Source organism: Alexandromys fortis, unplaced genomic scaffold (genome assembly GCF_014885135.2).
Source record: "Alexandromys fortis isolate MF-2015 unplaced genomic scaffold, M_Fortis_MF-2015_v1.1 scaffold_306, whole genome shotgun sequence".
NCBI lineage: Eukaryota > Metazoa > Chordata > Mammalia > Rodentia > Cricetidae > Alexandromys > Alexandromys fortis.
Genome location: NW_026068196.1, coordinates 919,377 through 1,045,621, shown reverse-complemented (window position 1 = coordinate 1,045,621; position 126,245 = coordinate 919,377). Strand labels below are relative to the sequence as shown.

The window sequence follows — 126,245 nt, the reverse complement described above, 5'->3', positions numbered from 1 at the left end:
GAGAGAGAGAGAGAGAGAGAGAGAGAGAGAGAGAGAGAGAGAGAGAGGAAGTTAAGTCACTCGGTTTGGCGGTCCTTCCCACAAGAACCATAGACCAGCCAAACCTCCAGTACCAAAACAAGAAACCTTATTTCGTATGATTGACCAGGGTAGTCAAAGTTTTTCCAAAATTAATAGAGATTATCCATGTATGCCTTGGTGGTCTGTCAAGAGCTGATGGTGGGCCCTTATCACTGAAGACACCAATACTTAGGCAGGAGACGAATAAGCAGCACTGGTGGGCATAGAGAATAAATAGGGGAATGAGGAAAAAGAGAAGAAGTGAACAAGAGAGAAAGAGAGGGACATGCCTGGGACCAGAAGCCAGGAAGCAAAGGAGAAGCAGTGAAAGTAAGATAGACAGAGGGGAAGAAAGGAAAAAGCATCGAGCCAAAACACAGATGAAGAGAAACAGGTTACATTAGAAGATCTCGTGAGAGATGAGCCTAAGTTAAGGCTCAGTTACAACCAATCAGAAGTCATTTTGCTAGACCAGTATTCGTTTCCTGCTATATTCTAAATCTTACCCTCATCTTGTTTATGTTTTTTGTTGCCGTGAAAACACCATGAGCAGGGCAACGTAGAGAAGAGAAAGTCTAGTAGGGTCTGGCTTACTTCCAGAATAGGAAATGTTCAAGGCCAGACCCACTCCTCACCTACTTGCATTAGTCATCTACTTCTACTGCTTCCATCTGATTGGTCACACTCCTGAACTGACCTAGTAGGACAGAGCCCAGCTGTTCTCAACCGCACAGACTGGGAAAAGGTCAGCAACAGACAGACATCCAATTTGGGCTTTAATGTTTTAAAACTAGATTTCATTCCCCAAAGAGTTTTTCAGAGTGGGAATTAGGGAAACCCCGGGAGGGGTGAAGGGATCAGAGGCGGCTGTGATTATTCCTCCAGCTCAGATGCTGCAAGGGGTTAATTTGTCAACTCCTAAACTGTTTCTGGCCAGAGTAAATCTTCTCACTGGAAACTGAGGAACCCTGCAGAGAGCCTGCAATCAGCAGGAGTGTGCTGCATTCTAATAACCTGAAGAATAAAAATTCATCTCTAAATGTGATGTTCCTGAAGGAAAATAAAGTGGCAGAGAACACCCTGTCCTTCACAATTGACCTCCCACTTCTAGGTTTGGGGATACCATGGAAATATTTGTGGGGAGACATAACCTAGGGAATGAGATACTTAGACTACACTAGAGATCCCCAGAAGACTAATAACCAAGCATATTGTTGCCTGGACAATTCCTAGTGATCAACTAACTCGATACTCTGAACTTTCTTTCCCTGGCTGTGGTTGGGAGCCTTGCCAAATGAACAAAAACATTTTTAAATGTATCTAAATGTATACATTGACTTGGTTTGATGTGTCCTGTCTGCAACCCTTACTGACTGCCCAACCTTAAAATTTACTTCTGGATGTTCTGGTTATTGTGTCTGATATAATAAGGATTAAAATAGTATAATAATAACAATAATAATATCTTTAAATAATACTTTAAATTCTTATCTTAGGACTTACAGATTGTCCATGAGATATGGGTTAAAATCTATATAATTTATAACAAAATTTGACTTTCAGCAAATGAATAAAAACTTATACTAAAATTTCCATACATGGGTATATATATATACATATATACATATATATGGTTCAACTCCCATTTAAAATGCATATACTCTTGTATGACTTAAATTTAACTATATAAGAACTTGATTTAATTACACATATATGTGCTTATAATTAAGATGCAAATACTATTTTTATGATTACATGCTATATAACACTTCTTAGTCTTAATGAGCTCTCTCTACATTGCACCTCTGTACATCGTATTTCCTTCTAGACTAAGGAAGCAGCAAGTTTCAAGTGTTTTAAGTTGATATGAACTTTTATATGATGATAAAAATTTAAGATCATAAAGATCTATTCAGAGTAACAAAAACTAATTTAGAGATTTACACATAAAAACTTATGTCTTTGCCAATTATCTAACACCAAGACTTCAGAAACTTTAACAAAATGACAACATCTGTTTGATAAGTAGGTATTTGATAAACAAGATATATATTCTGTGATAAAATACCTGCCCCTCAGAGAGCTCTCTTTTTTAGGACTGGAGATTTAGGCAGGGGACCCATGGCAATGTCGGCCTCTGTGTTCCTCAGTCCTTGCTCTTTGTCCACACCCCACCTCACAAACCGCTTTTCTCCTGTTCCCTTTTGGCCCTGGGGTCTTTCCCTCATCACTTTTTCTTCCTTCTCATGAGACAGTCTTAGTTTGGCACAAACCTGTTCTGCTATTACCAATAGAATGGCTATCTTAGTTTCTTTATTGAAATCATCATCTACTATTAAAGGGTTGTATTTTGATACTAAAAGAGCTTCAATTAAAATCATTATTTTAAGACTAAATCCGGCAGGAATGTAATATAAAGTCCTAGTTATGAAAGCTAGTAACACATTGTAGACTGTGAATAAATACAAGTTAAGAGTCATCTTATGAATTACCAAGCTCTTTGGTTATAGTCATGCTAAGCACTGATGTGGTTATTGCGGGGAGAAGCCCTACCTAGTGCTCTGTGTGCTTAGGGCAGATAACTGGTAGCTAGGGCTGTCTGCTGAGATCTCCCTAATGGACAGACTGTCCTCACATGCTCAGATATGCAGAAAATAGCAGCTAAATGTTTTATGTCTTTGTGTAATAGAGAGGCAAGGCAGTTCCGGACATCTCCCCGATTTCCTGCAAAGAAGACTGATGGAAGCAGAAGAATCTCTACCCAAAACTGGCCTCAAGATTGGCAGAACTAGCCACTGAGCAAACCTGCCTTTCACCTCAAGTTGCAAAGACCCTCTTTAGATGCTGGATAAAACAGGACACTGGGGAATTTAATACCTAGAGTTGCCTAAGTCCTCATGCCAGGGAAACTTGAGGGATCTTCAGGGAACTTGCAAGCTGACCTCTGCCAGCTGGAAGACAGATGTTGCCCTACGACCTGCCCTTAACGACCAAGGAGGACCTTGGGGTAGCTGTCTAAACAGTCAGCAAGTATTTCTCTGTCAATTTTTAATCAACAATTCAGGTCAAGTTTACTCCCTTCAGAACTCTGACACAGTTTGACAACGAATACCATTGCCAACTGAAAAGCAGCAACCAGGGCTTCAGCCACCTTCCCAGTTCTCTATAAAATTCAAGTCACAGACCTCACTCTCTTAGACCCAGTACTATGTCCAGACACAGTTCACCTCGTTACCAGACTCAAAATAAATAAATAAATGCACTCACAGTACACAGACAAACATGTAGGCGTAGGCATAGTACCCATACACATAAAATAAGTATCTTTTTAATTAAAGTAAATGATGTAAAGATTTAAGGCTGAAATGGTGTGTCATAGAACCATAAGATAGTTTACAGTGATTGTTGGGAATAGGGGAGCTTAACAGAGAGAGTGGGTGAACTGAATGCGGACAAGGCATTCTAGCCACTTGAGAGTGTTTCCTAACCCCACTCCATCCCAATGCCCACTACTGAAACAGCTGCTCACTTAGAGCACAGTGAAGACAGGAAAGACAGGGAAAACAGAAAGCGGGGTAACAAAAGGCCTGGAACAACTCTGGCTGATGCCAGCTAAGGACAAGCCACTTGCAGGCACTGTCCTGGGTAATGGGTGTTCCTTAGACAGGAAGGGAGAGCACATCTTCATGCTAGAAAGTCCAAGTAGCACTTTGAATGGCAACAATTTATTTTAACCTAAAGGCCAAAAACACCTGATGTCTATAGGAACTTGGTTAAGTCACAGGTAAGCTGGCAACTTTGCATTTTCATTGCCACTTAGGGAAAGGTTCAATATGTCTGAAGGGCTAACATTGTCCACAGCCCCCGGAGTCTACTAGTGCAACGCCATCCTGAGGACATTTGTCCNGAGAGACATTCCACGGCCCATATGTGGAGACCAGAGGTCACCTTGTAGGAGTCAGTTTTTTTCCTTCTTCCCCCTGGGTCCCAGGGATTGAAGCATGGCGGTATTGTCTTTACCCTCTGAACCATCTTGCCAGCCCCAGGAGACAACTAAACCCAAAATGTGGAAGCAGTTGGTAAACTGGTTCTCACCAAACATGGGATCTAGATCAGGGGCCTTCCTTGTGTGACAAAAAGTATATTTAAATTGTTTCCTTATGGGCTAGAGGAATGGCTCAGAGGTTGGGAGTGCGGGCTGCTCTTCTAGAGGACCCAGGTCTGCTTCTCAGCACACACACACACGGCAGCACTTAACTGTCTATAATTCCAGCTGCAGCAGATTTGCCATCCTTTTCTGGCCTCCAGCCAGGCATACAGGGCCACCTCTGTGCTAGGTAAATGGTCTGCCATTAATTTATAGCTGAGTTCTCCATGACCATCTCCACATAAGTCTGGCCTGAAGGTCGCTCAGTCCGGGTCAGCTGTCACCAGAATAGCTGGCATGACAGCCCTGTAACACCACACACAGTTTAGGAGAGATTGTTTCTATCTTGCTAGAACTTCAGTGGTCCTCTGCCCTCTGAATGCTGCCATGAAAGAAATGAGCCAACACACCACACAATTATCTTAAGTTTTATTTATTTATTATGATTATTACTTTATATGAAGGTGTGAGATGAGCTTATACCATGACACATTAAGACTTGAATTTATTTTGTGAATTGGCATCTTCTTTACTGTGCTCTGCCTTCAGGGATGTGAATGATCTACTTATTCTCATTTTCAAAAATGACTTGAAAAAACATCTGCCCTAGTGATGGAGGAAGGACATTGGTTAATTATAATAAAGAAACTGCCTTGGCCCATTTTATTGGTTAGAACATAGGTGGGTGGAGTAAACAGAAGAGAATGTTGGGAGAAAGAAGCTGAGTCAGAGAGTCGCTATGGTTCTCCCAGTCCAGACAGATGCAGGTTACGATCCTCCCTGGTATGCCACCTCGTGGGCTAAACAGAATATTAGAAATGGGTTAGAACAATATGTAAGAGCTAGCCAATAAGAGGCTACAGATAACGGGCCAGGCAGTGTTTAAAAAAATACAGTTTCCGTGTAATTATTTTGGGGCATAAGCCTGCCATATGGGAGCCAGGGCTGCCTGAATGCAGCCCTGCCGCTCCTTCAACACCCTAGCTTGGTGCCTAGGACTTGTCAATCTAGCACTTGTTTGAAAGACTAGGCAGGAAGATTGTGAGGCTACCCAGGGCTATTCAGACAGGCAGGCTGAAGAAAGAGAGACTACAGACCATGGAAAGAGATGGGTGGCTCCTTCCTGGTTCATGGTGATGGGAAAGAGTTTTTATGTTTGCGTTTGACACATGATTGGCTGAGGATTCTCTGTGCCTTTTGCTTCTTACTAAGGTACAAGCCTATTTCTCCTGAACTGTCTGACGGATGAGGATGCATCTCAGAGGAGAGCAATTCTGTCTTCCTTCTCCTCTGACCAGGACTCAGTGTCTGTGCTCTTATTGTAGTGTGTAGATTGACAGACGTACTTGTGGTTACGTCCTCTCTGATCCTCGCCTCCATGGTGCATGGCCAAGGAAAAGGGAATCTTTGCGTTAGACAAAAGAAATAATGAATCAAAAGAGGTCTAGATATCATTTTGAAGCACCATGAAGTCTCATGACTTCATTTTACTTCCAACTGTATTTCTTTATAGCAACCAAAATGCACTGTGCCTTCAATAGTAGGGCCTTACCATCTAGTTGTGGTAACCAAGAACAATGTCACATGTGTGTGTGTGTCTGTCTGTCTGTCTGTCTTTAGGTCCTCCCTGACTGTAGCCTGAAATGTTTTGTTCAATGACCCAGCCCTTAGAACTCCTTGAACTGTACTGTTGACCTCATTTGCCCTTTGTGACTTATGACCAACAATTAGATAAGTGTATAGATAAATGAGCGGTGTGATATGTTCACAGCTCAGGCTTTAACAGAAGTAAACAATAGGGACATGATGGCACATAACTATCATCCCAGAATCATAGGATATATGAGACCCCGTGTGATGACTATTCTTGATTGTAAACTTGACTACATCTGTAATTAATTAAAAACCCAAGCAGCTGGGTACACAGCTGCATTTTTAAATTAAATTATTTGAAGTGGGAACACACTTTGAGGGGCTTTGAGACAATGAAGGGGTAGCTACTTTCTGACCAGTTAAAATTCCTGGTGCTAGTGTTTGAGGATTGGAGCTGGGTCAACAATAATCACTTTTTGAGTGATACTCCACTGAGAAGCTCAGAATTTAATTGGAGTGGGACTGAAGTCTAAAATCCTTAGAGTTCACTCCTCCTTGCAATGGAAACTCTTCACTCAAGCAATAGTAAGGGAACTCAAAGCCTGGGCATTTCCACAGTGTACCCATGGTTGAATCACTGTTACCCAAGCATAGATTATAGCAAGAAGGGAACCCCGTTTTCCACCACACACACATGCAGGACTAAGATACACTGTATCAGATCACCAGGGAGGGAGGCAAGCTAAATCACAGTCCTAAAAAGGTATCTCCCAGTGGGAGTCTGGAGTGAGCCGCATGTTCTTGTCTATAACCACTAAACATGGTTCCCACTTTCCTGATCTAGGAAGGAGAAGAAAGTAGTTTTGGTTCAACAGACACACACACACACACACACACACACACACACACACACACACACGGGAAAAGGAACATTTCCAGAAAAGTACATGATTTTGAATTATTTTACTTTTTACTACTTAACTAAAGAGCAGGCCAACAGAGCCCCTCAATGTCCTGCCAGATGTGGAGTCCCAGTGCTGTGATTTTTTTAAAAAAATAAATATGAGATTTACTGTTTTGCGTTTTCTGTGATGTTAGGTGTTGAACCCAGAGTCTTGTGTGCACATTTTATCATTGATCTGTATATTGTCAGCCTGAAGGTGCATTTTTGTGGTTCTAGATCAAACCAAGGATCTCCTACATATATAGACACAGGCTCTGTCACTGAGATCCACCCAAGAATGCTTCATTGGGATAATCTACTGCTTTCAGAATCCAGGTACGCTTTTAATTTGTGTCTTATAGGATAATACACCTGAATTGTAGATGTTACTCTGTGGTACAACATTTGCCTATCAAGTCCAAATCACTGGATTTGACTACTAGCACCACAAAACAACCTAACAACGTAGTATTTACAGGAAAGGATTTAGCTGAGCAGGACGGCAGTACAGATCAAGACAGATAGCCCTATGGACACAGATCATGAACTTCCATCTGTAGCTAGCAAGGAAAGTAACTAAATATTAACTATACTGGACTTAAAATGACCTTAGTTGCATTAAGGGGTACAAACAAGCAGTAGGAACACCAGAGATGTAACTCCAGGATGAGTTCTCAAGCACAGAAACGATTTGTATAATCAAGGCAGGGACATGACCACTATAGGAGGAGTAAGGGATTAAGAGGGCATCAGTGAGAGCTGGTATTGGTCTTTAGAGATTCTGTGTTAAGACAGGCTGTCTTAGTCTCTTTTCTGTCACTGGGATAAAATATTCCAACAACATCAACTTAAAGAGAGAGTTCACAGTTCCATATTATAGTCCATGATAGCCTGGAAATCATATGGTAGAATCTTGAGGAAGTTGGCCCTATCACATCTATATAAGAAAGTGGGGAAAATGAAAAAATGGGTACATGCTAGTGCCTAGCCCCATCTCTACAAGTCTATAGTCCAGAATTCCCAAGCACAGGGATTGGTGTAACCCATAGTGGGCAGGTCTTCCAATATCAATTGATGTAGCTAAGACAGTCTCTCAAGTCATCCCCAGTCCTCTCTCCCCCAGTGATTCTAGATTGTATCAAGCTGACATTAAGACTATCAATAAGGATCTTGTGTAGACAATGCTGAGGATAACCTTGAACTTCCTACTTCTACCTCCCAAATGCTGATATTAAGGACATGTACTACCATACCAGGTTTCATGCTAAGCAGTCTTAAATACCTCATGAAGATCACAGGGAGACCAACAGTGAGAGTGTACAAGCACTACCAGTATTTGGACCAATTATAAAGTGTAATGGGGGAAATAATGGGAAAAAACAGTTATACAGAAGTTTTTTTTTTTTTTTTTTTTTTTTTTTTTTTTTTTTTTGAGACAAGATTTGTCTGTAGCTTTGGTGCCTGTCCTGGAACTAGCTCTTGTAGACCGTGTTGGCCTTGAACTCACAGAGATCCACCTGCCTCTGCCTCCCAAGTGCTGGGATTAAAGGTGTGTGCCAAAGATTTTTTATCATGAATTTGAAGTCACATTCTTCTTAAATACCAGTTATTAAGCAACAGATAAGTCTGGTATCAGGGAACTCTTGATGTGGGAAGGTCATTTGTCAATCTGTTGTTTCATTGGTTAATCAATAAAGAAAACTGATTGCCCTGATAGGTCAGAAAATTAGGTAGGTGGAGTAGACAGAACAGAATTCTGGGAACAAGGGAAGTGAGCTAGACGCCATGCTGCTTCTCTCCAGGGCAGATGCAATGAAGCTCCCACCCAAGATGGACGTAGGCTAGAATCTTCCTAGTAAGTCACCACCTCGTGGTGCTACACAAATTACTATATGGGTTAAACGAATATGTAAGAGTTAGCCAAGAAGAGGCTAGAACTAACGGGCCAGGCAGCGTTTAAAAGAATACTATTTGTGTGTTGTTATTTTGGGTGTACAGCTAGCTGTGCAGGGAGCCAGGCAGGATAAAAAGCAGGCCTGCCTGCAGCTCCATCTACAAACTCTTAAAAGTTCCCCTCTCTTTTTATTGTCTTTCCTTCCTTCCTCCCTCCCTCCCTCCCTTCCTTTCTTTTTGAAACACTGTTTCTCTATGGAACTCAGGCTCTTCTGGAACTCATTCTGTAGATCAGGCTAGCCTCAAACTGAGACATCTCTCTGCCTCCCAAGGGCTGGGATTAATGGTGTGCACCACTACCACTTGGTAATGGCTAGGTTATTGAATACTGGCCAGGTCCATACCCAGGATTCCCAGAGTATGGCCCCCTTCTATCTTAAAGTACAAAACCCCACAAAAAAATTTTAAGAATTTGATTTGTGTACCATATTACTGGTCTCAACTGTTCCAATGGCTTTGCCAATTGTGTTAACTCCAGAACACCTGTGATATCTGCACATAATAACCACAGCTTTCATAAACTACTTTTACTTCTAGAGAAAGAATCAATTTCCTGGGTTTGGCACTGGTTTTCTGTTGTCTCCTATGCTATCTGGAAATATATATTATATCCTTTCCCTTGGGAGTTGTCACATACTCTCACAGATTGGAAATACAGGAATTCAAAATTAAGTTTTCACTGTGCCATGCATTCTGTAAGACAGGATACAAACTTGTCTTTCTGTGGAAGCTGCAGGTGCAATGGGCTTTGTCATCCCCATTGCTCTCCTATTGCATGGTGTTTTCCTCTCTGTATATGGATTCTGTTTACAAGGGATGATTAGTCATCCTATATGTTATCTCTAGCCATCAAATAAGGTCATGTTCTCTTAGTCAGAGACAATGACTTGAACATGCACCTTGAGATATAATTTAACCTATAACAATATTGTTATAGTAATACTCTTTTCCTATTGTTGTGATATGATACTCTGACAAAACCAACTTAATGAAGAAGGGGTTTGTTTAGTTCATGGTTCAAGAAACAGTCCATCATGATGAAGCTCAACACATCTTGTCACACTGCATCCACACCAGAAATCAGAGTAATGATGGATTCATGCTCAACTTCTTTTCTTATACAGTTCAGGATTCCCTATCCTTGGTATAGTTCTGATCAATTTTAGGTTTGGTCTCACCATCACGAATGATGTTCTAGACAGTGAGCTATGTTTTGTCATATCTATTGATCTACTTTATATATACTGAAGATTTTGCTTAAGGATACATACATAGAAAAGCATGTACCCTATCACTGAGGGAGGTCCTCATAACTCTTGTCACACTTGATGTATATGTATTATCTGTACAATAATGTGAGTTCCCTCGAGGCATATATGGGATAGTATATATAATGTCCGTTGTTGAGTGGCATGCTTGACTCTGTCTACCGGGATTCTACTGTCAACTACCAGCCTCCAGGATGACCAGACATAGCCTAGTATGTGTGTAATAAGAGCATCATTCATGGTTTTTAATTAGCACACTTTTCTGTAATTTAAACTGTGACTCATAATCCCCAATTAACAAGTCTATTTGAAGACCAACATCAAGTTCTGTGAAGTGATACTTTCTACCACAGCTTTCTGGGACATCTTTCAAAATATGCTTTAACTATTTATGCACTAAGTCAATTTTTTTTCCAAGCAAAGTGTTAAATGTTTGTAATCCAAACACATATGAGGTTAGGCAGGAGGATAAGGACTTTCAGATTATCCAGGGTTATAGTAGGAGTTTGAAGACAGCCTTGTGTTGTCGGAGACCACTTGTTCATTCCCGACTCCCCATACCAGCCTTGGCTATATACAAACCCTGAGCTAAAATATGAAACAAAACAAAACATACAAATAAAAAACTTGGTTAGAGGAAATGATTCTTTAAGTAAAGTGCTTGCCATGAGGACCTGAATTTGAATTCCAGAACCTATGTAAAGGTTGATTCAGTAGCCCACATCCATAATCTCAATACTCCCATGGTGAGATTGGAGGTGGAGACAGGAGGGTCTCCAGAAGCTTGCAGGCCAGCTAGTCTGCACATCCCATATCAAAGTGGAAGGCAAAGTCTAACATCCAAGGTTGTCCTCTGACTTCCAGACATATGCTGTGGCACATACACGTCCACATTCACACACAAGAAATACACACACTGCACACACACACACACACACACACACACACACACAGATAAACAAATTAAAAATAAAAACTAAGATTTATTTTACTGAATGTGACCAAGGAAAAAATTATCAATTGACTGCAATTAGTTTGAGCATATTTGACAATGCAGGGTACTTGCATGAATTTGAAAGAATGGGTAATAGATGACACTCTGGCAGTGGGCCACACGCCAGCCTTGTTCAACCCTTGCCATTCAGATGGACCTTGCACACTGCCTGTAGATATGTGACTTTGTGGAACTTCACAACCATGATGTATGGAGGCTTCTAGCATGAGCCACTGATGCAGAGGTGAGTGAGGTACAGCAACACAGTCCCTATGTTCATCCTGTCTTCATGGTATTCTGATGCTAGCTGAACTTCAAATCCCACTAGAATGTTTCTGAGAATACTTTCAGGTGGTTCTAAACTGGTGTGTTTCCCATTTCCTATAAGGAGAGGGTCCAATATAATTTGAATGGGCATTTTTATAAAAAATATTTTTATTATAAGCCAGGCATGGTGAGACACACCTTTAATCCCAACACTTGGGAGGCAGAGGCAGGTGAATCTCCATGAGTTTGAAGCCAGCCTGGTTTACATAGAGACCTAGTTTTTAAAAAGGACATGGTGCATTACTCTGTTGTCCAGGCTAGCCTTGTCTCAGTACAAGTGAAATGTAAGCATCAACACTCAGAGAAGCTGATATTAAAAGTGCTCCTTCAAACATCTCTGGATTATTTACACTTACAGGACTCCTTATTTGCCAGGGCTCTGTAAGCTTCCCTAGATTAGTACATTTTCTTCACCTGTGTTGAGATTTCTGGCAGACACTGAGATCTGACTTGTAAAAAATTTCTCATGTTTGAATCATTTAAATTCATTAAATTCATCATCCCAGCTATAAGTTTTCAGACAGTGAGATTTTTTTATGATGGTAAGCTTTTCTGCATTGTTTACATTGATGGGATTTATGCTTGAATGTCATCTCTTTTTTGTGTTAGAGCTTTACTACAACCTTATATTCATACGCACAGGGTTTCTCACTTATCTGAATTCACTGACTTATAGTGAGGTGTAACTTATGCACAGCACCCCTACCATTCCCTATGGCTTCTCACCTGTATGCACTCTCTGACAGAGAGTGAGGCATAACTACTGTATAATCCCTTCTCATACTTTTACATTTATTGGGTCTATTACTGGCATGGGTTTTCCGATGTTGGCTAAGGTGTAATAGCAACACATTTTCCTACATGCATGGTGCTTCCCACCTATGTAAGTCCTCTCTTAATTCTGACTACTTTAAGAAAGTTCTTCATAATTTGCATCCCTCTATTTCTCACCTACATTGGGTTTCTCAGCTCTGTGTGTCTTCTGATGGCGTGTGAGGTATGACTTACGTGAGAAGGTTTTCCCACATTTCTTACATCCAAATGGCTTCTCAGGTTTATGAATGACCTGATGTCGAGTAAGATAGGCTTTAAGATAGAACGTTTTCCTGCATTCTTTACACTCATAGGGTTTCTCACCGGTATGAGTTGTCTCGTGTTGCATCACTTGTGACTTACGAGAAAAGGTTTTCCCACATTCTTTACACTCGTAGGGCCTCTCACCTGTGTGGGTTTTCTGATGTTGAGTGAGGTGTGACTTACGGGCAAAAGCATTCCCACAGTCTTTACATTTGTGTGGCTTCTCGCCTGTATGGATTTTCTGATGTTGAGTGAGGTGTGAGTTACGGAAGAAAGCTTTCTGGCATTCTTTACACTCATAAGGCTTCTCCCCTGTATGAGTTCTCTGATGTTGAGTGAGTTGAGCCTTCAGGTAGAAAGCTTTCTTACATTCTTTACATTCGTAGGGTTTTTCAGGTGCATGGATTCCCTGATGCCGGATAAGGTGTGACTTGTGGCAGAAAGCTTTCCTGCATTCTTTACATTCATGGGGCTTCTCTCCTGTATGAGTTCTCTGATGGCGAGTAAGTTGAGACTTATGGGAGAAAGTTTTCATACAGTCGTTGCATCCGTAAGGTTTCTTAAGAGTGGGAGTGTGGTGTTGAGTGAGGCTTGAAATATAGAAGTAAATTTTCATTAATTCCTTGCATTCATTTTGCTGTACATCTGTATGAGCTCCCTGATACTGAGACAGCAGAGAATTGGGGTAGAAGGCCTGACTGCATTCTCTGCACTCACAGGATTTATCATCTGTATAAAGTCTCTGATGTTGGGTGAGGGCTGACTTATCACAGATCGTTTTCCTATATTCTTCACACTCACAGGGTTCCTCACAAGTGTGTGATCTCTGATGGTTGATGTGATGTGACTCATGGTAAAAGGTTTTCTCAGACACTTTACCTTCATAAATTTGTTTCTCTATGTGTGTTTTCTGATCAACTGTTTGTAGTTCAGTATCCAGACAGGAGAATTTGGTGTTATCCTTGTGTCCCTGGGGCTCTTTCTCTGCATATGCTTCCTGATATTTCTTAAGGTCTGATTCGTTAAGCATGGGTTTCTCATAATCGCATTTATAACCTTTCTCTTCCATGTGCATGTTGTCATGGTTACTGAGTTCAGTCTCACTTGGGTGTATTTTATGATCTGTATTCCATCCCAAAGCTTTCTTTCTTAACTGAGTCATAAATTGGGCAGGGTGTGCTACCTCATCCAAGGATTTCTCACAGTCACCGAACGTCCTACAGGTGGCCTGAACATCAAACTTCTTAGGTGTTAATATTGTTTTTGTGTGGAAGGTGTCATCTGGCCCAAAATACTGAAAATGACACTCTGAACACTTCTCCTTGCTGTGGTGAACGGAATGGTCAGGATACGCGAGAACGTCCCATGTTCCTTTCAAGTCATGAGTTCCTTCTGTTCCCTGCCTCTTATCAGGCTCACTAGGCAAAGGCACATCTTGCCATGGATTAACAAGTTCCTGATGGAACATTCTATAATAGACTTCATTTTTCATGTTCACATTTGAAATGCAGTTTGAGTCCGCATTGAATATTTTTTCTACTTCAACCATATCTTCATTTGGTGTATTTCTCTTGGTGATTTCAAGTTGACCCAAGTACTTCTCTTGATCTTGCTGTCTTGTTTCAGTCAGGGCACTCCATTTATGGACATCTAAAAATGATAATAAAGTGATCATTTAATAAGTGATACATACTCTTAAGAACAATATTAAAAAGTTGCATTTGACATTCACAGCTATTTACATAAATTTGACTACTGATCTGAGAAATTACATAATGTCACGTTTACTAAAATTGTATCTGGGGATACATAAACTTTTTAATATATCTTGATTATGGTAGTAATGGTTATGTGACTGTATTCTAAACTAGAAGAGTGAAATTTGCCATATGTTAAAACAAAAAACTGAGAGTTAAACTTCACACTTTCATACCCCATAGGTCAGTAGGCGCCTCTGAAATCTTGCTTCTTTGTTTCTCCAGGTAGGCTTTGTCTTTTCACCCCATAGGAAACCTGTGATAAGATCTCACTTCTTGTGCTGCCAGGCAACTGACTTTATGTCTTGTTCTTTTAGATCCCACTCCCCTTTGATGGCTTCTATACTAACCTTCCTCTCTGAGATACTGCACCCCAAGCCCTCAGTAGGCCCTCTATTTCTACAAGATTCCAGGCTCCTCTAAGAGCTCATTTCTTATTGTTACTAGGTAGAACCATTCTTCTCACCCCATAGGCCTTCTGACTCTATAACTGGCTTTCCTAGGATCTAGTACCCCCCAATCCACCAGCTGATAAGAGTTTAGCATTTAGGTATGGAGAGATGCCAGAAGGCTGTGGTAGAGAGGACCAGAAAGAGGTATGCTGATCACCGGATGACGGTTAGCATAGATAGAAGACTCTTAGAAGACTACTAAGAACAGACCCTGCAGCCCTCAATACTAAGCCACAGGGCAAATAAGGTCCTAACCCTCTTACAAATTAGTCCTCTCTTGAACAGTTCACATACCTCCAACTGAAAAATAAAGGGATTTGAGCATAAAAAAGACTCAACAAATGCATTCTTTCAGATGCAAGTCCCTGCACAGAAATGAACATAACTTGAAAATCATGACAAATTGCACTCTCCCAATTACTAACCCCATAGTCACCACCCAGTGGAATGACCTGGAAAAATTCCAAGACAATAATTCAAAGGAATGATAGTAACTATGTTCAAACAACTCAAAGAGGTATGAGTATATTGCAAGAAAATAAAAGTAGAGCTGAATGAAATAAGGAAGTCAATCTAAGACATGAAAATAGAATTCAACAGAGAGACAGAATTTCTGAGGAAAATCCAAACTTCATCAAATGCTAGAAATTAAAAAAAAAACTCACTAAGTAAAATAAAAAATGTTGGTGGAAAGCCTCATCAATAGAATGGACCATGTGGAAAACAGTTTGAGGGAAAGGAATTGGATTACCCAATAAAAAAATCAATGATAATTTTTTTTAAAAATGAGCAGAACATGGGAGTGCTTTGCAACACAACAATGCCTAACTTCTGAATTATTGGGCATAAGAAAGAATATCACACCAAAAGTATAAATATAAAATCATAAAAGAAATGTCCCCAAAGCAAGAAAAAGATACACCTCTCCAGGTACAGGACACCTACAGAACAGCAAGTAAACAGGGACAGAAAAGAAACTCTCCACAACATACCATAGTTAAAACACTAAAAACAGAGTAAACGGCTTCCTGCTACAGCTATACAGTGCCAGAATGTGCTATTCTGCTTGGGGAGGAAAGGCATCAGAGGTTTTGCTCATTGCCACACCCTGCATGTTACAATACTGACCTGACTGGGGAGATGTGCCCCAGGTACAGCACCGGCAGTGATAGGAAAGGGCATTGCCAACACCTTTTTCGCCTGTATATGAGACTTACATTACAGAAGTATTTTATGCCTGGTACAATAAACCTGGTCAAAAGCCCATAAATGTTAGTATGTCTTTTTTTTTTTAAGACCAAAACAGTAGTGAAAGTCCAATCAAGAAAAGTTTGGAATCAGACGGATTCCCTGCTGCGTTCTCCAAAACCTTTAAAGACAAGCTGACAACGCTGTCCTCACGCTGTTCCAAGAAGGAGAGGAACACCACACCCAACTAGAGACACTGACACTGTCCTGATACCCAAATCTGGGAAGGATGCAAGAAAATCATAGGGCAGTTCTCCTGATGATCGCAGATGCAAACATGCACTGTAAGATTCTTGCAAATCCAATTCAAGAGCACATTAGGGGGATCACACACAAACTGAACAGCACCACCCAAACAAACTGGATACAGACATGATAAATAAGGACAATTGCCAGCCCTGCCAGTGCCTGTGGTAGCGACAGGCAATAAACAGTGGTAAATAGACTGTGAGGTTAAAAACAGAAGTCAAACAATTAATAAAAAAATGAGCTAAAGGAAGGAGGGAAAGAAAGAAATAAAAGAGAGAACTGGGGTTAAATTAAAGACAGAAAAAGGCCAGGCATGGTGGTGCACACCTTTAATACCAGCACCCAGGAGGCAGAGGCATCTTTGTGAGTTCAAGGCCAGCCTGATCTATATAGCGAGTCCAGGAAAGCCACAGGTACATAAGAGAGAGATCCTGTCTTAAAAATAAAATAAAATGTTGTCCTCCCATCACCCAAAAAAGTGTATGGAAGAAGAGATCATGTAAGACAAAAGAATTTCATACAAAGTAATAAAAAACACATAAAAGGAGAGACAGGTACAAGGAGTAGTAAAAATGAAATAAAACTTAAAAATGAAACTGAACAGTAAAACTCAACAAAAAGAAAACAAGTCAGAGAAGGAACTAGTGAACATTTCCTTTTTTCTTTTTTTTTGTTTTGTTTTTAAAAACAAGGTTTTTCTGTATAGCTTTGGTGCCTGTCCTGAAACTAGCTCTTATAGGTCAGGCTGGCCTTGAACTCACAGAGATCCACCTGCCTTTGTCTCCTGAGTGCTGGAATTAAAGGTGTGCACCACCACCACCACCACCACCACCGCCCGGCTTGGTGAAGTATTTAATCTGTTCTAACACTGCTTCTCGCAGCAATGGTGGAGACTGAGGTTGTGCCTAGAGTCTTTATCACACTCTCAGTTGGTAGTAGGTGCTGGCAGAGGGCTGGGCCCATCAAGGTTATATCAAGACAGGGTGGCATTTCATTTAAAAATTTCATTTCCTGCTTGCAGAAAAGCCTCAACCAACTTGGGTGTGTGCCAAGCAAGATCCTGCTTGCTCCAGAGACTAGTTTGTGCATGGAGGGAAGATGATGCCTACTTGAGTCTGATTTGACGTTTTAGACTGTGCAAGCAGGCCGCTGACAATGCTTAGTCTTGCTGCTATTCTCTGCAGAAACCCAGAAGGGAACGGAGCTCTGTCTTAGGGTTTCTATAGCTGCAATGAAACACCATGACCAAAAAGCCAGTTAGAGAAGAAAGGGTTTATTTGGCTGAAATTTCCACAGCATTGTTCATCACTGAAGGAAGAACTCAAGCAGGGCAGGATCCTGGAGGCAGGAGCTGATTTAGAGGCTATGGAAAGGGGCTGCTTACTAGTTTGCTCCTCATAGCTTGCTCAGCCTGCCTGCCTTCTTTCAAAACCCAGGACCAACAGCCCAGGGATGCCACTACCCACAGTGCTTTGGGCCTCCCTCACTGACCTCTAATTGAGAAAATGCCTTACAGATGGATCTCATAGAGGCCTTTCCTCAACTGAGGCTCCTTCTTCTCTGATGACTCTAGCACGTGACAAGTTGACATAAAACCAGCCAGTACAGGCTCATACCTCACCATAGAGGGCCAGACCAGCAGACACCCTCTACCCTTGCTTTTACTCTGGTTTATGCTTCGCAGTGATTCTGCACCTAACCCTGCTCATCAACACAAAAGTGGTCATTTCCTGCATAGAAACTTGGCAAGTGTGCCCAGCGCTTCCTTTATTTTATAATCATTTCCAACTTTCAGGCCCCAAGAACAGCAGCTTTTTATGGCACCCCCAGGAATGCACAGAAATGCAAAGACTTCTGCATAATAATCTGCAGTGCGGAAAGTTAGACAAAACCACTGCAAGCACTGGATGGGATGTTTACAGAACTCCAGAGTGGAGGAATGTGGGTCTGCTGGATTTGGGGCTCCTTGCGCTCCCCAGGCTGGGTGTGGCTTTTGGTTCCCCTCTCTCTGAAGAGATGAGGTTGGACTTCAGTGGCTCCTATTCTCTGCATTGCCTTTCTGTTTCCTGTCTTTCAGCTATGCTCACAATATCTTCTTAATCACATGGTTCACACTCTGTCCTCAGAATATGTTCTCTCCTTTGTTACATGCTGGTCTTCCTATTACTAAGTCAGCAAAACCTAACTGCCACTTTACTCCTGAGCCTCTGATTAGTTCTTGTTTTCTTAAAATTTCCACTGGCAACTACAACAGTAACTGCAACATTAAATCTTCCTGTAGGCCACTGTTTTTTACATTTGTATATCTACACAAACTAAGATGGCTGGTTTTGGTTGCTGTGATAAAACATGATGAACAAAAGCAACTTGGGGAGGAAAGGGTTTATTTGTTTTAAACATCTTGCTCATATTCCACCACTGAAGGAAGTCAGGGCAGGAAATCAAGGCAGGGACCGGGAGGCAGGAAGTGAAGCAGAGACCACGGAGGAACACTGATTACTGGTTTGCTCCCCATGGCTTGCTCAACCTGCTTTATCATAGCACCCAGGACCAGCTGCACAGGAGTGGCACCCACACAGTAGGTGGAGCTCTCCTTACATCAATCAAATCATTCAAGAAAATGACCCACAGGCTTGCCTACCGGCCAAACTGATGGAAGCATTTTCTCATTTGAAGTTCTCTCTTCTCAGATGACCCAGGCCTATGTTGATGACAAAAACACTAACCAGCCCAGTCACGATCCAGTGTTTAGTTTGTAAGTAAGTAATTCACTGGAGATTAGTTCACTTGATGCCTTTCCTAAAAGAGAAGCTCATGCTTTTTCCTCTTCTTTTTTTAAAAAAATCTTTTTGTGACTCTTTATCTTTGTTTTACTTTTCCTTCTCACGATAAGTTGCTATCCAAATAATTACAAAGACAACAATCCTTAAGCTAATCAAAGAGCAAGAACTGAAATAAAAACCAACATGTCAACAAATGTCTAGTAGAAACTAGTCTCTGGAAAGGAGGAAAGGATAAGTGAGGGGTGGAGGAAGGGCTAGAGCTCAGTTGCTAGAGTGTTTTCCTAGAATGCATAAAGCTCTGAGTTTGATCTTTGGCACTGCAGAAAAAATAAACAAACACAAAAAGTATTTAACCAAAAAAATTGTGTGAGAAATCTCACACAGCAGTAGTGAGTTTGAGCAGATACAAGGATACTTCGACAACAACCAAACCAAACTCAATCAATACAGGGAAATGGTTTAACATGTAGTCCCTGATTTGGAAATTATATAAAATAAGTGTCTGATTCAAGAGCCCACTCCGCTTTGGTCTGGCTTTGATAAAAGCTGATGAAACATCTCAATATGACCAACTTGCTGACTCTTGTGCCCCAGCATCGACTCACCTGGTAGGCACTGCTCTCCGACTTTGGCACCACTCCACGGCACCAATCCTCGTTCCAACCTGGAGATCAACTCGGGTTTGGCTAAACAGTGCCCTGTAAATGAGAAATAATAAAAGCTTAACACCAAGTCAGGTTTATGAACAAAAGACAACAATCTCATTTGAGGATTTTTGCCAAAACGATTGGAACTTGTGTTAGAGTGGGTTTGCACTGCAGTCTTCACTCACTGGAATATCACCTTATGGGGAATTACATTGTATGATACATAACCCAACATAATGATGTAGGAAAACTTGGAAGAAACAGAAAGTGAAGAAAACAACAACCAGACACTGGAATGGAATACCTGTTTTAGGGTTTCTATTCCAGCAATGAAACATCATGACCAATAAGCAAGTTGGGGAGGAAAGGGCTTATTTGGCTCACACTTCAGCGTTGCTGTTCATCACTGAAGGAAGTCAGGACAGGAACTCAAACAGGACAGGAACCTGGCAGCAGGAACTGATGCAGAGGCCATGGAGGAGAGTTGCTTACTGGCTTGCTTTCCATGGCTGGTTCAGACTTCCTTATAGAACCCAGGACCAGAAGCTCAGAAATGGCACCACCCACCACGGGCTAGGCCCTCCCCCACTGATCACTAAATCAGAAAATGCCTTACAGGTGGATATCAAGGAGGCATTTTCTCAGCTGAGGCTCCTTCCTCTGATGACTTTAGGTTGTGTCAAGTTGACATACAAAACCACCTGGTACAATGACTCATGATCTTTAAGAGAAATGGAAAAAGTAGAGATTGATCACAAAAAAGAACCAGCCAAAAGTTTTGGAAGTAAAGGCCTCAATTCATGAAATCATAAAAGCTGATAGGTGAAATCACAGAGCTCATTAGTTAGGAGAACAAATTTCAGGGAACTTAGGAATAACCCAGGCAGGCTTACTAAACTGAAAGAAATATATATAAAAAAAACAGCAAAGTTGTTGATGGACATGCAGTACTCTGGAGAAAGCAAGCATTTCATCACTGTGTTCCAAAAAAAAAAAAAAAAAAAGGAGGGGGGACATCAACACACAGATTGAATTTAAGGATTTAATGTCGAGAGGATGTTTATGTTCAGATATAGGAGGATGCTAAAGAACCCCTACCAGAATGGACTAATAATAATTTTGAGTCATATTAGAGTCAAACTGACAAAACTCCATGACAAAGAAAATTCTAAAATATACTTGAGAAAAGCCTGTAGTTACTTTTAAAACAAAAGCCATTAGAGGAATATGTCAGTTTGAATGAGAATCGCCCCATAGGCTCACATATTTGAATACTTGGTTCCCAGTTGGTGGAACTGTTTGGGAGGGATTAGGAGGTGTGGCCATGTTAGAGGAGGTGTGTCACTAGGGGTGGACTTTGAGGTTTCTAAAGCCCACACAAGTCTCAGTCTCTCTTTTTCTTTCTTTCTTTTTTTTTTCAACTTGTGGCTGAGAAGCAATGTCTCAGCCACTGCTCTATCAAACCTGCCTATGTGCTGCTATGCTCCCTGCCTTTATGGTCACAGACTCACCCCTGGAAACTATAAATAAGCAAATTATAGATTTGGTTTATAAGTTGCCTTGACCATAAAGATTCCTCCCAGCAACAGAAAAGTAATGAAGACAAGTCTCGACCACTGTAGCTGTAACCTTACAGATCTGCACTACAGTGATTTCAAAAGTTGGTGTGGACACAGCAAACAAACTACAGACCAAAAGACCTAAGTTCTTGGCAAGACAGCAAATCAAGTGGAATGGAATATAAAAAATACTAAACAATGATTCTATTTTTAAATTTATCTTATTTTATGAATGTTTTGCCTGCATGTATGTCTGTGTATTGTGTGCATATCTTGTACCCTTGGACTTCAGAAGAGGATACTGGACCCCTTGGAACTAAAGGCATGGATGGTTGTGAGCCACTATGTATGTACTGGAAATTGAACCTAGGTCCTCTGCAAGAGCAACAAGTGCTTTTTAACCATTTAGCCATTTTTCCAACCCCTAAATTGTGATTCTCTGTAACTTGTTCCAGGGACACAACTTTCATGTTATGGAAAGTCACAAATGTAAACCACCCTACCAACAGAATGAAGAATATAAAGTCACATGAATACCATCATCCCTGCATAAAAAAGATGTAAAAAAATTCAACCTACTATCTTCATGAAACTCAATAATTAGAGTCAAATAGAGGCAGAAGATTGATACCTCTATACGATAGGGTTTATATAGAACAGACCCACAGTCTACAGGTTAATGAATGAAAAAAACAGAAATTATTTCCTCTAAGCTCTCAAACAAGACAAGGTTGTACTCTTTTAACCTTTTTCAATGTAAGTAAAGCAATTATAGGCATAACAGGAGAGTAAGGGAAAGAAATAAAAGGAGTTAAAACAAAGGACAATGTCAAAAATGTCCTTTTTGTAGGCTAAATGATTTTTATATAGAAGACAAATAAGCAAACAAACATAAGTAAAAATAACAACTGCTGGAATTGTTGAATCATTTCCCTTCGGGAACAAAACACTAAGTAAAAACACCTAAATCTGAAATTGCATGCTTATTGGTAAAGGAATTTCTGAGAAATAAATTAGAATGCAATTCAATTCATAATAGCTATAAAAATATTTTTAGTGTTTATTGTTTTTTATGTCTGTGTATGCTGTGTGTATGGGAGATGGTGTAGGCCAGAGGAAGGAGTTGGATGCCTGCTCTCATGGGGAGTTACAGGCAGTTGTGAACCACCTGATGTGGGTGCTGAGAATTGACCTTGGAAGAACAATAGGTGCTCTTAACCACAGAGTCATATCTCCATCCATTATAAATTATTTTTAAAAATTAAAATAATTTTATAATTTATTAACCAGGATACACATTGAAATGCCAAAATAGAGAAAATGTTTAAGAAGACACACACACACACATGAAAGATATATCATAGTCATGGTTTAAAAGAAATTTGGTAACATTTCCAACTAACCAGGGTGATTTACAGATTTAATGAAGTTTCCTTTTCATTACCAATTATATTCTCCACAAAACTAGAAAACACTGTCTTAAACGTAAGATCTAAAACTGTGAAAGTAACTTTAAGTAAAAAGAATAAACCTAGAGTCATTATACTGCATGTCTTCAAAATAAACTTCAAAGACACAATACTACAGACAGTATCAACTCAGCATAAAGAGAGACACACACCAGTGCAAAGCAGAGAACCTAGATATAGCTCTGGATACATGCAGTGTTATACTTTGGATCTAAAACATACGTCAAAGATCATGGGCCGTCATGAGTAGCCTATAGTGCTGTTGGGACATGAAACCCAATAGAAGGAAATGTGGGCACAAGGATGAATCTGAAAGTGATATCAGGACAGCAGTTTCTCCTCCCTTCGCTTCCTGGCTGCAATGAGGTGAGCAGCTTTGTTCTAAAGCATGTGCTCTGCCATGATGTCACCGCAGGATAAAAGTGACATGGCCAAATAATCACTGACTGAAATATCTGAAACATGTAAGCCAAAAGAATTCTGTTTCTTTCAAGATGCTCATGTCAAGCATTTTTGTTTTCTGGATGACAAATTTAATATGTTCAGCCAACTGATTTTCAAAACAGCTTTCATGTCCTTCCACTCAGGAATACTCATCAATAAGTCACACTGAGAAAAGGCATTCCATTCCCCTATCTCACCACATATATAGAAATCAACTGAAAACGATCAAAGAAGGGAATGTAAGGCCTGAAGCTATGAACTCATGCTATCCATGTGAAACTCTCAGTACAATAGTGTGGGCAAAATGTCCTTTTTGACATAATGCCAAAAAAGCTGATACAAGCAAAAATCATTAGTTATTTAAAACAGAATAATATAATAAAATACATAATATAATAATAATATAAAGACAATATGATATAAAAATTCATTTTTTTAAAAAAGGCAAGCTACCAAAGTCAAGTCAACATACAGAATAAGAAAGTACTGCTTGTACTGGCTTTTTGGGAATCTATTCTCTTTGGATGGATACCTTGCTCAGCCTAGATATAGTAGGGAGGGCCTTGGACCTTCCCCAGTGCAATGTGCCTTACCCTCTCTGAGGAGTGGATGGGAAGTGGGGGGTGTAAATGGAGGGAATGGGAGGAGAGGGAGTGGGAACTTGGGTTGGTATTTAAAATGAAAAGAGATAGTTTGTTTTCTTTTTAAAAAAAATTAAAAGACTCACACAGAAAAGAAAATATAGGCCAACAACCTATCAACACACTAACTTTTAGAATATATGAGTACTTCAGATGCCTACAGGACAACGATGTGAACCGATGCTTCTCTATCAGGACACACAAACAGCCTGAGGAATGTTCAACACCATCGGAGAATGCCTAGGACAACCACAAGGGTATCTGCACACTAAAGCTAGAATGCTATCTAAGGAAAAGAATCACAAGTGGTGGCAGGTCCCACAGACTGATGATGGGCAGATAAATTGGTACAGTCACCATAAAACCAGTACAAAGGTCCTCAGAGTTTAGAACCAGACTGCTACATGGACTGTTTGCACAGATGTCCAATGGATATGTTACTGAAGTACTAAAAACATGCATTTTGTTATTGATTTCATATTTTACTTTTTTTTTTTTTTTTTGGTTTTTCGAGACAGGGTTTCTCTGTGGTTTTGGAGCCTGTCCCGGAACTAGCACTTGTAGACCAGGCTGGTCTCAAACTCACAGAGATCCGCCTGCCTCTGCCTCCCAAGTGCTGGGATTAAAGGCGTGCGCCACCACCGCCCGGCTCATATTTTACTTTTTAAAAATGATTTATTTTTATTTTAAAAATTGTATGGGGCTGGAGAGATGGCTCAGTGGTTAAGAGCATTGCCTGCTCTTCCAAAGGTCCTGAGTTCAATTCCCAGCAACCACATGGTGGCTCACAGCCATCTAAAAATGAGATCTGGTTCCCTCTTCTGGCCTGCAGACATACACACAGAATATTGTATATATAATAAATAAATAAAATATAAAAAAAATTGTATGGACTTGTGTGTGTCTGTGTGAGGATGTGTACATGTGAGTATAAGTACCTACGGAGGACAGAAAGGGGTGTTGGATTCTCCAAAGTTGGAGCTACAGCTGGATGTGAGCCAACAGATGTACATGCTGGGAACCAAACTCAGGTCCTCTGCAAGAACAGCAAGTGCTCTTAACCACTGATCCATTTCTCTGACCGGTTTTTCATTCTTAAATAGTCTTATGTAGCCTAATTTGGCCTTGAACACACTATATAGATAAAAATAATTTTGAACTTCTGATCCTTCTGCTTCCACCTCCCAAGTGCTAGGCTTACAGGAGTGTAATGAATGGTGGGTCACACCTGGTTTAAAACCTTTGGTCTTGGGCTCACTACAGTGCTGTCCACAAAGAAAAAAAATGTGTGATCAATGTAGGTGTCCATCAACAGAGAAAGACTAAAAACTAGTATATATAAAAATGGAACATTTTTTATCAAAATAAATGAAAATTCTGTCCTAGTGACAAGGCAGGGAGGGTGTTCCAGCTTCAGTAGAGCTAGTTCCTCTGTGATGATGAGTCACCACTATCTTGAAGTAGAGCAACTGCAGCCTACAGGAGACACTGGCACAGTCAAGACAACAGAATTGAGTACAGCAAACATCTAGGTCTACGACAGAGGTTCTCAATCTGTGCTTGTGACTTTGTGGGTCAAAGACCCTTTCATAGAGGTTGCCTCAGACCCTCCTGCATAGCAGATATTTACATTATGATTCATAACAGTAGGAAAATTACAATTATGAAGTAGAAATAAAAATAATTTTGTGGTTGGGGGTCAACACAATGTGAGGAACTGTATTGTATTAAAGAGTCACAGCGTTAGAAAGGTTGAGAACCACTGGTCTATAATAGTAATGGGAAATTAACATTCCCTCTTAAGATGGTCATTTATACCTCATGTGAAATTCCAGTAATGGCTCCCTCCTGCCTAATTGCGCATGCTCTTAATAAGCTAGCTTTGGAGCTCCAGCAAAGGAGAATTGATAGACACTTCTGTCAGCTCCTTATTATTTAGGGTGGGCAGAGTTCCTTCTTTGTCTCTCCAGAAAAGGCACAATACATAAGTGAAATATATTGGGTAAAAAAAAAAAGACAAAACTAAAAACTAAGAAAGAAATAAGGAAAGAAACAAAAACCATTGCTGCAAGTTCTTGTAGTTGAACACTTAAGTTGAACTCAAAGAAGTAATGAGTGGTTATAGCATATGGGAAAGGTGTAGGGGAGGGGGGTGGTTAGTGCATCCCGGGGTGCAGTGAAATGGAGGAATAATTTTTAATGGCTGTATAGTCCAAGTACTACATGTAAGTTGAAAATGTATAATATCCATTAGTATGAACAGATATTACCAAACTTGTCAACAGAATCAGACTCACCCAGCCACACCAGGCTCTTGTAGTTCTCCAGCATCACATCCCTGTAGAGGGTCCTCTGAGCAGCATCCAGCTCCTGCCACTCCTGCCAGGTGAAGTCCACAGCCACGTCCTCAAATGACACCAATGGCTGCAATGACACACTTCTCGTCAACCCAAGTCTTTAGCCTTGAGAACACAAAATCAGAGTTCATGCATGTATTTGTATCTCTCTCTATGTCTCTCTTATACACATACACACACACACACACACACACCGCATACTATTGTCTTGCTAGTCTTTCATAGACGGTACAGCTTGATTTATATTGTTTTATGTGACAAAGAAAATAGAAGACAAATACTCTATCTCTGGTTAATTCATGGATTAAAAAAATTTCAGAGTTTCCTAGGAATCACAATACAAACAAAATCCATAGATGAATACATATGGATGAGAAGTTTTTGTTACCTTTTTAATAGAATTAAAATAATGGAGGTGCTGGAGGGATGGCACGGCTGTTGAGAGCACTGGGTGGTCTGCCAGAGGACCCAGGTTCAATTCATAGCATCTGCATGGCAGCTCATAACCATCAATAATTCCAGTTCTGGGGGACCTGACACCCTCTTCAGACTTCTGTGGGCACCAGGCATGCACATGGGGCACATAAATACATGTAGGTAAAACACTCATTTTTTTATGTCTGAAATCTGAGTTAGAGGCTAGCCTGGTCTACAGAGCAAGGACAGTTCTAGGTCAGCCAGCACTACACAGAGAAACCCTATCTCAAATTCCCCTCCAAAATCAAGCAAGAAAAGATTGGGTTGTAGGCAGGCTTACAAGACATTTTCTTAATCAGCAATTGATGGGGGAGACCCAGTCCATTGTGGGTAGGTGGTGCCATCCCTGGGCTGGTGTTTCTGGGTCTGAAAGAAAGCAGGCTGAGCAAGCCATGAGGAGAAAGCCAGTAAGTGGATTCCTTCATGGCCTCTGCATCAGCTCCTGCCTTGAAATTCCAGTCCTGCTGGAGCTCTTGTTCTGACTTCCCTCAATGACGGACTATGATGTGGAGGTTTAAGCCAAATAAACCCTTTCTTCCCCAAATTCCTTTGGTCATGGTGTTTTGTCGCAGCAATAGAAACCCTAAGGCACTCACATGAATAAAATAAAGACTTTTTAAAAAAAGAGTAACAGGGTTGGGGAGATGGAACAGTGGGCAAAAAACATCTTCTACGCAACTGTGCAGACTTGAGCTTGGCTCACTAGAGCCGACATAAAAAGCTGGGCATACTGTGTGTACTTGCAGGGAAGAGGACAACCAGATGCAAATGTCGTTCTCTCCTTCCACTATATGGCACTCAGGTTTCAGGCTTGATGACCTTTCACACACTGAGCCATCTGCCCGGCTCCAAATTTTGTAATCTGTAAAATTGTGAAGCTTGGTATATTTTTGAAATATGTTCATGTTCTTTATGATGAAATAGCACAATAAACACCATCTAGCATTGGAAAAAAAAAGATCATAAACTAGAAAAAAAATCCCTTGGGCATGGCTGTATATCTGCAGTCCCAGCACTGGGGGAGGGGAGCTGGTAGAGACTGGTGGATCCTGAGAGCTCAATCCTAAGTGAAATAGTGGGCTTTTAGTTGAGTGAGCATGGTCTCTGAGGAAAACAAAAAGGAGAATGGTAGAGAAAGACACCTAATGTCTATCTCTGGCTTCCACATGTGTATGCATGCTTGAACATTTAGGTACATGTTCCACACACACCCCACATATCTCTCTCTCTATCTCTCTCTCTCTCTCTCTCTCTCTCTCTCTCTCTCTCTCTCTCTCTCTGTGTGTGTGTGTGTGTGTGTGTGTGTGTGAGAGAGAGAGAGAGAGAGAGAGAGAAACAGTCTATATAAATGTAAAATTTAACTTAATACAAATTAAATTAAACCTGAAAAGGAACAACCCAGTGAAAAAGCAGACACTGGGACTGTGGCATAGAACTATGGTACAGTGTGTGCCCAGCAGGTATAATGCCATGCATCTTTACTCCATTCATGAACAATCTGAATGAACAGTTCCATATGTTTCAAGCCTCTCTCCATGGCAAAAATGAGTTGACAGACTTCTGTCTACTAAGAATACTAAGAATCCGTGAAAACACTCCCCCTCAAATGGGTAGGGAAGGCAGAGGCATACCTGGGCATGAATTCTGCCTTGGCCGACATACCATGTCACTGAGAAATTATCCTAAAATATAACTCCAGTGGAAGATTTGGAAAATGCATATGGCACCTCATCTCTGCAGTCTTCTATGGGTGGATCCTAAGTCATCTCACACTGGGAAGGCACAGATCTAGGCAAGCACGAGTCTACTTAGATCATGGGATGAACTCATGGGTTTGCATGGGCTTATAAGTACTCCCCTTGGCTCCAGCTCCTGGGATCAGGGCAGAGGAGGCCCGGTTTATCCCTGGAAGGGATGTATCAGCACAGCCTGTTAATTGCTGAGCTGACAGCTAAGCTTTTGTATGGCCTGCCACAGAGAGTTAATCCAGCAAAGGTCAGTAGACACCCGGAAGCTTGCCTGGAAACTCTGCTAACACAAAGGCAAAGAATGTCATCTGACAGCATCTGAGGGCCAAGGCAGAGAGTTCTCTACTTTTGAGGACCTGCATACGGAGTGTTTCTATCGTGTATTTTAAAGTATCTGTTCATATAGAAAAAGATACATAAAACTGTTACTACACAGGGATGTGGAGCTTGGGGTAGACTAAATATTTGTTCACAGGACTTGGTCCTGCACATATCACTCTAAAATAAACTTTCTCATCTTCCCCTTGAGGTTAAGAGCATCTTTGCGTCAGTGGTCTTGACACCTAAAAAATGAAACCCACGGATAATCCATTTTCACCAGGGAAATCACACAGATTTCTGTCCAAGGGCTGTTCCAACTCTGAAACCACAGGCTGCTTACTCTACTCACCTATGAAATCTAACTAAATGGGTATCAGTTGACACCAAAATAAATTTCATACATTAGGAAGATAAAGCTAAAAGTGTGACCCGGGCATCTCACAGGGCCCCTTGCAAGCCTATATTTGGGGCTGTACTAGCGAAAGCTTTATCTACCCGGGAAAAGGCATTTGGTAGCTTTACTCTCATACTCACCACCAAAGTCAACTTTGCCTTGCAAATTAGAAAACATCCTCGGTGATGTAGGAAGAAAGATTTTGCTCAGCTTCACTTTCTGGTTACAGTCCATCATGGCAGGGACACCATGGCCACAGGAGCTTAAAGAAGCTGGTCACATCACATGCACAGCAATGAATTAATGCACATTGCTCAGCTTCCTTTTCCCATTGTACACAGTCCAGGGTCCCTAGTCTAAGGAATGGTCCAGCCCACAATTAAGATGTGCTTTTCTGAATCAATTAAGGCAATCAAGATAATCTGTCACAAGCATGGCCAGAGGTTTGTCTTCCCCTGTAATTTTAGATTCTGACAAGTTGGCAATACTAATCATCACAGCTTGTAAGACACTGTATAGGGTACTATTACCCTCCCAACCCAAAAAGATTCCCTAGGGGCAGTAGCCCTCCAAAACTGAAAATCAGACCACTTAACTGCTGAAAAATGAGAGGTTATAGTCTCTTCCTTGGAGAAAATTTTATGCTAATTGGACTAGTTAGTTAGTATAAAACGCTGCACAAAATTAGGCAAACAGGGCCTCTGGCCCTGGGTACTGAATCATGGGTGCCTGGTCTAGAGGTTGCCCTTACCTGTCTTGGTTGGTTCCCTTAGCAGAGACCTTGCTGATGCTGCTTCTGGCCCTGCTGTTTGGATGTTATCTATTAAACCTTTAAACAAAATTGGCTTCACTAAAATATATTAAACTCTAACCTTCAGCTTAAGTCTTAACACTAATCCTGAAACAAGACTCAGAAGTGTTGCTATCTCACCTGGGGCCACTGCTTTTTGATGTCCAATACGTAAGGACTGCTGCCCTAGCCAGATGGAGGTCACCAAAGATGAGTGTTCTTGCTCTCCAGCTTCCCATAAAGATTTGGGGGTGACATCTTTCAGGAAGAAGTGAGGCAGTGAGATAGGGACAGGTACACAAGACTGTGAGCCATAAAAAGTTAACTGTAGACCTAAGCAACCAAGAAAGGCCGTTGTGTGGACTGCCCCATTTAAAGAATGTACAAATTCCCTCTAGCTAAAACAAAATCAGTCACCTGTGATAGCAAAAGAGTCAATTCCTTCCACAACTCACTTCTATGCTTTTATTTTTCTAATAACAACAAATCAACTGTTTTAGATACAAATAGCCTGGATATCAAATCACTAGACACCCAAGAGCACCTCCCTCTAGCAGCAGGTGCTGCCCATAACTGGAGAGGATGGAGGACCCAGAGCCCAAACACAGGACTTGGGCCTATATAGTGTGGAGTAGAGGATGGTGAGCCCTGGATGCCACTACCAGTTCTATTGCCCTTTACAACCCTCCTCCCCCACCTCTCCTAGCACAGGACACCAGCCACACACTCACCATCCCAAGAATTCAGGGCATCTCTTGTATTTCCCTACCTATTTGCCACAGGAATGACAGTGTTTGGAACAGAACTTTGCAGGCCTTCTGTACGGAGATGGGATATGGTGAAAGATCAAACAGAAGCCCCAGCAAGACTGACTATCAAACCTCACTCTCTTTCTCTCTCAGTGACTGATCCGATAGTTATCACCCAGCGGGTCCTCATGCCCCACTCTCTTAGACCCTGAATGACAGAGGATGACACCAACCCGTGAGTGAATGAAACTAGACTGTAAGTTCTTATCTGCAGATAAAGCAGAGCTTTCTGTGGGAGAATCTAGCCCACCATTAGATATTTGCATTTAACTTTGCACATCAGGTCATATCAGCTCAAGAATTATGTATGTATAATATATGATGCATATAAAATAAAATTTAAGGCTGATATGTAATTTTATTCATTTATGAATTTTTTTAAAAGGATGTTTGCCCCTAGCACTTAAGAGATAGAGAAAGGTGGATCTCTGAGTTGAGGCCCACCTGGTCTGCATAGCAATGTTTCAGGACTACACAGTGAGGCCCTGTCTCAAAACAACAGAAACATTCAAAAAAAATGAATTTATATTATGTGCATTGGTGCATGTTTATATTTCTGTGTGCCGCTGCATACCTGTTGCCCACAGAGGCCAGAAGATGGTATTAGAACCTGTTGCTGGAGTTACAGATGGTCATAGGCCACAATGTGGGTGCTGGGAACTAAACCCAGATCCTCTTCAAAATCAGCAAGTGCTCTTAAACTCCAAGCTATTTCTCCAAACCACTTCATGAAGAAGTTTTAAAGGCAGGCTGTTGGAGCAATGGTCCATTGGACCATTGGAGCCATGTGAAGGGAATTCTGAATGCTTGTGAGAACACTGCAAGAAAACGGAACAAGACTCTTGTGACTTAAGTTTCTTCAAATCATAGGATTGTTCTGGGACTGTGTTTCTGTGTCCCCATGGGTAGAGCAGATAGGAGAGGGTTTGCTTCAGAGTACCCATTGCTGCTTGCTGTTGTTAATCAGAATGTTTATGGCCTGAACTCATGTGATCTGTACTCAGATGACCTCTCCTAACTCTCAAAGTATGAACTGATGTTCTAAATAAAGTCAGCTATTGCATAGGACTTCCGTCTGCCTCATTCATCAGCTCCATTCTCGCAGGTCCCACCACCTCTGGAGTGATGACAGTGGGCCATGGAGGTGGCTCAGTGAAGAAAGGCACCTGCCATCAGGCCTCACTACTGTAGTTCAACCCCAGATGATAAAGGTGAGAATCGACTCGAGAGATATCTGACTTCCACATGTGTACTGTTTGGGTGTTTGTGGGTGCTTGCTTGTGCACGTCCACTGTGGTTGAACAAGAACGGCCCTGATAGACTAATATTTGAATTCTTCATCATCAGGGAGTGGCACTACTTGAGAAGGATTAAGTATACCTGTGCCCTTGTTGGGGTTGGTGTGCCCTGTGGTGTCACTGGGTGTGGGCACTGAGATCAGTGGCTCACTTTTCCTGCTGCCTGTGAGTATGGTCCCACAGCTATTCTCCAGCGTCATGTATGCCTGCATGCTACCATGCTTCCTAACATGGTGATAATGGACTAAACCTCTGAAACTGTAAGCAAGCTCCAATTAAATGCTTTGTTTTATGAGTTGCTTTGGTCATAGTGTCTCTTCACAGAAATAAACAGTGACTAAGACAATCACAAAGTAAATAAATAAATAATCAAAATTACCTTTTTATTTATTTTTGTTTTTTTTTTCAAGACAGGGTTTTTGTGTGTGTGTGTGTGTGTGTGTGTGTGTGTGTGTGTGTGTGTGTAGCCTTGGCTCTCCTAGAACTCACTCTGTAGACCAGGCTGGCCTCAAACTCACAAATATCCACCTGCCTCTGCCTCCCAAGTGCTGGGATTAAGGTGTGTGCCACCACCACCTGGCTAACATTACTTTAATTAAAATGTTGATGTATATTTATTGTGCATGTTGATAGGTTTCACAAAGACATTTTAATGTAAGCATATAGTGTAATTTAATTATATGCATACTTCCATCCCATTTCTCCCTCCTCCACTATTCTGTTGTTTATATAGTCTTGCTGCTACTTTATATATATACATATATATGTATATATATATAATTTCAAACATATACATGTAATTTAGGATCTATAGTGAGAGAAGGTAGTGTTTGTCTGAGTCTAACTTATTATACGCTGATGACATGCAGTTACACCCATTTCTCTGAAAAAAAAAAAAAGACAACTTTGTTCTTTGTATTTGAATTCCTTTTCATCCAGTCACCTGTTTGAGATCTAGGCTAATTCTGTAAGTTGTCCAGTTTGAATAACACTGCCATAAACAGGCACATAAGTATCTTTGGACATATATGCAGTGGTGGTATAGCTGGGTCACAGGACTACTTGAAGAACTTTGAAGAGTCTTCATACTGATTTCTATGGCTGGCCTAATTCGTATTCCTGTAAGTAGTGTATAAGATCCCCAGCATTTACCTGTTTTCTTAACTGTACTCTAACTGGGGTGAGACGGAATCTCACAGCACTTCCCCAATGGCCTAAGGATCTCCAATATTCTTTATATATTTACTGATCATGTGTAGTTCTTCTTTTGAGGACTGTCTGGGTTGTGTGTGTGTTTATATATGTGTATATGTGTGTGTTTAAGACAGGGTCTCTCTACATAACTCTGGCTGTTCTGGAACTGTGTAGGCCAGGCTGGTCTCAAACTCACACAGCTTTTATTTCTGCCTCCCAGGTTCTTGGATTAAAGACCTGTGCCACTGAGAATTATCTATTTCATTTGCCCATTTATTAAGTGTTTAGTACTTGTGTATCTGGATGTTCTTTTTGTTGTAGTTGCTGTTTTTCTGAGTCTCGTGTAGACATGTTGACTTTGTACTTACCATGTAGCAGAGGAGGGGAGGACTTTGAACTCTGTGTGTGTGTGTGCGTGTGTGTGTGTGTGTGTGTGAGTGTTGGGCAGGGATGCACATATGTGCCATGGTCCATGTGTGAAGATCAAAGAACAACTTTGTGGAGTTGATTCTTTCTTCACCTTCATGTGGATATGGGGGTTAAACTCAGGTCATCTGTCTTCTGGGCAAGTGCCTTTACCTGCTGGGTCATCTCACTGATTCTGTGTTCTTTATATGTTCTAGACATCAATCCCATCAGATATATAGCTAAAACGGTTTATTTCATTTGTAGGCTGTATCTTACTTCCACTACTGTTTTTTCTTTTGTTGTATAGTTTTTAATCTCATTCAATCCTTTTGCCAGTTCCTAAATTCTTAATTTTTCGAACAACCAGAGTCATTTTCAGAATGCCTGTGCCTATATCTTCAAGTGTTTTCTCATTTCAAGTCTTATATTAAGGTATTTGATTCATTCTTAATGACAGGGGACAGGGTGACATTATAGACCTAGTTTCATTCTCCTATATACATGTGGGTAGTTTTCTTTGCACAATCTGTTAAAAAATATAAAATATGAACAATATATGTAAATGTTATATAATATATTATATATACATATATACACATATACACTCTTTATCAAAGATTAGGTGCCTTTAGCCATGTGGGTTTATTCTGGGTCTTCTACTCTGTTCCACTGATCTACATGTCTGTTTAAGTTAGCACCTCCTGGACATTTTTCACATCTCTCTCTGTTCCACTTGTCAACCTTTCTCTCTATATATCTGGATAACAGCAGTGAGCCGTAACCCTGGCACAGCCTGAATATTATACCGTGTTAACACTTAACTCACAAAACAAATTAATCCACTATTTAAAAATTTTAAATTCCATTTATTTATGCAGCTCTATGCAAGGAGAAAGGGTGCAAATGTACCATGTACACATGTGGATATAAGAAGACAAGTGGTGGGAGTTGGTCCCTTTTTCCACCGTATGGGTCCGAGAGATCAAATTCAGGTCATCGGACTTTGCAATAAGCATCTTTACCTGCGGAGCCATCTTACTAGCCTGACCTATTACTTTGAATCGAGATTCATGCAAGTTCTCATCACATGGACAGAATAAAGTTAGATCCTTAGTGAGAATGAAACATGAAAGACCTCCAGCCCAGTTCCTGACAGAACCCTTGTTCCCCCCTGAAACCTCATTAACCAGGTCTCCGAAGTCCACATTTCTCCCGGCACCCAAATGCTTCCCTAAGCTCTGCTTATGGGATTCCAGGACTTTCCTAGTCTGTAAGCCTTCTTCAGCATCTCTATCACAACCAGTTCAGCGGATGTAATAACCACATACTTTTACTCATTTCTGGAAACAGTGGCCCCACTCATGTTACCTATTTTCCGTATCGGTTACTTTTTTTCATTACTATGATACTATGATCTGGCAAATCAGCTTAAGGAAGCTTATTTTGCCTCGCATTTGACTGTACAGAGCATATTGCAGAGAAAGCACGGTAGTATGAGTATGAGGCAGCTGGTTATATCATAGCCACAGTCAGGAAGCCCAGCAAAATGGATGCTGGTGTGTTCACTTTCCCCTTATGTATTCAGTGTGGGTTCCCAGCCTCTAAACTAATGCCACTCACCTTTAGGGTGGATCTTCTAGCTCAGTTAAACCTCGCTCTTAAAGACTCTCATGGACATACTCAGAAGTTTGTCTTCTACATCCCACCATTAGCAAGCAAGATTAACCATTATAATCACAAACAGATCTGTTATAGTGTGACAGAATCTATAGTTGGAAATATATTTTTTTAGCTAGAATTTAACTAATGTGGACAAGGTTGTGACATTTGTTTTGCATAATCTATTCCTCAGGACTCCATGTTAAAATTCTCCACTAGTCTAGTTTGCATGAGATACAAACCGAAAGAAGAAAGGTGTTAGGTTTTCAGCTATTGAGTATAGACTGGTGGATGCAATAAGGGTTACAATGACATGCTTGGAACATATTTTTATGATATTTTACCCTGCCAATGGAGAGTATTGTCATGCGTTAATAGCATTTTAGTCAATAACAACCCACATGGTATTATGGTAGCTCTTGTAAGATAATGTTAACACAAAAAGCCATGACAATTACACAGTAGTAGCAAGTGTGGAGTTCTCTGCATATGCTTGAATTCTCATGCTCAGAGGGAGCTGTGGGAAGACACCGGGACCAACTTTGGTGTAAGTGTCAGGTTCTGTTTACATGGAAATGTGGCTCACAGGAGTCTACAAAAGGAAGGTGAATCTCTTGTAGACTGACTTTCTTCCCTGCATTCTACAGGAATGGGAAAAATTGAGCTGTCCAATCAGGTACTACGCTGAAAGAAAAGGGCGGAGGTAAAAGAGGCTACTGGGTTAAATAAAGTACATGAATATGTGTGGGCGGTGTGATAGTGTGTGATAGACATATGCTATGGGCCTTACAGTGGCTGTGCAATATCAACCATCTCACTGTAGCCCGTATGACAGTCATAGCGAGGACACCAGGACAACTGAAAGCAGAGCATGGTGAATTGGGGCCAGGAAGTCCAGAAGTGTAGATGGACAAGCTATTGGAATTTGCATAACTAGCACTTACCACCCTGGGCCTCCACTTGTCTAGAGCCCAATTTCCCAGCTGTCCACTGTGTGGTGTGGATCTGGGACCTAGGCTCTTGTCTGAATGATGTCTCGGAGCCTGGGGCCCTCTTCAGACCTGTCAATGTCCACATGCCCACAACTTCCCAAACTCTGGACTCCAAACAAAGGGAGCAGGGACAATCAGACATTTTGTGGGCTTGGTGCACAGGAGTGTCCACAATACAGTTCTCACCTCACAGTGAATAAAATGCACTTTATTCCAAGTCAAATATTAGTGGCTGTGGCCTACCAACATGGTTTTAGGTGGAAGTGGTTATATGAACCTTTATAGTCACAAGACAATGTCATGAATCAAGGCATTACTAAATGTAGTGGTGTAGCTATCAGGTAAGTGCTGTATTAGTTACTTTTCTGCTGCTGTGATAAAATACCATGACCAAAAACAACTTAAGGAACAGTTTATTTTGGCTTATGGTTCAAGAAGAGTAAGAGTCCATCAAGGTAGGGAAGGCATGGCAGGGTGGCAGGAGCAGGAAACTGGCTGATCACATTTTCATCCATGTACAGGAAGCAGAGAGGGAGGATAGGAAGTGGGGCGAGGCTGTAAGTCCTCAAAGCCTGCCCAGTGGTGTACTTCCTCTAGCAAGGCTGTACCTCCTAGAGGTTCTATAACATCACCAAACAGCACCACTAGCTGTGGGCCAAGTGTTCAAATACACGAGCCTGTGGGGAGAATTCCTCATGTAAATCGACACAATGGGTTGAGGCAAAGTAGGCAAACTTCTAGCATAGGTTGAAGATGCTATCTGTAGTTAGCTTTGGGGTGGCATGATTCAGTGTTCTGTTAAATTAATACATACCAGGGGGCTGGAGAGATGGCTCAGTGGTTAAGAGCATTGCCTGCTCTTCCAAAGGTCCTGAGTTCAATTCCCAGCAACCACATGGTGGCTCACAACCATCTGTAATGAGATCTGGTGCCCTCTCCTGGCCTGCAGGCATACAGACAGAACATTGTATACATAATAAATAAATAAATATTTTAAAAAAAATTAATACATACCAAATATTTTACCTGTTATAAATGATATCAGTATTTTATACAGGAGGTAGTAATTACATGTCCCTTGTGATACATCACTGCTAGATAATTTTGATATTTGTTACTTTTTTGTTCAAGTAATGTAATATGTTTATTACATAAAATATGATGGGGAAATATAAAGGAGGGATTGTATAAGGATACTATAAAACACAATGAGACCATGGGTATGTTAATTCTGCTGATTGTGGTACTGATGAATGAATGTTTTGTTTGTCAGCAAACAAAAATATATGCAAATCATGTCAATTATAAGCCAATGAACTTGGAAAAGATGTATCAAATCCTGGTGTTAAAAATGAAGCATATAGTATTGATTACATAAAGACAATATTAGGTAAAACAATAAAGAGACTAAGAATTCATTACCTACTCTCTGATCTCAATAATTAAGAAAATAAATTTTTTTTTCAAAAGAAGGACTGACAAGATAGCTTGCTTACTTATTTTGTGTGTACGAGTCTCTCCTGTTATGTGGGTCTTGGAGATCGAACTGAGGTCATCAGCCTTGGCGATCTCCAGACCCACATAACAGGAGAGACCCGACTCCTGAACACTGTCCTCTGGTCTCCATACAGTCTCTCCTCAGTCTCACGCACGCACTCGTACACACAAAATAAGTAAGCAAATGCAATTTTCAAAAAAGTTTGGGGGAGGATATAAAAATCCAAAATAAAGGAAATAATGAAGAGGTATTGAAAACGAACATATCACAGAGAATATCAGCAATTCCAGGCAACTTCAATAAGGAAAAATAGCATGTTAATTTGTATTATATATTTAAACTCATACCTCACATCATAGTGTGAGACATCCTATGAAATGTTTTCTCAGGGATTCTGACATTCTGCAAACATTACCAAGTAAACTTATACAAACCTCAGTTACATGTTATAGCCACTCTCAGATATGAATCTACCGAAAGCATAACATCTTGATGTGTCACATGTCTGTGTATTATGAAGTTGGCAATAGATGAATAAACAGAATAAATAGAACTGTGGATATGAAGGCAGAGCCCTTTTAGATTCCCCTGCACCCCAGGGAAACAATCTCTTCCCAATGGAAACTACGGAAAGAGTGGAGTAGCAGGATGGCTACAGATGTTTGCAAACCCTTGCCTCATACCCTGTAGGAAGTCATTCATAAATCATAAATCTAAAATCACACTAAGACATCCAAAAGGTGTTATGGGCGGTGGAGTGGGAACACAAAAGTGCTGTGGGAAATCTCTTCAAATATACACAAAGCTATATTTTAAAAACTTGTAATTTAAACTACACCAAAATAATTGTATTCATCAAATAAAACAAAGAGTAAAGAATGAAGTGGCCCAGCGGGAGAAACCAACTGTCTCACATACATCTGATAACTTTAAATAAGGAAGGAAAATAGCCAAGGGATTTGAAAAATCGGTTTTATATAGTAAGTATGTACATGTTCAATAACCATAAAAATTCAGAACACATTTAGAAATGAGAAAAAATATAAAATGAAATTGCAAGACAGACGAACAGTATTGATGAACACATGGAACAACTGAACACAAGCTCAAGATGAAGTGTAAGTTGTTATTTCTTTGGAGAAAATGGCTATGAAAGAGGCCAAATATTATCTGTCACAGGTATAAATTTATGTCATGATAACACAGAAGACACAGAAATAATAACATAAGAAGCTGAAATCCTGGGAACGGAGACAAGAGGAGATACATGACAAATGATTATGTGGCCGAGGTGACAATCCCCCTCAAGGTCTTTTCTGAGTAGCTAACGTTAGCAGTGAAGCACGGGCTAAGTATTGCATAGATATCATATGCCTGTGATATTTCACCTGGACATAAAATTTGCAAAGGAAATAGGTAGAACTTACTAGAAAATAAAAATTCAGAGAGGCACATAGAAGTGACCAAGTTACATACATACCATTTATGTTGAAAAAATTGTAAGCATAACCTTTTCCTCCTAAGTTAGTTAATATTATCCCATCAATTTCAACATGCTTAATTTTTAATAGAAGGAAAAGAACCACAAAACCCTGGAATTTTTCTTGAAGGTTTAATATATGCATGCATAAATAGATAATATATTTATATACATGTGTGTATCCATCGTATGTATAATATTAACCTAGAAGTAAGAGCAATAATATGCTATTATTATACGGTACTAACATATGGTATGTAACTCTCATACTATAATAACAAGCTCCAAGGAATCCCAATATAAGTAAGATCCATTGATAGATTTATATGGATGTGAGGTGTGTATTAAGAACAACAGAAACACATGTATCAACCCAACCATATTTAAAAAAAAAAACCACTATTAGTAGAGAAAATATAACCAAAGACTGAAAGCTCTGCCATCCAGAATGGGTGTGCAGCCCTTTGCAGCCCTTCCTAAGTTGCCCACTCTCACCCCAGCTCGTCCTGTCTACAAGGTCCACCCATCAAGTGTCTTGGTCTCAATGTATCCCACTTCAAGGAAGTAATCCTAAGCCTGAGAACTCTAGAAGCAGAGGAGGCTGGGCCTGTGCAAATGGCAACGAATCACAGTCAAAATGAACTTTTTAAGGTGGACGCACAGGCACTTCATTGGACCTCAATTCCCACCATTAATGAAGAGTTAAAAGCCACAAGCCACTGCTACCCCAGCAGTGGTTTGAACACTCTTCCGGTGGTGACTTGAACCCCACCGGGGAGTGGTTACTGCACACAGCGGACCTCCAGTAGCTTCAGTACAGAATAAGGCCATGCCGGACAACAGTGTTTGAAAAGACCTGGGTAGGGCAAATGAGGAGTCCTGGCACAATGCTAACGAGAATATAAATTATGCAAAACAGTTTGTGTTCCATTTCAAAAATCTAAGCGGAACTACCATATAACCCAAACATTATGATATTGATTATGTATTCAAATAGCAATCAGTTTGCCCGAGAAATGGCATCATTCCTGTGTGTGCTGCTCACGGACCCGACACGGAAACAACTGGAGCTCCTTTTAGATGACAGTATACCGGGACCTTCCTTCCAGTAGCAGGACATCCAGGTGCTTCCCCGAGGGATGCACCCCCATACCTCAGAAAGCCTCCTAGAGGAGGAGAGGACCCAGTAGCCTCGAATAAGAGCAGTAAGATTGGCTATCATTACATGACGCTAACATGCAGTTTATACCTCGAATACTGTGATAACTGCCCAAGGGGCTCAACGCTGTATTTATATTATCCACCGATGGCTGTATTATTAGGAGCAACAGAAAGACATATTGATATAACCATATGAAAAAAATGCATTACTAATTAATCGAAAACACATATACACAACCAACAGCAAATAAAGCAGTGGACCTCTTGGCAGACTGATGGGACCTTGGTACTTCCTGTGCCCTCCCTGAAGCTCACCCCACATTTCAGGTCTACTCAGTGTTACTTAATCCAAGAGACCAAAGACTGGAGACTAGGCAATTACAAGAACTCGGTGTCAGGCAGTTCTGAAACCTACCAGCTGGAAAAGACACGAGGGCGGGATGAGGACTCTCACAGTTCCCAATGAGAGGGAACACAAAGACATCTCATAAGCTGTCCTGTTCTGGGGGCGGGGAGGACAAAAGGAACAAGAACTCAAGTGATTCTTCTCCTGAAATTTCATAGGCAAACATCCTTGGGACTAGAGAGACAGCTCAGCAGTTAAGAGCAGTTGCTGTTCTTCCAGAGGACCTGGAACTTGGTTCCCAGCATCCATATTAGGTAGCTCACAACCTGTGGCAACTCTAGTTCAGGGGATCATACCCCCTCTCTGGCACTACTCTCACTGGTATACATGCATACATACACTCAGGCACAAATACACACACACACACACACACACACATACCCACGCACACACGCACGCACACATGCGCTTAAACTTTGTTAAAATCCATTTCTCTGGTACCTGGAAGAAAACAAAACATTTTTTTTAACGAAATATTGTGTTTGAGATATACCATGAGGAGCAGTTGGGAGGCATTCGGTGCAGCCTTTCTGGGGAGCACCTGTGGGAAGCCAGGGGCGCGCACAAATGGTGGAAGGGGAAGTTACAGTATTTGGGAGTGTGGGCGGGGATGTGGAATTTGAAGAACCAGGTAACCAGACTTCAGAGGAGCTGGCCTAGGTTCTGGATGTGGATCCTGCTTCCCATACATCTGTAAAGTCCAGGGACTAGGTGGAACATGGAGTGGACGAAGGGGCTGGGGATCTAGGGAACATACATAGCTCCTTTCGTGAATGAACGTCACATTGAGAGACTCTTCCCTGATGAGCCACCAAGTCCTCGCCACACGTGCAAACGGGCAGCCAGCGCAGAGCTGCCCTCGCTGAGAGGGCTCCAGAGCCGGCCGCAGTCGCCACAGCGGGAGGGACAGCCCCACAGCCCAGGGGACCCTGCACGGCCGCCCGCTCCGCCTGGCCGCGGACCCCGCTCTGCTGCAGCGCTTTCCGCTCGCGCACCGCCACCTCCGGGCGCCACACGCACACTCACCTTGTCCGCTTCTCGTTGCCTCTGGCGCCCTCCTACCATTGCCCTGCACCCACGGCGTCACCGCGCCACCAGAGCTGCGCAGGAGCTTCCCGGGCAGCAGACACACAGCCAAAGATGGAGGGTCCCAGACAAAGGCCTGGCAACAGGCAGAGCCCGCCCCCGTCCATCGTCTGTGTGTCTGATTGGACATGCCTCAGCCCAGGGCTTTCGATTGGGAAGGGCTTCGCGTCCTGCCCACTGAGTGACAGTAGTTGTCGCCAACGCACGGTTAAAGGAGTCTAGGATGACAGGTTCTCAGGTGCAGCTGCTGGAGACTCTGGCTCCTGTCAGGTAAATACATGTATGTGTTTATTAGTCACAAACGGGTAGAAGATATCAATTTTCAAAATTCCAAATTTTCTGAACTCTATTATCATTAACTTGGCCTTCAAAATAGAAAGAGCTATCTAATGCAATTTTTTTTGTATTCAGACTAAAAATTGGAAAGAAACAAGCGAAGTCAATTTTGGTGGCACATGCCTGTATGTACTTTTAGAACTTGCATCTCAAATCCAGTTTGGCTACAATGAGTTTTATGCCATCCTGGAATGCATATGTAGACCCTGTCTCAATGCAAAGAACTACAACCCATGAAATGGATGGTAATGGCCCAATGCACTTAAACACATCTTTATAATCTTATCAGTGTAAAATTGGCGACTTTTATGTCTTGTTGGGACAAAACCTTCCAAAGTCAGCAAATGTTTTAAGGTTGTAGCTCGTCTCAGTTTAGAACAGCCACAACGTCCTTTTGAGAGCTGCGACTCTCCTGATCTCAGGAAGAAGAAGGGACTGTCATACCAAAGGGGAGGGAACAGGAGTCCCTATTGGTATTTCTCCTGAAGCCCAGAGAGGAGAGCCCCAGCAGCCTGAAAGAGAGCAGAGAACTTCAATCAGAACTGCCCAAAAGCAAACCACAGCTTCCCAACAGCTGTTGAAGACAGGCCTATTCTTCCAGAGATTGGACAGAGGCAGGCAGGGACTGTAGGTCGCGAGAGGAGAAAATGTTATGTCTTTATATCTAGCTACAGCCTTGGTCTGTAGAGTTTAACAAAAGATAACCTTCCAATTTTGCTATTTGTTCTAATGATCAAGCTGTGGGTGTTGCTTCCTTCTGTGATGTGGGATATTGCATGATTTCTGGAACAGTATATTTCTATACATGTCTGTGAATGCCACAACATCTAACGAAAGAAAAGGGAAATCGGTGTTTACATGAAACCTATTGTTAGCCAGGTAACTTGTAAGCAATATGTCATTCAGCCCTGGCAACCTGCTTTTCTCTATAGTCCAGAGCATGGTCTGTGGTAGCCATACTTCTGGTTGTGAGTAGGTGTGCTCATTGAGTGTACGAGAAGCAGAAAAAATAATAAAAGATAAATTGCACGGAGCTGATCAAGGGAAGCAGCAGATAGATAGCAAAACATCATGAAAGCAGGAGTTTATAATATCCAGCAGGGACAACTGAAGGCCCAGCCTGAGTAAGAAGGCAAACAGGCTGGAGAAATGGCTTAGGAGCCCTTGGTGTGCCATCCCGAGGACCACAGTTCCAATCCAGCACCCACACAGGTGGCTCAAGAACACCTGTAACTTCAATCCTAAGGGGTCCTACGCCCTCTTCTAGCCTCCAGGGCGCCTGTATGTATATGTATGCATACACTCACACAGACACATAAATGTATACACATTAAATAAATAAACACAGGGAGGAGGAGGGAGCCCCAGAGTAACAACACTAAATATTGTGTTTACAAACAGGCAGCAGCAATTGGTGAGGGGAACTGAGGCAGTCCTCTGGGGTTCCTGATCTAGATCTTTGTCTCCTCAAATGAGCCCCAGCCTCTCTTTCCTACTGTATTTTTACAACCGTGGAATGAAACATAGTGAAACTTGTTGGAAGTGGTTTGGCTTTTAGCCATTCTGAATGATGCACTATGTTTGATAATCTAGCATGCTTGCTCTCCTTGTTACAGAGCCCGGGAGCCAGCCTGACTCAGGACAAGGAGCTTTGGAGGAGACAAGGGAGGACCTCCTCACCCCTCAAACCTGCTTTCAATACGCTGAAGGTGGCACGTGATAATTTGCTGATGTCTGTTGAAATAGGAGCGGCAGGGCTGCGTCCCCGGCCGCCCACATGGCTAGCTTATGCCCGAAATAATTACACGGAAACTGTAGTCTATTAAACATTGCCTGGCCCGGCTAGTTCCAGCTTCTTATTGGCTAGCTCTTACATATTGTTCCAACCCATTTCTAATATTCTGTGTAGCCCACGAGCTGGCTTACCAGGGAGGATCTTAACCTGCGTCTGTCTGGAGCGGGGGAATCATGGCGACTCTTTCACTAAGCTTCTTTCTCCCAGAATTCTCTTCTGTCTACTCCGCCTACCTAATTTTCTGTCCTATGAGGGCCGAGGCAGTTTCTTTATTATAATTAACCAATGTCCTTCCTCCATCAGATGTCATTTATGTTACCTTCCTACCTGTCTATTAAGGTCGTGGCTGATTTTATGAGTAAGGCTGGATGCAAGCCCCTTCCAAAGTCTCCAGTGCAAATTGGGGCTGGGTAGTAACCTAAGCAAAAACCCTCTGGGCTCTGTCTGCTATATGTAGTTATCCACCGCCAGATGAGGTGGCTCCGCTGCAGGAGATGAGCTGGTTGCTAACAGGGACACTGCTTGATTTTCCTCCAAACAACATTTCATTTTCTAGCTGACTGCTGGGTACTTGTTCCCATGGAGATGGCAGGATTCTGGAAGTAAAAGGAAAATTACTCCTTAAAACCTTTTCTGCCTGTATCAGGAGCATCGGCTAAAGCACATTGCTGACAGGTCAGGTCTGCTAACAACTGGCTCAGTGGGTAATGTGTTTGCCACTTGTGCAGTAACTCTGGCCTTTGGATTCATAGCACGCATGTGAAAAGCCATATGTCATCCCAGCTCTGTGGAGGTGGACAGGAGAATTCCAAGCTCAGTGAGAGACCCTGTTTGACTTGGTCAGTGTTTTGTTGCTGTGAAGAGACACCATGGCTATGGCAACTCATAAAAGGAAGCATTATATTGGGGCTGGTTTACAGTTTCAGAGGGTGAGTCCATTATTAGCGTGGCGGGAAGAGTGGTGGCATGCCGGCAGACACAGTGCTAGAAAGGCAGTTGAGAGTTTTACATCCAATCCACAGTCAGCAGGAAGAGAGAGCCACTAGGCCTCACTTGGGCTTTTGAAACCTCAAATCCCACTTCCAGTGATATACTTCCTCCATCTAGGCCACACTTACTCTGACAAGGCCTTACCTCCTAGTCCCAATCTCTCAAGTAGCACCACTCTAATGGCCAGGCATTCAAATATGTGAACCTTTGGGGGCCATTCCTATTCAAACTACCACAATGCCCAGAAAGAAAAAGGTGGAGAATGATAGAGGAAGACACGTGTAATCAGCCTCTAGCTTTCCCATGTACTCACAGGCAAGAGTACCTACACAATACAAACATATATATATATACAGTATATGTATGTGTATATATAAATATATATTATATCCCTAATAGTCCAAAAGCCCCAACTGTTTAAAAACTGGATTCAGGGGACTCCAAATGCAAACACCTTCACTCGAACATAAGACTCGTGTTTTTGTTTATTTTAGATCTTCGATAGCTTCCTCAGTTGATATTATTCCAAATTCTCATTATGTTTACTTATAAAACATTTGTTTTATTTATTTTAATTAGTCTGTGTCTATGTGAGTATATGCCATCTATGTGTTTGTACTTGCAGAGGTCAGAAGAAGGATATTTTTTGTTTTTTGGGTTTTACTTAAGACTCCTGGATCCCTCTACATAGGTCAGGATGAACTTGAATTCACAGAGATAGGCTTGCTTCTGCCTCCCAAGTGCTGGAATCAAAAGGTGAGCACCACTGGGCCTGTATCAGAAGAAGGCATTAGATCTGCTGCAACTAGAGTTTGGGATGGTTGTGAGCTGTCTGATGTGGGCATGGAACTTAACCCAGGTCTTCTGCAAGAGCAGCAAGTGCTCTTAACTGCTGAGCCGTCTCTCCAGCTCCTGCAGATTTTTTTAAATTGGCACGAAAATGTTTGTTGCTGCTTTATGGCTCTTCAGTCTTAACTTAATTTCAATCCTTTGCTGTATTCAACTGTTCATGTTGTTTCTGATGGAGCTCAGTTTCCCAAGCACCCATTGTACGCACTGATTTGTGTTAATTGGTAAGTGTCGGCTGAGGGCTTTGCTGGGAAAAAACAATCTCACACAACATTGAAACTGCCCAGAGGCAGGCAGAGCTCCCTGATTTTGAGGCCAGCAGGGTCTACATAACTAGTTCCAGCCACAGATACATAGCGAGACCCTGTTGCAAAAAAAAAATAAAAAAAGATACTGAACATTATACTGTGGACATGACAATATGGAAGCACTCATGAACTCACTGAAGCTGGAGAAGCCTGTAAGAGATAAAGCCAGTCAACATTTCAGAATGGGAGCCACCCTCCCCCAACATTAGATGAGGAGCTATTTATAGTTGAGTGCTTCTGGGGAAAGGAGAATCAGTTTTCTTTAAGAATAAGAGTATGGATCCACATCCATGAGAATAGAGGCCACACAATTTGAGCAGGAGAGGGCTAGCTCAAAATTGGAAGGGGTTAAGGGGAGTGGCGTTAAAGGAACATAGGCAGACGGGGAAATAGAAAGCAGCCTCTTTGAGACGGTGGCTTCTTGTTCCTAGAAGACATTATCAGGGGAAATGACATCAAGGTATCTAAAGAGAACCAGTAGGGGGAAGGGGAGGACTCAGGGGCCCCTATGAAATACCAAAGCCAGTGTCCACCGAGCAATGGGAAAACACCCAGGCTTGTGGCTCCCCCCACCCTTAAAGAAAGAGGCAGTTACTTTTACTTTCCTTCCCAGACATTCAATTCTTTGTCTGTTCAAGGAAATGAGCTCAGAAAACCACCCAGAAACCACCTGCCAGCATCCCTGTTAGAGCTGATGATGGATCAAGAAGGGGGAGAGTCCCAAGTGAATATGATGGAAATACATAGTGTATGTAAAAAAAGAAGGGTAACTTCTTAAAGAAGTGTGGGGTGGGGTGGAGGGGTGGGTGTGATGGGGCTAGTGAGCTGGCTTAGTCGGTAAAGGCATAGGCCTCTAGGCCTGACAAGCTGAGTCCAATGCCCAGGACCCACAGAGTAGAAGGAGAGAATCAACTTCCTCAAGTTGTTCTCTGACCTCTATGTATGCACACCAGGGCATGTTGACACCCATAAGCGCATACACATTCACCCCAAAAACTAACCACCAGGTAATCTCTGAGGTAGCCTTGATAGGGTTGCAGTAAAGTAAAAATCTAGCTCATAAGGATTCAAGAAGACAGGACATCTTTACTGTAAACAAAGTTAAGTCTTGCTAGGCAGTCCTTGGTTATGCCAGGGAAAAGCAATGAGGTCTGCCCAAGATCATTTACATTCAACTTTTGAGTATAACGTAGACTCAGTTCTACTTGCCAAAGGTCGTGGAGGCAGGCACAGTGACAATGCGAGTTTTGCTTATGTGTGTGTGAGTGTGTGTGTGTGTGTGTGTGTGTGTGTGTGTGTGTGTGAAATCTGGTTCTGTTAAAGCATCAGCTATAGTTCCATAACTTACCTAACATTACAGACTTTTGAAAACTGGCATCTTATTTCTATTTGTGACTAGTATGTGTGTATACACACACACACACACATATAATTCATAAGCTTATATGATATTAGACATGAGGCTCTGAGGGTAAATCGCAAATGCCCAATTACAGGAATATATTGTGCTTCACAAGAAGCTCTCCCTGCCTTAAAATTGGTTGCAGTCAAGAACCTGTCATCCTGGACTCCTTTAGCCCTGCGTTGGCGCCAACCGCTGTCACTCAGCGGGCAGGACGCGAAGCCCTGTCCAATCGGAAGCCCTGGACTGAGACGTGCCCAATCAGAAACACAGGCAGAGGGCGGGGGCGGGCCTTGACGGTCGCCCGGCCTTTGTCTGGGAGTCGCCATCTTGGGGTGTGTGTCTGCTGCCCGGGAAGCTCCTGCGCAGCTCTGGTGGCGCGGTGACGCCGTGGGTGCAGGGCGATGGTAGGAGGGCGCCCGCGGCCTCGAGAAGCGGACCCGGTGAGTGTGCGTGTGGCGCCCGGAGGTGGCGGTGCGCGAGCGGCGGTGCGGGGTCCGCGGCCAGGCGGAGCGGGTGGCCGTGCAGGGTCCCCTGGGCAGTGTGGCTGTCCCTCCCGCTGTGGCGACTGCTGCAGGCTCACAAGGTGCGCAGCCCTGCGCTGACTGCCTGGCTTCTGCAGGTTGTCTTAGGTTTTGTTCTTCCTATTCTGTGAGGTTTTTCCTGGAGGCGAACTGTCGTCCACCGGATGCTTATCCCCCCCCCCCCCTTCCTGTGACTTCGCCTGTTTCCTCTAATTTTCTGGAAGGTTTGGTCCTTGGAGTCCCAAATCCAGAATCACGAATGCCAGCCCCTCCCCTCCTTGTTCTGTGTGAGCACTTGCCCCGAATTTACCTCTCTTCCTTCTCAAACACCAACTTCCAGTTTCCATTATGTTAACTGTTCCCCATTGTACATTTTAAATATACAATATTGAATGGTTTATCTTTTTTAAAAAAATTCCAGAGGACTAGAGAAAAGTAATCTCTCAAAGACTTTAAAAACTTACCTGTGAATATAACACGAAAAGAGAGAAAAACAAGTCATTTGACTCCTGAACTTTGTGCAGAACGTTACTGAGTTTCACAGGAATGCTTCCTGAATGTTTTAGCATGCGAGTTACATCAACAAAAAGTAACACCTGTTAACGTTTTGCATACCTAAGTATCTGAGAATAGCAATAGAATCGAGCTTTGTTTTAGTGCTGGACATGACCACACGTGGCCTCGTGAGGTCAGTTGTAGTATTTTGAGGTCCTCACCCTTGGGCGAACCCTAAGCACTGCCATGTTTGTTTGAATTTAGTGAGTGTCATAGCTCTAGTTTGTGGATGACACTTTCCCTCATGTAGTGCTCCATCTTCTCGTCATGCTCACTGAAGCTAGGGAAAACTACCTTATGCAGGCTAGGACACATCTGGTGTTGGGTTCAGTCAGGGACAAAGTAATTGCAGAGTTGAGCGAATGGTCCTGATTAGGCAAACCTACGTGAATAGCTAAGACTTAGAAACACAACTTAGCAGTATGTTTCTTTTGTTTATATGTATGTGTGTGTATCTGTGGGAGTGTATGCCGTTAGCATGCAGGTGCCTCAGAGGCCAGAAGCGGCATTGGATATCCTGGAGCTGGGGCTACAGGCTGTGAGCTTTCTGACATTGATGCTGGAAACTGAACTTGGGTCCTCTGGAAGACCAGCAAGTATTCTAAAGTGCTGAGCCGTGTCTCTAGTGCCAAGATTTCTATATTACCTCAAGACCAACTTACAGATTAGTCAACAAAAGATAATGGTTTAAAAAGCAATAGGTTTGGTCCTCCCCCTTGATGTGGGAGTGATTTCTTATTAATAAAGAAACTGCCTAGGCCCCTTGATAGGCCAACCCTTAGGTTGGTGGAGTAAACAGAACAGAATGCTGGGAGAAAGAAGCTTAGTCGAGGAGTCGCCATGATTCTCCCACTCCAGATAGACGCAGGTTAAGATCTTCTCTGGTAAGCCACCTCGTGGGCTACACAGATTATTAGAAATGGGTTAGATTAATTTGTAAGAGCTAGCCAGTAAGAGGCTACAGATAACGGGCCAGGCAGTGTTTAAAAGAATACAGTTTCCGTGTAATTATTTCAGGGCATAAGCCTGCCATGTGGGAGCCAGGGCTGCCGGAACGCAGCCCTGCCGCCCCTTCTACATCCCCTCACATCACTTACTACTGGAAGCATGAAAGAGCATTGACTTCTAGGTGGGCCCATACAGCTATTCCAATGCATTGGCCCATTGCGACATTAATTTTGAGGAAGTCTTCTGGGGGTTAGGAATGGGAGGGGGCTGAGGGTTCTAGGAACTTTCTCAGTGTGCCGTGTGTATTTGCTTCATTGCCATATCCGTTTCAAATGTTTGAACACAGCTTTGCCTAGTGGAAAAATCCAAGACCAAATGCAGGCTATTTAGCTGTGTCTTTCTCGAAATTCCAACAGGAGGAAATGCTTTCTCTAATCATGTCTTCAGGGCACCTTCACAGTAGGGTGTTCCAGGCACAGTGATTTGTTTTTATCTGTACAGGAAATCATAAATTACTTGCGAGTACTACAAGTGGTGGAAGTGATTGGCACACTTGTGTGCTTTAAGCCTGTTTTCAAATTTCTCCTGTGATGAGAAATCAGAAATGTACAGTTGCTCCTTTGTTTCTTGAGTTCTGCTACTAGAATAAGTGTTCATTGTCTAGGACTGAAAAGGACAAGGTCAGTTACGTGAGTCATGTTGTCTGGTGGTGACACATGGCAACGTTTGTAGTCAGACGGAATTGACTCCTGTCCTGGATCACATTGGCTTTTTTTTTTTTTTTTTGAGTATTTTAAGGACTGGAGAGATGGCTCCATTGAAGGGTACACTCACAACCAAAACATACATCTGTTTTTTTTTTTTTTAATTCTTGAAGAGTTTCATACATGTGTACAATGTGTTCTAATCATATTACCCCTACTCCTCTCAGGCACCCCTACTAGGCCCTCCTTCCACTTTCACATTCTCTTTTTTATTGTAACTCAAGAGTCCAGTTAGTTAGGTCAGCTGCTTAGTACTTGTAGGGAGAAGTTCCTTGACATGGAACAGGTGCAGAAACTTCATCTGCTAGGAGCGGGTGAATGATACTGAGTGTCAGAATGTTAGCAAGTCGCTATTCGCCAGATTTATAACCGGGACAGCCCCATTGAAAGGGAGCTCTATTTCCTGCACCTTGGATTCAGGGTTCCCTTTTTGGCACATCGCTTATGAAGCTGTGTTTGTACCTGCACTGCAAAGGCCTTGGAATCCATTCATCCTTTCTTTCAGATCCCTCCTATCTCCCTGAGAGGAAGGCCACAGTAGGGCCCTGGTGGATGAGAATCAAGGAGGAGAATCAAGATGCTCCAAATGACAGTCAGGTCACTCTCTGAAGCTCAGCTGCCTCTTCAACCATCAGGTAGGTGCACTTACCAAAAAGAGCCCACCTGATTTTAGCCTAAATTACCGGCCAGCCCAATCATACTGTATTTAATAACATCTAGTGCAGATAATTATCACCCCTTATGATAGATAGGATTCCAAATTTAATGACACCTTGCTTATATTGGCAAAGCAATAGATGATTTATAGGTACCGATTTCCTCTTACTGAAAGATACTGTTAGGTCACACCGAAATACATGTAGATGTGTAAACACATGATTGGTATTCAACTCACCGTACCTGTTATGCTGGCTTTTTCCACTTATGGGTTGGTGACTCTCCTGTTACTTAGGGACCTAGAGAGGCAGCCCCTCCTGTACAACTGAAGGCATCGGGTTGAGGAATGTCTAGTCAGACAGATGAACAGTAGGGGGCAGGCTTTCCCAGTCTTGTTAGGGCCTTATGCGTCCCTAGGCTCAGTCTCCTCTACTCTGGAGGTCTAGGTGGCTGTGCTGTAGACTCTGTTGCCCTGTGACGTGCTGGTGCGGGGAGTTCCATAGGGAAGACGCTCGATGCCCTGGAAGCCAGAAATGGTGAGTGTGTGGGCCAGCGTCTTGAACCAGGGACTGTAATTGGTGGGAATTGTTGGTGGCTCCCGAGTCATTAGGCTGGGAACCCTATACTGGGTGTCTGAGCCCCAGGTCCCCTCTTTCTGTGGGGTGGGTGATGGGCTGGTACTTGGGACTCAGGTGGCCTGTCTCATTCCTGCAAGTTCAGCTCCTATTGGAGCTCTCTCTGTGCCTTTAGTTCCCTACCAACTGCAGGGCAACAGGCTGGACCATCAGTGGGCACGGGGGTATTGTGTTCTGTTCTCAGATGATTACAAACATTTTAGCTATCACAAATTTGACTTTTAACATAATTGATACAGCTTTAAAAGTTATTTCAGAGTTTCATATACTTTGATCAATCCCCCATTATCCTTTTATCACCATTCCCCTGAATATTTCTTCCCAATAAGCCTTTCTCTTCCTTTTCTGTATTTAAGTTTTTAATAGCCCTCTGCATTTAAGTAGGGTTGCTGGCATGAGTGTAGGTAGGGATTATTGGTTGCAAGGGCAGTTGAATCAGTGGCAACACCACTAAGGAATACTCAGCATTCATTAACTGTCATACTCCCTAAGGAATGATGGGATCTTGTGAGTGCTGTCCCATCCACGGTGGATTGCGATGGACCACCTCTTGTGTAGGTATCCACTGCTAGTCTCTTTTCCCCAAGACTACTTCGCTTTTCCTCTCTGGGTTGCCTGAACTGAGGTCACTGGCCACTTCTTGATGTGGGAATGTCATATATCAATCTGTTGATTTCATTGGTTAAGCAATAAAGAAACTGCTTGCCCTGATAGGTTAAAACATAGGTGGGAGGAGTAAACAGGAGGAAGAGGAAGTGAGGTAAGACTCCTCAGACAGACCCGACAGCTCTGCTCTCTGGAGCAGAGACGCCATGCTCAGCTCTCCCGGGTGGATGCGAGATAGCTCTGCTCTCAGAGACACACGCGATGAAGCTCCAACTCAGGATGGACGTAGGCTAGAATCCTCCCGGTAAGCGCACCTTGGGGTGCTTACCAACAATTATTAGAAATGGGCTAGTCCAGGTGTGAGAGTTAGCCGAGAAGAGGCTAGATATAATGGGCAAGCAGTGTTTAAAAGAATACAATTTGTGTGTTGTTATTTCGGGCATGAGCTAGCAGGCGGCTGGGGTGCTGGGGACGCAGCCCCGCCGCTACTTATTTCAAGAACTTCTACTTCTCACTGCCTTGTCTTTCTCACTGCCTTTCAGCTTCCACTCCCCTCTGTTGTGTTTCTCGGTGTTCTCCCCCTCTGTTCAGAATAAAGTCTGTCTTTTGTTACTCTGGTCATCTCGTTCTTGGAGTCACCTGTAGACAGCTTGTAGTCCTCCATCTGACCCAAAAATCCTGAATTTCAATCCGTTTTATTCTTCTTTCTTACTTGACTTTTTTTTATTATAGGATTTGAAAATTGTGTTAAACTTGGAATTCACAAATGCTAGCTGACTGCTGTGGAAATGAGCTACATTCCTAGCCCACAGAGCTTTTTTTTTTCCCATTTGTTTTCTGCCTGAACTAGAGGAGGCAACTTTTAAACTACTTTCAAGCATAAAGATGAGATGGAAACATGTCTAGATTTAGTCCTGTATGTTCTCAGATGTCTGCTGGTTCCTTGCTCCTTTCTATGCATATCAACTGGCATGTGTGTAATCTCCATTTGTAACTGTGTATTACAGTCTCCAAACGCAATGGCCGGTACCTGAAATATACTATTGTTGTTTATGTTTATTTCCCTGTGGTAAGCAATACTTGTATTACATTAATTGTTATCCTAAATAATAAAAGTAAAATGTAACTTAAGTTACACCACTGGTAGGGGCTAAATGTCATTTTTTATTTAGAGTTTGTTCAGTTTTAGTTAGCATTTAAGACAGTTTACAACAGCGTGCTTACACTGCTTGTTATTTCTGGTGGTGTTTATAATGATGATTAATTTTCCAGGAAGGTTTTTTTTTCTACTCATACTAACCTATCCATCAACAGCATAAAAGTGTTTACTTCTCTGACTTAGAGTAAAGAGGAAAGAGATTTTTTTAATCTCTGTGTGGTACATTCTCAGCCTCACACCAAAGGGAAAATGTGAACTTGTGGGTGACACCTCTGACTTGTGCTTAGAATACTGTGCATCCCTTCCATGTGGCTCCTCTGGCTTCTTCTCAGGAGACTCTACATCACTTGCATTCACAGTGCAGAGGGAGCCCAGACAGCAGAGGGAGGCTCCAAGTTGGCTTACGTGAATGTTGCATTTTTTCAGCATCTCACTTGGATAAAGGCATGGCAGTCAGGGCTATGGATGAAGTCTTGGTCCTTTCCCCAGAACATCTCTATTGAAGCCTGTATCAAATCCACACGCCAACTGTGTCTGCAGATAGGGATACAGGAGGTAATTAGCATTAAATGAGCAAATATGTGTGAGATGCTAACACCACACAGCTGAGCTTCCCTATTCAAAAGAGGAGGAAGGCTGGGTGCTAGCACAGTGTCAGAGCATTTGTCTAAGCACGGTTGATTCCCCGAAGAAATTAAAAGAAGGGAGAATTACTTGCTATTTGCATGGAAAGACATTCTGATGAAGCTGTCACCTGGTTATCAGGAAAGGAGACCTTATCGGGTACAGAACCACCTGCAACCTTTGCTATTAACTGGCACAACTGTGAAAACAGTTATCTTTCACCCATTCTATATAAGTTTTTATTGTAACCCATGGCAACTACTGAAGGGGGGAGAATTAGATTTGGAAGCACAGGAATTTAACTTGTACTACTCTTGCTATTTTTGTGTTGATTTTTAAAGAATTATTATTATTATTATTATTTGGAATATACCTGGTGATCAGAGGACAACTTTTGAGAGTTGGATCTCCATATGGAGCCTAAGGATTGAACCCAGGACATCAGATTTCTTAGTGGGCATCTTCACCATCTTGCCAGTGTATAAATTTTTTAGAACAACATTGAAATCAACTGACCTAAGGAAAATTAATGATATTGTGATAAGACATTATCCAGTTATTGTATTTTTGTGATAAATAATTTTACATCCATGAATGTAGTATTTAGTTTTTTTATAACCTTAATTTGTTTTATTATCTGAGAAGTTGATATACTTTTGTTATTATCTGAACATATTCTTATGTGTGACTAATCTTGCTTGTCAGTTTGACATACCTAGGAAGAGGGAATTTTAATTGAAAAATTGCCTCCATTAAATTGACCTGTGGTCATGTCTGTTGGGAATTTTCTTGGTTGCCGATTGATGTAGGGCTCCTGGCTCACTGTGAGTGGTGCCTTCATGGGCACCCGAGTAAGCTAGAGAGAGAGAGTCAGTAAGCTTCCTCTGTGGTTCCTGCTTGAGCTCTTGGCTTGGCATCCCTTGATGATAGGCTCTATCTAATTTGAAAGATGTCATAAATTCTTTTTCCCACAGCTACTTTTGTTCAGTGTTTCATTGAAGCATAGAAAGCAATTAAAATGGTTTCTTGTGCAGTTTATTTAGGCATTGCTGGATATTGAAACCAGGAAGCTGTGTGCTATGAAAGCCCTCTGCCACTGACCCACGTCCCCAGCCCTTATGTCATTTGTGTAGTGTGTTTATTGAATCTTTCTATTTGGAGTAATGTCGGGGAATTCTCTTGGGATGTAGGTATATGTTGTAAAGATGATGCTCTTTCTTATGTTTTGTTAGATTTTCCAGTGCTCATTATAGAGTGCTGAATACTTTTGTGATTGAGCACAGAAGTTAACCCTCCAGTTGTGTGAATATTTCTTGGGAAGACATCAAATTTCCATTCACCCTTAAAAACACAGTGACAGGTGAAAAAAACTATTCACTCAAGTCCTGGTGAACCAGTGAGCTTAGTTGGAGTTACTTAATAGGCACATGGGTAAATATTAAACAGTTACACAATTGAGGGGAATGTCTTTCTGCTAGATGTCTGTAAATCTTTGAGAATGGTTGGCGCCTTGTGAATGCCTCTCTTTGAAACCATCAATTGCCTATAAATCAGAGGTCAGAGTTAGTGATGTAGATGGTCAGTTGGCTCATGTAATTTACATAATTTACCCCATGCTTTTTTTTTTACACCGTTTGATTTAGGAAATGAGTAAAATAGTCACTTTTATGTGGACCCTCGCAGTTCCTTTTGAATTAGTAAAAAAATACAAGAATGACCATAACTGCAATTATTATTTTTTATAGCAGGTTTAATTTTTAAAAGTTTTATGTATGGTGTATGGACGTTTTGTCTGCATGTCTCTGTGACAGGAGTGTGCTTGTGCCCTTGGACATCTTTTGATCCTCCGAATTGGAACTCTAGATGACTGTGACCAGAATGTTGAAGTAGGAGCGGCAAGGCTGCGTCCCCGGCACCCGGCCGCCCGCATGGCTAGGTTGTTATGCCCCGAAATTATTACACGGAAACTGTATTTTTTTAAAACACTGCCTGGCCCGTTATCTGTAGCCTCTTATTGGCTAGCTCTTACATATTGTTCTAATCCATTTCTAATATTCTGTGTAGCCCACGAACTGGCTTACCAGGGAGGATCTTAACCTGCGTCTGTCTGGAGTGGGAGAATCATGGCGACTCCTTGACTCAGCTTCTTTCTCCCAGCATCCTATTCTGTTTACTCCGCCTACCTAAGGGTTGGCCTATCAAATGGGCCTAGGCAGTTTCTTTATTAATAAGAAATCACTCCCACATCATTTCCCTCTTTTCTGTTTAAACAAAAAAGAAAGGCTTTAACTTTAACATAGCAAAATTACATATAACAAAACAGTTATCAAGCAAGAATTACAGTTACAATATTTAGATCTATTTTATCTTTTATCATAACTAAGGAAAACTATAACTATCTATTCATTCTTCAACTCCATCAAAGACTCCAGAAGGATATAATACTGCCTAAGTAAACAAGAAATAAGAAAACTCTAGAAATGACAGAGACATCTCGCTGCCTGGACAGTCACCCAAAGTTCCTCTGTACCGTTGGGGCATCCATCTTAGGCCTACAGGCACATGGTATCCAGAGACATTTCCATGAAGCAGGAAATTTCAAAGACAGTTCAGTCATTTTCTGCTGTGTCCTGCAGAATGTCTTGCAGACTCTTTCATGAATCAGGAACCCCGGAAGACCATCTCACCTTTAGGCAAGTTCAGCAGTCCTCTCTCTGCGGGTTCTCTGTGTCCAGTTTATGCAACAGTCCAGGCAAGAACAGTTTCTTGCCCAAATGGCTATCAAACTCCATAAGGATCCTCTTCGATGCCCATCTTCCTCTCGAAGTAGCTTGGTGCTGCCAGGAGCAGACGTGTCTCATTGTCATGAAAAACCCTAAGTTATTTTAAATGCCATATTCTGCAGTCTTTGAAAGATATGAAGAATGCCTATCTAATTGAAATATATCTCTATATATCTAGAAAATCTAATTAACATGACTACAAGCTTTACTATCATCAATGATTATCCATTAGCAACCTATATTTCCTAATTATACATTATATTTTAAATGAACTACACAATCACAATACCTTAATCAAGATAAAAAATACATATACATATAACAAAATTGACCTTAAAATCCATACCAATGCAAATTATTCATATCTATATCATATCCCCCTTTAAATGTAAAAGAACGTTTATAAACCACATTTGGGAACATGGGCGTAGTTTTTTCTCTCCAAACTGCTTCCTGCTGAATAGGGGCGTCGTTAATTAGGTCGTTCATGATATAACCTGTGTGCTAGTTTCATCTCAGTTGGCAATTGAGGGTGTTCACAGCAACCTTTCAGGAGGGCGTGGTCTATCATACCAAATCGGAATAGATGCAATCCACAGGGTCACATCCTCTGTGAAAACAAAAGAAGACCCTCTCCAAAGCATCATATCCTTAAGACCCAAATTTTGAAATCGTAATACCCTTATATCCATTCTGGTTTAGCTTGGCAGCCCATGTAACGAAATGTCTCTCTGTACTTAGCTCCTTCACAATCAAAAATTTTAAAGAAAACACAATAATACAAAGAATCCAGACTCTCTGTGAATTTTCCATTTTTACGTGGCTTATTTTTCTTTATTTCTCTTAATCTATAACTGTCTGTACTTCTGTACTCTGTCTCTTTAAAGACTTTACCCTTTTTCTTTTTAAGACATTAACTTTATTTTCTATCTTTTTTCCTCTCTCTCAAGCCTATGTACATTCATCCAACAGTGTGGTCTTTTATGTCTCAATCTGTTTTATTGTGAATCTGTAACATTTTTTTACTATCCAAAAGCATTTCTTAAAATGTTAAACAGTTGCACCATGTACAAGTAATATGGTACTGCCTGTGTCCTGCGCAGTAGAAACCTTAATTGCGCTGTTTTTACAGTAATTACGGTAGTTCCTGCCTGAGACCAGCACAGTTCAGCATGGCAGACCTGAGCTGAGCCATTCTTGCCTCAGAGCCATTTGGTGCCCCTGAGCCACACACAGTTCCAGGTATACAGCAGTCCACATTGCCATCAATCAAGCCGTAAAGCTTTACTCCAAATGCTCCATTCAAAAGCTCTGTCTCCCACAGGAGCCAGACAGAGATCGCAATGGCGGCACAGCCCAGAAAGCTGGCATTTTAAAACAGCCAGTTTTTTCCTACTGCTGAGTCAGGACAATTTCTTTGCGGCATGCAACCCAGAAACAGCAAAAGGCTGTCTTAAATTCTCTCTCTCTCCTTTTTAAGCCCTCTCAGGTTTTACGTGGAGTTCATTAGCACGTTGGGTACCACTCTGTTGAATTAAAAGCGGCAGGGCTGCGTCCCCGGCACCTGGCCGCCCGCATGGCTAGGTTGTTATGTCCCGAAATTATTACACAGAAACTGTATTTTTTAAAACACTGCCTGGCCCGTTATCTGTAGCCTCTTATTGGCTAGCTCTTACATATTGTTCTAACCCATTTCTAATATTCTGTGTAGCCCACGAGTTGGCTTACCAGGGAGGATCTTAACCTGCGTCTGTCTGGCGTGGGAGAATCATGGCGACTCCTCTGACTCAGCTTCTTTCTCCCAGCATCCTATTCTGTTTACTCCGCCTACCTAAGGGTTGGCCTATCAAATGGGCCTAGGCAGTTTCTTTATTAATAAGAAATCACTCCCACACCAGAATGTGGGAATTAAATTTGGGTCCACTGGGAGAACTTAACACTTAATTGCTTAGCCATTTTGCCAGCCTCTGAACAGTTATTTATGTATGCAATGGACTACTAACAAATCCATGAAATTAAACTGCTAAGAATTACTTAAGTGCAAAATCACTGGATAATAAATGATTTGAACATTTACTGGTATTTTCACTTATCACAACATGAGAATACACAGACATGGTATTCTGTGTGGTTCTGTTAGCCTGTCTTGTGTCCTTTGTGCTATCATAACTGGACTTCTGTTGCTTCTTGTTCATGAGAACACATCCATGTAAACATTTAAGAGTTCTGCCGTTTGTAAGTAACAAATGTTTTCTACTTCATCATTCTGTTGTTCATGAACATTAACTTTTTGTGCACATCAACAATGTGTTTGCACTTGTGTCTTTGAACTATATCATCTGCTTTCCTAAGAATTTTATTAATTCTATTCTTCCTACTAAAAACAATATTTCAGCATCCATAAGGGAAACTGGATAATTATATTTTCTTGAATTATATTAAATTCATGTTTAGGTAAGATAATACTTTCTGCCATGATAAAGAATACAAATCAAGTTTTGTGTTATGTTAGACAGATACCCATATAGAAGGATGAGCTCCTAGGCTGAAGAGAAATGTGTCATTACAGGGGTTGGTGTCATTTGAGGATATAGCTGTGGAATTCACCTGGCAGGAATGGCAGGAGCTGAGTGAAGGTCAGAGGACCCTCTACAGGGATGTGATGCTGGAGAACTACAGCAACTTGCTGTTCTTGGGTGAGTAGAGAATGGAATGTAAACTCTTTATCATTGATGTCTCCTGAAATGAAGACATTTTCTTTTTCCTCCCTGCCTGACTTAGTAGTTTAACATTTCCCATTTACAGGGCACTGCAAGACCAAACCTGAGTTGATCTTCAATTTGGAACAAAGACTTGGATCATGGATTATAGGAGAAACCGCAGACCAGAGTATCCCAGGTACATCAGTGCATACTATTTAGAGATTAGGATGATGAGAACTAATCAGATATGGTCACCAAATTTACCCACCCCAGCCCTAAAAATGGCTAATCTTGTATATTAGACTTTTGTCTAATATACTCTCCAAAGAAGACTGTTTTTGTTGTTGTTACTAAACTAAGTTTTTTTAGACTGATTATAAATCCTATGTTGTTTTTAAACTTAGTATAAATCCTATGTGGACCTTGGAGAAAGAACGTTTATAGTGCTAATTTAGGAAAAGTCTAATAAACTAAGTTGTAAGGAAGTAGCTTTGCATTTATTTTTATTTAGGTAATTTAACTGTGAGATGAGTATTTTCCAAGTTTGCTACATAATATATAGGTGACTATCTAACAAAGACTTGATTATAGTCATGAGTATTAATAACAGACTTACAAATTAATGAATGAGTAGTTTAAGGCTACTGTTTAATCAATTATTTGGCAGTTACAGGTGGAATTTGCATGAAGCATTAGAATGTTCCAAAGTAAAGCTGTAGACTAAAAATGCTTTAGGATTCTTTGAATAAAGAGAGATACGGTAAAAGAAGAGAATATTCCAAGTCTCCTGGGCAGCAGCAAAGCAAAAGTGTAATATGTGAGCACACACACACATACACACCACCACACCTGATACCACACCACATTGTACCACAACACACCAAGAGGAGATAGCCTCTCACTGTTTCCCTGTGCAGAGGAAAACCAAAAGCCATAAGCATAAGGGAAGCCTGGAGCGTGTAGTCAGCCTTAGGGACAACTAGACACAGAAGAAACCAATAGTTTTCAGAAAGCTTAAATCCAGTTGAGCATTCCTTATCTTAAAGTAAATTCTTCATAATAGACTAGCAATAAAGAAGAAATCAGTTATAGTGCTATACCTAGACTCCAACTTGAGAGAGGCACTTGAGAGGGCACTCATTCAGCTTTTGAGACTGAGCTATGCTGTAGACATGAAATCAGATAATCACAGATTGTAGAGGGTATAGACATGCTAGCACTATTATTAATTTAGCAGACCAGATGTCCTTTTAAGATAAAGATTTAATGTGTAACTTCCAATAAGAATCCTAAATATAAGTAATTTTAGCTTTAAAGCAGATGACTAGAACGCAATAAAACAAAAACCAAGATCTTGTTTGCTGTCTGCAGCATCTCCTGTCACTGGCAGAAGTGCATATGGATTTAAAATAAGAACAGTTTCTTAAACAGTGTAAAGGGACTCAGCAGTAGCTCTACTCACATGAGTAAGCCAACTTCATGATTAGTTAGCTTAGAAGGCATAAAGAAATTTACCGAATATTTATAAAGAAACCAATCCATTAAAATATAATTATTTCAAATGTTTATGCACTGAATATTGGTGTGCTGAGTTCCATAAGAAATTATTTCTAGACACAAAGGAAGACAGAAGTTCTGGACAGATCAATAGCGAGTGACTTCAATATTCCAGGAGTGGATACTAATTCCACTAATTAATATAACAGATTTGAACTAGACAGCATCCACTTTCATGAGTGAACTAAATACTGGAGTTGAGTGATTAAAATAGTCTACTATCATAAAAAATTGACTCACAGTTAACAGAGTACATCTACAGTATATACTATCCAGTGACTGTGAGATACACATCTGAGCTTTCTCTAAAATAAATCAAATTTGAGGTCGTAAAGCAAGCCCTAATGAACAGATAACATTGGAAATATTTTCTTGTATGTTTTAAAAATCAAAACTACCAATAGTCAGAGAAAAGAAGCGAAACAAATAATGTGGTTGGATGCAGTCTTGGATGATGAGTGGCTAGTAAAAAAGATAAGTGTTAATTTTTAAGTAAATTAAAAAAAAAAGAATGAGGAGTATCTGGAAGGAGGAAGAGAACCTATAGGCCTGGGCAGAGAAAGATAGACATGAATATTATCAGAGTACATTGTGTACATATATAGAAACAAAACAAGGAAACCTCTTTGGGTGTGAATAGTATTCAATTGTATACATACATAGAAGTAACATACTATGCCTTAGTTTGTATAATTAGTGTATGTTAAATTTAGAAGTCACATATGACATTGAGTTAGACAAAGGAAAATGATATCATTTTGGTATACTATATATTTTTCTAGTTTTTTTATTTTGATAAAATGAGTAGGAAGCAAATATATGGCTAAAGCATAATAGGGATTTGGGGGTTGTTTATCTTTGTGGTGGGAAGGAAGATAGTCCAGTTTGTGCATATAAATTCACTTTAATGTCATTTCAGATTTCCAGGAAATGAATGCCGTGGACAAGTTCTGTCCAGAAGCCAAAATAAGGCATGTGTGGCAAGTTGCACTCGACAGTGATACATCAAAGGATTTGACTGGAGTAGGGAAGGTTTTCAATGTGAGTGCAAACCATGTTTCAAATCAGAATAGAAAGAGTGAGAACCCACGAGGAATGAGTCCTGGAAAGTTTATTCTGTGGAAGAATGTTTATCTCCGTAGTGATGCTGATGACCTAGAAGTTGAACCAGATGACCTGAATGGAACTGTAAAATCCATCAAACATCCAGAACATGTCACTCTATACAAGTCTGAAAATTCACAAAGTTATTTTCAAAGTCTTATACCAGGGAAATCCTTCAACACAAAAGCAGTATTACTGACTCATAAATTCAGTGAATATGCAAAGTCTTTAGGTGATACAGCGTTTATTGGCAAAGAGATGGCTCAGATAAGGGGGAAATCTTTTGAATGTAACATATCAGAAATAAAGTATAACAAGTCTGACCTTGATGAAAATGAGCAAAGACACCCTGGAGAGAAACATTACAAATGTAGTGACTTTGAGAACCCTTTCATTACTGAATCATACCTTCCAAAACATAAGGTCCAGCATGCAGGAGAAAAACTCTTTGCCCAGAAGGAATACGAGTTTTCTCAGCAGTCAGAAGTGAATCTCCATCAGAAAATCCACAGAGGGAAAAAGTCCTATGAATGTAAAATATGCGGAAAGTGCTTTCATTGGAAAACTAGCTTCAACAGACATCATAGTACTCACACTGGTGAGAAGCCCTATGAATGCAATGAATGTAGGAAAGCTTTCTGCCAAAAGTCACACCTCACTCAGCATCAGAGAGTTCATACAGGTGAGAGACCATATATATGTCTAGAATGCAGGAAAGCTTTCTATCGTAAGTCAGAGCTCACTGACCATCAGAGAATTCACACAGGTGAGAAGCCGTATGAATGTAAGGAATGTGGGAAAGCTTTTTGCCAAAAGCCCCAACTCACTCTACATCAGAGAATTCACACAGGTGAGAAGCCCTATGAGTGTGCAGAATGTGGAAAAGCCTTCTCCACCAAGTCCTACTTAACTGTACATCAGAGGACTCACACAGGCGAGAAACCGTATGAATGTACAGTGTGCAGGAAGTCGTTTATCTGCAAGTCGAGTTTCAGCCATCATTGGAGAACTCACACTGGTGAGAAACCCTATGAATGCAAGCAGTGTATGAAGACATTCTACCGGAAGTCAGGCTTGACTCGACACCAGAGAACTCACACAGGTGACAAACCCTATGAATGCCAGTTATGTGAGAAAGCTTTTTACTGCACTTCCCACCTCACTGTACATCAGAGGACTCATACAGGTGAGAAACCCTATGAATGCAAGGAATGTAGGAAATCTTTCTATGATAAGTCAAACCTTAGAAGGCATCAGAAGATTCATACCATGGAGAAAGCCTGTGAATGCAAACAATGTAACAAATCTTTGCTGAGTAACACTTTGCAGCATCAGACAATGTACTATGAATATGAAGAATGCAAGAAAGCTTTGCACCATAAAACAAACTTTACTTAAACATCTAACACTTCTTACAGGTAAGGGGACCTGTGAATGTCAAGAACATTGGGAAACATTTACCCACATGACAGATCAGATCTTGCTGTACATAGGAGTACCCACATGAGAGATTAAACCTTATGAATAAACAGTGAAGGAAAAACCTTGATTTATGCTTTTTTTTTAAATCAAACTCACAATTTACTGTGGCAAGTAATTTAGCTGGTACATTAGTGATTACTTTTAACCCAACATAAGATATGTTTATGGTAGGGGGTCATTTGTACTCTGGCAACAGAGGATGACACCATGACTTAAAAGAAAATAAGGCCAAGTTTTCTACTTAAGGTTCTCCTAACATACTATCAGAACTTGATGTGAAACCATTGATGGTGAAGAATTGCCCCCAACTCTGAATAGAATTTGGAACTCATTGCTGGGTGTGTTGGTGCATGCTTATAATCTTAATACTTGGGAGATTGAGGAAGGAGGATCAGGAATTATAGTCTAACCTTTGCTACAGAGCTATTTCAAACCCAGCCTCTGTTACATGAGACCTTAAAAAAACAGCAACCAGATGATTAAAAATATAAGAATTTGAGAATCTAATGGTGTCATAAACCCTGTATGTGACAAAGAACAAGAACACAATTAGGGAAAATGTTGCCATACTTTACTTTCATTTGAATCAAATATGCTATAGGAGTTGTGTAGAAACGTGGAATTTTGTGGAAATTTATGGTAATGGGCATCGCTTCACTCAAAAGTGAGTCCACTTGAATTTAAGCAGTTAGGGCTGTGGATGTAGCTCGGTGGCAGAGTGCTTGACCACTAATAACGTTAGCTGTGTTTCATATAGATTGCTATATCCTTAAATTTTTTATTATATTTACTTGTGTATGCGTTTCATATCACATATGTCAAGGGCGGAGGACAAACTCTCCAAAGTCAGTTTCCTCCTACCTGGTGGGTCCTTAGTATAAAACTCAGGTTGTTAGACTTGGCAGCAAGTGTCTTTATCCTCCCTCTGAGCTATCTCTAGGCCTGTATTTTATACTAATTAAGTTTGATAAAATAAAAGCAGTTCTGGAGGTAGTTCATCCAGTTCAGCAAGGGCATTTGTTTTATCATTTTTTGAAAAATCTCCTTAACTTTTCAATTCAGAGAGAAGGTCTTGCTACAAACACCCTGGTTGATATTAAAGTCCTGCTCTTCCTCTCTTATAAAGTGCTTAGATTACATGTATGTGCTACTCTTTTGCCCAGCATAAAATTTTAAGGTTTAAAAAAATTAAGACTGAAAACTTCTAGAGCTCTTTTGGCTGTTGTCTGTATGTCTAAATGTTCCATCACTGTTACAAAAATTTGAGCAAATGAAAGATTTGATTTCACAGCTCAGTGATAGGATGCCAAATCTGTCAAGATCAAGAAAAATGAGGGTAGTGTGAAGTTCAGAGTTCATAGCAGTAGATACATATACCTTGATCATCACAAACAAGCAGAAGCCAAGAGCTGAAGAAGATAATGAAGGAGTTGAAATGAAACATATCCTCATTTGGATTAAAATCCTACAATGTAAAAAAATTCTGTTCATATAACTTGAGCGTTAATTGGAAATAATATTTAAAAATATTTCAAATCATGTTCAATGTGTGTACAAGCAGGATGGTTATTCCCAGTCAGCATAAATTGACCTCCAACCTGCAGCACTTGTGGTTGACATAAATGAAAATTTATTATTTAATGCTCAAATTTAGTGAACAGGTTTGAACACACCTTAAGTATAAGTATGTTCTATATTATATATATATATATTTTTGTTTTAGAAATCTGAAGGGCATTCAGCCTAAGTACAGAATATTTGTTACTTATGTAACAAATACATTGGGATACTACTTAAGAGGTAGGATGCATGCCTTTTTATGTATGTGATTCTGATTGCAGTTTCAGACTTAAACATATTAAAATGTTGTGGTCATATTAGTTAACTTGGTATTACTGTGGGCAACTAGCTGACAGAACCAATATAAGGGTGTACATATTTTACGTCATAATTTCATATAGTCAATAGTTTCTTGATTCTGACCATGAGTAGATCATGGTTGGCAGAAGCACTTTTATCCTATAGATAGGACACAGCAAAGAAGAGGCTGAGTATCAGGCTTATTCTTTAAAGGTATCTAGAAGCACTTTTATCCTATAGATAGGACACAGCAAAGAAGAGGCTGAGTATCAGGCTTATTCTTTAAAGGTATCTAACAGTGGCATACATTTAAAAAAATCTTCCTGAAGTTTATATCATCTCAAAAGCATTGCCACATCTTAGAACCCGGCATCCAACACAAAAGCCTTTGGGCAACGTTTCAGATTCAAATCAGAATGTACAGTTTTCACATTAAACAGCTACTCCATTTATTTTTTGTTAAACGTATCATGTTCATATAGAGTTGTATGGGTATTTTTATGAAACTATTCAGATTGAAACTGAAGTGCTATCTACTGCCCCGAGAGGGCGATTGCTAATGTATTTATAGTGTTTAACCAACATAGAACCTGTTACTTATTCTGTCAAATTTCAGCTATTCATGTTGAAAAGCAGAAATCTAGTACACAATTGTTTATAGTTGACATCTGAATTAAAGCATTTTTGGCCAATAATTCTTGTTTCATCTTTTATTTTTGAATTTTTAGCTAATAATTGTATCACCCCACTACCCTTTTCCTTCATACCCTCTAATTCTCCCTCCCTCAAATTGATAGTCTTTTTCATTATTACAGTTACATGTATACATACAAATATATAAATACAGCCCAATGAGTTACTTTGTGTGTGTGTGTGTGTGTGTGTGTGTGTGTGTGTGTGTATGCAGTTTAAAGACTGACTACTTTCTAGTGGATTACCAATCTAATTAGTTGGAGTTCATTCCTGAAAGAGGATGATTCAGTCCCTGATCAGTTATGTAAATTTCACTGAAATATTACCAAGAGTAAAGACTACCAACCCAAATTTTTGGTTGAGTTAAGCAAGCTTTATTTTCTGTCAGGGCTATCACCCAAAGCTGGGTTAAGAGAACAGGCCCAAACATAGAAAATTTTTATAGCCCCCAAACTGTAAGGTTAAGAGATTTCCAGGGTATTTTTAGTTAATTAGGAACATGGCAGAACATCTCAAAACTATTTGGTAGAGCATCTTATCAGGGTGAAGGGCAGGGTATAGGGTGTTGAGCATGTCAAATTCCAGAAAAGTGGTCAAAGCACAGTCTAACTTAAGTTTTATGGAAAACAGGAATTAACTTATTTTGACCATTTGATAAGATGGCTTCTAATCTTAACACCGAGTTAGGCTGCTACTTCATTCCCCCATTGTCTTATGTGTCCCTTTCCAGTCCCTGCCAGGGAGCAGTCATTCCTATCTATTGAATATACTGATAGTGCCAACACAGGACAAGGATCTTAGCTTTTTTTTGTCAGGAGTTAGAATTTGTAACACTTTGGAAGACAGAAGGCCCTGACTGTGAGTAGCATTATGAGGAGTATTAGGAGCCTGCAGCAGCTGAAGCAAGAGTAGTCCCGGGGGCCCAAGTGAACAGGGGCTGGTACCCATTATTTCCGTCCTGTTGCTTTAAAATTGTTCTTTGTTCTGTATGGAGCAGGTCGAGTATCCTTTCATATTGGAAAACTGCTTTAGCTAACAAATCTTCCTGTTGATCTTGATCTATTTAGTTTTAACGCCCTTTTATTTTTGACAAGGAGTTTGATATACTAATAGGTATTTATATAGCCCCTCAATAGAAGAATTGATAAAGAAGGTGTGGCACATAAACACTTTAGAGTTTTACTCAGTGGTAAAAAAACAATGACATCTTGAACTTTGCATGCAAATGGATGGAAGTAGAAAACACTTTACTGAGTAAGATAACCCAGACCCAAAAAGATGAACATGGTATGTACTCACTCATTAGTGGATTCTAGCCATAAACAGAGGACAATGAGCCTATAGTTCATGATCCTAGAGAAGCTAAATAAGAAGGTGAATCCACTCCCCTCCCCCCCAAAAAAACATATAGTTATCCTCCTGGATATTGGAAGTAGACAGGATTGCCAGGCAAAAGTTGGGAGCATGGGGGTGGGGTTGGGGTGGGGGGTAAGGGGAGATGAGAAGGGAGAAGGGGAGGATTGGGGAGAGCTTGGGAGAATGGGATGGTTGAGATGGAGGAAGGGTGGATATGTAGCATGGTGTGGGAGAATTTCTGTATTCTGTCAATCATGTTTTAAGTATACACTGATTGGCTAGGCAGGAAAACCAGACAGGAAGTAGAAATGATGTAATGAGGACAGGAGAATTCTGGGAAGGAGGACATTTATTCCTCCCACTCCTACCCAGACCACCGAAGCAGCAGGATGTGATCTGCCCCACTTGAAAAAAGGTACTGAGCCACATGGCTAAAATAGATCAGAAAAATGGGTTAAACAAGATGTGAGAGTTAGCCAGTGAGAGGCTAGAGCTAATGGGCCAATCCGCTTATAATTTATGGAGATCTATGTGTGATTTTCTTTGGGGCTAAACAGCAGTGGGAACTGGGCAGGACAGAAACCCCAACAAGCAGGCCCCCGATCATGTTACAGGAGCAGGGAAGTAGATATCTTAATTAAGGGAGACATTTTAGGGTTGGCAAGAGACTTGACTCAAGAGGGGTTCCCAGGTGTCCAAGGAGATGTCCCTAGCTTGTTCCTTGGGTAGCAGAGGAGAGGGTGCCTGAACTGGCCTTATCCCGTAGCCACACTGATGGATGAAAATAGAGACAGAGACCCACATTGGAGCACTGGACTGATCTCCAAAGGTCCAAATGGATTGGTAGTTTTTAAAGTAATAAAATAATTTTAAAAAAGAAAATAGAAATAGCAAGAGAAGGAAGTATAGAAGAGAAAGAAATCTAGGGAGTAGAGTTTTATGACAAAGTACACAAAAAAATAGTAAAAATACGTAGTTTCAAAGAGGAAGAAAATTGAACACATGTAATATGTCAAAATATAAAATAAAGTGAAAAATACTTAAAATGTATTAATAATACATAAAAAGAGAGAAATTAAACAACTGGAGAAGTTTTGTCAATATCCACTAATACTGGAATCTGCTACAGGGTCTGGGTTTGTTTAGTAATATATATCTTGTCTAATAATGTCCTCTATTCTCACCATACTGTGGGCTAATAATATGCTCTGTACAATATATGGACTGGACTCATCAAGGTATTTTCATGACCAAAAAGGTGACAATCAACAAAAATTCAATAGCTGTTTACATAAAAGGATCTACTGCTGACTTCAATAATATTAAGAGTTTGTGAGTTATGTATCTCAGTGTGCACTAGAGAAACTGCAATCCATTTTTGTACCGATGGAAGGAGGAAATTTACAATAAATCTGGTCTTTGGGGCATGACACTGTGGCAAATTAGCCTCACTGATTTACTGATTTTGCAGATCATAGAGCAGTGAGTACATATGTTTGGGAAGCCTATAACCTCAAAGTTCTTAGCATCATGGTGCAGTAAACCAAGTACACAGAGAAAAATTGTATAAATAAATTGTTGAATCTTGGGTCAGTATACCAATACTATCAAAATACCCACAAGGAATAGGTTTACTTCTCATCACAGAGGGAGAGACATGACAATATGAATCTATCTCTGATGTGGGAGTGAGTGTCATATATCAATCTGTTGATTTCATTGGTTAAGCAATAAAGAAACTGCTTGGCTGGCCCTGATAGGTTAAAACATAGGTGGGAGGAGTAAACAGGAGGAAGAGGAAGTGAGGTAAGACTCCTCAGACAGACGCAAGATAGCTCTGCTCTCAGAGACACACGCGATGAAGTTCCGACTCAGGATGGACGTAGGCTAGAATCTTCCCGGTAAGCGCACCTTGGGGTGCTTACACACATTATTAGAAATGGGCTAGTCCAGGTGCTAGAGTTAGCCAAGAAGAGGCTAGATATAATGGGCAAGCAGTGTTTAAAAGAATACAATTTGTGTGTTGTTATTTCGGGCATGAGCTAGCAGGCGGCTGGGGTGCTGGGGACGCAGCCCCGCTGCTCCTGTTTCAACATATCTCTCTATCTATCTATCTATCTATCTATCTATCTATCTATCTATCTATCTATCTATCTGTCTGTCTGTCTGTCTATCTATCTATCTATCTATCTATCTATCTATCTATCTATCATCTATCTATCTATCTATCTATCTATCTATCTATCTATCTATCTGGGACTCATTTAACTTGATGGTTGAAATCTGTGGCAGAAATCTCAGAAGATACAAATAGGTATTCTAATATAACTGAGGGGATGGATTTGAATGCAAATCCAAAAGTACTAATAAAAAGAAAAAATATCCATAATCGTGGGTCAAAGATGTTGAGGTAAAGTTGCAGGCAACAATGTTCCTGCAATTAGTAAAGAGATGAAAACATTAAACAGAAAAATTATATTGTGTGTAGTGAAAATATTTAGGCTCTCCTTGGTTTAAAATAGCACCCGGAGAAGATGTAAAATGAGAATATGCCATTTTTTAGAAAGCATTTGATGAAAATGCTGATCATCTGGATCTCTGCTATTGAGTGATCAAATGCAGACATATTCCCATGGATTATCCCCCAAAGACTACTATAACATCTTAGGGTACAGTTTCAGATGGTGGCAGGACATGCTAGAATTTTAAAAATGGTTCTGTGTTGCCAATTGTAAAATGAATTGCAAACACAAGGGGACAAGGAAGTCTACATTATGATTTCAGAATTAACTGACTAATGGTCTAAGGAATGCTCAGAATTCTGTAAAGAGGGAGGGCCTGAGAGGATATCACACTTGGGATGCCTTCTGCATGGTGTGTAGCTGAACCAGTACAGAGGTGATGTGTGTTACAGCAAGCAGACCAAATAGCTATCACAGTACAGATCATATTATCTCAATACTACTCTAAGACATTGGGTATTTTTCTGAAATTTGGGATGTTTTTATTCATGGCTGCTGTTTTTTCTCTAATTTATTCTTTGTGATACTCAGACTCTTTCATACAGGGAGCCTGTAGGATTTTGAAAAGTTTGAGATGTCAGAGTGAAAGTAGATCATTATTTACAGACTCTTGAAGGTTCTACCTACCTCAGGCTCTGGCCCTCTCTCTCAGCCTCCTTGTTCTCTACTATCAGAATAGTTGATACACACAAATCACACCACCTTCAGCTCATCTACATCTTACAATGTCTGTGCTTTAATAGTGATGATATCTATTTTTTTATAGAGCTAGATATTTTTCTCCACTCCCCTTCCTTCCTCCCCCCACCCCTTCTACGTCTCCCATGATCCCCACACTCCCAATTTACTCAGGAAATCTTTCCTTTTTATACTTTCCATGTAGATTAGATCCATGTATTCTCACTTAGGATCTTCTTGGTTGTCAAGGTTCTCTGAGGTTGTGAATTGTAGGTTGTTTTTTCTTTATGTCTAAAAGCTACTTATGAGCAAGCACATATTATATTTGTCTTTCTGAGTCTGATTTACCTCACTCAATATGATGTTTTCTAGACCCATCCATTTGCCTGCAAATTTCAAGATGTCACTATATTTTTTTGCTGTGTAGTATTCCATTGTGTAAATGTATCACATTTTTTATCTTGGCCATTATGGCAGGTGTAAGACAGAATCTCAGAGTTGTTTTGATTTGCATTTCTTTGATGGCTAAAGATGTTGAGCATTTCCTTAAGTGTCTTTCAACCCTTTGAAATTTTTCCGTTGAAAGTTCTCTGTTTAGTTCTGTATCCTATTTTTATTGGAAGATTTGTTCTTTTGATTCCAAGTTGCTTGAGTTCTTGTATATTTTGGAGATCAGCTCTGTCTGATGTGGGGATGGTGAAGATCTTTTTCCATTCTATAGGATGCTGTTTTGTCTTGTTGACCATGTCCTTTGCTTCTCAGAAGCTTCTCAGTTTAAGGAGTTCCCATTTATTAATTGTTGCTGTCAAAGTTTCAAAAATACTGTCCATTATCAGAAGTACTTGTGCTTTCCTTCATACCAAAAGTATACATGGAGTGTAAGCATGATGAATCATGGAAACATATCAGAGAATTAAAAATACATGGAAGCATATGAAAACGTGTGATGCTATAAAGACAAATTTATGCAATATTGACGAGCTAAAAAATACATACACATCTCCTTCGGCTTTTCTTTAATATTAACTGAGAGAGTAGTAAATTTTTATGAAAGTCAGCTTTCTAACTTAAACAAATATTAGAAAATGAGAGGATAAAGAATGGTTTCATCAAAAATAAAATCAATAAATATAAATCTTAAATTTGAATATTAGCTCTGACAATGGAATTTATGCTAAACAGGCTTAAAAACATCTATGTTATTTAGAAATCACAGACTTTTCTTCTAGAATGTGCTTTGTTCCTTACATGATGAAGCACATTACTATGTTGTCTGAACAAAATAATAAAGCACTTGGGGAAAAAGATGCAGCTTAACAGGCCTGTACTGGAAGCTAGAATGGAGAAGATTTCCATGGCTACCATGAGTTTCCCCTTGGTGCTGTGATAGACAGGGAGGAAGGTGACCCAAACACTGAAGAACACCAACATGCTGAAAGTCATGAACTTGGCTTCACTGAATGTGTCAGGCAGGTTTCTGGACAGGTAAGCCATAGTGTAGCTCCTGAGTGCCATGGAGCAGTGGTATCCCAGGACAGAATGGAAGGCAATAGTGGATCCCTTGTTGCATATAATAATTATGTGGCCATGTTCAGAGGAATCATCTGAGTCTATAAAGGGAGGAGAGGTGATCAGCCAAATTCCAGAGAATACAAGTTGGATAAGGGTGCAGATAGGAATTTTATGAGATTAGGAGCCCTTGTGATCATTATCCATCGTATCAGTCTCCTTGGAACTGTGATCTTGAAGGCCAGAGCCATAGTAAGAGTTTTGGCTAAGACTGTGGAGAGAGCCACCGCACTGCAAATGTGCTCTGCTGCAAGATACAGGTGGCTGTGTTGGGGTGGCCGATGAAGAGCAGTGGACAGAGAAAACAAGATGAGAGTGATGAGCAGGATGTAAGTGAGAGCCTGGTTATTGGCCTTGACAATGGGAGTATGGTGGTGCTTCACAAAGACACCAAGAACACCAGCTGTTAGTGCAGAGATGCCCAGAGCCAAGTAGGTGAGTGCCATCCCCAAAGGGTCTTCATAGAACAGAAAGGTCACTACTTTCTGGAGGCAGTGGTTCTGTTCTGCGTCTGCATAATGACTTTCTGGACACCTCACACAATGATCCGTATCTACTCAGAAATTAAAGTTATCGTGAGTCTCTCTCTGCTCAGGCGCCCTTTGTAATCTCAATCCACTTCCCAGCACCTGCTCTCTGACATTCGCTCACATTTTCTTTGTTGTTCCAGACTCAAGTAAATCAGTGCTTCATAGTGCAAGTTCCCAAACGCTCTCTAATCAATCATTCCAGGTTGATACTGCCTATCTTCTTTGATGAACATAAAGTGAAAAAGTCTATTCCTTTCATTGTTATACTTAAATGTATTTCACTTAAGTGATAAATTGTATTTGTATAGTCATAATTTATAAAGTCATAAATTATTGAATTAAATTACATAAGCCTAACTTTATCATAGGATCAACTCCTTCTGAATTCCCTAGTGTGACTTTGTCATGTGAGTTCAGCATAAGGAGTATGTGCTTTGAAATTTCTTTCTTTTAATGTTGGTCTAAGTCATCAGATCCAAATTTACCTATTTCCATACTGTTTGAGTCCTCTAGTGCTTGTGGGAATGTGAATTAATATATTTTTGAAAGCTGGAAAAACTCCTATTGTGAAAATATTTAATCATTTCTACAGAAAAACATCTACTTAATAAATAGATATAAAACTCTTGTTTTAGTCTTAGTTGGTCATGAAATAATTTTGTGGTACTTTATCACTTATAATTTGTGAATTTCATCTTGAATTAAAAGATATAAGTATCAATGTATTTATCACATATTTTTCATTAACAATATCCTATTTCAAATTTCTATTAATATTTCCAATATTTTTATAAAGCGAATTTCACAATTTTTCTTGAAAGTTCTAATTAAAAATATATTGAATTCACCATTTTGCCAATGCCTATTGTACCTTTTATTTTATCATCATTTTAGGTTTTATTTCTTCAGATGTGCCTTCCTGCTACCTCGCATGCTCTCAAGCAGTCCATCAGTTCTCTATCCTGTGTGTTTACTTCTATTGGCTTCTAACTGAGCATAAATGTTTCATAAGCACAATCTTTTATCTTCTATAGGAAAAGCACAGGATATATAGTTAATTACACATATCTTTTAGGAATTAAAAATGCTTTTCTAAAGCCAGATGAACCTCATTCTATAGATTTTCAGGTACAGAATTCATTGTTTTGTAATAATTATCATTTATGTCTTAGTTTCTTCTTTCTTACTAAAATATTTTGTAGTGTCACTTTAAACTGCAAACATGCAGAGTTTGGTATTTCTGTTTCTAGTTCCCTCCAATGAATTTAATTAACATGTCCACGAACACACCAAACTACACAAAGACACTATATGCTCATTAAGTCTTTGATGGTCTGTATACTCTCAATATGCACATTTTGAAATTAGACAAATCAAAGACAACAAATCATCTGAAAATTTTATCTTTATAAAGTAATATTTAAATGTCTAATTGTTCATAAAAATTATAATGTTATTCAAAATATTCCAACTAATATATGAAGAAATGCATTAGACATAAATGGTAAAGTTGAAAAATACTCTTTGATTTTCTCTCCATAATCAACATTGTGTCATAGTGCTCCTCACATTCGCTGCTCTCAATGTCTCTTTCCTATTTTCTGTTCCTTGGATATATTTTGACATAAGGATTTCTACTATGTCTACTTTTGCCTGCAAAAGAGAATCCATCAAATTCGGTGTCCTGACTTGTTTTAAAAACATGGTGTATGGGACTGGAGAGATGATGGCTCAGTGGTTAAGGGCACTGACTGCTCTTCCAGAGATCCTGAGTTCAATTCCCAGCAACCACATAATGGCTCACAACTATCTATTACTCTCTTCGGACCTGCAGTCATACATGCTGGCAGAACCATGTATACATAATAATTAAATAAATCTTTAAAAAAAGAACAAGGTAAAGCTGGAGAGATGGCTCAGTGGTTAAGAGCATTGCCTGCTCTTCCAAAGGTCCTGAGTTTAATTCCCGGCAACCACATGGTGGCTCACAACCATCTGTAAAGAGGTCTGGTGCCCTCTTCTGGCCTGCAGACATGCACACAGACAGAATATTGTATACATAATAATTAATTAATTAAAAAAAGAACAAGGTGTGCATCTATGCATGGCATAGTCACACTATCATTAGCGGGGGTGCTGATGAGCCATTTAAACTCCTTTTCACAATATATGAACAGCATACCTGTTACTCTTAAGGCATACGTGGGCTCAGTTGCAAGCATCCACAAGGTGGTCAATGCTCTCTGTGACACCACACCCAGGAGATCTGATGCTCTTTTCAAACTTTGATGTGCACCAAGCAAATAAAGGGTATACATACACGCAGTAAGGCAAAACACTCAAGAATAAAACAAAATAAAAATATCTAAAACAAAACATTTTAAAATATGTCCATGGTTAATCAAACGTAACCTTTCTGATCACCTCTGATGAACCTAGAACCATGACCCAAATTATGCAACTAAGGGCCACAAGGATCTAAAACTTAAATGTAGGTTAATTCTGAAGTAAATATCCTTTGAAATACAACAAAAGTCAGTAATTTATAATGTGTGTCTCTGTGTGTGTTTACATGCACAGTGCACATGTCATGGAGAAATAAAACAGACTACTCTGCGATGCTAAGTGGTTTTCTGGAAGGAGCAACGTCCATAGAGGGCAGAGGATTGGAAACCATGAATCCAGTATGAGATTCAATGGCCAGAGCATCATTAAAATGATGATAAATGAACAAAAGCACTTTCACTTCTACCTGAAAGAATCACAGGACTTATCTCTATTGTTCCTTCACAGAACTTTTCCGCCTGCTTAGACATTGAGAAGATGGTGGAAATTTCCCAGTGAGTCGGACACATACCTGTCTCATTGGAAATCTCATTTTCTGGACAGGGAGTGCAGTCATAGCAACAAGTAGCCTTGCCCTCTTGGGGGATTTTCTGAATCCTGGAACACAGCTCTCACTGCACACAAACTGAGGAAGCTGATATTTAAATAAAGAAAAGAGAATACTTAGGAGTGTAGAGTTTTAAAATAAGAAAAAAAATAAATAAAAAATGAGAAGAACAGTGTTCATTGCTATCTACTTCCTGACTGAAGATAAAACATGACTCCCTTTCTCAGGCTCTTGCCAACATGATTGCCTAAATACTTAGGACTGATCACACCAAGTATGATCCTACCAAACTCTGTGTTCTTAAGTTTTGTCTGCCTGTTTGTTTTGGGGGCATTTAACAAATTGTTTTTTCTTTCAGTCCCAAGACATGTAATTAACCCATATTCCTATGCCCTCCAGGCTACTGGGTATATCTAGGTGCCTGAAAGCATAATGACCATGCACCAATATTTAATAATCTGGGAGTCAAATTAATGCTTTTGTCAGGTACTTTCAGCACAGGGATGAAATCTTAATAAATAGACACTGTATTTATACCTTGAAATTAGTGCCCATAGGAATAAAAATACAGAACAACAAACAATCCCAGAATAAGGCAGCAAAAAATCCTCATATGATAGTAGTTTTGTCCATACAGATGTGCACTGAATAAGCAACTAACAATCATTACATCTGTAAGCAAATGCTTATTGACATAGAGATCAATACAATGAGATAATACCCAACTCACTTCTGTAAATCCTATAGCCCACTGAATCATATGAGCAGACAGAAATAGCTCTTGTCCCTGTGGAGCGTTTGGAGAAAATGTTCCAACTTTCATCTTTTGCCTGAGACTCTCTGGTAAGTTCCAGAAGTTGAGAATGTCATATTCTGCATCTAATTTCCTTTGTGAATCCAAAACCACAAGGTTTCCAGCTCTATTTTTGAAATGGATATCCTTGAGAAAAGGGTGAAGCTAAAAGAGATGCAAAATCTAAAGGTAAATTTATTCCCAGAAGTTCAACAGAACCCAGTGGGGTCTCACTGTCCTACATCCCTGACATTAATTCCAAGCTATACAAAGCTAGCAACATTTTAATGGATGAAGAACAAAAATTAATATATTATAATGTTTCTGTACAGCCATCTACCTTCAAAAGAATGAATTGACACACACACACACACACAATACCAAAATACTAACAAAAGGTTTAATCAATGAATGTTGATTCCAGAAAATGTTCACAATTGTGAAGTGCTAGCTATATCCAAATACTTAAGAAATTTCAAATCTTTGGTTTGTAAATTGTGTTTTTATATCTACAAATGTGATAAAATGGTCATTTAGGTAACATAAACATAGCTTCAGAATTTGAACTATAAGGATCTAGCACCAACTAGACCAGTTAGGATCTAGTTCTCCTATTTCTTTTCTGAAATATGCTTATAGATAATAGAGTTTCAAATGAGATATTATTATGAGAAGATTATGTGATTAATTGTAACACAAAGTAGATAATGAAATGTATACAATTAAACCTTTGGTTGCTCCCATTCATCAGGAACAATAACAGATGTGTCTGCAACGACTTCTAGATAACTAATTACATGCAGTCTCCCAGGTATATTTTGGCAAAATCTGCCACAGTATACAATCATGTACTGAGTGATTTTATAAAACATCAGAATGTCACAGAGTTATTAATAAAATATACAAGCAGAGAAATTACCTCCCAAGGGTAGTTTTTTTCCCTCCCCATTTCCATGGGGGTGATTTTGTACTTGTTTGAGAGACATCTCATGGAGACTGTGTGCCACAGCATATGCAGAAAATATACATTGTAACTCTCTTCAGTCATGTCCACTTCCCAAATATTTCTAGGCAACATTTCCAAGGAAACATTCGATAGACAGTTACCCAAAATTTTACAATCAGGTCCAGAAAAAGTGCAATTGAAGTGTGTGTTCCACAACAAAGCAAGAAAATAATCTTCTGGGTATTTGGAAGGGTTGTATGTTTGCATAAACTTCCTAAACTCGGTTATCTCAGCACAGTGGGGTGAAAAAACGAGACTCCCATGGAATGGATCAAATATGAAAGATTTGGAAACAACAGCTGAATCCCATTATGATGTCATGACCCAGACTTTCCAGTTCGATAAATGCTTTGCTCTATTTATGATTATACCATGTAAAGATTCATTTTCACCATAAATAATAACCACCTTTGCAGATGATTTCAGTATCTGCAAGTGAGTTTTGTAGTCAAAGGAAACCAAGTTGTCTGGAATCATTTCTACAAATGCTACACACACTCTGTTCCTGTCCATCTCTCCTCTCAAGTCTGATAGAATCTCAGCCCCATTGTGGTCATCCATGAGAACCAGTCCCACCCAGGTCCAGCTGAAATGAACCATCAAAGCGACAATGCCATGTGACAGGGATGTGTCCTTGGGTGCTGTCTGGTAGAGAGAAGAGAATTCGCCTCTGTCAGTTAGGATACTGTCAAATGGTCCAAAAGCAAGCGGAAGGAAATCCCAGAGGAAATAAGAGTGAGAGCATTGGTATGGAGCACAACCTTAACCCTAAGTAGGCACATTGTATTGGTAGAGACTAACTTCTGTTCATGGTGTTTTAAACTCTCATCTTTTTTCTGAAGACACTTAAAGAGAATTTTTTATTTATTTATTTATTTATCTATTTATTTATTTATTTTATTTAAGATTTCTGCCTCCTCCCCGCCACCGCCTCCCATTTCCCTCCCCCGATCAAGTCCCCCTCCCTCATCAGCCCAAAGAGCAATCAGAGTTCCCTGCCCTGTGAGAAGTTCAAGGACCACCCACCTCCATCCAGGTCTAGTAAGGTGAGCATCCAAACTGCCTAGGCTCCCACAAAGCCAGTACTGCAGTAGGATCAAAAACCCATTGCCATTGTTCTTGAGTTCTCAGTAGTACTCATTGTTCGCTATGTTCAGCGAGTCCGGTTTTATCCCATGCTTTTTCAGACCCAGGCCAGCTGGCTTTGGTGAGTTCCCGATAGAACATCCCCATTGTCTCAGTGTGTGGGTGAACCCCTTGCGGTCCTGAGTTCCTTGTTCGTGCTCTCTCTCCTTCTGCTCCTGATTTGGACCTTGAGATTTCAGTCTGGTGCTCCAATGTGGAGAGAAATTTTTAAACACAAAACACAGTATTTCCTAACCCCCCACTATAGGCGCCAGCCTCTTCTTGCTTATCTTAAGCACAGTATATGAGGCTATATAACCAAATGTCTCATTTATTCTCTTCGGCAGATGGATGGCACAGCCTCATTTGTGTTGGAGTGTGAGGTATTGTGAGAAATATATTGTTTTATATAAACATACAATAATACACAATAGCTGAAAAACATCTCTATATTCAATTATTCAAAACATTGAAAATTTGCTAGCAGGACTCCATTTCCTAAAGCATGAGGGATCCGGGGGCTGTGAAATTAGTGTGTGTTATAGACAATATTAGTAGAGGCATGGACACATATTAGTATAAATTTACTATGTTAGCCATTCCAAGAAAAAGTGTGAGCTATTATGTAAATAATGCCCTTCCCCTGACAATAATGAAACAATACTAGTTTATTAATTGGGACATTAATTGAGTAATTATAATTACTCAATAATATGAGGTCTCTACAAAGGAAAAAATAGGAAGGTTATATGTGTTTGGGGTAATTAGCAATACTCTTTCTATAAATTTTCTATAATTCTGTTATGGCCCTAAAACTACAACTTCTTTATTTCAAAATATTAAGCCTAACAAGTTTCTACTAATCACAGGTAAGTTCTGATCATTTGGAGTGAAGTTAATCAGAATAGAAAAGGTTCCAGAGAATAAAATATAGTTTGAAAAATTCCACATGAACATTCATGTTTAACACTTCAATGATAGCTTTTTACTTTTGTATGTGAGCTATGTGACAAAACTGAACACCTAAACTGAACACCGCCACACATGTCAAATATATATCTGCTCTCTATAGAGGAGCAGAGGTTCTCCCTTTTGAAGACAACTAAGGTGTTTACGGTCACACTCATCTGCCTTTCCTTTATCTTAACGGTTATAGGTGGTCTTAGATTTGTGTCTACCGAAAGCCCCAAGTACGTCCCTAAGCCTAGAAATCATGCAATTCTTGTTTGACAATATATTGTTTGCAGATGTGACCAGTGTAAATAAGGTCATTATGGTTGGATCAAATGTGGTTACAACTCTATAACATAAAGACCCTCCTATAGTATGGCCCAAAGAAGGAAATGTTGCTGCTTCAATGCAAGGATGGCTGAGACTTTATCATGTGATTCTTGGAGAAGACACATCATTTTGTTCCTGAGGATTAGAGTATGAATGGGCCCAGAGAGTATTTGAGATTGAAATTCTGTGTCCTTGACAGAATAAATATCTCATGTTCTCAAACTCTCCCTTTCGGGTATTTGTCATAGAACTACTGAAACAATACTCTAAGTATATTGATGAATTGGCGTATACAACTCATTTTAAGCACAGAGTGTCCTAGAAAATTCACAATAAGCCACCAATTCTTCCATGAAGCTGATAATTTTTTCTTCTCATTTTCCATCAGGTGTCCAAACTGGGTTTTCCACATTATCTCTGAATAGTTCAGATTTTATTCTATATTCTCTCCTCTGTATGCCAAAGTAAGTCTTCATATGTCAGTGGGAGATTAGAAATTGGAACCCGTTATGTGTGCATGGCAGTCTGGAAAGAACTGTGGAAATATGGAGCCATAAACATTGAGAGTGAGAACAATTTTAGGACCCGATGCAGAAGATCTTGAATTAGTCTGTCTTACACTTAACATTAGATGTTAACATTAGCTCATGAAGTAATGAGTTGCTTTAGAGCATTGTCCTGTAAGCTCGGTTTGATTCTCTTCCTGCTCCTGCTCCACTCCACACCCCCACAGACCCCTTTGCCCCAGGGTTTCTCCTTCCACTCTCACATTTCAAGTGTTCTATTATTATCTTCCCTTCACAAATGACTTAGTTCCACCATTTGACCCCTTCCTCCCACTTCTATCCACATATGCTTGTAAACACAAATATTTACTAATACAAAGAAGTGATTATGAGACACAGCATGTAGTAATTGTATTTCGAAGCCTGGGTTGCTTCAGTTAATATATTTTCCAGTTCTATTATATCATTTTCCTTGAAAAAAAATTTCCAAAGCATTGAAGAAAAATATTCTCATTCCCCTTTTATTTGTTGATGGACATTTAGGCTGCTGCATTTACTTGCTGTAGTGAAAAGAATGGCCATAATAAATCCTATTGGGCAAGTATCTTTGTAGAAGGGCATATGGGTCTTTAGTTGCATGTCTACAAATGGAAGATAATGGTCATAAAGTAGTGTTATGCTTAGTTTTGAAACTCCTTCAGTTCTCTCCATTGCAGCAAAATGGCCACAGTGTATGAGGGTTTTTCTCTTTCCTAGGATTCTCATAATCATTTGTTCTCTACTTTGCATTGTTTTACTATTTGATGATTTATCTCATTTAATTTTATGTGTATGAATGTTTTACTTGAATGTTTGTATGTGCACTGTTTGTTTGATGTCCTCGAAGGCAGAAGAGTGCACAGATCCTCTGGAACTGGAGATAGAGATAGCTCTAAGCTACCATGCAGATGCTAGAAACCAAACACAAGTCCTATGAAAGCAGAAAGTACTTTGAAGTTCTAAGCTCTCTTTCCTGCCCCATTTTGACTAGGTGGAAACTGAGTTTCAACATAAGCATTTTTAACTTTCTATGTGTTCATATGTGTATCTCTGCACATGGGAAAATGTGGTTGTGGGTCATGTGTGTACATGAGTCATGTTTCCAGGAGCTCATGCACATGCAGAAGTCGCGAAGAATTAGAAGCTGTTATCAAAAACCTCCCTAACAAAAAAATCCCAGGACCAGATGGTTTCAATGCAGAATTCTACCAGAACTTGCAAGAAGACCTAATACCTATACTCCTTAATGTAATTCACAATATAGAAACAGAAGAGTCATTGCTAAATTCCTTTTATGAAGCTACAGTTACCCTGATACCAAAACCACACAAAGACTCAACCAAGAAAGAGAATTACAGGCCTATCTCACTCATGAACATCGACGCAAAAATCCTCAACAAAATACTGGCAAACCGTATCCAAGAACACATTAGAAAAATTATCCATTATGATCAAGTAGGCTTCATCCTAGAGATGTAGGGCTGTTTCAACATACGAAAATCTATCAATGTAATCCATCATATAAATAAACTGAAAGAAAAAACCATATGATCATTTCATTAGATGCTGAAAAAGCATTTGACAAAATTCAAACTCCCTTTATGATAAAGGTCTTGGAGAGATTAGGGATACAAGGGTCATACCTAAATATAATAAAAGCTATTTACAGCAAGCTGACAGCTAACATCAAATTAAACAGAGAGAAACTCAAAGCCATCCCACTAAACTCAGGAACACGACAAGGCTGTCCATGTCCACTCTCACCACACCTCTTCAATATAGTGCTTGAAGTTCTAGCAATAGCAATAAGACAACATAAGGGGATCAAGGGGATTCATATCGTTATTTGTAGATGATATGATAGTGTACATAGGCGACCCCAAAAACTCCACCAAAGAACTCCTACAGCTGATAAACACCTTTAGTAACGTGGCAGGATACAAGATCAACTCCAAAAAAATCAGTTGCCCTCCTATACACAAAGGATAAGGAAGCAGAGAGGGAAATTAGAGAAGCATCACCTTTCACCATAGCCACAAATAGCATAAAACATCTCGGGGTAACTCTAACCAAGGAAATGAAAGATGTATTTGAAAGAACTTTAAGTCTTTGAAGAAAGAAATTGAAGAGGATACCAGGAAATGGAAGGATCTCCCTTGCTCTTTGATTGGGAGGATCAACATAGTAAAAATGGCAATTCTACCAAAGGGAATTCAATGCAATCCTCATCAAGGTCCCATCAAAATTCTTCACAGATCTTGTGAGGACAATAATCAACTTTATATGGAAAAACAAAAACCCCAGAATAGCCAAAATGAACTTCTGAAGGCATTACCACCCCTGATTTCAAACTCTATTACAGAGCTACAGTATTAAAAACAGCTTGGTATTGGCATAAAAACAGGAAGTCGACCAATGGAATCGAATAGAAGACCCGGATTTTAACCCACAAACCTATGAACACCCAATTTTCGATAAAGGAGCTAAAAGATTACAGTGGAAGAGCAGAAAGCATCTTCAACAAATGGTGCTGGCATAACTGGATGTCAACCTGTAGAAGAATGAAAATAGATCCATATCTATCACCATGCACAAAACTCAAGTCCAAATGGATTAAAGACCTCAATATCAATCTGAACACACTGAACCTGATAGAAGAGAAAGTGGGAAGTACTCTACAACAGGAGACCGCTTCCTACGTATAACCCCAGTAGCACAGACATTAAGGGCAACATTGAATAAATGGGACCTCCTGAAACTGAGAAGCTTCTGTAAAGCAAAGGACACTGTCACTAAGACAAAAAGGCAACCTACTGACTGGGAGAAGATCTTCACCAACCCTTCAACAGACAAAGGTCTGATCTCCAAAATATATAAAGAACTCAAGATGGAGGTCCTTGGACTTCCCACAGGGCAGAGAAGCCTGATTGCTCTTTGGGCTGATGAGGGAGGGGGACCTGATTGGGGGCGGGGGAGGGAAATGGGAGGCGGCGGTTGGGAAGAGACAGAAATCTTTAATAAATAAATAAATAAATAAAAAATAAAGAACTCAAGAAACTAGACTTTAAAATGCTAATTAACCCAATTAAAAAATGGGGCATTGAACTGAACAGATAATTCTCAACAGAAGAAGTTCAAATGGCCAAAAGACACTTTAGGTCATGCTCAACCTCCTTAGTGATCAGGGAAATGCAAATCAAAACAACTTTGAGATACCATCTTACACCTGTCAGAATGGCTAAAACCAAAAACATCAATGATAGCCTTTGCTGGAGAGGTTGTGGAGTGAGGGGTACCCTCATCCATTGCTGGTGGAAATGTGAACTTGTGCATCCATTTGGGAAATCAGTGTGGCAGTTTCTCAGGAAATTCGGGATCAACCTACCCCAGGACCCAGCAATACCCCTCTTGGGAATATACCCAAGAGATTCCCTATATTACAAAAGCATTTGTTCAACTATGTTCATAGCAGCATTATTTGTAATAGCCAGAATCTGGAAACAACCTAGATGCCCTTCAATGGAAGAATGGATGAAGCCAGTGTGGAATATATACATATTAGAGTACTACTCAGCGGTTAAAAACAATGACATCTTGAGTTTTGCATGCAAATGGATGGAAATAGAAAACACTATCCTGAATGAGGTAACCCAGACCCAAAAAGATGAACATGGGGTGTACTCACTCATAATTGGTTTCTAGCCACAAATAAAGGACATTGAGCATATAATTTGTGATCCTAGAGAAGCTAAATAAGAAGGTGAACCCAAAGAAAAACATATAGTTATCCTCCTGGATATTGGAAGGAGACAAGATTGCCGGTCAAAAATTGGGAACTTGGGAGTTGGGTGAGATTGGGGTAAGGGGAAATGGGGAGAGAAAAGTGAGAAGGGGAGGATGGGGAGAGCTTGGGGGAATGGGATGTTTGGGATAAAGGAAGGGTGGATATGGGAGCAGGGAAGTATATATCTTAATTAAGGGAGCCATTTTAGTGGCAAGAGACTTGACTCTAGATGGGTTCCCAGGTGTCCAGGGAGATGTCCCTAGCTAGTTCCTTGGGCAGCTGAGGAGAGGGAACCTGAAATGGCCCTATTCTATAGCCATACTGATGAATATCTTGCATATCACCATAGAACCTTCATCTGGCGATGGATGGAGATAGGGACAGAGACCCACATTGGAGCACCGGATTGAGCTCCCAAGGTCCAGATGAGGAGCAGAAGGAGGGAAAACTTGAGCAAGGAAGTCAGGACCGCGAGGGGTGCACCCACCAAGACAGTGGGGCTGATCTATTGGGAGCTCACCAAGGCATGGGATAAAACTGGACTCTTTGAACATGGCGGACAATAAGTGCTGATGAAAAGCCAAGGACAATGGCACTGGGTTTTGATCCTACCTTAGGTACTGGCTTTGTGGGAGCCTAGCCTGTTTGGATGCTCACCTTCCTAGACCTGGATGGAGGGAGGAGGACCTTGGACTTCCCACAGGACAGGGAACCCTGACTGCTCTTAGGACTGGAGAGGGAAGGGGAGAAGGATGGGGGGAGGGAGAGGGAAATGGGAGGCGGGGAGGAGGCATAAAATTTTAATAATAAAAAAAGCTCACCTGGAGAAAGGTTCAGGGTTTCACTGTGATCACGAATATTCAGTATATTCACTGCCCAGCTAATGCTGTCTATTGTCCTAAACTTGTGTCCAAGAAGTCTTCTCTGGTAGAGCCCACAACATTTCTGGAGGTTCAACCAAGATCTCCAAGTATCAGACTTCAAGATTCCTGGTTTCAGAGACCCTCAGGGTGGGAAAGAGCATGGTGGTCAAGGAACTTCTGGAGAATACACAACTTGAGATGTCCCAGGTCCACTAGAATCCCTTTGATCAATTGCTTCCTAATGCTTTGGAGGAGTCTGATACCTCCATCCCAAAAAGAGGCCAATTACAAAGTTGCCTGGTTTATCACCTCTTAGGGAAATCTGGTTAGAGTGCCTGCTGTTTCAACACATAGGTCACACACTGCTGTTGAATCCCTGATGTGGGATTCCCCTCTGTATGCTGTGATTACCATTAATGAATAAAGAAAACTGGCTTAGCATGATAGGGTAGAACAGAACTAGGTGGGAGAAAACTAAACTGAATGCTGAGAGGAGAAGGAAGGTAATAAAAGAGAAGCCATGGAACCACCATCGGAGACAGATGCTGGAACCTTAGCAGGTAAGCCCCAGCCACATGGTGATACACAGATTAGATTAAGAGAAATGGGTTAAATTAATCTGTAAGAGTTAGCCAATAAGAAGCTAGAGCTAATGGACCAAGCAGTGATATCAATAATATGGTTTCTGTGTGGTTATTTCAGTTCTGGGCTGCCAGGACAAACATCCGGCCTCCTTACTACAAATTGGCACCCAATGTGGGGCTCAAACCCACAACCCCGAGATTTAGAGTATCATGATCTACCAACTGAGCTAGCAGGGCAGCTGGAAAACAAATGGTCTCTTCTTCCAACAAATCCCTGTTTGCTCAGGTTCAGGAATGTATTTTAGCCACCTCTGGTTGTCTTTAGTCTCTGTCTTTCTATGTATGTCAGTTCTATTTCCCAGTGCCTTTCTCTAATACAAAACCTCCCCCAACACAACCCTAGCTTAGGATCTATATGTATGTCATTGGGGGCCTGAATTCTTTTGTCTCTGCAAGGTCACCCAGAGAAACAAACAAAACAAACAAACACTTGTCCCACTCATGTGGTGCTGTTTGTTTCATCAGTTGTCTCCAATGACATACTTGTCCCTGCGTGGAGGGGCTGAGCCTGTCATCCAGGGTCCCTGTACCCTGTGTTCTATGTGGAATGTACAAAGGGACTGAGGAAGTTTCCTGGGCCACACATTCCCTTTACTGCCCTGTCCATTCTAAACAGTCCCAAGAAAGGGGAAAGGAAGCTTCACTCCTTTCTGTTCCATGATTTATGGCCGCCTTTAAAGGGCAATCTGTATAATCAAAGTTACCATTCTCTTAAAAATTAGAAAAAACTTCCCATGTCCATCAAGGGAATTGCTGCTGGACAATGCTGCCTGTATAGAATTGATATCCCTTCTGCCATACACTGACCACTGAGACTTTAAGTAATTTTTAGGATTAAAGACGGTTGCTCAAAAGATTTCCTTTGTCACCCAGTTGACCCCAGAATTTAGAAAAAAAAATGGTTATAAAAGTTAAAAACAAATTAAAGATATAACTAGGTCCCAACTGCTGAAGGGAGCTAAAAGGTATTTAACATCAGAAACCTGATGGAGAGACAAGAATTTTTGCATAAACTGATAGCCACAATCACCTTCTCTGGTGATGAGATGCAGATAGACTTAAAGATACTCAGCAAAATATTGGTGTCTTGCCTTGTGCCAGAAGAGTATCTAGCTGAAAGTCAAAAGATACAGTTGGACACAAGGTAGCTGCACATAGGAATTCATAACATGAATGAGACAGCATGCAGAATCCTAGCACAAACCTTAGCTAGACCAAATCCCACCATGGAGAAAGAAAGTAGACATGAATTCCCACTCAAAACCTGAAGAGCTTCTGGCAATTGATGGCTGCTGGGAAATGGAGTCAGTTTTCTTTCAGAGTGTTAACACTTCATAACTCAACCACACTCCAGCAGAAGTTCACACATAATATATATGGGAAGCACAAACTGCTCTTGTTGGATTTAAAAGGAGGGGCACAAAATGGGTTGGCAGTGAAGGGCAGGTGATTGGGGGAGGGATTTGGGGAATGAGATAAAAACTTTCAAAACACATTTTTCAAAATTTTCTGAGAACTAGATAAGGAGCTACTTATCCTGTCAAATTTAAAACTGCAGACAAGTCATGCCAGAGTTCCTGTAACCTTTATAGAGATTAACACCATTAGGCAAAAATGCATAATGTGCACTGGGGAAGCAACTAGGATCACCTGAGAATAGAGCACCACTCAAAAACATGAAAATGCAAGTTTATAGTTCATTTGAAACATACCTGAATTGAGAATGCTAAACAAAGGCTTCCCTCCTAGAAAAAGATCAACTAAACTTGCATTTTCATGCATTATGCAGAGGTCACTGTGATTATGGCCCCAGGATTTAGGCTACCCTTTAAGATGGTAACAGCACTTGGCAGCAATAAGATATGCATGAGGAGTTTGTGAAAGCTTGTTTCAGAAATGCTACTGAGGACAAGTGGTGCACTGTACGCTCAAAGTCTCATACTATAACCCAGCACCTCAACACTGTCACATACATAAACAGGTTTCAAACATAAGAATCTGTAAGAGAATAAACACGTCAAAACTGTAATAATCAACTTTTGCATGTATTGTTACTGATATGCAGTTTGTATAGACAGTAGTATCATATAGACCTTCACAACTGCATCCGGGAGTCCCTGTAATAATCACAATCTAAAGACTAAATGCAGTTGGATATGATGGTACATGCATATAATCCCAACACTTGAGGGGCAGAAAAAGGATTGCCACACAGGTGAGGGCTTCCTGTTCTACACTGTGAACTCCAGAAGAGCTAAGGGTGTGTAAAAAGCCCCCTTATCAAACTGTCCTCAAGAAATTGAATATTTAGTGATGTATGAGCTATTCACTCAAGTGCACAGCTGTACTGGGTGCTAGTTTCTCTCAGGGACAGACATTTCAGTTGTTCTAAGTATGTCAGAATTTTGTTCACAGGTTCATAGATCAACACGAGATTTAAAAAAGTAATTTAATAAAGAAATGGATCTTTGTCACACACAATCTGTGTACCCAAATTATCAATTAAAGTAACTTAGGCATAAACTCATCCTTTAAAATACAAAGCTCTTTAGATCTGTGTATGAATGTTAATTTTAATCATTGTTTTATTACCAGTTTATTCTGGTTATCTTACTATATCAGCCATTAGGTTATCACTAGTTCTCACCAACAATCTCTAGGGGCCACATCATAAGGATAACAAGTAATTAAAGAGATGACAATTTTTAAGAATCCACAACTTCACAGAAAGGGATTCAAATAAATACGGGGTGTTGGCAAAACATGCTTGTTTGTTCCCAGGTCGCCCAGACCAGAAATAGCCACACAGAAACTGTATTAATTGCAATACTATTTGGTCAATAGCTTAAGTGTATTTCTGGTTAATTCTTATATCTTAAATAACCCATTTCCATTATTTTATATTTTACTATGAGGCTTGTATTTACTGGCAAGGTTCTGGGGTGTCTGTCTCCTACGGTAGCTACATGGCATCCCATTAACTCTGCCTTCTTTCTCCCAGCATTCAATTTAGTTTTCAAGCCTATTAAAGTGTTTTCTGAATTACAATGAACTTTCAATTTCTTGAAATAGATAGTTAATTACATCATATGTTCCTTTGTGCCATTTCATTTATCTATATAATTGTATCATTTGTCAAAATTGCTTTCTGTCTTACAAAAATTGAATAGTGGGAAAGGTGCACGAAGGATTATAAAACTACTAGAAAACAATTTAGTGAGATGGATATCTTTTTTATTGAGAATAGGAAAAAAAAGTTTCCGCCTCCTCCCAGCCTCCCATTTCCCTCCCCCTCCCCCCACTCCTCTCCCCCTCCCTCTCCAATCCAAAGAGCAGTCAGGGTTCCCTGCCCTGTGGAAAGTCCAAGGTCCTCCCCTCTCCGTACATGTCTAGAAAGGTGAACATCCAAACTGGCTAGGCTCCCACCAAGCCGGATCATGAAGTAGGATCAAAACCCCTTGCCATTGACCTTGGCTTCTCATCAGTCTTCATTGTTCGCCATGATCAGGGAGTCCGGTTTCATCCCTGAGATGGATATCTTAATTATCTTGACTAGCACTGATTTTATGAATGCTACATATCAAAAACAGACTAAACATATATTCAAAGTATTATTCCAAGTACACCTCACTAAATTCATAAAAGCAGAATGCATCTAAAGTCATCACCAAAAAAAAGGATAAAACAGTGTTCCAGAAGAAAAAAAATAGGCAAGGGACTTGAACAGCCACATTTTATAGAACATATCTAAATGTTCAATGATCATATCCTCAACATGAGAAACAAAAGCAATGCAGATACACAAATTAAAATACAACTGACATTGGCTGGCTGGAGATAGCTCAGCAGTTAGAGTCTTGCTGCTCTTTCAGAGGGCCTAGATCCAGTTCTCAGCATTCACATGGTTACTCACAACCATCTGTAACTCCAGTTCCCTTGGCTCCAACATCTTCTTCTGGTATCTGCAGGTAATAGGCATGTATGTGGTATATGCACATAAACTCAAGCAAAACACTCATACACATACAATTCTGAAAGTTTTTTAAAAGGATAGCATTAACACACATTAGCGGGGTGGGGGGTGGAGGTTAATCTCACAACACACCAACTCTAGACAAAGAACTACAGACAACTAAAAAATGTTGACAACAGGAAACAGTCTTTCCTGAAAAAAAAACATAGAAATTGGTTACCCAATACCATGAAATCATACACATACAAGTAACATGTAGACTGAAAGGGCTGCATTTATATATTTAGGAATATATATATTATATAAAATATATATTCACACACATCAGTAACAAAAGTTAAAAAGATACCATGAATTTAAAAGAGCAAGGGACTACAAAGGAAATGCTGAAGGAAAAGGAAGAGGGAAAATAATACTGTATTTAAATTGTTCATTTAGGAAAATTAGCAAATGAATGTATTTGACATTCTCCTACCAATGACAAAATACAGAAATTAGTGTTCATGTATAGCAATACTGGTTCAAAGAGTTAAAACCCCACAGTGCAAAGAAAAACTGTTACAAAGAAATTAAAATGTACAGTAACTATACGTTCACATAATGATCCCAATTATACACAGGCAGACGATGCTTACTAGAGCATTTTCATTTTTATTTACAAATTGTTCAATTAGACTGCAGGAACCAATCCCACTTATCTACAAAGTATTTCTTTTTGAGAGTACCTTCACAAGTGCAAACTCATATCCCTGTGATTAAAGTATCTGGCAACTGGAGCAGTTTGTGCAGTCTGATATTTGGAGAAAACAGTCAAAAGTTTGCTTGTATGACTTAGCACCTTCCATCACTTTTTCAATGAGTATGTCATACATATAGACTCACTTATTATATTCCATTCCCTGTGATTCTCAAAACATTTGGCAGTTGTATATTTAGTCAATAAATTTGGAGTCTAAGAGCTTAAGCTATGGTGGCTAAGAGATGGTGGTCCTGAACCCAACGCCAAGGGTAGCTTAAACCAATGTAAGATGGGAGGGAGGCAGGCAGCCAAGGTCTATCCAAATTCCGCCCTCATCCCCCACATCACTGCTACCACACCTGCTATCATTTACACTATTTCCCTGACCTTGTGGATGCAGCTGTGTGTGAAAAATGTGTGGGTATACACCAGGCTTTGGCTCTAAAAGAAAATATGGGAACTATCATAAATCTAAACCTCTGATCAAAGGCTGGGGAAATGTGGGCTCACATAGAAAATGTGTACTGGGAGCTGGAGAGATGGCTCAGAGGTTAAGAGCATTGCCTGTTCTTCCAAAGGTCCTGAGTTCAATTCCCAGCAGCCATCTGTAATGGAGTCTGGTGCCCTCTTCTGTTCTTCAGGCATATACACAGACAGAATATTGTATACATAATAAATAAATATTAAAAAAAAGAAAGAAAAGGTATACTGACCACTAGTTTTTCCTTGATTTAGCAGGGACACGTTCTATCTCTAATCTACTATCACTAGAAACTAACTCCAAGTCAGTAAAAACCTCACACTCCTGTGTATTCAGGCACCTTAGTATCTGGCTGGTTTGAATCTTGTCAAGATGACATCTGATAAAGCAGACAATATGCACCAGAGCATAATCTAGGGTCTGACTCCTCTGAAGGGAGTTTTTCTATGTGTTGAGGTTTTGAGACTTCTTCCTAGGCCTCAGCCGTACTCCTTGTCCAAAAGCTCTGGTTCCAGGATCACCATATCCACATAACCATTCAATGAGCCAGAACTGCCAGGTCAATGAGAAAGTGGCATGTAAAGAGAAGACACTGGCCACCACAGTAGTGATGAGTACACACGCTTGGTGCCCACTCAAGGCCAGATGACTGCTGAACTGAAAACTCATCTCGGTACACCACTTGGGAGTTACTGGAGCTCTTATTTGTCTCCTTATTTGTCTTATTTTCTCACTCCAGTGAGTCAGCGTGGATTACTAAAATTCTTGGAGGCTATTAAGGTAAATAGTAATACTCATGTTAACTTTACAAATTAGTACCTCGTACCCTAATTCAACCTGAGCACTGTCACGACCACCCTCGTCCCGCAAGGATGACGCGACCACCGGAGCTCTTCTCACTGCAGTTTATTCTAGGACTTTTTACACTTCTCTCTCTTCCCCTCTCTCCTCTCTGCCTCTTTCTCTCTCCTCTCTCTCTCCCTTCTTCTCTCCTTTTCCTCTCTCTCTGGGCAACCCTCTTTCCTTTGACCTCTCTCTCATCCCCTCTCCCAGCCCTTAAGTAGGCATGGGCTGCCAACCCCGAACTGCCAGGTGGGCACTGCCCATAGGTTCACGCATATGCAGGCAGCTGATAATCATTGCGTGATCATAGCATAGGTCAGACTTTAGCCATAGGAATTGATTACACATCTCCATCAGGTGTGATTCCATGCAGCTCACCACAGAGCACGAAATTTCCTAAGCACAGTTTTTTGCACTACCTACTCTCTCTATCAGTAAGTAACATGGGGAAAGGTAAGAAAGACTGGATTTAGAGAATGTAGCAGAAAAAAGGCTCACCCCGAATTCCCAAAGACCCAACTTACTACAGGAACTCACATTATGTTGTCGCTGCCTCATCTTGGCTGGGGGTTCATCTAATGATGACCCTATATTGTTATAAATTCCTTCCACGGGGAGACATAATCAGTGTCTACCTCTTCGAAGAGTCTAAGGTCCTAATGGCAAATAAAGGCATGATTCAAACAAAGTTCCAAATAAATCAATGAGTTTATTTGGCTTCCTTACAGAGAAAGCTTGGGTGGTGAGGGCTACTTCCAAGAGTGTGGGTTCTCCATCCCTAATGGGCCACATCTGGAAAACTTTACCCAGCAAGAACCGTGTTTCTTCCAAACAGCATAGATGGAGGATATGGTGCCTTCCCTGGCATGCATACACATATGCATATATACAGATACAAATACATACACATACTGTCTAAATCTTTTCTCCAGGCAGTCTATAGAATTGCCACTAAGCCATCAACAAGCCTAGCTGGGATTAGCTTTTGCAAGGTGGCACAGCTGAATTTCCCAAGATGGCAGTTGCTTTGCTCCGAGGACAGTCACCTAGGACACCATTATTTAGATTCTTTTCTGCCAGGGTTGAAAAATGTTACTGAAGATTATTCTCCCTTCAGTCACAAAGAGAACTGTCCTTTGACCTCAAACTGTATATATCTGGCCCAACTAAATTACTTTGTGTATCTGCAAAGTATGGTACAAAATCCCATGTACCTTGGTCTCTCGTGTGCTCCTAATCTGATATAACTGTTACCACGCAAAACCGTCATTTCTCTGAGGATTGGGAAATAAGTACTCTTAATTTCATGACTCCTATGCCAGTGACTGTCCAATTAAAATGAATTTGAGAAGATCCACCATTTTTTTCTCTTACCAGATGAAAATAAGAAAACACAGAGCATCAGTGACTTTAATGGTCCCACAAAAGACAGTGCCTATCAGGTACAATGTCACAGTCACATCCAGCATACCTCAGCACCACTTCTGAACTACATTTCTATACATGCTATTATATACAACTCCAGGCCCACTAGGGTTGGACAGGCTATATTTCTAGTTTGAATAGAAATGTCTCAATGACCATGGAACATAAACAAGTATCATACAGGACAAAATTGTTATCTGTACACAGTCACTCACCTATATAACTTTTCTGATGCAGAATGTGATTTGACTATCAAAGTTTTCCTATGTTCTTTAGCAAGGTCCCTTACATGTTTGTTTTCCAAGGTTAGTACATATACAATATTCTACACTATAAAATGTTGGATTTTTAACATCCTCAGGATTCTTCATAGCATGTATACTCCTATCAACTGAGTTTTGAATTATCATTTAAAACTTTTAAACTTGAAATCCCTAAGCTTCTTCACATGTATGATGCTTACAGAGAGAGAACTACAGTAGAGCTTTCCTACATTCTTTCCAGACACAGTGGCACACACCAACCAATATGGATTTTCAGATGGTGAGAAAGGTCTCCCTTGTGGCAGTTTTCACTTGTTCTTTGCTGTCATCATTCTACATTCTCTGATGTCAACTCATCTTGGCTGACTGCGAGCTTTCTTGCCTTCTCTACACTACTGTGTGTATCATCTGAGTTCACTCAGACTGAATGAGGCCTGAGTCACAAAGGGAAGTTTCCCCGCATTATGCACACCGATAGGACTTCTCAACTGTAAGAAATCTATGGTATGGAGTGAGGACTGATTCACAGTAGAGAGTTTCTCTTCATTCTTTATACTCACAGGGTTTCTTAATTGTATGGCATTTCTGATGGTGGTTGACATGTGAGTTGCAGGAAAATGCTTTTCTCTGTTCTTTGTATTAGTGTCATGTGCATGAGTTCCCAGATGTCGGGCAAGTCCTGACTTGCAGAAAAAAGCTTTTCTACAATCTTTACATTCATAGGGCTTCTCACCTGTATGGATTCTATGATGTAGAGTTAAATGTGACTTGCGACAGAAACATTTGCCACATTCTTTACATTCATAGGGCTTCTCACCTGTATGAGTTCTATGATGGGCAGTGAGCTCTGACTTGGAGGAAAAAGCTTTCCTGCACTCTTCACATTCATAAGGCTTCTCACCTGTATGAATTCTATGGTGGCGAGTTAACTGTGACTTGTAGAAGAAAGCTTTGCCACAGTCTTTACATTCATAGGGCTTCTCGCCTGTGTGAGTTCTCTGATGTTCAGTCAGGGTTGACTTATAATAAAAAGATTTCTGACATTCTTTACACTCATAAGGCTTTTCACCTGTATGGATTTTTTGATGTACACGGAGGGTTGACTTGCAGTAAAAAGCTTTCCCACATTCTTCACACTGATAGGGCTTCTCACCTGTATGAGTTCTATGATGTGAAGTGAGCTCTGACTTGGAGGAGAAACCTTTCCTACATTCTTCACATTCATAAGGCTTCTCACCTGTATGGGTTCTATGATGGCGAGTTAAGTTTGACTTGTAGAAGAAAGCTTTGCCACAGTCTTTACAGACGTAAGGCTTCTCACCTGTATGAATTCGCTGATGTTCAGTGAGGGTTGACTTATAATAGAAAGCTTTCCAACACTCCTTGCATTCATAAGGTTTCTCACCTCTATGAGTTTTCTGATGCACAGTAAGGGTTGACTTACGATAGAAAGCTTTACCACATTCTTCACATTCATGAGGTTTCTCACCGGTATGAATTCTATGATGTACGGTGAGTTCTGATTTGGAGGGAAAAGCTTTCCTGCATTCTGTACACTGATAGATCTTCAATCTTGTACGAGTTCTCTGATGTCCCGTGAGCGTTGACTTACAACAGAAAGCTTTCTGACATTCCTTCCATCCGCAGGGTTTCACACTTGAGGAATATTCACGCTGCTGTTTGTGCTGCGATGGCAGGTTAATCCATTTCATACATGGTCTACATTCATAGGGCTTTATACCTCGATGGAGTTCCAATTGAACCTTCATTTCTGCCTTGAGACAAAAGAATATGTCAAGATTTTATATCAGTAGGGCTATTTTCTAGCATGTACTTAATGTTCTATAAAGATAATAAATTCTTTTAAGTTTTAAAAAAGGGCATTTCCAATATTTCCCCCAGTATACAGTTTGCCATAAAAAGATTTATTTTTTCTATTATTTTTAATTATGCATATATGTGTAGGGGTATATGCATTCAGGAGTAGGTACCCATGGAAGCCAGAGGTATCATATTCCCCTGGAGCTACAGTTATAGGCAGTTAGGAGCAACATGACATGTGTTCTGGGATAGCTCAGGTCCTGTGTGAGAGCAGCTCATATTCTTAACTGCTCAGCTATCTCTCAGTCCTACACTTTACCATGTTCTGTTCTGAGTCCTCTTAAATGCAATACTTTTCTTTCATGAGGTATGTTTTGCAGAGTAAGTGTTAAGCAAACAAAAGAATTCCAATGCATGAAATGAGAGGTTCTTAAATATCAAACATCTTTCATAACAGTCTTTGTATAGATGTATATCCCTGGTCAAATATATTGAACATCATAATGTGACCTTTCAAACTTGTTAGGGAGACTAAGGTACTCAGGGTGCCAGAGGGGCTTATCAGTCATATTATCAGCTTCTGCACTGTCAGCATCAGATTAGCCTCACTATGGACACTCTACCACTGGTTAGGTTCCTAGGAAAAAAAAATTCTAGTCCTATGCCCAGTTTCAAAATGTGAAAGTTCTGCTTACATCCATGTTTTACCTACTTCAATCATCTCTCTGTTTGACAGATTCCTGCTGATGCTTCCCACTGGCCACACATGACTCCCCTGATTTTCCAGGCAACTCTTATCTGAAGCATACACTTCAAGAACACCTGAAACAATATATTAAAAAAATCACTATTGATTAATCAAATATAGTTTACTCTGCTCAAATAAAATCGTGCAGTAGATACTTCTAAGTATAAGGGAAGATTACATGAACAGATAAGGTGGTGCTAAGTCATGTTCCTTTGCTGCTTTTACTCTTGTGAAACACGTGGAAAGAGGTCCTCCACCTCCTTCTCTGCTATTTCTGGCACACTCATTTTTAACTGCTGGGGTAACCCTGAGCTCCTTTTCTCCATCACTTCAATCGTAGACATCTGACATCACATCTCTCCCATGTGAGGGGGGAAGATTTTCTTTCACTATCTACCTACTTGACATAGGTTTAACGTAGGTTCTTAAAAGGGTTATTATGTATGTAATAGAAATTTGTTTAATTTGCCCTGAAAATCTGCAGCAACATTTCATTGGTCAATGTATAAAACCATCATTCTCTCACACTAGAGGTCAGATTCTTCAAAAACTCCTTGTAATCCATCTTCTGTTCTACAAATCTCTTTTGTTTCTTAGACATATATACATTTTGAAAATAAACCATTTTATTAAAAATAAATACTAAGAAATAGTTATGCTGCAAATCCAGATTAGTTTGTGCCTGTATATATAGGAGAATATCAATTACATATTTTTAGGTGACTTATACTGTATATCAACTGTACAGGATTATGGGCATAATTTATCCAAACTTGTGGCTAGGGAAGTCATAGTCCTTAAGGGAGAACCTATTTTGTCCTCTAATGGCCATATTATCAAACTGCATCCTAAACATTTATGTTTCTACCTATACATCTGTGCTACTCTAAAACTTGATCAGAGAAGTTTCTTATTGCACTGGGTGGTAGTTAACAAGCACATATATTACTGTTTACACTAAAAAATTAAAATACCAGTCTAGATGTCCATCATATGATGAATGGATAATGAAAATGTGGTATGCATACACAATGGAAGTTTTTATTCACTCATAAAAGAAATTATGAGCTTTGTAGGTAAATAAATGGAGCTGGAAATAAATCATTCTGAGGGAGGTAGCTCTGATCCAGAAAGATGACTCATGCTCTCTCTCATATGCGGATCCTAGCTTTGAATCTTTAGATGTGTGTGCTTAAATTGGAGGACCTGTAGAAGTTAGGAGAACTAAGAATGGCCATGGAAGAGGGGAGTATAGGAATGGAGGAGATAACACATGTGTTATAAAGGAGTAAAAAGAAATAAAGCTACAGGTAGGGTTCAGTGGGTTGGTGGTGAAAGGACGGGGACAGGAACAGGTATATAGTGAAAGATAACACTAAAGACCTTTTAAAGTCGTATGGAAACCTACTTTAGATGCTTCTGAAAACAGACAGACAGACAAAATGGAGTTAGTTACCCTATATGGGGAAAAATGCCTCAGATGTCACAGGCTATTAAACAAAATGTTCAATGCCTGGGGATTATGTATTTTCAAGGTGTTGTCAGTGTGGTTCCAAAGACTTCTCTTGCCCCAACATTACAAGATATTGCTACTGCTCTGAGTTACCCTTCAGAACTTGATGTTAAGATCCAATTTCTGAAGACACTACATACTTTAACTATAGGACATGGAAAAATCAAGCTGATATTGATCTGGAAGCTTCATCCTTACTTCCTATCTTTCATAGTCCTGGGAAGTGCTATCATAGTGTTGAAAGAAAAAAGTAATCAATGGTCTTAACCAGCTACGAACCTTGAAGACTACAATAATGACTGGCCTGACAAGATATACCTACTTTTGCAAAAGTGGCATGAAATTTGTGGGAGGAAACAAGCACTTGAATTGTAGTTAAGGCCCACTCCACAAGACAAAACTCATGCCTGATACTGGTACTGAGACAAGAACCTGTGACTGGGTAGGTCATAGGTTGTCAGGCACAAACTACTTCCATTTTTTCTACTAAATAGTTACAGTATTAAACAGTCCACTAAGTACTTATCTTTATATTCATAGATCAGTACAGTTTTCAACCATCATTTGCCAGAGTGGCCAATCCTAAAGAGACATCTGTATCAAACACCTAAATCCCAAGGGACAAGGAACACCACAAAAGAAGGGGAAGAAAGATTTTAAGGCCAGGAGTAGTAGATGACTGTTGACAAACAGCATATTCCAGACACAATGGGGTCACTATACACATGAACTCACTGGGTTTCTGGTATCAAGGTTTCAGCTAAGAAGATTTAGAAGGCTAAATGGGCTTGCTATTATAGTAACAAAGCTGTTGCTTCTTACACTGTAAGATGTCTTTCTCTTTTCTATCATCTGCATTTAACTAAAACCAAGTTTGACCAAGTCTTTCTAATTTATATTGGTCAGTGATTCTGAATGGCTCCTTTCCTGGATGTATACATGTTTTCTAGTTTTGCTTTTTTGTTCTTTCTAGATATTTGTGCAATTTTCAACTCTATTTTATGGATTACATTTTCTGTGTCTTTAGTCTACGTCTCATTTCTCTGTTCTGTACCACAGTCATAGATTGCATCTCCTTTATAGTCATGACTGAGCTTCCTTTTCCTCTATTATAGAGTTCTTCCACTACAATAATTTCTCGACCTTACCTTCATTCCTGATATTCTTCCTTCTACAAAGTCTACTCCAACAGATGTTGCTTTCCATTGAGTGACCTGTTTATTGAACTTCTTCCTTCAATTATTTAAATGTATATTTTCTGTCACGATCTCTGTTCACTGAATTTGTCACAGAAGCATAAATAGACGCCATTCACCTATTTATCTGAACACTACTTTACTGCACAGATCATTACTAAAACCATGCTTTTGCATTTTATAGCTGACATTCTACTATTTACAAAATCCTCAGAATCAGTTATTGGAGATGTCCTAGTTTTTCCAATAATTATCACCATTTACCTGGTTGCTGTCATGCATATTAGGTTTGTGTGCCACTGACAACCACTTTGGAAGAATGGGGATGGAAAGCACCCCTCATCTTCTAAAAAGGGTCCTAGCAGCCTTTTTCACCTTTGGCTTCAACTCCCAACATCATTCAGAGAGAAATCAAAATGCTGAAAGAGCAACACCAAAACAAATCAGACATAGAAATAATGCAAAAAAACTTTAAAAGGCAGGTATCCCATACCACATCTCTAACCACCGGAGTCTTGGCTCTGGCTGCCGCTGGAGAGGTGAGTGTCTGGGTTCCTGGCTGGAGGGTCCAGAGAACTAGACCTTAGCTCACAAAGGCACATGTGTGCCCCACCCCCCACCTAGGGAAGTCCCAGGGACCTGGGAGCAGTCTCTCCAAACCTGCAGCTATACCCCATTGCATCTCTGACAACTGGAGACTTGGTCCTGGCTGCCCCTGGAGAGATAGTGTCTGGGTTCCCAGTTGGACTCTCCTGTTCTCTTGACCCTAGTCAACAGAGAACATCCTGTGCCCCACCCCAAAGAGCAAACCCCAGAGACCACAAGCAGTCTCCATATACCTGCAACCATCCCTCACTGCACCTATTACCACCCTGAGTCTTGGTCCTGACTGTACCTGGAGAGGAGCCCCCAGAGCCGCATCAGCAGATAGCAAAGGCACAGCTCCACCTACACCAGGAGGAAGAGTGACCATCTAAGCCACAGGTCACCAACTGGAGGAGGAGAGATACCCTGAAGCACAGGCCCCACATGCGCCCCTTGGAGGAAGAGATGAGTAAGCCCCAATGCAAGAATACATTCAACAACCGAACAGGAATACAGCAACACCTGGACTTGGTGGTCCTACAAAAGAAGACCTGAACATTCAAACCCAGAAAAAGTAGAAGAAAACGTAATTAAATATAATTTTCTGAGGATGATAGAGATCCTTGAAGAGGAAATAAAAAATTCTCTTAGAGAAATGGAGGAAAAGACAAGGAAGAAAATCGGAAGAAATCAATAAATTTCTTATAGGCAAGAAAACCAAGAAAAAATAAAACAAACAGATGAAGCAACCATTTTATTTAAACAGAAAAGGGGAGGTGATGTGGGATTCTCCTCTGTATGCTTAATAAAGAAATTATCTTGGGCCTGGCAGGGTAGAATAGAGGTAGGCAGGGAAAACTGAACTGAATGCTGGGAGAAAGAAGGCAGAGTCAGAGAGAAGCCACGTAGCCGCTGGCAGGAACAGACAGAGCCAGAACCTTGCGGGTAAGCCATAGCCATGTGGTGATATACAGATTAAAAGAAATTGGTTAACCAAAGATATAAGAGCTAGTTAGCAATAGGGTTAAGTGATTGGCCAAGCAGTGATTTAAATAATATAGTTTCTGAGTGGTTATTCCGAGTCTTGGCAGCCAGGATCAAACAAGCAGCCTCCCCTAAAAGTTACCCTGCTACCCAAACCACACAAAGATTCATCTAAGACAGAGAATTACAGACCAATCTCCCTCATGAACATTGATGCAAAAATAATAAAATACTGACAAACAAAACTGAAGAACATATCAAATAAATCATCCATCATGATCAAGTCTGCTTCATCCCAGAGATGCAGGGATGGTTCAATGTACGAAAATCTGCCAATGTAATCTATAATATAAAAAAAAAAAAATGAAAGAAAAAAAAAACCCATAAGATCCTATCATTAGATAATGAAAAAATGTCTGACAATATCCAACACCTCTTCATGATAAAGATCTTGGAGAGATCAGGAATACAAGGAATGTGCCTAAACATAATAAAAGCAATATATAGTAAGCAGACAGCCAACATTAGATTAAATGGAGAAAAACTCAAAGCGGTTTCACTAAATCAGGAACAAAAAAAGGATGTCTACTCAATCTAGTACTTGAAGTTCTAGCTAGAGCAAAAAGACAGCAAAAGGAGATCAAGGGGATATAAACTGGAAAGGAAGAAGCCACACTTTCATTATTCGCAGATGATATGATACTATATATTATTGGCCCCCAAAATTCTACCAGGTAATTCCTGCAGCTGATAAACACCTTCAATAATGAGGCAGGATACAAGGTCAACTAAAAAACAAACAAAAATCAGTGGCCCTCCTTTATATAGATGAAAAATAGGCTGAGAAAGAAATCAGAGAAACATCACCCTTTATAATTCCCACAAATAACAAAATATCTTGGGTTAACAATAACCAAATAATTGAAAGACCTGATCAACAAGAACTTTAAATCTTTGAAGAAAGAAATTGAAGAAGATACCAGAAAATGAAAAGATCTCACATGTTCTAGGATCAACATAATAAAAATGGCAATCTCACCAAAAACAATCTACAGATTCAATGCAATCCCCATTAAATCACAACACAATTCTTCTCAGACCTTGAAAGAAAAATACTCAAGTTCGTCTGGGAAAAATAACTAACTAAATAAAAACAAAAAACTCGGGATAGTAAAAACAATCAGGCACAAGAAAAGAATTTCCATAGAGCTATAGTAATGAAATTAGCTTGGTAATGGCATAAAAACAGGTTAGCTGGACAGTAGAGGTACATGCCTTTAATCCCAGCACTCAAGAGGCAGAAGCAGGGGATCTTTGTGAATTCAAGGCAAGTATGGTCTACAAGAATTAGTCCTAGGACAGGTTGCACAGAAAACGTGTCTCAAAAAACAAAATCAAAACAAAAATAAATAAACAGACAGGTGGACCAATGGAATAGAATTGAAGATCCGGATATTAATACATACACATATGAACACACCTGATTTCTGACAAAGAAGCTAAAATTATACAACAAAAGAAGAAAGCATCTTCATTCAACAAATGGTGTGGGTATAACTGGATGTTAACATGTAGAAGAATGTAAAGAGATCCATATCTATCCCCATGAACAAAACTCAAGTCCAGATGGATAAAAGACCTTAACATAAAGCCAACCACACTGAGCCTCATAGAAAGTGGGAAGTAGTACTGAACACATGGGCACAGGAGACCACTTCCTAAATATAACACCAGTAACACAGACATTGAGAGCAACAATTAATAAATGAGACCTCCTGAAACTGAGACGCTTCTGTAAGGCAAAGGACACAATCAATAAGACAAAAGGGCAGCCTAATGAATGGGAAAAGTTCTTCACCAACCCCACATTTGACAAAGGACTGCTCCCCAAAATATATAAAGAACTCAAGAAACTAGACATTAAAATGACAAATAATCCAACTAAAAATTGGGTTCAGATCTAGACAGAGAATTCTCTACAGAAGAATTTCAAATGGCCAAAAGACAGTTAAGTAACTGCTCAACATCCTTAGAAACCACGGAAATGCAAATCAAAGCAACTCTGAGATACCATTTTACACCAGTCAGAATGGTTATTATCAAAACCACCAATGATACTATGCTGGAGAGACTGCAGAGAAAGAAGAACACTCCACTGCTGCTGGGAGTGCAAACTTGTACAGTCATGGTGGAAATCAATATGGTGGTTTCTCAGAAAACTGGGTATCAATCTATCTCAAAACCCAACAATACTACTCTTGACATATACCCAAAGGATGAAGATCCATTCCACAAGGACATCTGTTCAACTATGTTCATAGCAGTATTATTCGTAATAGCCAGAACCTAGAAACAATCTAGATGCCCCTCACCCAAAGAAATGTACATTTGGTACATTTACAGAAACTCCATGGTAAAAAACAATGACATCTTGCAATTTGCATGCAGATGGACAGAACTAGAAAAAACAATCCTGAGTGAGGTGACCCAGACTCATAAAGACAAACATGGTATGTACTCATTCATAAGTAGATTAGATGTATTAGATGTAAAGCAAAGAATAATGAGCCTATAGTCTGTGACCCCAGAGAAGTAGAGGAATGTTGTGTTAGGAGCGGTGGGGCTGCGTCCCTGGCACCCGGCCGCCTGCATGGCTAGCTTTATCCGAAATAATTACATGGAAACTGTATTCATTTAAACACTGCCTGGCCCATTAGTTCCAGCCTCTTATTGGCTAGCTCTTACATATTGATCTAACCCATCTCTACTAATCTGTGTAGCCCACGAGGTGGCTTACCAGGGAAGATCTTAACCAGCATCTGTCTGGAGTAGGAGAATCATGGCGACTCCTGACTCGGCTTCTTTCTCCCAGCATTCTGTTCTGTTTACTCCGCCTATCTAAATTCTACCCTACCAGAGGGCCAAGCAGTTTCTTTACTAATTAACTAATGAAAGCAACAGATAGACAGATGATCCACCTCCATCAGAGGAACAAGGAGAACCCTGAGACAAACATACATGAATCTCATGGGGAAGGGGAAATAGATAGGATCTCCTGTGAAAGTTGGGAGCATGTGGGTGGGGGTAATGGAAGGCAGAAAAGGGAGGGGGAAATGAGAGAATGGGAGATTTGAGATGGGGGAAGAACAGAGAGGGAGAGAAAGAAAAGATATATCTTGATTATGGGAGCCATTATGGGGCTAGGATGAAACCTGGCACCAGGGAAATTCCCAGGACAAGGATGACCCCAGCTAAGACCCTAAGTATTAGCAGAGAAGGTACCTGAACTGGACTTGCCCTGTAGTCAGATTGATGACCACCTTGATTGTCATCATAGAACTTTCATCCAGCAACTGATGGAAGTAGATACAAAGATCTACAGTGAAGCACTGGCTTGAACTTCTGGAGAACAGTTGAAGAAAGGCAGGAGCAATAATATGAGCATGATGACATACCCACAGAAACAGTTCACCTGAGCTAGTGGGAACTCACTGACTCTAGAAAGACAGGAAGGGAACCTGAACAGGATCAAACTAGGCCCCCTGAATGTGGGTAATAGATGTCTGGTTGGGACAGTCTTTGTGACCACTGGCAGTGGGACCAGGCTAGTGCTTGAACTGGCTTTTTAGAGTCCATTCCTTTTGGTCGGATACCTTGCTCAGACTAAATATAGAGGGGAGGGCCTTGGTCCTACCTCAAAGTGATGTGTCAGACTTGTTGACTCCTCACGGGAAGCCTTACTCTCCCTGAGGAGTGGTAGAGAGGGAAGGTGGGAAGAGTTGGAGGAGCAGAGAAAGTGGGAGTGGGATAGGTATGTAAAATGAAAAAAGATCATTTTATAAAATAAATTTATTTATTTAAAAAATTTAAACAAATGCAACACTATCAGTAACTATAAGAAAAAATTTAAACAGGCAGAACAATTTGTGACAATGAAATTTAAAGAGTAAGACAATAATCTGAGCAAGATAAATGAAAAAAAAAGCTAAAACAACTATGCAGAAAGAAAGGAATACAGAAAAGGTTAAAAAGCCAGAGAACAAACCAGATATTCAAATATAGAAAAAGGGTAAATAAAACAATAAAAAGGAATAAGGAACAGTAAAAATACAAACATCAAAGACTTAAAAAGGATAAAGTCAAAATGTGCTAGCTAGTTTCATGTCAACTTGACAAAATCTAGAGTATTCTGAAAGGAAGGAACCTCAACTGAGAAAATGCCTCCCTAATATCTGGCTATAGGGCATTTTCTTAAAAAATGATTGATGGGGGAGGACCCAGCCCACTGTGGGATAGTGTCATCCCTGGGCTGATGGTCCTGGGTTCTATAAGAAAGTAGACTGAGCAAGCCATAAGGAGCAAGTCAGTTAGCAGCGCCCCTCCATGTCCTCTGCATCAGCTCCTGCCTCCAGGTTCCAACCCTACCTGAGCTCCTGCACTTCCTTCAGTGATGGACTACAATGTGGAAGTGTAAGCCAACCCTTTGCTTCCCAACTTGCTTTTGGTCATGGCAGTTCATCATACTAAAAGTAACCCTAATTGGGACAAAAGAATAAAAATAAAAATACTATCAGGTTCAGTGTGTTCAGACTGATATTGAGGTCTTTAATCCACTTGGACTTGAGTTTTGTGCATGGTGACAGACATGGATCTATTTTCATTTTTCTACAGATTGAAATCCAGTTTTGCCAGCACAATTTGTTGAAGATGCTCTCTTTTTTCCACTGTATACTTTTAGCTCCTTTATCGAAAATCAGGTGCTCATAGGTTTGTGGATTAAAGTCAAGCCAGCTGACCTGGGTCTGAATAAGCCTGGGTTAAAACCGGTCTCACTGAACATAGAGGACAATGAGGACTACTGAGACATCAAGAACAATGGCAATGGGTTTTTGATCCTATTGCATGTATTGGCTTTGTGGGAGCCTAGGCGGTTTGGATGCTCACCTTACGAGACCTGGACAGAGGAGGGTTTTCCTTGGACTTCCCACGGGATGGGGGGGGGGGAGGGGGACATGATTGGGGGAGGGGGAGGGAAAGGGGAGGCGGAGGTGGGGAAGAGACAGAAATATTTAATAAATAAACTTTAAAAAAAAGAAAAAAAAAATAAAAATACTAAAAATGTCTGAGAAATAGAAAGAAAGAAAAAAAAAGGAAATGTACTGGAGAAGAATTTCATCCACGTCCACTCTTACTGGAATCCATCAGCAGGCTGCTGGGGTTGCTGAGTAATAGCTGAGGAGTAACATTAATTTTTCTGTTCTCACTTTCCTGTTAGCATTATACACTAGTTAAGGACTGAGTCAACAAAGGTTATATTGTTGGTGACAAGCCTGAATCCAATGATGAAAACTATGTACCTCAATACAGGAGTCACTGCTGTGCTCAAGCTTTTCAGAGTATCTGCCAGACACCATACAACTCCATACAGATGAATATAGAAACGTCAGTATTCTATATTCACTGATGGAAAGCAAACCTCTATACATGAAGTATCTGCAGAATTAGCCTACACAGCAAAGAGTAAGGCGATTCTGGGCTGGTCAGGCCCTCTGAAGCTCAATAAACAGCATATTCTGGTAAGAAGATCACTATGAAAGGCTAATGACCTGGGCTCAAAAATTTTAGTACAAAAATTTTAAGTACAAATCCCAAGGTACAGTAAACATGGAAAAGTACAGTGGCTGACTGGGCCCACTATTATTCCCTGCCAGTGTCTATGAGGAAAGGGCATACTCCTCACTAGAAATGTAAGACCCCATTCCTAGCATTTCACGCTCCTTTCTTGAGGAACCTACGTTTTACCACGTGAGTTTCCATGACTACGTCTTGTGCTCACCTACTACATAGAAACTGTCAGTATGTCCCCAGCCTCCTGAGATTTTTTTTGGTCTTAGTTATGGCCCCTGGTATGGCATCCTATATGCAGATGAATGCAATTTGTTTTCCAACTTATGCCAACTTCTACAACTGTCAGAGAAGTTATTTCTCTATATTAACACTTGCCAGTATCAGGCTTCTCCCATGACAAAAGATGCCGGTCTGTGGCAGCAGGGCACTCTGCTCATTATTATGGTCATTCATAACTAGTTGTACGATTAGGATCATTACCACTTGGGATTGAGATTAAAAGTGCAGTCTGTGCCACACTTTTCTCAAAAAGAGAGAAAATAGCTTTTCTGTTCTAATGAATACTGTCCTTTTTTGATCCCAAATACTCTTTCTCTCATGCTCTCTTTGGAAAAAATTCTCTCCTTTCTGACTGGCATTGGGCATTTGTGTATCAGCATGGAAAAACGTTTTATCTGCCATCCTACCCTTAAACTTCCAATGTGTTCTTTCCTAATTTAAAACTATATTCTGCAGTTGATTTTCCTTAGGCCACCACATTTTCAAATTTCTTTCTCCATGCTAATCCCTGTCCTCAATTTACATCCATACACACACACACACACACGCACACGCACACGCACACACCACACACACACACACACACACACACAAGTTTTTTCTTTCTTTTTGTTTTTTAAGACAAGATTTACCTGTGTAGCCCTGGCTGACCTGGAACTTGCTCTATAGACAAGGCTGGCCTCGAACTCAGAGATCTGCCTGCTTGCTTATACCTCCCGAGTACTGGTAGTTCAAATAATTCTTAAGAGTAATCATAACACTAAACTAAAATAAATGAATAATTCTTCAACAGTACCTTACTTTATACTTTTCCTAAAATAAAACTTCATGTGTTTTTTCCCCCTCCTCAGGTTAATATTCTTGGTGTCTCTTACCTCACTGTGGTACATTATCATAGCACTGCTTCATTTTTCTCTCACTAAACTTAAACCCTTAAAGAGATGCATTTGAATGTTAATAAAATTTCTGATCAAGACTAAGCACTGAAATACATAAATCTTCAATATTAAGGTAAGAATGACAAGTGAGAATTCAGATGAAGTATGTAGACAGAGTATCTAACTGACAAATGTACAGATAATGCTGGGGGTGATCATACATGTGGGTAGTGGGAAACGGAGGGAAAAGGATGAAGACTTTTAGCCCAGCAACATCAAATTGGAGGGCAGTTTGAGCTATGAGACCCCATCTCAAAGCAACAACAAAAATGTCTGTGAAAATCTATACAAAGATTGATTTTTTTAAAGCAAATTTAGGAAAACAGACTTCAATAATAAAAATGAGACGGAATGACACAGAATTCCCCATTTGAAATCTGCATAAAATAAACGCCTGACAGAAAAAACTAGCTGTGGAATGCTGGTAAAGACAGCTCAACATATCCTATAAGCAGTCAGTTGTCCTTGCTGAATTCCCTTCCTCAGTTCACATTCACTGACCTGGGAGATTCCAGAGTGAGGTCTCTCCTATGCTCCATGGTCCAAATCCATGCTCCAACCTGAAGATCAACTCAGGTTTAGTCAAGCAGTGCCCTGTAAATAGAAAGTGATATAAAAATTGTGCTCAAGCAGAAAGTTCATTTCACTGATGGGCTATGACAGCGCCGTTTGAGGCAATGCTATCAATGGTAAATGAAGCTACACAGAGAAAAAACTGAAAGGACTCAAAAGAAAAAGAAAAGAAAACCTAGAAACTAGATGAAAAACTTCTTAGAGAACACACAGTCAAAAACTAAAACACCATGTATGCAATCAAAAACCAAAAGCATTAATTGCTGAGAAGTCCAATTTTACATTCCTATTCAAAACAGCTGCAGGCCAACTATCACTGAGCTATGTCCCCAGCTCTACTGTAAAACTTACTAACCAACAAGCCTAATACCAGTCTGAAAATTCCCAAACACTGAGAAGTTAAAAGAGGCCACCCCCTCCTCCTCACCAGATGGAAAAATCCCAGGATACAATAGCTGAAATAGGAGGACTGTTGTAAGTTCAAAAACACTTTAACTACAAAGTAAGTTCAAAGGCGCCCAGGAGTCACAGTGAAACACTGGTTCAGAAAACCAAGAAAACAAACTGCCCGTGCTCCATCCAGGAATTAATCCACAACCCCATATTCACGCAAAGAATCCTAATCAAATTCAGTGGTCATAAAACACACACACACACACACACATACACACACACACACAACAAAAGGAGGGAGACTGTAGAGGAGTGTGCTCAGAGGAATGGGGAAGGCATAAGAAGATAAAAGATGGTAAAACTGAATAATACACTGCATCATGTATGAGATTATCAGAGTAAAAATAAACTAATATTATGAAATAAAAAAACACAAAAAATAGGTCACCACATTTTATGTTAATAAATGGAAGAAATAAGATAAAAATATTAAAAAACGCAAAACCCATACTTAAAGTGATTTACAGATTTAACAATATCTTCATAGTAAAATCAATGCATGTCTCCAGAAACAGAAAAGCACTTCCTAAACAATGTACATCATGGAAAAGTGCAAGAGACCTGAAGCTAGCAAAGCACCTTGTTGAAAAGGCACCAACGTGGACCTATCTTCAAAACCACTACAAAGACACAGCAGAGAACTGGCACAAAAAGAAACCCAGACACGACTGGAAGAGAACACAGCCCCAAACAAAACCATATATATTCAGGGTTATAATGCGGATTTGAAGCATATTCCAAAGAATACAGCATTGATAAAGTTAGCAGGTACAGTCTAGCAGAAGGAAATGCGGCCATGAGGAAGGATGCTGACATGTCAGAACCCTTTCTTTGCTCTCCAGTGTCAGTGAAGTAAGCAGCACACCTCAGTTCTGTGCTCCCTTCGTGTGACTCCACCTCACGACAGGGCCAAAGTGACATGGCCAAGTAAAACCACGGAAAAACCTGGGAAAACTATGAGCCAACATCAATCTTCCTTTCATGATTTCACTCAAGTACTGTGTTGGAGTAATGAAAAGCTGACTAATACATTCAGTCAGCTGATTTTCAACAAAGGTTCAAGACCTTTCAACCAGGAGGGAAGTTCTCATCTGTAACTCTTGCAGAGAAGTATGGACTATTCTTGCTGATAAAAGGCAAGAGACCCTGCTCTCTAAACTTTACATAGACATCAACTAAAACAGATCAGGTTCTGAGTGTGCTACCACACACCTGAAATCCCAGCATTCAGGAGATACAGCCAAGACAATCAGAAGGTCAAAATCAAGTGAGTTCAAAGCCAACCTGAAAAACTGCATTATAAATGCATAGTGAGGAAAAAGAAAACTCCAAAAGTAAATCAAAGGTTTAAATCTAAGACCAGACATAATGATGTCTCTAGCATATACAATAAACACCTCAGGACAGTGAGGCAGACAAAGAGTATTTTGATGTCTGCCAGATGCACAGCCACCAAAGCAAAGTCAGTAAAACATATTACATCAAACTCAAAATCACCTGCACAGAAAAGGCCACAGTGGCTGAGCAAGGTACCTCACTTTACCACAGCCAGAAAGCAAAGGAAGGGGGAGCAGGCTGACATCTTAACATCTTTTTTTGGGCATCACCCTACAAACAGAGACACTTGTCCAGGAACAGAACTGGAGAGCACTTGTGAAGATGTAAATCGCTATTTCTGAGCCCGTGATAATCTCCACGATCTTAAAACTAAATAACTGGTGGTCCACAAAAGGACTTGGTATACATATAAAGCATTAAAATAGATAGAGCACCGCAATAATGATGGCGCCATTGTTCCCTCAGAAGATGCCTCGAACCCCTCAAGAGAGATTCCAATCCAGACCCCTTTTGTCCAACTACAACAGAAGGCAACACTGAGTAAGATGTGGAGTTGTCAGGGTTACCACTGTCTGAGAGTCATTTTGGCTGTCTGACCAGAACAAATACACTTTCTGATTGATCATACTGGAATAGATGGAAGTTTTATTGAACGATTGACTTCCTCCACAATTGAGGTAAACAGATAATTCCTTTTGTCTACACAGGAAAGACACAAGTTCAATGAACCATGTCTGTCATAAAAAGCGAAATCTCACATGTCTTCATTATACTTGCAAGCTAAGGTAACCTCAAAGAAGTAAAGAAAATGGCAGTTATAAGAGTAGAGCAAAGAAGACACGGGACATGGGAGTGGGGTAGACGGGGAATGGTTAGCATTTGTTCTTGGTAGCTGGGCAAAGGACACAGAACTTATGTTCCATAGTGTGTTAATAAATATGTTTGACAATTAAATCTTTAAAAATAGCTATCAGGAAGAATGTAATATATGCATATATGCTAAAACGTCTATCAACTTAGTCAGACTCACCCAAGGAGACCAGGCTACTGTAGTTCTCCAGCATCACATCCCTGTAGAGGGTCCTCTGAGCAGCATCCAGCTCCTGCCACTCCTGCCAGGTGAAGTCCACAGCCACATCCTCAAATGACACCAAGCCCTGTAATGACATACCTCTCGTCAACCCAAGGCCTCAGAACTGGAAAAAAATCCTTTTCTCTAGGTGACCGTGTCTTGCCAGTGTCACATAGAAGCTGGGGCTTGACCTGTATTCTGTATCGTGGGACACATTAAGATCAACACAAGTATCTTACCTCTGTGTTAAATAGTTAACTGAAGAAATTATAATTAAAGAGCTCTCCACGGAATTATAATAGAAACAAAATTGTATCGGAGCATGTGTTTGTGAGGTTTTCACTAAAAGGAAGTGAATGGATTCTATAAGCTCAATCATATAAAAACAAAATTAAACCTGTAAGGCATGCAGAGCACAGTGAAAAGGCAGATGCTGGGGCTGGCAGGGCAGCACTGTGCTAGAGTGCAGAAGATATAGGGGCATGAACTCAAGTCCCCCTTCCTATAGTAGAATAGATCTTATTCTTCAAAGCAAGATGATAACCCCATACATGAATCTAGGGTCATAAAATTATTTTTGCAACAGAGAGGATGTATAAATACTCCATGACCAAAATTTAACTTGGAAAGACGTTGTGAATCCAGGACAGCACTCGGCCACGTGGCATCAAGTAACAGCACTGTAGCCTTCGTTGTGAACACACAGCATGTGCACTAGGCACTGTTCATGTCATCACACTACACAATTTCAAGGAACACTGCCTGAGATGATATCTTACACTGCAAATTTTACTCTCCATACAGCTGTCTACTCTTATTGAAACGATTTGATCATGGAAATTAGAGATTTTAAGTATTTTCTCAACTTCATTTCTCACTCTTTAAGCATGAAATTAGCATATATTTGACTTGTATTGTGTTCATTTATAGGCAAAGTTCATTTCATCTTTTATAACCAACAAAATCATAAGAAATTATTTTTTAAATATGTAAGACTTATTAAACACAAATATTTGGTTTGTATTCCTATTTTATATGAACCTATATATCTGAGTTCATACAAAGTTTCTCAGGCAAAAAGGGATCCTAAGTGGAAAACATTTATCTGTACCCTTTCTCTCACAAAAGCATAAATGAGTTGCCCTCTATATATTGGGAAACTGAGACAACAATCACATCAATGAGTTCAAATTGTGAGACACACATGAGCAAGAAATCAACTTGCATCACACTATACAAGAGGAAAATGATTCTATGCTCCTTAGGTCATCCAAAGGGTAGGTGGGAAGATAATAACCATACATGTAAAAATAAATACCCTCTGATAGCCTTGATGGGAGTTTAGACTCCTGAGCTCCTCCTCTACTCACACACATCTTCAGGATCACCAGTTGTTCACAGGAGGAGGCTGGCACTCACTGAATGCCTCAACTTTAAATTGGGTCTGTTTGTGGGAATATATACTAAACTTCCAACCAAGTTCTGGGAACAAAGCGATCTGATACATGCAAATCTATTTGGGCCCAGAAAAAAAAAACCTGTCTAAAACCCAGAAATACTGCAGAGAAGAATGACAAGACAGATTGTAGTCTAGTCCCAGAAGTCGTCTGCTCTTTAAGAAGTTATCAGATAGCCTGAATGGTAACCAATTTGCCCCAGGGATTATACATAGCAGACAGCATACTTCTTGCAACCTCAGGAAAGCTGTGAGAATGACCATATCAATGCAATGACAGATTACAAGGGTCAGATTACAATGGACACGGCAAAAAGGGAACTCAGTGTTCTTCTGTTGATGTGTAAAATTAGTACAGTCGATTTACAAAGTAGTATTCAAGCTTTGCAAAAAATGGAAACAGATTGTCCATATGATCCAACTATCACCAGGGCTGGCATGTACGCAACAAACAGCTAAATGTTTAGGAACTGGTTTCACATCCACGTTCACTGCCAAGAATGCTAATAGTTAAATGTCTCTTAGATGAGGGTAAGGCAGGACATTCCTCCAACACACAGAGCATCCACCTAGTCCCAGATCCACAGTACACATGAGATTGTCCCTTAGAAGAGAACCCAAGAGCTGGTATTCAGACCAGGAAATACAGATATTGGGACAAAGGCACACATCACTATAAAGTCTGCTAGGAGCTAGCTTAACACAATGTCATCAGATAACGTTTCTGTCCCTAGGGTACACATGGCTCAACTGAATTTTCTCAGCTTTCCTCTAATGTAATATGTTCATGAACAGAATTAAATTCTTCAAATATCCACTACTCCAGGACTCGGGAAAACAAAGAAGACAACAAAGCAAATCTATTTTTAATAAATCACATACTACAAGGAAAAAACAGCCAGCTCATTATACTGTAGGAAATGAAGTTCATGGGGCTGGAGAAATGACGGTTCAGCTCCCAGCACATACCTAGTAGCTCAGAACTGTCTACAACTCCAAGTCCATGGAATATGATGCCCTCTTCTGCCCATTTCGAGTACTGCATGCATATGGTACATACAAATTCCTTCACAAAAGTAAAAAGTTGATATTTGGTAACACGAGGAAGTGTCATTTTAGGAATTTGCTGCCAGAGACACCGAGGGTGCTGGAGACACTAGCCATGGTTCTGAATTTTAAAACTTGCTTCCCACACAACTGGAAGGCTCAGGGAAAACAGTTTATCCATATGGAAGATGTGAAGCAAAAGAGCTGGTCATCCAAATTCCACATCCTTCCTTCCTTCCTGATACTGCAGGCAAGGCTGCTGTGGAAGCTGGGACTTACATGAACAGAAAGGTCAAGAAAGAGACAGATGCAAAACAGGCTGGCTCTTGGCTTCCCTTCTTTTCCTTCCATTTGGTCTGCAGACACTGCCCTCTGACCTCCAGGGAATGGGTCCTTAAAGGTGCTCCTGCTGTCAACAGGATTTGGGGCACTGGCCTGTGGGAGTCTGAGGAATTCCCTTCAGAAACCTCCTCTCACAGGAACTCTCCTCCTCCTGGTTAGGTGAAACAGGAGAGGGGAGCCCTCAATTCCTCTCTGTCTTCTTCCTACAGGTCCTCTTCTCTCAGGACCACTAGTGTCTAAACTATCCTCAGTGAGCAGAGAACATCAACACCACCTCTTCCAGCCATTTGAGGCCCCACTGAACCTAGTGCACACACTGCCTTCTCCTGTCCTATGAGGGCCAAGTCACTGCCCCAGGGAATCAGACAGTAAGTGTCAACCCCTAGCCTCAGCTTTTTGTTCTTCATAGCGGGAAAGGCTTCATATAATAGCATCCTTCTCCTGGTCTCGGGATCCCAGGATGGAAGACTTGTGTGTACTAAAGCAGCCCTTGGCCTTTTCATGGCAATACTATGTGTCTTGCTGTACAACAACAGATAAGGGGTAACATGATTCTATAATCTAAAGACAGGGATTGGCTTCTTTGAGGTCCCACAGGGAGGTGACTGGAAACGGAACCTACCACACGTGTCCAACAAGTGCTCTACCACTGGCTGATTTGTGTCTTTTTCTTTAAGGCAGGGTTGCACTAAATTGCCCTGGCCCAATATGAACTCCACTTAGTACTCCTCAGACTTGCTATCTATCTATCTGTCTGTCTGTCTGTCTGTCTGTCTGTCTATCTATCTATCTATCTATCTATCTATCTATCTATCTATCTATCTATCTATCCTGGCCTGCACTAGCATGCCTTCTGGCTAGGAGAGCAGATGTGAACCCAGATCTAGTCCTCCCATTCCTGTTTCACCTTACCAGAGCACAGAAGGAGACATCTAGAGAGGAAAGAAAGAGGGAAGAAGCAAAGCCTCTATGCACAGATGCTCCTGGAATCCCAGGTTAAAGAATGCTACTGAGTAGATGGGCAGTGGTCCCAGTGCTCAGGAGGCAGAGGCAGGCAGATCTCAGTGAGTTCAAGGCCAGCCTGGTCTACAAAGCAAGTTCCAGGACAGCCAAAACTGTTACACAGAGAAACCCTCTCTCAACAAAAACAAAACAAAAATTTCTACTGAGTGGGGTCAAAGTCAGCCAAATTTCCTTCTAGAGCAGGACTCTACACAAGCTTTCAGAGACCGAGACAAACCAAAGACTCAAAGACAGAGAGATGAGGGGCTGGAGAGATGGCTCAGTGGTTAAGAGCACTGCCTGCTCTTCCAAAGGTCCTGAGTTCAATTCCCGGCAACCACATGGTGGCTCACAACCATCTGTAATGAGGTCTGGTGTCCTCTTCTGGCCTGCTGACATACAGACAGAATATTGTATACATAATAAATAAATAAATTAATTAAAAAAAAAAGACAGAGAGATGAGGAGACAACAAGGAACAGCGAATTGGATATCATGGCTCAAGCCTAAAAGATCCCAGGGAACAGAGGGCTACAGCAGGAGGATCACCATAAGCTTGAGTCCAGCACAGGCACCAGAGTGAGACCCTGTGTGAAGGATCAAATACAAACAACCAAAGAAAACAGGAGAGGAGGCAGCAAAGGATGGCGAGACAGATTTGCAGGCACACAGGGACACATACAGAGAGAACTAAGACCCACATGTGCAGTGCTTTTTAGGGAGTAGGCCCCATTCCCTGCACCAAGTCTCCTAATGCTAATGCTCCTCCTTCATGTCCCACGAACCAGACCAGTGCCAACAGAGATCAGAAAAGTCCAGTGCTATATGGTCAAATCCAAAGAAGGACACTTGGAGACTGCTTCTCTGAGCCACCTCTCTATTTCCACAGTACAGGAGCCACATCTGTCCCAAGCACCTGGCTCCTTCCCTCCCTGCCGTATGGAGAGGCTGAGGGGGTCACCATGGCTGGCCTGAGTCTGGTATTGAGACCTTCCTGTGGCCTGTTGATCTGCTGCAGGTCTTGCTGTGGAGCCGTCTCTCTTATGTGCTCCTCTGCCTCTAGCTCTCTTTTGTTCTGTGCACCTTAATTCCCCCCAGAACCATTCTGTGCTACCCAAGCTATGCCTGTGTGCCAGGACCGCCCCAGCAGAGAGGCATTCTGAATTTCTCCCCATCCCCAAGAGCACGGGTGGGGGGCAAAGATGGATTAAAGGAGGCGGGGCAGCTGGTACCTGGACTCCTGCCAAGTATAAGTCCCTATCTTGGGGTCCTTTCTTTACTTCCCAGCTAAAAGAGGAGGATGGGAAGTTCAAAGCCACCGTGGGCTGCAGTTAATACTACATCTCAAAATAAATAAATAAGTAATAAATAAAACTGTACAAATTAGGAAGAGGCTCACAAGGTCCCATTCTTCCTTCAGGACGCATGTATAAGGAGTTAAAGGTTGGCTTGGGAGAGGGTTCTTTTTTCAGTACTGTAAGCAACCGTTTGAGGCCCATGCTCCTGTAACTAACCCCCCTTCAACGTGCCTGTAAAAGTCAGAGGTCCTTTAAAAAAAATACTTGACAACATCCAAGAATAACGGGAAGTACTAGGAAAGAGGAAGGGGATTAGTGGGAGTGTGGAAGGGACCAGGAGAATAACTGGGGTTGGCGTGAAGACAATACATTATACACAGGTATAAAATGTAATGAAAGCCATTACCATGTACCATTAAAATATGATACTAAAAACGTTAAGTAAAAGAGGAGGAGTTTGGTTCTCGGCAGAGCACTACCGTGCACGTTCATGCACTATTTCGCAGGAAGGAATTCTTAGGTCCCATCTAGTAGCATATAGAGAGCCAGAGCCAGAAGTCACAGAGGGAGAGCGAAGGAAACGGTTCAGAGCGGGATGAAGGAAAGGTCTCAAGGAGGAGACGTGTTGAGAAAGCCAGAGGCACTACGGAAAGACGAGCCATTAACAGCAGAGACTCCCACAGACAGAGAGCTTCAGAGACACTGCACAAGATTGCAACACGGACAGCAGGGCACAAACACAGACGTGCAAGAGAAAGAGAGGGGCGGGGCGGCTGTAGGAAAGCCCGGGGAGGCCGGTGGCCATGAGGGCCCCGAGACCGAACAGCCAGCATCCCAGGCAGCATCCCCAGCTGACCGCAGTCCTACCACATCTGGGGGCTGCAGGGAAGCTCGGCCCCGGCCACGGGAGCGTCACTGCAGGTAGGTCCCCAGTGCGCGGACGCGACAGGACCCCGGGCTGCAGCAGCTGCCCTAGCCCGGCCACTGCGCAGGGGGCCCGGGCGCCTGGCGGCTCCCACCGGGGACTCGGGGCTGGGGACGCTGCCGCGGGTACACGCACCATTTCGGGACTCCGGGTGAGCGGCCCCCTCACGCTGGGTGTCCAGGCACCAGCGAGTCACAAGGACCTGGTGCACTTCGGAAGCCAAGGCAGAGAAGAAAAGCGGCCACAGACGCCAAAGATGGCGGGATCAGCAACAACGGACGCGCAGCTGAACGCCCCGCCCCCAGGCCCCGTCAGTGTGCCCGATTGGGTAGCCTTCGGTCCTGTGCCTCTGATTGGGTAATGCTTAAGGTCCCACCCTGAGTGACAGTTCATGCTTCACTCCGCGGGTGGGTGAAGCCAGAAAGCCAAGGCCTTGCTTTTGCAGGTAAATTAAGGCAGGGCTGCCTGTGACAGGACCTCCTTCTTATTGGTCTGTATTTAACCTTGTAAACAAAGTAGAAAGTTTTATGAATTGCATATGAATCTATATACATTGTTTGTGTCCTATGGATTCCAAGAAGAGCAAATTTATTTATTTTTTTTTTAAATTTTCACTCAAAAAAAAAAATCAAAACAAGCGTTTGAACTGGACTGTAAAAACTACCATTTAGCAAACCAATGCTGTGTTTTTCATTGCTTATCTTAGGAGAAATTTGAGAATATGTATAATACATCCCACATTCATGCAAAATATGTCCATTCCTTTTGGGTTTGCTGGATGTAATTTTTAATTTCCCTCACAGACAATAATCCAATGTCTGTGCTTAAGTCATCTTCCTTTGAAGCTACCGGCATTCATACAGATGTGTCTACTGAGAATGCATTTCCTCTTTTAGCCAAACAAGGGAGCATTTCTTGAGTTTGTTCTTTGATTTTTAGCTAGACAAAGTAGTTTCTTTCCTCTAGAGCTGAGATGCTGCATCAGGCAAAGGGTCACAGTACTCATGGATGTCATGAATTGCTCATGCATCCCAAAGTACAGACCTCCTGGTTGTGACCTCTGACTCTCTGCAACTGTTTCCAGAGGAGCTTTAATCTAATGGGAGCTCACCAAGGCCAGCTGGGCTGGGACTGATGCGATCAAACCGGACTCTCTGAATGTGGCTGTCAATGAGGGCTGACTGAGAAGCGAAGGACAATGGCACTGGGTTTTGATTCTACTGTATGGACTGGCTTTGTGGGAGCCTGGTCACCTTCTTAGACCTGGATGAAGTGGGGAGGACCTTGGACTTCCCACGGGGCAGGGAACCCTGACTGCTCTTCAGACTGGAGAGGGAGGGGGAGGGGGAAGGGGGAGTGGGAAGGAAATGGGAGGTGGAAATTTTTAATAAATAAATAAATAAAATTTTTTTAAAAAAGAAAAAAATCTGACAAAGTCAATTTATAAAGGAACGGTGAAATCAGAGTCCAGGTTCTTGGACTCCAGAGTAATTCAGTGTGAGCCCAATCCCCAAACACCATCTTTGATGAAAATGCTTCTTCGGGTCTTCTTAAAGGTTTTATGACATTTTCCTAAGCAAAGGTCTAGTTGACCCCGACTGAACAGAAACAGCAGAGTAGAGAATCAGTTCCACTCCTACAAAACTTGGTACACTGCCGGAGTCTGTGTTTTATTACTATGAAGAGACGCCATGACCAAAGCAACTCCTATAAAAGAAAGCATTTAACTGGGGCTTGCTTACAGCTTCAGAGGTTTAGTCTATTCTCACCAAGGTGGGGACTTGGTGGCACACAGCCAGCCATGTTGCTGGAGGCATAGCTGAGAGCTCTTCATTTGGATCAGCAGGCAGCAGGGAGAGAGACAGTGAGCCTGGCTTGGGTTCTGTAACAACAAAATCTATTCTCAGTGGCACACTTTCTCCAACATGGCCACATCTACCCCAGCAAGGCCGTGTCTCCCAAACCTTCTAAGTAGTTCCACTCCCTGATGACTAAACATTCAAAGATGTAGGGACCATTCTTAGTCAAACCACCACATGTACCAGTGAGTTTAAATTTCATTTTATGTATTTATCTATGTTTGCATGTAGTGGCATACAAAAGTCACAGGAGAGTTTGCCAGTTTGCAGAACATTATGAGTCCCAGAAATCAAACTTAAGTCACTTAGTTTGGCAGCAAAAGTTTTTACTTGAGGAGCCATCTTGGCAAACTCCCATGGGTTTGACAAGAGGAATGTGTAAAGGTGTGCATTTGGGACCATGAGTAACACCACCACCAAATACCCTGAGAAAACAGGATGCTGGAGATGACACACTGCCAGATATTAGAGTGTAGGACAGTTCTCTCTGATGCCAGGACCCCGGACTTTTAAGCAGGTGCAGACAGATGCTCCATAGAGACTCTGGTTCTCTCAGGCAACTGTGTCTTCTGTCACATTCTAATCTTCACTGCCATTATAATAGGACTCTAAAGGGAAACTTGGGGAAGAAAGAACAGATGCATAGGAGCAAGAGCAGAGACTTCAAAACTGTACAGTGGGTTGTCTGCCCCAAATATAAAACATTTATCGGGCCCTAAGGGGATTACAGACTGATGAGGTACAACACCCAGTAGAAAAAAAGACCAGACTCAATTCTGCGGCAGTGCCGTCAGGCTGAGACAGATTCCGTTCTCCAAAGGAGACCCACGGGGGTAGAAACATCAGGACCCTTCTATCTCCAGCTGGCTCAGCCATGCTGGAGGTCCTGAAGGCTTTTGTTTCCATCTGACAAGCAGGGGTGGATCTTAATGGAGTCACCACTGAGATGTCATCAATAACATCTTTTAGCAGCTGCATCATACATACTTTATTGAAAAAAAAATCAGATCAATATGCTCTGTCTGCCACATAATGACATATTATTTTGTTTTGTTTTGTGGAGGTGTTTGTTCTCTGCAGTAGGAATTTGATTGCTTGATTTTTTTTGTTGTTGTTTTGTTTGCTTTGCGGTACTCAGGATCCAAGAGACAGCCTTGTCCATGGTAGGTGAGTGCTCTAAGACTGAGTTACAGTCCACTCTCCCTTGCTTTCTTCTGAGACAGCGCTTTCCCTGTGTAGCTCAAGATAGCCTTGGACATCTTTTCTTCCTGCAGCTGCCCCTCAAGTGCTAGGATTACAGTAGTGCACTACCACAGCCATATCCCACTGAGACCTTATACTGTCCCAGATCTGGGCTGATCTATCCCCTACCCCTTTGAAGGATGGAGGTGAAGGCACCCATGTGACCAGGTAGATCCCTGAGAACAGGCAGTGAAACCCCTCCTAGCAGATAAGTTTTTCTTTAAATTCAGGTAGCCAGTGTTCAGTTTTAAATAAGAAACCTAACGCCAATTACATTTTGTGTTCTTGCATGATATGCATTTACACCATATCTTATTTCTCTGAAAGGTTTTCTAGTTTGCTGAATTACTAACATTTAGTGCTTTCTTCATTCTGATGTGTGGTATTAGGAACTTTCATTATCTCCTAAGCTTTCCATTTTGCTGGTTTTTGTTCTTCTCTGCATTCAATAGTCCTTTAAGGACCTTATGCAATGGTACCTTAGTATTTGCACAATTATTTATCTAGGTTTACCACGAACAGCTGGAAGAGAGTATTAAAGAGGAATTATCTAGATCAGGCTGTGCTGTGGGCATATTTGTGGGATATGTCTTGATTGTTAATTGATGTCGGAAGATCCAACCCATTGTGGGGGTCACCATTTCATGGTCTGGCCGCTGAACTGGGTAAGAATACGAAAAACTAAATGAGGGCTAAATACTAAGGTTCAAACCTGTGACAAATAGTTGAGGTGCCTGTTTAACAAATCAGTTCAGCCCTGGCCAGCAGGTTCTTCTAGAGCCCCCGATTCCCTACCTGGTACAGAGTATGGCTGATACGCCCTTCCTCCTACCCCGATCTCTCCAGCACAGGAAGTGGGCTGCCTTTACCCCAGAGGCTCTTCCTTGTATAATCCTGACATTTTAGTTACCCACCCCTTTGCACCTTTGGCCTCCTGGCTGCTGCACCTGGTTGCCCTCTCTTACCTCTTCCTTCTTCTCCCTCTCTCCCCTCATGGTCCAGCTCAATCTGGTCATGTCCACTCTGAACTCCCAGATGCCTCTGCCTCTGGATGTGCTCTCCCACACAACTCTAATAGACTTTCTAAACTTTCTTCTCCGTCACACCTAGGAGCAGTCATGTCCTCTCCTTTCCTTTTTATTTCTTTCTTATTCACCAAATAGGCAAGCAGGAAGCATATGTTCTCCCCATGCTTTGTGCTATGAATCCGATGTGACTAGCCACTTCAATCCCTGCCTTGACACACAAAATTATGAGCTGTAACTTGCCTTTCTGCCCCGTTACTTTTTGTTAGGGTACTTGTCACAACAACAAAATATAAAGTAAAATAAAAATTGAAACACCAAAAAGGAAAGAAATGAAAGGGGGAAAGAAAGCTTAAAAAGTCAGAGAACAGAATCTGATGTTAAAATGGAGATCATAAAATTAAAAAAAATATGAATTAATGAAAACATAAGTCTAGAAGACTTGAAAAATAAAAAAATTTCAAACAATATTAAGTAGTGGGAGGAAATGGTAAAAAATAAAGAAACAAAACATACAACGAGAATATTTCATCCATTTCCACTGTGATGGTTTGAACAAACCACATAGGTTTATATATTTGAATATTTAGGGAATGCCACTATTTGAAAGGAGCAGGAGGTATGGTCTGGCTGGAGGAAGTGTCGTGGACTTTGAGGTTTCTACCCATCGCCTGCTCAGCCCTCGCCGCTGGGAAACTGCACCTTCCCTGGACTCGCTGGGAGCCGGGACCAGCGCAGCTGCATGGCTGGACCCCGCCTGGACTGGCAGCTCTCCCTGTCAGGGATCAGCCTAACCTGGACATTTTAGTTACCCACCCCTTTGCACCTTTGGCCTCCTGGCTGCTGAACCTCCTGGCAGCCGTCTCGGCCTGGGACTGGATGCTCTGTGGGCCTGCCTGCCTACTGCTGCCGGGGATCTTGCAGCATTTTTAAAAGATGGATGGATGGATAGATGATGATGATGATGATGATGATAGATAGATAGATAGATAGATAGATAGATAGAGAAATAATTATCACATTCAGTTATTTGTATTATGTACTTATTTAATTCTTGATTAATCTAAATCTTTAAAATACAATTGTGTGAAATTCCTTCACTTTGTCTATAGCCTCTGGAATTCTTTATATACCGCAAATTTTAATTTTCTTTTGTTGCTCTTTTTGTTCTATATAATGCACACATATTTACTACCACTGTGAATGTGAAAAAGTGAATAAAGAAGGTGAGGCCTACTGCTTTAGATCTTTAATCTGAATGTTCAGACTCAGAACACAGTAATGAGTGTACAATGTGGTTGTTGTAAAATGGTGTGATTGGTTAACAGAGCTTCCCCATCATCTCCCTCTTTTGTCTAAACTAGATCCATACAAATCCAATACAACTATATACAATTAGAACAGATACAAAATATAAAATTACAAACAATATAAACAATATTAAGCAAAGAACATATAACAAAAATTTTACTAAACATTCTGTCTCAAGGAGTCTAAATCTTGCACTAAAAATAAGCTTGGCTAAATCATGAGGAAGGTAACTACAACTATCTAATCTTCAACCCAATCGAAGGCCTGAGAATGAAAATAATATTACTTGAGTAAACAGGAAGTGCAATCGAGAAACTACCAAAATGTGCAACAAATGACAGAGACAACTGGCTACCTGGGCAGTCACCCAAAGTCTCATTTGCAATGTTGAAGCAACCAACTTTGGCTAGGGCCTAATGTAACTGACATACTATTTTCAAAGGCAAGAAACTTTTCAAAACTATCTTACCCTGTCTTGGCAGGATTTGACAGTCCTGTTTTTTCCATTTATGGATACTCTGTATCTCTGTCAGTGGTTGAGGTATGGGCATTTTTTTGCCCAAAGGCCAGTTCTGCCAAGAAGACAACAAGCTTCCAGTGGAGTGTCTTTGGTGCTCAACATTCTCTCGGGAATAGATCGGTGTTGCCAGGAGTGATTGTGTCTCACCACCACAGAGCTCTAAGTTAGATTAAATGCCATTTTCTACAGCTCTTTGAAGAGGTTGAAGATTATCTATCTATAAAGAATACAATCTCTATGTATCTAAAGAACCTAATTAATCTATGTATAACAAACACGTACATTTATTGACCGATAATATTTAATACCTGCATAACTTAAAGACTAAGACTTCATGTCAGAATATTAAATAATTTGTAAACAAATGTGCAGCAAAAGAGGACAATGAACTCAAAATGTAAATAAGGTATAAGTATCTTGATCAGAGGTAAGAATAATATATAATGCAATATTAAAATATATCTTAAAAGTTGTATCAATGTTCAAAATGCAATATGAAATATGAAAATAATGCAATATGAAAATATATCTTAAAAGTTGTATCAATATTCAAAATGTCCTAAACAGAGGTAGAAACATGCATGCAATCTGACAGAATAACTGTGCATAGGTTCACAAATATTGTAAACAGAAATAAAGATAATTTGAACTTGTATCAATATACAAAAAACTATACTAATGTAAATTATCCATAAATAATAGCTCACAAGTATTCATTCTATTACCCTCTATTATAACCCCCTTTTTTTGAACAAACATAGTTTCCACACCAACCCTCTACCTATTACAAGTAATAATCAATAACCCTACATGGTGTTCCCAACCCTGAGGACAAACTTTTTTGGGAGGGGAGGCATTACCCATCTCACAGCATTAGGATTAGAGAAAAGAACTGCCAGATTCAAAGAGACAGCAAGCACACAGTGGTGTACGTGAAAAGGCTATTGAAACCTTTGACGGTTAGATTGTCTGACATATTGCTCTTTTTAAAATCAGTAACATATTAATTATATTTTAAAAATAATAAATCTCACCTGTGGTTTAATCAGTTGGAGTAGGTGCAATAATCATTGTCTGCCAGTAGGTGTCGCAGTGTACTTGAATCCACCTGTTCAGTTTGGATCTGAATTTAGGTGGAATACTGAAAAATATACTCAAATCAAGAAGGTTTTTTTTTTTTTTGTATAAATCACAGACTGTGTGCTCTGTGAAGGTCTTTGGCTGTTCAGTAGCCACACTAGACATGTCTCCTGCTCTGGCTCTGTCTCCAGCTCCAGCTCCAGTGGTGGTGGCAGCAAGGGGAGCTGAGGGGAGCTGAGGGGGGAGTGTCCAGGGATGGCGATGGAACTTTGAGCTGAGTGCTGATCTGGGACAGTTTATGCCCAAATGAACATTGGCCAGAGCTACCAGAGACTCTAGTGGTCCCATGTTAGGTGCCAGATGTTGCGAACGTGCTTGATACAGGAAATAACCAGGCCAGCTAAAAGATAACAATTATATTTTTAATGGTTACAATGGAAAACTCACAGCACAAGAATGGGGAGTCTGACTTCCTCTGTGTCCGACAGGAATCGCGCAGAGAGAGCAGACACCTGGTCCGTCCCAATTTTCTTCCTGGGTTCCGTGATTGGTTAACAGAGCTTCCCCATCAGGTAAATGTTTAAAGATTTCATTGCACAACTTACTGAGAAAGACTTCAAGTGAGAGAAGATTTTTGTATTAGATATGGCTAGAGGGAGGACTATGTGAAATAAGATTCACATGCAAAACCCAAGAATCCAGGGCTTGCCCATAGAATATGATATTATATCTGTAACTTTACATAATTCCATCATAACATTTTTTCTGTTTTTTTTAAATTTTTAGTAAAATAAATAACATGGAGGCAAATCATAACACTCAAATTTCACAATTTCTTCTTTGGGAATTTCAGAGGACCCAAGTTTGCAGCCTGTCCTCTTTGGATTGTTCCTGGCCATGTACCTGGTCACAGTGTTTGGGAACCTGTTCATCATCATGATCACGATCTCAGATTCTCCACCTGCACACACCCATGTACTTCTTTCTCTCTAACTTGTCATTTGTGGACATCTGTTTCACCTCCACCACTGTACTGAAGATGCTACTGAACCTCCAGTCACATTGTAAGCTCATAGTGTATAGAGACTGCATCACCCAAATGCCTTCCTTTTTATTCTTTTCAGTACTGGAGATTTCTCTGCTTACTATAATGGCTTATGACCGATATGTGGCCATTTGTCACCCCTTGCATCACACAGTCATCATGAATAGACACCAACAAAATATTCAACCATATTCATTTTGTCATTTCCTATATTTTGTCAAGAAATTCTTCAAAATATTCAATCATCTGATAGTACACATTTTAGCGTAATTTAATTTAAAATGACATATATAACAAATAAAGGTTATCTTCTGTAAAAATGTAACAAATTTTATTACTCTTAAGTAACACTGTGCTTTGCATACAAAGTTTGTTATATAAATTCAAGGTGAAGGAAAATCAGAAGCTAGTTGTTCAATATGTATTCTTCATCTCATAGTATATGATGAGTTAATTGTTCTTTATTGTAATATAATATAGGTATGCTGTGGTTAAAATATATTTCATTCTTCCATTTCAATTTCCATTTCTATTTTAAATCAGTGTCTTGTGTATACAATAGTTTTATCCAATCTAGCATTTGAAGTATTAGCTATTACAATGAAAAAAGAGAACGGTATAATAGGGGCAAATAAAAGAAACTGGAGAAGTCACACTGTTCCTCTTTTCAGATGACATGTATTTATACTTTCTAGAGCCCCAGACTCTATAATAAACTTATTTTATGTCCAATTAATATGTACAGTAAAGGTACAGGATAAAAAAATCAAAGTAAATTTCAGTAGCATCTATGTATACCAGTAATGTAAATGGTTAAGCAATAAATTGGGGAAAAGTATCACTTTCACAATAATTACAAAATAATAAAATTTCTAGAAATAATCTAACCAAGGGGTGAAAGACTTCTGCAACAAAAGCATTAAGATGTAGAAAAAGGAAGTGAAGAAAAAATTTAGATGACAGTGAAACCATCCATGTTCCAAGTTTGGCATAATTAATATTGTGAATAATGCCAAAATTCTAATGCAATTCCCATTAAAATTACTGTATCATACTTCACAGAAATAGAAAAAATTTAAAACCACATGGAAACACAGAGTCACATAGATGAAGCTATTCTAAGCCGAGAGAACACTGCTAAAAGTATCAAAATATATGACCTCAAACTATACAATAAAGCCATAGTGAAAAAGATAGCATTGTACTGAAATAAAATATACATGTAGATTAATGAAAGTGTGTAGTGGTTTAAGAGAATATCCGCCATAGACTCTGACATTTGGATATTTGATTCCTAGTTGGTGATGCTGTTTGAGGAGTCTTAGGAGGCTTAGGAGGTATGGCCTTGCTGGAGGAAGCATATCATTAAGGATAACATTCAGGTTTAAAAGTCTTGGATCATTCCAGTTTGCCCTATCTGTTTCCTCTTTAAGGATGTGATTATTCCTGGTATAGGATATGAGCACTCTGATTCTGTTCTTGCCACAGTGCCTGGCACTTGCTACTGCCATGGACTCTTAAACAATCTGGAGCTATATGGCATATAAAACCTTGTATCTCTAAGTTGCCTGAGTCGTGCCGTTTATAATAGCAATAGAAAAGTAACCAATATAAACAAAACAGAGGATAG

General features: G+C 40.6%; 3 protein-coding genes and 1 pseudogene across 17 annotated transcripts; 1 reads left to right on the top strand and 3 right to left on the bottom strand.

Moving 5' to 3' along the window:
- Positions 1-10,934: 10,934 nt before the first annotated feature.
- On the bottom strand, positions 10,935-32,005 carry LOC126493018 (zinc finger protein OBI1-like). Its single transcript, XM_050129761.1, has 6 exons — positions 31,888-32,005; positions 29,840-29,956; positions 29,045-29,180; positions 25,909-26,066; positions 19,457-19,549; positions 10,935-14,012 (listed from the first exon to the last, which is right to left on the bottom strand). The coding sequence occupies exons 1-6, from the start codon at positions 32,003-32,005 to the stop codon at positions 12,226-12,228; spliced, it is 2,409 nt and encodes an 802-aa protein (XP_049985718.1). The 3' UTR covers positions 10,935-12,225.
- A 15,668-nt stretch (positions 32,006-47,673) lies between these two features.
- Positions 47,674-66,042, top strand: LOC126493006 (zinc finger protein 39-like). 5 transcript variants are annotated; one of them, XM_050129740.1, is made up of 6 exons: positions 47,674-47,812; positions 50,666-50,795; positions 51,264-51,353; positions 59,194-59,320; positions 59,430-59,522; positions 61,803-66,042. In XM_050129740.1, exons 3-6 carry the CDS (start codon positions 51,333-51,335, stop codon positions 63,383-63,385), a joined length of 1,824 nt encoding a protein of 607 aa, XP_049985697.1. In that variant the 5' UTR covers positions 47,674-47,812; positions 50,666-50,795; positions 51,264-51,332; the 3' UTR covers positions 63,386-66,042. The 5 variants fall into 5 exon arrangements, 4 of the variants coding, with proteins under 4 accessions (XP_049985697.1, XP_049985696.1, XP_049985698.1 ...); XM_050129739.1 differs by having other exon boundaries at positions 51,258-51,353; XM_050129741.1 differs by lacking the exon at positions 51,264-51,353.
- A 5,636-nt stretch (positions 66,043-71,678) lies between these two features.
- LOC126493017 (vomeronasal type-2 receptor 116-like) lies at positions 71,679-80,920 on the bottom strand (annotated as a pseudogene).
- An 8,407-nt stretch (positions 80,921-89,327) lies between these two features.
- LOC126493007 (zinc finger protein OZF-like) lies at positions 89,328-116,804 on the bottom strand. 11 transcript variants are annotated; one of them, XR_007589739.1, is made up of 7 exons: positions 116,669-116,804; positions 110,422-110,548; positions 107,529-107,621; positions 95,869-95,978; positions 94,153-95,110; positions 92,185-92,303; positions 89,328-89,573 (listed from the first exon to the last, which is right to left on the bottom strand). XR_007589739.1 is itself a non-coding variant. In XM_050129750.1 (6 exons), exons 1-6 carry the CDS (start codon positions 116,669-116,671, stop codon positions 92,296-92,298), a joined length of 1,299 nt encoding a protein of 432 aa, XP_049985707.1. In that variant the 5' UTR covers positions 116,672-116,804; the 3' UTR covers positions 89,328-92,295. The 11 variants fall into 11 exon arrangements, 8 of the variants coding, with proteins under 8 accessions (XP_049985707.1, XP_049985706.1, XP_049985701.1 ...); XR_007589737.1 differs by having other exon boundaries at positions 89,328-89,776; positions 92,185-95,110; XR_007589738.1 differs by having other exon boundaries at positions 92,185-95,110.
- Positions 116,805-126,245: the final 9,441 nt, after the last annotated feature.

Bases quoted from the DNA above. Each gene is read 5' to 3' on its own strand.
- LOC126493018 (XM_050129761.1), bottom strand. From the start codon at position 32,005: ATGACGCTGGAGAATAGCTGTGGGACCATACTCACAGGCAGCAGGAAA. The intron at 29,957-31,887 runs GTATACTTAATC...TCTTCCTGAAAG, and splicing joins CAACCCCAACAAGGGCACAG to ATGTCACCCCCAAATCTTTA. The intron at 14,013-19,456 runs GTGAGTCGATGC...TATCATTTTTAG, and splicing joins CGGAGAGCAGTGCCTACCAG to ATGTCCATAAATGGAGTGCC.
- LOC126493006 (XM_050129738.1), top strand. From the start codon at position 47,774: ATGGTAGGAGGGCGCCCGCGGCCTCGAGAAGCGGACCCG. The intron at 59,321-59,429 runs GTGAGTAGAGAA...TCCCATTTACAG, and splicing joins CAGCAACTTGCTGTTCTTGG to GGCACTGCAAGACCAAACCT. The intron at 59,523-61,802 runs GTACATCAGTGC...ATGTCATTTCAG, and splicing joins CGCAGACCAGAGTATCCCAG to ATTTCCAGGAAATGAATGCC.
- LOC126493007 (XM_050129742.1), bottom strand. The intron at 107,622-110,421 runs GTGAGTCTGACT...TTCTATTTACAG, and splicing joins CAGTAGCCTGGTCTCCTTGG to GGCACTGCTTGACTAAACCT. The intron at 95,979-107,528 runs GTCAGTGAATGT...ATATTGTTTCAG, and splicing joins CTCACTCTGGAATCTCCCAG to GTGTTCTTGAAGTGTATGCT.